The following is a 144179-nucleotide window of genomic DNA, read 5'->3' on the forward strand; positions in this document are numbered from 1 at the left end:
TCAAGAACTTTTCCATTGTTATCATGTGTTCAAGCATTTCCCCACTTTTTCTTCTATTGGTTTGTGTATATCTATTTTTTTTCTGGATGCCCATAATCCACTTGGACTTCAGCTTTGTACAGCGTGATAAGAATGGATGGATTTACGTTGTTTTACTTTCTGATATCTAGATGAACCAACACAGGTGTTCTACTTGCCTGTCTCTGTACCTGTACCATATAATTTTTATCTCTATTGCTGGGTATTCAACTTGAGGTTAGGGATGTTGATTTCCACAAAATTTCTTTTATTTTGAGAATAGTTTCCACTTCCTTGTTTTTTTTTTCTTTTTCTAAATGAACTTGCATATTTCTCTTTCTAACTGTATGAAGAATTTTGTTGAAATTTTCTTGGGGATTCCATTGAATATGTACAATGCTTTTGGCAAAGGGCCATTTTTGCTATTTCATTAGTGCCAGTCCTTGAATATGAAAAGTCTTTACATCTTCTGAAATTTTCTTGTTTTAGAGAAATTAAGTTCTTTTCATACGGCACTTTCCCTTGCCTAGTTTGAGTTATGCGGAGGTATTTTTTGTTATTTGTGATTATTGTGAAGAGTGTAATTTGCCTAGTTACTTTCTTGGTCTGTTTATTCATGGAAGGTTACTGATATGTTTGAGTTAATTCTACATCCAGGACTTTGCTGAAGCTGTTTATCACGTGCAGTAGTTCTCTGGTGGAAATTATGGAGTCACTTAAGTATACTATCATATCACCTGCAAATAGTGATATATTGATCTCTTCCTTTAATATTTGTATCCCTTTGTCCTCATTTTCTTGTCTAATTGGTCAGGCTAGCACACTGAGTACTATATTGAATAAGTATGGAGAGAATGAATAGCCTTGTCTAGTCCCTGATTTTAGATGGAGAGCTTAAATTTTCTCTTCATTTAGTTTGATTTTTGGCTGCTTGTTTGCTGTACACTACGTTACTGTTGTTGAGTATGTGCCTTGAATTCCTATCATTGTAAGATTTTGGCTATGAAGGGGTGTTTTATTTTGTCAAATGCTTTCGCAGCATCTAGTGAGATGAAAATGTATTTTTTTTTCTTTCTGTTCGATTATGTAGTGGAATAGTTGATGGAATTCCATATTGAACTATCCTTGCATTCTTGTTAAGAAGTCTACTTTATAGTGATGAATGATCATTTTGATGTGTTCATGGATTTGGTTTCCAATGATTTGATTGACTATTTTTCGTCAATATTCATAAGGGTAATTGGTCTGAAGTTCACTTTCTTTATTGGGTCTTTGTATGCTTTAGGTATAAGCATAAATTTGGCTTCATCGTTGGAATTGGGTAGTGTTCCTCTGTTTGTATTTTGTGGAATATTTTGACCAATAGTGGTATTTGGTTCTAGGAAGGGTTGATAGAAGTTTCAACTAAAATCATCTGGTCCTGGGATCTTTTCCCAATTGGGAGCCTTTTAATAATTATTTCTATTTTTTTTAGGATTCAAGGTACAGTTTAGATATTTTATCTGACCCTGACATAACTTTGGTATCTGCTGCCTGCATAGAAAATTGATCATTTGATCCAGATTTTCTACTTTTCTTGAATATAAATTTCAGTAATAGGGTATGATAATGTTTTGAATTTCTGCAGATTCTGTTGTTTTGTTTCCCTCTCATTTCTTGTTTTATTATTTGCATTTTTTCTCTGTGCCGTTTTGTTATTCTAGCTCAGATTTATCTATCATGTTGATTTACACTTGGATCCAGCTCCTGGTTGTATTGATTCTTTGTAGAGTTCTTTTTGTTTCTCCTTTGTTGATTTCAGCCTTGTGTTTGATTATTTCCTGCCTTCTGGTCCTCTTTGGTGTATCTGCTTCTTTTTGTTTTTCAGCTTTTTATTTGTTGTCAAGCTGCTAATGTATGCTCTCTCTACTTTCACTTTGGATACACTCAGAGCTTTGAGTTTTCCTCTTAGCTATATTATCATTGTGTCCCATAAGTTTGAGTTTGTTGTGCCTTACTTTTCCTTAAATTCTAAAACATTTTTAATTTTTTTCTTTAGTTCTTCCTCTACCAAGTTATTCCTGATTAAATATTGTTCAACGTCCATGTGTATTTGGGCTTTCTGACATTTTTTTCTTATTGAAGTCCAGCCTTAGGTCATGTTAGTGTGAGAAAATGCATGGAGTTATTTCATTCTTTTGTATCTGTTGATGCCTCTTTTATGACCAACTGTATGATCAGTTTTGGAGAATGTACCATGAGTTCCTGAGAATAAGGTATGTTCTTTTGTTCAAGGATGAAATATTCTATAGATATTTCTTAAATCCATTTGGTTCAAAATCTGTTAATTTCTCTGTGTCTCCGGTTTCCCATTCCATGATCTGTTCATTGCTGAGTGTGGGTTGTTGAAGTCTTCCACGACTATTTCGTTAGCCTGAGCTTTAGTACGGTTTCCTTTATAAATTTAGGTGCAGTTGGATGTAGTTTATAGATATTCAGGATAGAGAAATGACCCTGGTGGAAATTTTTTCCCTGATGAAAATGGAGTGTCCCTCCTTATCTTTTTTTTTTTTTTTGATAACTTTTGGTTGAATTAGATACTGGAATGTATGCTCCACGATGTTTCTACAGACCACTTTCTTGGAAAATTGTTTTCCAGTCTTTTATTCTGAGATACTATCTGTTTTTGTCATTGAGCTGTGTTTCCTTAATGCAACAAAATTCTAGTTCTTCTTTATGTATGCGGTCTGTTAGTCTATGTCTTTTTATTGGAGAATTTGCATTGATGCTAAGAGATATTAAGGAATAGTTATTGTGGTTTTCTGTTATTTTGGTGGAATTATGTTTGTGTGACTCTCTTCTTTTGGATTTGTTGAAAGAGGATTACATTTTTCTTTTTATATGGTGTAATTTCCCTCCTTTTGTTGGAGTTTCCCATCTATTATCTTTCATAGGGCATGATTTGTGAAATATACTGTGCAAATTTAGCTTATCATAAAATATTGGTTTCTCCAGCTGCGCTGATTGAAAGTTTTGCAGGGGATAGTAACCTGGGCTGGCATTTATTTTCTCTTAGAGAATCATAAAATCCACTCTGGATCTGACTTTCATAGTCTCTGGTGAGAAGCCTGGTGTAATACTTATAGGTATGCCTATATATGATACCTGACTTTTTCGTTACTGACTTTAATATTCTTTTTTTTTTTTTTTTGTTTTATGCATTTGGTGTTGAGACTATTATGTGAAGGGAGAAATTTCTTCTTGGTCCAATATATTTGGAAAAACGTATGATACTTTTATTATTATAGGCATTTCAATCTTTAGGTTAGGGAAGTTTTCTCCTAAAATTTTTGATGATATTTACTGGCCCTTTTATATGGGAATCTTTGCTCTCTTTTATACCTATTATCTTTTGTTTGATCTTCTCACTCTGTCCTGGATTTCCTAGTTGTTTTCCATTAGGAGCTCTTTGAGCTTTACATTTTCTTTGATGGTAGTGTAAATGATTTCTACAGTATCTTCTGCCCATGAGATTTTTCCATTTTATCTCTTGTATTCTCTTTCTGATGCTTCTGGCTATGATTTCTGATTTCCTTCCCTAGGTTTTCCAACTCCAGGGTTGTCTCTCTTTGTGCTTTCTTTATTGCTTCTATTTCCACTCATTGATCCTAGATTTTTTTAAATTCCTTCATCTGTTTGACTGTGTTTTCCTGTGATTCTTGTAGGAATTTTGTGTTTCCCCTTTAAGGGCTTCTACTTTATACCTGTGTTGTCCTGTATATCTTGAAGAGTTTTATTTGTTCCCTACTCAATGTCCTCTATTATCATCATGGAAAATGATTTTGAATCCACATCTTGCTTTTTCAATTTGTTGGGGTATCCAATTTTTGCTTTCTTGGGATAAGGGAGCTCTGATGATGCCAAGTAGTTTTGGTTTCTATTGCTTAGGTTTCTGTACTCGACTCTTGTCATCAGGTTTCCTCTGGTGTTTCGTGGTCTTGCGGTCTCTGACAGTGTCATGACCATCCTGTAAAACTCTTTGTCACTGTTCCTATAGTCTTCTTTTCTCCCACCAAGATGTGGGTAGAGAGATATGTAGGACCAGATCAGCAATGGGTGCAGGCAGAAACAGGAAGTGTCCTGTTCGAAACTACTCTTGTTTTCTGTGTCCTGAGGCCTCCAGCCTGGTTACTTGTAGTAGAAGTGTTGGTCTTGCCTGTGTTCTCAGTTGTGTTACTTTTCCTGGCCACTGGCTTTCATCTCTGAACACAGGTAGATACTGGAAGGATCACCTCCCATACTCTCCCAAGGTTCCTGTATCCATAGGGCTCTAAGTGGCTTCCTCTTAGCACAGGAATGTGAAAAGAGGTAATGGTTTCTCCTAAGTTCTCAGAATTTTCCATGATTCTGCAAGTCCATCTATCTCCCCCTCAGATTTTGGGTACAGTGACCTATTGTAGTATGTCATCTCTGGACTCAGCCAGAAACAGGAAGCTTGTATCTTCTTGATAGTATCATCCTAATAAATGGAAGTATCAGGGTAGGCATTGCCAGTATATGAAATATGTATTAAGGGCATTGTCATGGGGAGGTGGATACAAATAGATACAAAATACACTTGAATAAGCATGGTGTATTAAGATACATCCTGACTGGAATCTGTGGAGAACAATGACAGAGTCTGTATTATATAAAATGGATTATGAAATTGAGTGGAAAAATTGTTCTAATAAACATAATATAATTTAAAATTGAATTTTCTTCATCACTTATTTATATAACACATCTTCACTAGTCATCTAGAATTTCATCGATTATGATACATTAAGGATGCAAATAAGAAAAAAAAAAAAAACAACCCGAATCTTCCATAAACAGGCATTTTAGATTTTTTTGTTGCATCTTGAGCAGATCCACGAATAATTCAGAACATAGGGGAACTCATTACCTCTGCTCTCTTAATGTAAATGGAGAGAAAGAATTTAGAGTGTTGTCAAGCATGTGCTCACAGGTACTTACTTATATAGTGGGGCCATGGTCTTTATTTTCAGCGAGCTGGGTTTTGGTGGGGGTAATCTGAGTTTCAATTTTGTGATTTATTTCTGTTTTATAACTTATTTTACTATATCATTTATCTTTTTTTGTTTTCTGTTTTTAGATTTTGGTTTTTTTTTATTTTAACTTGAGTATTTCTTATATACATTTCAAGTGTTATTCCCTTTCCCGGTTTCCGGGCAAACATCCGCCTCCCCCCTCCCCCTCATTATGGGTATTCCCCTCCCCACCCTACCCCCATTGCCGCCCTTCCCCCAACAGTCTAGGTCACTGGGGGTTCAGTCTTAGCAGGACCCAGGGCTTCCCCTTCCACTGGTGCTCTTACTAGGATATTCATAGCTACCTATGAGGTCGGAGTCCATGGTCAGTCCATGTATAGTCTTTACATAGTGGTTTAGTCTCTGGAAGCTCTGGTTGCTTGGCATTGATGTACATATGGGGTCACGAGCCACTTCAAGCTCTTCCAGTTCTTTCTCTGATTCCTTGAATAGGGGACCTATTCTCAGTTCAGTGGTTTGCTGCTGGCATTCGCCTCTGTATTTGCTGTATTCTGGCTGTGTCTCTCAGGAGCGATCTACATCCGGCTCCTGTCGGTCTGCACTTCTTTGCTTCATCCATCTTGTCTAATTGGGTGGCTGTATATGTATGGGCCACATGTGGGGAAGGCTCTAAATGGGTGTTCCTTCAGTCTCTGTTTTAATCTTTGCCTCTCTCTTCCCAGCCAAGGGTATTCTTTTTCCTCATTTAAAGAAGGAGTGAAGCATTCACATTTTGATCATCTGTCTTGAGTTTCATTTGTTCTAGGCATCTAGGGTAATTCAAGCATTTGGGCTAATAGCCAATTATCAATGAGTGCGTACCATGTATTTCTTCTGTGATTTGGTTAGCTCACTCAGAATGATATTATCCAGTTCCAACCATTGGCCTACGAATTTCATAAAGTCATTTTGTTGACAGCTGAGTAATATTACATTGTGTAGATGTACCACATTTTCTGTATCCATTCCTCTGTTGAAGGACATCTGGGTTCTTTCCAGATTCTGACTATTATAAATAAGGATGCGATGAACATAGTGGATAATGTGTATTTTTTATATGTTGGGACAACTTTTGGGTATATGCCTAAGAGAGGTATAGCTGGATCCTCAAGCAGTTCAATGTCCAATAATCTGAGGAACCTCCAGACTGATTTCCAGAATGGTTGTACCAGTCTGCCACCGCACCAACAATGGAGGAGTGTTCCTCTTTCTCCACATTCTCGCCAGCATGTGCTGTCACCTGAGTTTTTGATCTTAGCCATTGTTACTGGTGTGAGGTGAAATCTCAGGGTTGTTTTGATTTGCATTTCCCTTATGACTAAAGATGTTGAACATTTCTTTAGGTGTTTCTCAGCCATTCGGCATTCCATAAAGATTTATATTTTGTTCAGTTTGTTTATTTTACTTATATTTCATTTCAGCATTTTTGCTGTGATCAGATCTCTACAAAGTAAATGAACTAAAGAAACCAATTTTGATATTTTTCTAACGTACCAGATTACCGCAGACGAAGTGGTATTTGATTATAGGAGAGCACTAACTATGCTTCCTTTGGTATAGGATAGGAAGATGAAACCAAAACATATGTTAAATAACTCAAATAAGGTATTATCTATAATGGTGAATTTTTTAATTGGATGGATTCACTATCATTATAATAAGACCTGATATGATGTAGAGATTACAAAGAGCTTATATGTGACTATTTCATACAAACACCTAATATACAGTGACTAATTTCAGTTTCATTGACATTTTTGTTGGGTCACAAGCCTTTAACAGCTGAGATATTTTTGTAGCCTCTTATGTGTAGTTCTCATACACACTAAATGTATTTACTCTATAGTATGCAGGAGAGTTCCGAAAGCTCATGGCTAATGTATTACATCTAGTTACTATAAGCATAGAGAAACTACTATACTAAAATAATTTAATTAATTTGCTAATTATTTTTTTACACAAGTATCAGTAAATACTAGGATGAGAGAGGGTTCTTTGTATCGTACTATGAAAATAAGTGATAGATAAAAAGAATACAGGTAGTCAATTTTTTAAACACTGTTTGACTGTTACTTCACTAGAGATTGCTTTCTGCTTCACCATAAATAGTATAGCCAAATCACCAGACAAAAATATACAGTATAAATATAAATATGTGAATGTTCGGTATGTTTTTGTGTCCTCATTGAAATAATATCAGGGAAAATACTATCATCCAAAGAGCCAAAACAAAAGGATCTCCATGATGTGTATCATAAATATAAATTAAAGAGAAATCATTATGCCAAAACAGTGAGCATAAAATGATGTAGAGACATAGCCATCAACATAAGGAAGCTACATAATATTATCAGCAGAGGTTGTGCTTGTTGGCTAAGCAGGGTTTTTTAAAACACATATACAAAATTAATGAGTAGTGCATAAAATAGAAGAATGGGTAGCATTATAGCACTGTGGCTATAATGTACAAAATTAACTCCCAAATAATCACTTTCCAGTAAAATAATCCAGGTTCTAATTCTGAAATCACAGAAATGCTCTCATATAGTATTAGGAAATAATAAATTTGGGGATTGCATAAAGGTTCCCTGGCTAAGGGTGGTTGTTTGCCAAGCTGAGCTTGACCTGGTGAGATCAATCCCTGTGACCCACATGGCAGAAGCTAATAGGTAACTTCTGAAAATTGTCCTCTCAACTAACTAGAATACTGTGTCACTTGAGCACACAAATAATGAATAAACAAATGTAAGGGAAGAAGAAAAGTAAATGAGTAAATACTATCACTGTGGGGAAAGGAGAAGGGAGATGTAGGGGCAGTCACAGAGAGCATGGCATATCTCGTTATTTCAGCTGCATCAATACATGACACCTCTTGCTGAAATATGTTCACAATATACATTTTCTTATGTTTGTTATTCTCTATAAATTGTTAATTTTAATCATTCCAGAAAAACTAAAAAAGGAAAAGGTAAGGATATCATGTTATTCTAGAAGTTATGATCTCTGCAAATTTCATAAATACCGAAAACTAGAATCTATTCTCTTAGAGACTGAAAACTTATAACTCTATGGAACAGCTCATACATGTGAAATAGTGATGGGCAATACCCAGGCTTCAATCAGGTGGAAGAGCAATGGGTCTACAGAAGAGTAAAAGGAGGAAAAGTCAAAATAAGAAGAGAAAATTATGCAGGTATAACAATGAAGGAATCATAGAATGAGAACAATATAATACTCAAACAAACAAATGTCAGGCATGATAAATAAAAAGAAATCTGAACCCAGGTGATCAAACTGAACCCGGCAAACAGCAGAAACACAGTTCCTAGAAGCATCCAGAAAAGAAACAGCAATTTCCCATGAAAGAGGGATGGCAATTGAAATAAATGCCAGAATAGCCTTCAAAAACATCCTCCAAAAATGAAAGAATGTAGCTATCTAATGAAAACTCCATGAATTATGGAAACTATCTTTCAAGAATGTGTTTAGGGAACATGTATGGCTTCACATTGGAGAAGGATGTCGACACTATTTTAATCCACACTCAGTCTTAGCCACAGCTCAGCAACAGCACCTGAAAGAGGAATGATAAATTGTGTGAAAGAACCAGTGAAGGTCTGACCCAAAGGTTCTAAGTCTGTATCCCCTAATATTCCAAGGAGGTAATCTGTAAATCCCAGGAACACTATAATGCTATAAAAGAATCCATTTAAAATGAAAATATACAACAAAAAAGCCTGATAGATTGAATGTTCCTATGCTTTTTCTGGTTTAGAAAGTCAGAGATAAAGTTAGAGTTTAGGAGATTTACATTTGAACACAAAATGAATTCTAAAAATTAATCACAATTGGGTTATTTGAAAATCATTCAATAGAGAAGTACCGGAAATTTGTTTGAAAAATTCCGTTGTGAAGAGCAAAGCCATAACCTACTGTGTGCCAGACAGGCCCTGATCTATATTTCAAGCTCTTAGGATTTTGAGAAAACTTCTCATGTTTTTCATGTTAGCCTTGTACTAACTGCTCTGAAGTTCTCACATGTGAAGCTCTGGCCTCCTTCTTGTCAGCCCCTTCTCAGATTTTATGGTATAATTAAAGACATGAGTCATTACTAGTAAATGAACTCAAAGCAAAGAAAACAAAACAAAACAAAACCACCTTTGAAAATATATGTTTGTTATAGTGTGTGTGCCTTCATGGATGAATGTGTGTGCATCTCTATAGTCATTTGCATATATGTCTGCACATGTATATGTCACACTTCACAGGTGTGTAACTACAATCCAACTTTCCAGCATCAAGTCATGGAACTCAATGATATCATGAAACTTGCACAGCAGTTACTCTTATCTTTAATCCATTTTGAACTCCCTTAAAACTTTTCTTTTAAAAACAAACTTATTTACCACTAAAGGAATTATGTGAAGTTTAAAGGTATCAGTATTTTTTCCAGGACGTCTACATAGTTTATATTGAAATAAGATAATAATTTGAGACACTAATTTCACTTTTTTTCACGTCCCTACATGAAAAAATCTAGCAATGGTGTCTATATATCTGACCTACACATGAGAAAGGATGATGATGCATCTTTGTTCAGAGGAGATACTCACGCTTAGTTTGTCTTTCACAGTAAGGTAACTTCTTGTCTCAACTTTATATTTATAAAAGACTTAATTTCTAGTCTACATACAGACACAATAATTTTACCTATACGCTATTTTATTCCTAATGAGAATGTAGAATATTCAGGGTTATGTATCAGAAGGTAAGTTATATTATTTCCTTGGAGTTAAAGAATAATACATTCTTTTTCTGATTCCACATAATCAGAAATTAAAACATGGCATAAAATATTGAGAAATAAATAAAAATGTATATTTGATATAAAAATAGTGGTGATCATTTCAGTATATATCAGAGCTAAGTTGCAGGGTTAGAAATAGTTATGTCCTGTTTTTCATTATGTATGTTTTTAACTTTGTTGTTTTTTAGTTACCAAATGGTAATATCCTGTGCCCTTCTGTTTCTTTGCTATAAAGGTTATATTTTAAAATGCTGTAATGTTCAAGATGACTTCAGTAAATATGTGGCCTATGATAAATTTTGATTTGAAGAATCGAACAGAATGTTTGATAGTGAGAAACTCATGGAGAGTGGATGCGGATTCTTTTGTATTAGGAAATGCAACATTGTGAATTGTTACAGAACTGGACTATTGTGAATCCTCTGTCCAGGTGCAATGCACTCAGGGACACCGAGCCAACACAATAACAGTGCAATTTATGTCTGTATCAGTTAGATGTAACAGAAATTCTTTGTTCGAATGATCAAAGTAATAAAATGCTAATTGGGTTCCTTAACCCAATGCATGTTTTAAGGGTAGATTTGGAAGTTTCTGATGTTGTAGTTGACATAAAAGACTTTCTGAGACCTAGTCTGAAACATACCTTATAAATCTAAAATCTTGTCCTGAGTCTAATAACAGAATAAAGAAAGTCCTGCAATGTAGTTACAGAGCTAGCCATTTGTATACAAATAAATTCCAAACACGAACGTGCATTGGAAGAGCCGAAGCGACTTGCTAGACGAGGAATGGTTTACTGTAGCAGAAGGTGATTGCTGGACAACCCAATCTCAGTGACACTCTTTGGAAATGGCTCACTGCACATCACACGTCAGAGGATGTGCTATGTCTATGTCTAAACATCATAGCGTAACTGACTTCCTGAAATGAAGAAAAATAAGTGAGAGAGGTACCCAATGCACAGTACATACTCTGGCAAGAGGCAGAATTACAGTATGTCACAGATCAAAAAAAATTCCTCCAATTATCAGTTTCCCTAGTCTATGTCACAGATGAGAAAATGTCCTCCAAATATCAGTGTACCTAGTCTATGTCACAGATCAGAATATGTCCTTCAATTATCAGTGTACCTAGTGTATGTCATAATGCAACAAAATACAATAAATAAAATAAAATATAATAAACACAAGAAAAATAAAATTTTATACCTATAATCATAGATAGATTATTTTTCCTTAACATGTACGCTTGCATGTCAGAACAGGATTCAATGTACAATTGTCTTAACACTCTTCCAGGCAAGCCACACATCCAGGGAGGGGCTTATGTGAGCGGATCCACACTGAGTTTCAGTAACCTAAATCTGAGCTGTTCTCGCCATACTGAACGTGTTACCTTTCATCTTCTGTGGCTAAGACCTCGTATGAACAACCCTAAGAAACCTAGGCTCTCCTGTTCTGTCTTCAACTCATTAAGTCTCTCAGAAACCACGTTAGGAATCCCAGTGTGTTCCATTACCATAACCTTTCTCTGCCTGAGGCATCTCATTTGTAAAATAAGAATAAAAAGCTCCTTTGTTTAACAAACAGTTAATGTTTCGGAGACCCGGGAGCTATCCTAGGTGCTGAACACATAGTACAGCCAGAAACAGCATTCAGTGCTCATGAGAGTTAAATGCTGAGCTGGGAGAGATACATAATTAATATGATCATGTATTTATATAATGAAGAACTTGGTAGTGGAAAAGATTAAAAGAAATAACACAAGGAAAAGAACAGAGAATGAAAACAGAAGCTACAGGTGTGGTTAGACTGGAAATCACGCCCACTGCAAAACAGGCAGTGTGGCACAAGTTCACTTCCGAAATAAATAATTCTAAAGTTCCAATTCTGTGCTCAGAAGAAAAAAAGTACCTATTAAAGATAAAACTTTTAAAAAGTTTTGTTTTTTTCCCACACAACATCTAGTGGAATTGCTAACCTACTGGACTAATTGAAGAAATGGTAAAAGGGTACCACAGAGACGACATAGTAATTTAGAATCCAAACTGCTTTTACAGAAGATCTGAGTTTGGATTCAGGCTCCTGTGTTTTGTGACCCACAACGACGTGCTATTTCAGCTCCAGGGGATCTACCGCCCCCTGCTGGCTTTCTTGGACATCATGCTCATATGTGTATACACACAAACACACACACACACACACACACACACAAACACACACACGTAAACTCACAGAGATAATTAAAAATTAATAAGTAGACTTTGAAAAAGAATGTTACAGAAGAATCATTTAAGGAGACAAAATAATGAGTCAGAAATTGATTATCATACACAGAAGTCAGTGCATGAGGAACAGAGTAATTAAAACAGGGCTAAAATTAACATTTCTGTCATGATTGCTCTGTAACATGAAATAATAGCAATATATGTTCACATATGAAGTTAATATAAAATAGACAACAACCTAGAGCCGAAGGGAAGGAGTATTTGGAAATATAAGATTCCACGGGCTGCGTATTAATACAACTAAAGAAGTATTTAAATAGGGGTGAGTCTGGATTCCTTGACACATATTGTAAATAACAGGTGTGGTGGGAACATATAAAACAAGTGTATTAATTGTTAATTTTTTTAATACATCTCAGTGCTGAGGACCAGCGATACAAGAATATCTGCTTACATCCTGCTACTAGAAAAAGAGTGGCCTCATCTTTAGTGCCCATTCTTGGGAAGGTGAAAAAAAAAAGCCGAATTATGTCTACTGGGTTTGAAGAACATGTGGCCTTTGACGAGTTATTAGCCAGAGTGCCTGCAACATCTACAAACACAGTACTGGAGAAAACAGTGAAAGATTCAAAGAATATCACACTGTGCCTGGCCCACCTTCCGCTGATTCTTCTACTAACAAACTTGGACAGGTAACTTCCCCACACATTCTAGGTTCACATAAACCTTCCTCTCTTGCCATAGATATCTTGGATTTTCCACTTTTCCAGGAGTTTCTGGAACTATCCAAATGTGTCCAACGACCTATAGGTCATTCCACATTTGCCCAGATGTCCAAAGTCTTCCCACAGATGGTGAAAAGAAATCATACATTCTCCTCTTCCAGAAGGAGTGTCTTTTTTTAATCCATCTTTATTAAATTAGGTATTTCTTATTTACATTTCAAATGTGTTTCCCTTTCCTGGTTTCCAGGCTAACATCTCCCTAGGACCTCCCACTCCCCTTCTATAGGGGTGTTCCTCTCCTGATGCACCCCCACATCTGCCCTTTCCCATCAATCCCATTCACTGGGGAGTTAAGTCTTGGCAGGACCAGAGACTTCCCCTTCCACTGGTGCAGGTCTCCCAGCTGCTGAGATGGTTCTTTTCTGCGCATGTGCACACACGTGTGCTGATAACCCTGCAAACACTCTATTCTTCTGGGAGAATGTTGCCCTAGAGATATAACAGCCAGAATATAGGCATCGAGGCCATGGCAGCCTGAGAGTTCTGCAGAGGCTGACAGTCTCCACTGCCCCTTCTGTGACAATTAGTGTTGAATGTTCTGGAATTCTGAAGTAGCTTTTGTTGTATTGACTGACATGTTAGCAGAAATGTGAGAGAATCAGTAAACCACACAGAGGTAGCTCATATCTCACAGGTTACAGTCGTGGCACTTGTGCTTGCCCAGATGCCCTTTTATGGTGTGGATGTATTTCTCTCCCTCTCCAAGCAGGTTTCGGTGCAAGGAAAATCCCATTATCTCTTTCTCCATAAAAGGATATTCAGCTCTGGTTTGAAAGTGAAACCAACAGCCATGTGTGCCATGGAACAACAATGAGGACAGATTCTTTTACGTATCAAAATGTATTCTGAGTGATACTTTGGATTTATAATTCTAAGATTATTATCAGCAGATAATGAAATTAAGATTTAAATATTGTCCTCCATTTTAATGGCAGTTAAGTTTTTGGCTGGATAAGGAATCAGCACATTGTTGGGTAAATACTAATCGGGCTGTGATGACATCTTGTAATTAGTTAGGGCTTGGGGGGAAATAAGATTTCCTTTGCTGCCTGCCATTTTAGCTCAAGGCAACTTTGAGGCTTCAGGGAGGACGCTGTCATTCTCAGAAAGGTTTTCATTAGAAGGAGTAGATTGTTGAAGCAGTTCTCCCAGCTCTGGGTGAGAGTCTAATTCTAGACCTGGGGAATTAGATCAACAGTGAGATCTAACTGCAGACACACAATAGGATGGAGTTCAGGCTGATTAGCCACACAAAGCCATTAGATGGATCAAAGAAAATAAGTATTTCTTTTCCTGGGCAGAAAAATCAGCACTGGAGCTGCTTGTGGGTGGCAGGAGGCTTGTGTCTCTACAGGTGCTCTCTGAGCCACCTGCAGGTATAAGATGGTATACAGTCTTTGTCCCAAGCCTACACAGGTAAGAGGTACTCATCCTGTCTCCTGGCTAGAAAGAACTGAAATTCAGAGATGTCTTTGTTCAGGTCCACACAGCAAAGGGCAGGGCAGAGAGAGATTCACTCTCGGTATGTCTGACACTTTAAGACATCCTCAGAGACACTGCTGCAAATATCCACCCCCACCCACTGATCCCAAAGCAAAAGTGATCATCAAGATATCTAAGACTTGACTTCCACTGTGCATGGAGAAAAACTTCTGTACAAGTTGAGGTCTCTTCTAGGGTGCACAAGGAAAACCTTCCTCCAGGCCCTCCGACCAGCTATGGGGTGGCAGGAGAGGGAACAGGCAGTGTCCCCCCATCTTGACAGTTGCAAAGCTGTTTCAGGTTCTGTCCCCACTTTCCGGGTTTAGGGTGGGTTGAGGGTGGGGGTTTGGGGAGCCCTGCCTGGATTATCGGAGATTGAAGAACACAGAGAGGGGCTCCAGGCCACATGCGCCCTCTAGCGCCAGTCAGAGGCACGATATCTCCGTGACATCTCACCTGGGAGACCTGCATCCAACTCTGACCTGGGCACAGAAGTATCCCTCCAATTTGATGGGGCCATCTGCACTTTGTAGGTCCGTGAGCGTATAATAGGGCTACAGGAAGAGCGTTTAGCTGCACAAGGTCTTGGATTTGGTCTTCAGCACTACTTAAAGAACAAAACAGGGCATTTCGACCAACACCTTCTTTTTATATCAAAAACAGATAAATGGAGCCTAATTGCAGTTTCTACTTATGTATTTTATCTATCCATTTACTCCTTTCTTTCTCTTTCTTTTTTTCTTTCTTTCTTTCTTTCTTTCTTTCTTTCTTCCTTCCTTTCTTTCTTTCTATCTTTGTCAGTGTGTGAGAGATATGTATGTGTACTCATGTGTTTGAATGTGTATTGTGCACAAATGTGTATGTGTGATATGATGTCATAGATTTTCATTGCTTTCCTCTCAGATTCTCCGCAGCAAGGTCTTTCAGTCAAAATCGGACTAATTGATATGATGAGTTATGCTTGCCACTTTCCTCTCTGGATTCCCTAACTCTGCCTTCCCAGTTTTTAATTATAGGCCACTTCAACACCCACCCCTTTGACCGTCCCCCCATTTATGTTGGTTTCCAGGGGAGGGAGTTGTACATCTCTGTGTTTCCATGGAAAGCGATTTATTGTGGGTCCACTTTCCCAGCTTCTGTAGTGTATGTCGAATGCTCATATTTGTCTGTGCGAGTGTTTTGAAATTGCAAAGGAAAGACACCTAAGCCATTTCAGGCCAGGGGCCATGGCTCTTGGTGCATTTGGAATCTAGGTGGCGGTCCTCAGCCTTATCAGTGTTTCTGATGCTGAAATTGTAACCTTTACTTTTTCTTTTTCCTTCTTCATTTTTTTTATATCAGTGTCTATTCATTAACCACAGTGCTGGGTTGCTTCAAGACAACTTCCATTAACCATGTCACGTGCTTTACCCTATTAGACCTTCCTGTTCACCCCCATCCCCCTACCCCCGGCCTAGTCTCTTTCCTTCTCCAGGCCTTTGTATGCCTTCGTGACATATGGACATATTTTTTTTGAGATCTGTTAAGAACCCATAAAGATTGTGTAAAGAATTACAGGACTCACAAACGAGACAAAAATTACAGTATTTCTACTCGGTGTCTGGTTGATTTTGTTTAATGTGGTGGTCTCTAGTTTTCCTACCAAAGACTTAATTCAATCCCTTTTGTGGCTGGATAAAATTCCATTCTGTATGTGTACCATGAGTTATTCAATGGTCTATTGATGGACGCACAGGCAGACGCCACATCTTGGCTACTGAGAATAGTGCCACAGTAAGCATGGTGTGCAAGTGTCCTCTGATGTGTTGCCTCTGAATCCTATGGGTATGATGGCCAAATGCTCAGGCTGACTGCCATTTACCGAGAGGGTCTGAGCCTAAGCTGTGTGCTCTCTCTTTAGATGGAGGCTTACCATGAGATGACTCTGTGTGTGTGTGTGTGTGTGTGTGTGTGTGTGTGTGTGTGTTCGGTGAATGACTGTGCACCCTTGCATTGGGACTCTTGATCGAGTTAATGAAACCTATATTTGTATTGGTGAGCATTGGAAATAGATGTTTACAGCACACCATCCCTCTATCCCTCCTTACTCCTCTGCTTCCTTCTGCTCCTTTTCCCTTCCCCTTCTTCCTCCACTCCCCCTTTCAAGACAGTGTCTCATTATATAGCCTAGGCTGGCCTCATGCTTGCAATGGTTCCCCTGCCTCAACATTCTAAATATCAAGAAGTTCCTTCCTTGGAGGAAGAGAAAGACTTTCAGAGGTGCAGTTGTGGGCATGGGTTGCCAGGAGTGGAGTAGACACCAGACTGTCTGTCTTTGTACAAGGAAACTAGGACCAAAGCAGATAGAATTGGGGATAGTGAGGTTGGCCATGTGCCCACTCCCTGTCCCCCGCACCTAGAATCAGAGCACTGGCAAGTCACGTTTTCTAAGGCATCAATTTATTTCAGTGTTCAGATAGACCATGGCACAGGGATCCTTGGGAACATGTAAAGCAAACATTATTACCTACAATTTCTACTATAGGAGAAGAAAGGGCACTCAGAGATTGTGTGTGTGTGTGTGTGTGTGTGTGTGTGTGTGTGTGTGTGTGTTCATGTGTTGGGACATAGCCAGAGAAAGGGTATATAGCTGGATTTCAGGTTTCTCTGAAATTTGAGTATTTTCCTGAGCTTCTGGGTAGAGATATGGCTCTGTGGGTATGTTTGGTATATGATCTTTTAAATAGAGAAGGGCTTACATTGGGAGGGCCCATCCCAAACAAAATGGACAATTACCACATGGTTTCCCTCATTTTGGGGGCCCTAAAATTCTTTAAAAATTCATTGTGCTCATAGGAAATAGGAGAAGCAGGTCTGGGGCTGGAAGGGGGTTGAGCATAGACCTTGCTGGATGCAGAGGAAGAGGTGCTGCTCCTCTGTTAGCCAGCAGACTGGCCAGGACAGCATCAAATGATCAGGCAAACCATGTTGTCGTGACTTGGGGGAACCATGGTGAATTAGGATGAAAAGCATCTCTCCTGTCCCAAGCCACATTCCCTAGGGCCTCTGGGCCATCTCAGACACTGACTAACAAAGGCATCAATATCAGAGCTGAGAGAAACACATGTGAAAGCAATCAAATTCCTCATTTTCCCCTCTGGAAGAAACAGATCAATTTCAGTCAGGACCAGCTTACGAACAGCTTAAGTTCCAGCTGCTTTTTCCAGGGCACCACCACCCTTGTTAGTGAAGGTGATCTGGCAATGATGAGTGGGCTGCAATCTTGAGTTATGGATATTCTAATACAACCACTATACGAAACATCTGTTGCTGGAAATAGCACCGTAGTCATGGCCATGCCTGGTTGGTTTCTATTAATATCATTCGTGAATCACAAGCTTAAGTGGATGGAGCGGTGAAAGTGTTTGTGGCTGTGAGAACACTTCACTACTGGGGATTTGGCAGGACTTGAACTAAACTGGAATTTCTCCAGTATCCGCCCGTTATGTGCTTTCCAATTAAGGTGTTAAATCAGAGAAAGAATGGGTCCAGGTGGTATCTTGGAGACTGTGCCTCTGACATCACGGAAACATCGTGATATCAGGCTGAATTAGCACACACTCGATGTACTCAGGCTCTTCTTCAAGCCAGTGGCCTCTGCACTGAGCCCCATGATTATTGATTAGAGAGTGAATGTAAGACTGAAAGGGTGTGGGACTACAGTATTGCCCTGTACATGGCAGCCAGATATCTTCCTGTTCTCAGAACCCACATCGATATGACTGTGTCTCCTGACAGAGTGCTCAGGGCTGAGAATTTAAATTATGATCATTGAATCCCTAACATAATGAGCCATCTCCCAGGCCCTGGTGTTTTGTCTGATGAGTCTGCAAGTTGCATATTTAATATGTAAGGAATGGGAACAATGAGCAATGGGAAAAAGAGAGTGTTTGCCTCCTCTGCCCATCCTCTCTGTTAGCAAGGAGGTTGTGGCAATGGCAGGGTGCCCTCATCTTCTCAGTGGACTGGACTTAGTGATGTTCTCAGGACCTTGGAGAGGGCCAGAGAAGCTGCTTTGTTCTGCAGGATGTTTCTGACTCTTGAAGGTTCTGGATGAATTCCAGGTGAATGGATACCTTTTTCTCACAGAGAGGAAAATCAAGAGACTCGATTATTGCACCAGCATTTGGAGTCTGTGGGATCCGTCGGGAGGGCTCTTTCCTTTGTTAGCAGTGGTGGGGACACTGGATTCTGCAGTCACAGACTGAGCAGTTCCTGTCCCATTCAGGGACCTCAATTCAGGTAAAACTGTATCCTCTTCTAAACCACAGGGGGAAATTAGTGAGTTTATTACACAGAGAAGGTGACTGTCACTGTTTCTGAATTGAACATGGGCATTTAGAGAGAGCGTTATACAAACTTCTTTGGCTTTTCAGGCACCATTTTTCAAAAGATATAATTTACAGCAAGGCTGAAGGAAAAAGTGAAGTTTAAAAATTAGGTAAAATATAGTGATTGAATATACTTGTTTTTATTTAAATTTTTTAGATATATTTTGTTATTTTATAAGTACTTGCACCTATGTGCGTGTGCTATATGCATATGGTACCCTTAGAGATCAGAAGAGGATGTCTGATCTATTCGAACTGGACTTATGGATGGTAGTCAGCTGCCACGTGGGTGCTGGGAATGGAACTCGGGTCCTCTGCAAGAGCAGCCATTGCTCTTTAGGACTGACCCATCTCTATAGCCCATCACTTGTTTCTCTTCGGTGATTTTCTTTTTGGAAATAAATTTCCAACATGGTTTTATGAGTTACATCTTTTGGATCTAGGAATGAAAGTGGATTAGTAACCACGTGAAACCACAGGCAATACACTTCCTGACCCTCAGTAAGGACAGTTTCAATTGTGTGTGTGTGCACACACACTCATGCACGTGCATGCATATTTTTTGCAGATTCCCTTGGAGGCCAGAAGAGGACCTCAGGTTCCCGGGAGCTGATTTACAGGCAGCTGTGAGCTGCTTAAGTGGATCCTAAGAACAGAATTTGGGTTCCATTCGAGTTTGGAACATGCTCTTAACTGATGGGCTATCTCTTCAGGCCCATGTGTTTCTCGGTCTCGACTGAGATATCTTTAGGAAAACATGCACTATCTCTGCAGGCAGCCTTGGCTGGGTCAGTTGCGTTGATGTTTCTGATGCTCAGCCATCAGGAGACAAAGGCTAGACACCTGAAGATAGCTTCTCTCCACTTTAGCGTCACCCTTAACTCTCCAGTTCCTCTCACCTGTCTTGTTCAAACCACAGGCACAATAGTGCTTCCTCCATGACTCTGGAGGTGTATTCTTGTCGGTTGAGCAAGGACGTGAGGCTATGAATAAAGGTCAGCGTGACACAGTGCCTTTCACTGTCCTATTTATGAAATGTTTTGGCAGGAATTAGTGCCGGGGCTGGTTCAGGTGTGTAAATTAGAGACAGCCTCAAAGACTCTTGAGTTGAGCCTCTTTTTTAACCTTAGAGGCTCTCTGGGGAGCATGTCACCAACCACACCTCCTTTACCCCTGAAAGGATGGCTGAACACAGGCTTTGGGGCCGAGATACTTCTACAAGTTGTGAGACTGTGGAGTCAAACTGCTGTCGGGTCGTAAGCTTCCCAGGTTCTGTCACATGCAGCTCTTCAGCTTGACATCACAAACTGGAAGGGAAGAGAGCTGGGAGCTCATTATCATGGGTGTCTTGGAAAGTTTAGGGGGTGAGTTCTACATTAATTAAACCTCATTTGAATAATGACCACATGCTATTTATTTTCTTAGAGAGCTGCTCTGAGGGAAGCAGAGAGCCTTCTCCTACAGGAAGCCTGGTGGCCCGTGGGCCCGCCGCCCATCACTTGTAGGAGGTGGGGAGAGGCAAGGGTGCTGTTTTAAACTCTCTGTTATTGAAGGAAACACCCACAACTGGAACATTGTTGGGCGGTTTGTCAGCTGTTTCTGTGAGAAAAGACCTGGGGTCAGCCAAAGTCTTCTCCAGTCCTTTCAACACTGCTCTCTGCTGTGCATAGGAGATGGTCTAAAATCTGCCCATCTCATCTCCCCAAATCATGTGTTCTACTTCATTTGTCATGGGTCTCAGCAGAATGGTGGTGAACTTGGGATCATGTGGCCACCTTAGTGGTCATGAGGGGAACTCCACAGGAAGAAAGGTGTTCTCACACCAAAGACCCAGATCTGCCTGATCTAGACCTTGGTGCTTAAAAATGACCCCATCTCTGCACCAAAAAGCAATGGTTCCTCTGTATATATGGATATTTAAATATTAACAAGGCTCATGATCTAGTCTATGTAAAACAAGCATCCTATGTGCTTATTCTTTTTTATTTTTATTTTATTTTATTTTATTTTTTTGTAATTGGCTGAGCAGAGTGACTTCCTCTCTCATGTGGTACAGGAAGAAACCAGGCAGATTCCTTCAGCTCTGTAATTAAATCATGCCTCTGGCTGCACCCAGCAATCTTCCTCCCAGAACTACTTGCCCATCAGTCTAGGCCAGTGTTCAGAGCCATAAACAAAAGTACAGAAGGCTCATGCCTGATTCTGTTGAGTGTGTGGCTCAAGAATTCACACATGCCGGCACTTATGAGGCTGCATACTGGAGCTCCACACACTTAACATTATGATATTGCAGAGGAAGGGAGGGGCTGTGCACACATGCCAATTTCATACTTCAGGGTAATAAAGGATTTCATATTCTTGGGGTTTTAGAGCCACCAAGACCCAACGAATGTTCTTCACGCAAACATCATGAGTCTTTAAGCAAGTCTTTAAAACAAGATTGCAATTATCATATATGCGAAGAGACCCTGTGGTGGTTTGAATGTGCACTGCCCAGGAAATGGCAGTATTAGGAGGTTGGCCTTCATGGAGGAGGGGTCTCCCTGTGGGAGTGAGTTCTTGATATCCTTCTCCCAGCCATGTGGGAGACAGTCTGTTCCTGGCTTCTTTTAGATGAAGATGTTGAACTCTCAACTCCTTCTCCAGTACCATGTCTATCTGCACACTGCCATGCCCTCTGCCTTGATGATAATGGACTGACCCTCCTAACCTGTAAGCCAGCCCCGATTACATGTTGTCCTTGGTCATGGTGTCTCTTCTCAACAGTGGAAACCTAACTAAGATGCCAGACTGGATAGTTCATGGGATTGCTCAAATGTCCTTGGCACCATCACTCTTTTATCTTCTGCAATGGCTCAATACAATCTCTATCCAGTCCAGGGTGCTCCTCCAGTCTTGGTTTCACAGGACTCACCTATACTAGGCACTTTCCATAAGAGTCTCCTAGTGTCTACAATACAACCAGCCATGGCATCCTCTTCATTTAAAGGGTGAAGTCTATTCTCTAGGATGGTAACCAAGTCTCCCATGTGGTTTTGTAGAATAGCAAAGGATATCTGGGGACAGGGGACAGATTCTGGGGCTTAGAGAGTCAACTCAGCCACGAAGAACACTTGTTACTCTTGCAGAGGACCCAGGTTCTATAACCAGCATCCATATGATGGCTCACAGTTGAACTGTTGGCCAGTTTCAGAAGATCTAATGCCCTCTTTTGACCTCTTCAGACATCAGGCAGGCACATGTTGCACACAGTTCCATGTAGCCAGAACATTCACACATTTGATATTATAAACACATCTGATTTTTAAAAGGTATGAGCTTTGGTTTATGGGCATGGTTGATGCTGAGTGTGGATCCCAACAGCTCTCTTTTAAGGGGAGGAGGGACAGCAGAAGTTTGGAACCCGGTGACTGTAGGTGAGGGAGCACTGTATGGTCATGTCAGTATAATGCCTCCTGGTTTGGAAGTGCTCATCTCATGGCTCTGATGGTGACCATGAGGCAGAATTCTCATCACTGACCTTGGGAACTGTCAGCCCTGGGGGAAGGCTGCAGGTGAATGACTATGTCTTCCTTCAAATACAATGAAAGAGGTTCTTTTCCCTGTGTTTTCTGTCATCATAGAGTTCTAAAAACCCCTGTGGTCAAGATGAATTTAATTTGATAGTCTTTAAAATGGCGACAGGGGCTGTGAGCTGACAGTTCATTAAGGAATTATTTGATGAGCCAAGAAAAAAGTGCCAGAATTAATATTATGAACTGGATTAGTGAGCAGGGTGGCTCAAAAAATTCATAAAAGAAAATAACAACACAAAATGCAGGCCCTCCTCTCTGTTGGACTGACAGGCTTCTGACAGTGTGTCCTGATTTGTTTGTGTTAAATGGTTGAGGCTCTAGGCTTGCCCACATGGCCGATGTTGTCTCTCATCTGAACTTGACAGGATAACTTTATGTTTCTGTGTAAACACATTCCTAATGTCTTAATCGCTTTAAAGTATGTGGGCTCCGTGTTTGCCAGCCAGTTAGGGATGAGGATGCTTAATGTGTTTCTTCTTTAAAAACAACGACAACAACAGCAGCAGCAACAACAGAACCCCAAATGAAACAAATAAAAAACCAAGTTTGTATTTTTTTTAAACCACAACAACTTCATATTCACCAGAAAAGTAAACTGGAATTTATGTTGAATGGTGGGTACTTGTTCCTCTCTCAAGAGCGCTATTGTATTAGGGTTTCCAGAGAAACAGAAATGGCAGCATGAATACACATTGTCTTAGTTAGATTTCCATAGCTGTGAACAGACATCACTGGCAAGGTAACTCTTTTTTATTTTAAGGCTTGTTTTATTTTAATGACTGATCATGTGAGGCCACAGTGAGGTCACTATGCACAGACATGAAGGAATCTTTATTTCTTGGTCTTTTCCTCCTTGGACAGAGTCTTGATGTTCTCCTCCTTCTTGGCCTGGCGGCGCTCCTCCCACGCATTTTTGTTCTTCCTTCGTTTTAGAACTGCGAGCCTCAACCTGGTCAGCCTGTAACTTCTTGCGGGCCTCGTTTGCCTTCGGTTTGAGGATCTGCTTCATAAGAATCCTTTGGTTTTTGTATACATTCCTTTTAACCTTCAGGTACAGGCTGTGATATATATGGCGGTCAATCTTCTTAGATTCCCATATCTCCTGAGAAGCCGGTGCAGGTTCCTCATCCTTCTCATTCAGGTCACCCTTTCAGGCACCCAAGTGTTGGCAGCACTCTTTCCTTCCCTATGACCATATGCCTGCCCTTCAGCGAGTCTGAGAATGGACAGTTACAGGTTTCCAGATGATCAGGACATCTTCAATCAGCTTCCTGTTCAGCTAACATGAGTTGGCATTGGCGATTTTATTGGTCGCATTGGGCTCCAACTTGACCTTCTTTTTACCACAGTGGAGGACACTAGAGGCAAGGCTCTTCTGTAGCCTGAGCATTCTCATGGCTTCAGACACATAAGCCAAGTTAATTCTTATAAGGACAAGATTCCATTGCAGCTGGCTTACAGTTTCAGAGGTTCAGTCAATTATCATCATGGCAGGAATCATGGGAGCATCCAGGCAGTGTTGGTGCTGGAGGAGCCTAAAGTTATTGATGCACAGGCAGCAGAAAGGGATTGTCTCTACCACTGAGCATAGTTTGAGTATATACAAATCTCAATGAAAACCCACCACAGTAGCACACTTATTCCAACAAAGTTACACCTACTCCAACATGGCCACACCTACACCAACAAGGCCACACCCTCTCCAATAATACCACACCTACTCCAACAAGGCCAAACCTACACCAACAAGGTCACACCTACTCCAACAAGGCCACACCTCCTAATAGTATCACTCCTCATGGGTCAAGCATTCAAACACATGAGTCTACGGTGCCCACTCCTATTCAAACTACCAAACACATCAAAAGGTAATTTGTTTACAGGACACTGGATAATCTAACAATGGCTGTCTCATACAAGGGAATTGAGAAAACCATTGGCTGCTCAGTCTATGATGATTGATTCCTCAGCCATCTTAACCTGGTGCTGAAGGCACGTGAGTTAACTAGAGGCGTTAGTCTTCAGTCTAACCTGTGATATCAGAGAAGGGGGTTAGAATACTAGCAAAGGAATGCAGCAGCCACAGGAGAGATGAACTTGCCAGTGAGAGTGAAAGCAGGCAGACAAAAATCAAAGCCTCCTTCTTTAACATTCTTAAATCTGGGTTGCCACCAGAAGGCACCACTACACTTAGGGCAAATCTTCCTGATTCAAATATCCTGATCAAGAAAATCCCTCATAAGAGTGCCCAGATGTGTGCAATTTAATTGAATTCAGAGCCACTCAAGTCAGCAACCAAGATTAGTGATCATGTCTGCCAACTCTCTCATACAATTTATTTTTCTTGTTTGCTTTATATTTTGGGCCCGAGATTGACCAAGCTGTGCCACTCATATTGCTTAGCCTTGAAGCATTCATCTGCATTCTGTTCTCACTAGAAATCAAGAAGCACATTGTATGTTCACCCCTCTCCTGGCTGATCCCTGCCTCACTCAGGAACTAGCCAGCTTGCTGTCACTCCAGTCTCAGAGACTGAATGACTGATAATGAGGCTTCAAGTCCAAGATCAGAGAAATGGCAAATTTACTGAAGCCTGCTACCTGGCTTGTAGATGGTGCATTCTGCCTATATTTTCCTGGGCTGAGACGGTCCAGCAAGCTCTCTGGCGGTACTTTTTAAACATAATTGCACCATTAACACAGAGGAGGAGTCCATTTTTATGACTGAAATCACACCCTCCAAAGTGCTGCTCCCCAATGATGTCATCTTTTGTGATGTCTTACTGGGGGTGGAGTAGGGAGACATTTAGATGACCACAACCTCTACCAATGGAGATGACTATCCTCCAGCTTGCATCAGCATCATCAGGCTTCTGTGTGGAGGCAGCACTGGCAACCTAAGTCCCAAGAATGTCCCTGTTATGTCTCCTTGCCCCTAAAGTCCCCTGTACCATGACCTTCACCCTGTAACAAGTGCCACTGTGTGCACCAGAGCTCAGCTTCCCTGATGTCAGGAACCTGGTATCTACCTCTATCTCCTTTTAAACCCATATTTTAGCTAAAGGATATGGGTCAGTAGGTAAACTACTTGCTGTACATGCATGGAGACTTGAGTTTGGATCCCCAGAGCCAACTTACAAGTCTAAAGTGGTAGCATCCACTCTGACACCAGAATAAGGGAGACAGTTCTTGGGGACCTCTGAAGTTCACTGGCCACCCCAGAATCAATGTTTTAATTAGGGTTATACTGATATGAACGGACACCCTAACCAAGGAAACTCTTATTAGGACAATATTTAATTGGGGTTGGCTTACAGGTTCAGAGGTTCAGTATATTACCATCAAGGTGGGAACATGGCAGCATCCAGGCAGGCATAGTGCAGGAGGAGCTGAGAGTTCTATATCTTCATCTGAAGGCTGCTAGGAGAATACTGGCTTTCAGGTAGCTAGGATGAGGGTCTTAAAGCCCACACCCACAGTAACACATTCACTCCAACAAAGACACATACACTCCAACAGGGCCATACCTCTAACGCTGCCTCTCCCTAGGCTGAACATACACACACACACACACACACACACACACACACACATACACACACACACACACACACACACACATACACACACACACACACACACACACACACATACACACACACACACACACACACACACACACACACACACACACACACACACAGGGACACAGGCACGCATGCAATCAAACCATCACAGGCACCAGTTCCCAGATCCAGTGAGAAAAGCCTACCTCAAAAACCAAGACAGGCCCTGGCAAGATAGCTCAGAATGCAAGGGCACTTGCCACCAAGCCTGAGGATCTGAGTTCAATCACCAAGACTCACCAGGTGGAAGATGGTACTGAATCTTACAACATGTCCCTTGGTCTCTACATATGTGTTGTAGCATGTATGTGTCTAAGAAAACTATTTCAAAGAGGAGTGACACCCAAAATTGTCCTCTGACCTCTACTTACATGCACATACACAAGTCATGAGTGTACACACACACACACACACACACACACACACACACACCACTTGTCTTGGAGAACAGTCTCATGTAGATGTTCTTCAAGATAATACTGGTCTTAGTCCAGTTCTTGTTCTATTGTCAAAAGAGAGAGATATCTCTAATAGGGCCAGGTATGCACAAGGTTTCCCATCTAACGGAATAGGAAACGGGAATGTTATGTTTCCCAATTTCAGGATGAAATTCAATGCATTCTGCTCTGTGACCTTGCACGTTCCTGCTTATCTTCAGAAGTGATAGCCAGACATTGCTGTCATCTGGTCAATTGGATGTGTCAATATGATATTGGGGGTGGGACAGGGATGAGAGACAATCTGGTACTGGTCTACGCACAACCCCACAGCTGTAGGGAGCCGTTCCCTGCTTTAGTTGCATAGTAGGGACAGCATCAGAGGGAAAGTGGCTTATGCCTCTTAAATAAGAAACAAGCTTATGGAGTTTCATAGGATGTAAGCTGACACAAGTTTGGGTTTCTGTTGATTCTTGTCTTGAGTGAGTGAAAACACAGTTTTCAGCTTTCCCTAATAGGCTCTGGGTTGTCCTTAAGGTTTAAAAGCTTTCACATGTTTCATTTATCATTTTCATCTCAATGCTCCAAATTCCCACTTTTTGTGTGTAATGCCCTTATGGTGCTTGTATCACTCTGGTCAGGCCATTAGTCCTAATAATTACTTAAGGTTTCCTTTTCAAGCACACTGCTTGGGATGAGGGAGACAGCTTGGGGTGGAGCCTGAGGAACTGGACACAAGGTAAAAAACTTAGCATGGGTATAAGTTCTTGTACCAAGAGTTGGAGAATTCCTGGTATTTAGTGCCAGTCCTTCTGACCTATACTGGTTTGATTCAGGACACAGAGAGACACTGGATCATAAACAAGGTAAATTGGTCCACTGGCCTGCATGTCACACACATGAACACATACAGGCATAGCACATATGAATATATGCATACACACACATGGGAAAATTGTTGTTAAACATCCATGCATGTAACGATATTTCCTCAGAAAACTCCCTGAGCACTTTCTTTAAAGAGGAGATAGTTGCAAAAGCAGATGCAAGGGAAAAGAAGTTGTAATGGAAACGAGTCTGACAACCCTTCATTATATGGGGATTCATGTAAACTTAGATTTTTTTTCAAACCTACATTAATAAGGATTCTCACATGCTTAGAGACCCCTTCTAGCCCACTGTCCAAAGGTAGAGGAGAAAAGATGATATATAGGGCAAGTGGATTTGGACCTGTTTAGAAGTAGTTCTTTGGGGCAAATCCAATCTGACCTGTCAGGACAACTGCAGTCCAGTCCAGTAGTGTCAGGATACCAATAGTCCAGTTGAAAAAAATGTCACCAAACACAAAACAGCACTGGTAGCACAATCTTGCAGAAACGATCAGGCCTCCATCAAACTGGCACTTGTCAGCAGGAGTGACCAGAACCAGCTGGAATACCAGGAGTACTTTGCCACACCTCAATAAAGTTAAGTTCAGTGAGAATCAAGACCAAGGATGGATTGCAGGCAAACAATGCAAGCACCTCATCAGTGTCTACTGAGTCATATTCATAATCTCAATCAATATCACGTGACTCGCCTAAACGAAACACCACATGAGTCTGCATCACAGGACAACCAGAAATTTCCATTTCAGACACCAGAGTGTGAGGAATGAGAGAGAGAGACTGAGACATATGGAACAAACAAGGATATCCCTTTGAATTGTATCATGTCCCCAAATGAATGGGAAGGGAAGATACCTCTATACCGAGCTGCTAAATTCCATTTAAATAACAGTGGCATCCAACTGGCCGGTTTCCCAAAATTGTCTCTGTTTTTACCTGATACACACGCTTTATAATTTGTGTCTGATGATGGACCTTCATTCAATAGCTCTAGTGGTCCTTTTGCTACTTTGTAGGTTCTCCTTTCTCTCATATCAACCCCTAACACTAGATAGGAGACAAAAGAGGAGAGAGGGAAAGGGTTTCTATTACAATTATATGACCTCCTATTGATTAGGGGCAGGGAGTTCCCTGGGGGGCAAGTTTGATCTTCATTGTCAGGATGTTTAGTTTCTTCTTTGGGCGTGACTATTTAACAAACTGCAACCAACAGCAGCCCAACTATGGGGCTATAGCATTTATATGTTCTCTGAAAAGTCTCCAGCATTCCAAATGTTACACACTTGTAAAATCTATCTGCTTGTCGCAAAATCACGCCCCTGTGAGAACACAAGGCAAATCATAATCAGCCACTGTTGATAATCGGAAGCAACCCCATGCCCCACAGCCTGGATTAAAACAAAAACATAGTCTTATAATATTTCTATCTTTTTAAATACACCAAAATTCTCATTGCTAATAGCCAGTTTCATTTGGATATTAGTATATCTGACTTTCTATCCTTTAATCCACGGAGGGAATCCTGATTAGTTTGAATCAGTCATGCTAGCTTTGTTCTGTGCATATCACTGGTGTTGAGGTGCGTCAGAAGACTCACTGAGACAGACCAAAAATCTTCTGAGGAAAGATTTTTTTTTCTGCCTGTCAAAAATAGGGAGTTATCCAAGACAGTTTCATCTCTCTTCTACTTCCTCCCATCCAGTGTTGGAGTTCTGCTGTGGAGGACTGTGATGTGTTCTCTGGGGATGCAGCAGCCATCTTGTGACTACATTATAGCCAATCACTGAGGCAGTAAGAGGAGAAAGATGGATGAGCCAAGAGTCCTGTGGGATGGCTGGACTGTTGAACGGATGCTGTGTGTGCATTGGTGTTTCTTCCCAAGTAAATCACACCCTTGGGATTAAGGGATACTGATTGGTTTTATATTTCTGTGACCAGACACATTCCCATCATATATATTTATTGTGTTTGCCCTTCTAAGGCCAGAATTATTGCCAGCCTCATTTGAACTCATCTTCTGTCCTATTGGAATCTCACTTTGGCAGCCCCTCCCCAGGCCCTCATTAGCAATTAGCAACCACACACTCAAATAAGGACCAATGTCCCAGGAGGTGGATGTGAAACAACAATTAAAACACACTCACCAGGAAGGACAATGGACAATATTATTTAAAATGTTTCTGCCCAAAGAAGAGTGAAGTCAATTTAATTTTAAAGGTACATTATTTTATCTCTCCCTCTCCCCATTAAATGTTTGATAACTGTCTTCTAAATATGTGACCTTTCTCAGGATCACAGAACACAGATGATATCCACCCCTGCCTTCTTTCTTGTGGGTGTTAAGTTATACTTCATGGACTAAACGTATTTCCTTTTTTGTGGGGAATAAGGTAGATAAGGATTTTTCCAGAAACTTCACATTTTCCAAATGCAAAATGCCCCCCTATTGAGAAACAATGCAAAATCCTTCATAGCTCACATGGCTTCCTATCTTCTGATTAGAAATTTAACCCACATGGCATTGTCATGGAAGGAACATGTGCCTTAAAGAGAGATTGTGGTCTGACAGAGGAGTGGATTTCCAAGTTTCTGAGGTGGGGTTCTTGGGTTAAGGAGCTGGCTTAGCCAGTAAAGTGTGTGCCATGAAAGTATGAGGGTCTGAGTTCGGTTCCTAGAACCCACATTAAAAAATAAAAGTCAGACATAGTGGCCTGGAATCCTGGTACCAGAGAGGTGGACAGATGAATCCCCGATGTTCTCTAGTCCACCAGCTCAACTGGTATGTTTGGGGTGTAAGTGTGAGACTTTATTGCAAGAAAACAAATCAAGGAAGGGTGGAACTGTCTTAGTTCCTCCTCTTTGCTCTCATGAAATACTGTGTGAACTATCTCAGGGAGGAAAGGATTGACTTCAGCTTGATCAGTGCCCATCAGGAAGAAAGTCAGGGCAGGAACTCAAGGCAGAGACTTGAAGGCAGCAGCTGAAGCAGAGGTGATGAAGGAACAACCGCTTACTGGGTTGTTGCTTATTGCTTGGTCAACGTGCTTTCTTCTGTAACCAGGACCACCCACCCAGAGGTGGCACCATCCACAATGGGCCTCTACAAGAATGTCCCCCAAACTTGGGGAGACTCTTGCTCCAGTCACGGGTTGGGGTACACCCAGGAAACACGAATAGCTGGTCTTGATGTAATCAGCAAGAGGCAGTTTTATTTACGAGATCTCGGGCTGACACTTATCCCATACAGGAGATTGAGTCAAGCCCAAGCCTCTCTAGGCAGGAGCTTATATAGGGAAAACCAGGGGTTTTGTGGGGATACACATATTGGCTAAAACAAAGGGTGCACAGTTACTTTTGGCATGGAGTTACATCAACAAAGCACACCTATAATGTAGCATCTCAGCAATGTGGGCAGGGCAACTCATCTCACTGCAGCAGGGGGATGACCCATCCTCAGGGAGTGAAGGAGGGGGGGTGGCTACAGATGGCCAGTGTCATTGGGAGCTGATAGTCGGGCTGGTGAGCCGTATCTCAAATTCTCTCAGGCATGTCTGGACTTTGTTTGAGACTAACTTTTTGAAATTTAACTCTTCATTCCCTTCTATGTGATGTGAGTAGTTCTAATCTTAGAACTACATGGAGAGCTCAGCTTCATCTGGCATAACATCATGGTACTGTTGTCTTAACATGAGGACGTGTACAGCGCTAATCCGCTTCCTGACAAAAGCTAAAAGGTGATTAATGATGTAGGGCCCAAAGGTGAGCAAAAGGAGGAGGATAATCAAGGGACCAGCTAAGGCTGAAAGCAGGGTGGTAAGCCATGGGGACCTATCGAGCCAGCTTTGAAACCAGTTATCAGTGGTTTCTCGTTCTCATCGTCTCTTTTCCAACCTCTCTCTAAGTTTAGCCATAGAATCTTTAATGGTCCCAGAGTGATCGAGGTAAAAACCTCATTCTTCTCTCAAAGCAGCACATAGCCCTCTTTCTTTAAGGAATATCAGGTCTAATCTTCTCCTATTTTGAAGGACTACCTCTGAGAGAGAGGTTAGGTATTCTTGGAGGTCAGCTAAAAAGTCTTTAGGATTCCAATCTGAACATTATCTAAACCTATACACCAAGGTCATGACTATCTTAGAACTTTTAAACTGATGGTCCCTGAGGCACAATCCCAATAAGTGTTAGAAGTATTAACATATGTAATGTACATCATTTGTAATAGAAATCAAACCTATCTCTATATTTTTCTCGATGGAACCCAGGGCCAACATGAAATTCTTGTTTCTAAAGCACACTCCTCAATTGAGCATTATAACAACCTCCCAGTCACTTATCTGATGTGTAAGTCTAGGGAGCTTTCTGAAGATCTGAGTGTCCCTCTAGGTCCCAGCTCTCAGCCCCAACAGCTAGTATGCGGCTGGTGAGGGCTGAGAATTCACGGCTGTCTGGGTGGTCAGCAGCACCAGGTATGGCCCTTTCCAGCGAGGCTCGAGTGTCTAGGCTCCATGTCATTGTATGTAGCTACAGTCTCCGACCTGGAACAAATGAGCTGTCTTGGAGGTTCCTGGGGCATAGGCTGTGGCCAGCTGTGAGCAGATTTCTTTATGTATCACCTTTAGGTCTTTTAGCCTGGCATATAAATCATTATTACTATGACATGTTAGTTCAGTAACATCATCTAATACAGTCAGAGGATCTGAGGCTCCATATAACATCTCAAAGGGGGTAAAGCTGAATATGGAAGGGATATTTCTTGCTCTGGAGAGAGCAAGAGGGAAGGAGTGTCACCCAGTCGGCGCCAGTCTTCATGGTCAATTTGAACAGGGTCTCTTTTAGAGACTTATTTATTTATTCTACCTGTCCTGAACTTTGAGGTCTGTAAATATAATGCAACTTTCAATCATCCTCTAAATACTTGGCCACACACTGGCTTACCTTGGCAACGAAAGTAGGGCCATTGTCTAACCAGATTACCTTGGGTATTCTAAATCGGGGGAAAGATTTCTTCCAGTATTTTCTAGATGATTGTAGAGGCCGTCTCTTGTTTGGTGAGGAAAGTTTTTGTCTATTCCTGGAAAGGTATCTACAAGCACTAGGAGATACTTGTGATCATATTTTCCTGGTTTTATCTTAGTGAATTTCACTTCGACTTTTTACTAAACTCTCTAGGTCTCTTTGTCCTGTGTTTTGTTAAGCATTTACTTAATGACATATCTTTCTCTGAGGAATATAGTTTTTTTTTTTTTCTCAAGTGTGTCATTGTCTTTTTTTTTCTCTTCTTTTAATCAATTTGGACCTTTTCTTCTGTTGTACATTTTAAGTGAGGCCATCCCTTAGTCCAATCCCAGTTCCCAGTGGCTGTCTCTTGTAGGCCTGTATCTAGGATAGGCTACTGCATAGCCATTTTCCGAGTCACTTTATCTGCTTTGTTACTTTCCCATGCCACTTAATCTCTTCCTTCTGATATGCTGAACAATGAATAGTACTCACAGTTGTTGGCTTCATCAGTGCATCCAAGGGATGGTAAAGGCATCTGCAGCGCTGATGTGCTGGGGGGTAGAAGTTCAGCCATCCCAGATGACATTGTGTTTGTTGCCCACAATGGCAGCACCCACTTATCTCTGACCTTCATGAAGAGAACTGTTCCCGTCTGTGGACAAAGTCCTCGGCTTTCAGCAGGGGTCAAATAGCCAGTCACAGAGGTCTTTCCTCCACCCATGGACTTCTGCCAGTGCTTGACACTTGTGCTGTGGTAGCTTCCAGGTCAGGATTGGGCAGCAAGTTGACCAGATTGCCCCCAACAGGTGGAGAATGTAGTCCATGTCAGCTGATCAGTGATCCCATCCTCTGGGACATTTCATTTAAAGGCAAAACATCAGCCACTCTCCCACAGTTTAAGTCTTGGATTGGTTGATAATTGTCAGAGCCCGGCTGGCAGGAATGATGTGTTCAAGGCAGAACGGCACTAAGCCACACACTTATCTCCCAGCATCAGGTACTAATACACTGAGACAGGTCTTAAGCTCCACATACACAGTCTGTAGATATGCATACACACGGCCTCACCCAGTCATTTTAGCCCACGCAAGCCTTTTTGGAGAGCAATTTTCTCATGAGCAAGGTATAGGGCCAGTCAGGGATGACCATGAACTAGTGTGTGGGTTACCCGTCCCACGCCAAGGTCCACTGTTTTTCAGGCAGTCCATAAGTATTGTTCATTGCCAGTAGTCCCTTGCACTCAAGGTCTTTGGATATTGGCCCACTGGGGGGGGGGCATAGGACCACAGAGCATTGGGTCCCTGTATCCACACTTCCCTTCTATCTCTGTACATAGCCAGCACTCTAGGACCAAGAAGCACTTGGTCCTAGAGGGACCAGTGGCCCCTCTTGTTCTTTCTTGGGCAGTACCTAACCCTGTGTCCTTTTTCTTCATATTAGGCACACTGATCTTTAGACAGGAATTATCTTCTGTTGCCAGGTACTATCTTCCTAAGTTCCCTAACTACTGTGGCAGTATATGTTCCACTCTTGTCTCTTTTCTTCCATAGCTTCCTGTTCCTTTTACCTGCTTCCCTCTTTCTCTGCCTCAGTCTCATTGCCTGTATCTTCTTCTACAGCTATTAGTTGCTGTTTACTTTTGTGCACCGACCCTGAACCATATATCAACCTTATTTTCTCTGCAACTTACAACAACTCTCTCAGTGACTTAGCTTAACCCTTCAAGTTTCTGTATCTTTTTCTTTATATCTTTTTTTTTTACTTTAGCCAAATTGGTGGGGCATTTTCTAGCCCCTCGGAGACCCACCCTTGGAGCCTGGCGGCAGACACGCAGCACTCCCTACCTTCAGGGGTATTCAAGTCAACAGTCAGGAGTGACAGTCTTCCATCGGTGTCTGGAACATTCTTTCTGGCTTCTAGTAGGAATCCGTCTTTCCTCAGTTGTAAAGAAGACCTGTAACAGTTACTAATAAGCATCTCAGTTGGGATGGTGAGAAAACAAGGGAATCTTGAGAATAGAGGTCTACTGAAGAGGGCAAACAGCATTTAGTCACACAGCTAAACCAGGGGGCCTTCTTGTGACAAAAAGGCCATTGTAGAAATAAGCGCAAGCTTTGTTCCTGTGAAACAGAAAGGCAAGCAGGGAGGCAGCTGATCTGTTATCGACTATCTCTCTGGACTTAGATTTTACTTAAGAAGTACCTCCCTTCAGTGTCAGCTCACTGGCTCTGTCTCTCAATAAACCCAGCCTCTGAAGGACACTAGGCTTCTAATAAGAACTAATAACAAAAGGATGGAGAGAGGGTTAGAACCTCAGTGTTAGATATTAAGTGGCTGACAAAAGAATAGTAACCAGTTCACCTGGGGCTATGAGGACTGTAGTAGTAGTCCTTTACCAAGCTGTCTCACTGGGTTAAAAGCCCATGGAAAAGAAAACATTAATCATGACCTTGGCCACAGCCAAAGCCTGAATTCTAAATTTTGACTGGCAAAACAAAGTTCTTCACAGTTTGTTGTAGATTCCTTGAAACTATTTTAGTGGCTTTTCTGCCCCCCGCCCCAACCTGGAGCATTTTGACCACAGGGGCAGGAACTGGCTGTGGGGATAGGATAAAAGGCACTCTCCATGTCAATGATGACTAACAGATAAGGTTACTTAATGTTGGAGATCAACTTCTCTCAGGAATAGGGCCAGCAGATAAGGCAGGTTCCCTTAAAGAACTTCTCTTAATAAACACTCTCCTTTTGTTAGCAAGTGTTGAAGGTCTGTCCACTGAAGGCAGCAACTGGAATTATTTATTTATTTTTTCCAGGGACAAAAGTCTCATAATACAACCACTAACTCTACGCTATCTTTGTTGTCAAACGTCAACCCCAGCTGGCCTCCTTACCTTGAAACTCCTCTTACGCTGACTTGGCCAGACCTGCACTGCTGCCCACGCACAGCCTGTAGCTTGCTAGCAGGCCTGCATGCCTGCCACCCTCAGCCCCTACATTTTCCTATCTGTGCTGTCCCTTCCTTAGAAGCTGTGAATGTTTAAGCAACAGGGAGAATTTTTCTTCAGGATCTAAGGTAAAGCTTTCAGGTACTTGTTAATGCCTGCTTCAGACAGATCACTCGCTAACCTGGAGTCCTTCATACACAAAGGTTAACAGGAGCTGGACTGGACAATGGGAGTGAAGAGAGGGGCAGCTCTCCTTGGGGAGGAGGCTCAAGAGAGAAAGATAAAACTCCCCGGCAGAAAACAATTTCTGTCAAGCAAATTATTTTTAACTTTTAATTAAGCATCAAGAGGACCAAGTAAAACTCCTTGACAAACAAAGCAAACAGTTTCATTATTTCAAACACAGTCGTCAGTCCAAGATTTCAAACACAGTTGTCAGTCCAAGTCCAAAAACAAAACAAAAGCCAAAAAGACACTCGACAATACCACAGAAAACAAACCAGACAAACAAGACCAAGACAAAGCATCCTATAACCAATTTGCACAGATGCCTGGTACCTTCAGTACCTGGTCCAAACTGCAGCTTAACTTTAGCTGCTTCTGGAATACTAAACACAGAAACAGAATACAGACAACAGACACTAACACATCTAAGCACACTTGTCCATGCCTATACTTAAAGAGGCAGCTGAACGCAACCTCCGAAGTCAAGTCACAGTCAGATCTTTTTGACTGTCAGTCGCCGGGTTCTCCCAACAATATTTGGCTCTTGGAACGTCTCCCAGAGCTGGGGCGTCCCCACTTCCGCTATCTAAAAAAAGAAAACAAAAAGAAAACGGCTATTCGGAGTAGGAACCCAGTACCTACTCAAGGCATCTGTCCGGGGCGGGGAAATCCATCGGCCCAAGTACTGTTAAATACAGGGTGGAAAGCACATCCACTCAAGTGCACTCAAATTCGGGGTGGGAAGCCCATCCACCCGAGTACACTCAAATTAAACCTAGACCAAGGCACAATGTACAGTACATAATACACAACACACACACACACACACACACACACACACACACACACACACACACACACACACACACAGCCGCTTTCAACACTCACTCCAACGTACCTCCAAGAGGCATTCGAGTCTCCGGTTGTCTCGCTCCTATCCCGGACGAGGTCCCAATGAAAGACCCCCAAACTTGGGGAGACTCTCGCTCCAGTCATGGGTTGGGGTACACCCAGGAAACACGAGTAGCCAGTCTTGATGTAATCAGCAAGAGGCAGTTTTATTTATGAGATCTCGGGCTGACACGTATCTCACACAGGAGATTGAGTCAAGCTCCGAGACTCTCTAGGCAGGAGCTCATATAGGGAAAACCAGGAGTTTCGTGTGGATACACATAATTGGCTAATACAAAGGGTGCACAGTTACTTTTGGCATCGAGTTACATCAACAAAGCATACCTGTAATGTAGCATCTCAGCAATGTGGGCAGGGCAACTCATCTCACTGCAGCAGGGGGATGCCCATCCTCAGGGAGTGGAGGAAGGGGAGGGGGTGGCTCCAGATGGCCAGTGTCATTGGGAGCTGATAGTCGGGCTGGTGAGCCGTATCTCAAATTCTCTCAGGCATGTCTGTACTTTGCTTGAGACAAACTTTTTTGAAATTTAACTCTTCACACACACCAATCATTATTCCAAAAGATGCCTCAGAGATCTGTCCACAAGCAAATGCAATGGAGGCAAATCCTCAGCTGAGGTACTAAAAAAAAAAAAATGTTTAATAAATCCCGACGCGGAGTTACTCACATCAATGGTTTCTGTTCCCAAATGAAAGAAAGAAGCCCAGCCTCTATATCTAAGGCAGCCCATAGCTGGGCAGCTGCTTACCCTCCATGCTGTTAGAATCCATCTCCCAGCAATAAGTACAAGTTACTATTTATTAATTTCTATGCTTCATCTTGGCTGTTCTTGAATCCAAGGTGCAGCCCTCTGGGCCATGATCTATTAGCCCTTTTATACGGCAGCTCTGCCTTTCTGCAAGTTATTTTCCTTCCATGACAAACTCTGTCTCCCCTCCTCCACACTCCACTAAGGCATGGGGACCTCTCTGTCCTGCTTGCTCCAGAACCCAAGCCAGGGAACCCTAAATCCCATCTCTCTCTCTCTCTCTCTCTCTCTCTCTCTCTCTCTCTCTCTCTCTCTCTCTCTCTCTCTCTCTGTCTCTCCTTCCCAGCTATCGGAGGATAGCATCTTTATTCACCATTCAGAATTAACTGTGGGCAGGTATCCAGAAGCTAGGGGCAGACTTTCTCCTGCAAACAAATTTGGGGAACCCGATTAGTATTAGAAAACAAGGAGCTACAATCTCCTCTTCCCAGGTGTGTCAACTTGACCACTGTAGGGAGTTGAGCCAGTGACTGAGGAAGACAGCTAAGGTTGACCTCTGACCTCCCATGCTTATGCAACCACACACACGTATGTATTCATTTATTTAATTCCATAGCAGGATATTTGCAGGTAAGGCAGGGTGAGTGGATCTGGGGACAAGTAGATAAAAGAGAAACAGGTATTTGTAATCACCACAGAGAGCTCCCTTCTTTCCTCTCAGAACAAAGTAGACTACAGCCATTGTGTCGTCTGCCTAACAATGTAGGGGCTTCTCAAGGGCAAACTCCAAACTTGCAGCATTTCCACCCAAGTCTTTGTTCCATGATGCCACAATTTGCAATAAGTTGAAAACAAAAACAAGAACAAAACAACAAAACTCCCCCAAATAGGGTTAAACGTACCAAGCAAGATTAAAACCATCTTGTTTAACAAGAGACACCTGTTTATTCCTGTTTGATAAATGGTGTTTCTCTAATAGTTAGGATTTTTTAAAATTTTTATTAAACAAAATAGAAATAGGTAGAAAGGAAGACAACAAGACAAGAAGCTGTTGCTGGTCCTCAGTGGATACACTAGGTAGAATCAGGCAAATTTTAATTCTGAGAAAGCTCAGGTTTGACAATGTGGTCTGTATGTTATTTCATGGTTTCTCGTGAACTCATCTGAATTTTGGTTTTGCATACGTGCATGAGGCACCCATCTGTCTTGGACCTGTGTGGTGTTTTGCATGCCCAGGGTGCCCTTCGTTCAACAGACCAGTACACTAAGGATTCTGTCAGGTGCTAAGCACAGGTTGGTGATAATCCCACATGGTCCTCTCTTTGGTGAGCCTGAGAGAGAATGGGTCAGGGGTCAGCTAATAATGCAGACCCTTTCATGCAAGCGACAGCTTTATAATGTTTTATTTATTAAAAAATGGTAATTTACTTTAATTAATTAGTTAGTTAATTAATTAGTTAATTAATTAATTATTGTGTGTGTGCGTGAGCTTGCCGCTGCACATATGTGGACCTCAGGTCCTCAGGCCTGGCAGCAATTGCCTTGACTTGCTGAGCATCTCACCAGCCTGGAGCAAAATGCTGACCAAAGGAGGCAGTGGGACTTGAATGAAGTGATTTCTTTTTCTTTTCTTTTTTTTTTTTTTTTTCAGAGCTGGGGATCGAACCGAGGACCTTGCACTTGCTTGGCAAGTGCTCTACCACTGAGCCAAATCCCCAACCCCAGGTGTTTTCTTTTTAATTTCTTTTATTATTATCTGAGAATTTATATAGATGCATGTAAGGCCTATTTGTTCAAATCCAGCCATTCATTGCCTTCCTTTCAATTCCCTTGTTGCAAAGTCTGTGTTACAGGAAATGTCTAGAGAAGTATGGATTTTTGGAAGCCCTGGGTCAGGTTTGAGCTGCTCACATTGGCCCTTCAGGGAGACCTGGTGATTAGCAGGACCATTAGCCACTTAGTGGGTGGGAAATGCCCCACTATTTCCATTTTAAATGTCTAACTAGGCCCGGTGGGAGGCAGATTCTTATCACTTCAGAAAAGCCTTCAGTACCCATGACACCTGTCCCCAGCCCAGTGCCAAACCTAGAGGGCTCTTGTGTTTGGTGAGGATTGTCCTGGTGTGCTCTGGGATTTCCACATTTTCTCAAGGAATCTGGGTGTTGGTGTGACTCAGACAGCACAGGGCTCCTGGCTTCTCTGGATTTCCATGAGAGTACTCCTGTCTTTCTGCAGACTTGTTTGACAGGGTGTCAGTACTGCTATTGGCGTTTCCATTAGGGGCTGATTACTACTCTGACTCATTGGAGCCATACTCCTCTCACTGGAGTCTGACCTCCAAGGTTTGCCCTTCACACTCTTTGTCTTAACCTCAGGGAGGGAGCGTACAGTAAGTCTTAGCAGAAAAGATGCTGTGCTTCTGAGTCAAGGGAGAGTGTGAATTTGGGACAACTGCAGCTTTGTCTGATATTTGATGTCTGGATTTGCCTTCTCTGAGATTTTTGCCCACCCCCCCATCCCTGCTACTTCCTTTCTTTGCCCTTCCTTCCTGTCCTCCATCCTTCCCCACTTCTTTTCCATGTTGAAGATCATTGCTTCATAACATCTTATTATTAGACAAAAGAGAGGCAAAGACATTGGACTTTGTATTCCCATGACTTCACAGAGCAGACAAAGATTCTCAACATTCCAGGCGGAATTGGATTGTCCCTGCTTCCCTCTGGTGCACCCCTCACTTTCTCGGATAGTTTGAATGTGAAATGCTCCGCAGAGACTGTAAACACAGAAACACAGTTCTCACCTTAAGGGACTAAGCATGATTTATTCCGGAGCCATGTAGAGTGATCATGGTCCAGGATCACAAATTTAGGTCACCCTTATCCCAGTGTGGATGCAGTGTCATGAGGTTTCATAGTTTTACACAACAAAAAAAGTTATAATGCAAGGCAAATGCAAAATACGTTGGTGGGCATACAAGCTAGGCAGTCAAAGCTAATTGGGGGGATCCTTTCTATGTTCCTACGATGCTATCTGATGACATTCTTAGCCTTTGGATTGTTGGTTTCTAGGGGTTTATTAAGTTAATAGATCCCAAAAAGTTTTTATTTTAAATCTATGACATAGATTAGTTTTGACAAAAAGGTAGGCAAAGAATTCTGGGGGCTAAAACTATCAGGTAACTAGTCTCTGGATCAGCAACATTCCAACATCTCCTCACCACTGCAGTTCTAACCAGACAGTCAGCTTTCACAGACAGCTTCTTTCTAGAAATTCTCATTTAAAGGGCACACATGTTTAAACATTCAGACCTCAGTTGTGGGCAACATTTTGCGAAGGAACATTTTGTGTGGAACATCTTTGACACGGGGAGAAGCTGGCAGCCATAGAGCCACAGAGGCAGACTGCGAGGTTCATGGCCTGCCTGTCGCTGACTCCAGCCTGCTTCTCTATATACAGTGGCAGGCTCTTTGTTCTTCTGTCAGGTACTTTGTTATGACAGTAAGGGAACTGATTAGCGCAATTAATAGCAGTTCAACTAACTAGAAGCAGTCTTGAGAGAAAAGGGTACCGTTCTGGCTTTGCGCTAGGTGAAGAGTTGGTGAAGATCCTGTTGTCTCCTTCCAGAATGATGAGTTGACATCTTTACATGCAAATGTCTGTGTATGTCATTGATTGGAAGGCAGGTCCTTACCCATTGTAGCCTAGTGAAGCTGATCACATATGGACTGGAGTTGGCTCCCGCTCCATTGCTGTTGACTTCTGAGACCATGAGAAGAAGGGGAAGCAGAGGAGGTCACTATGTGACAAAAGAGGCAGGGATGTACGATTTGTCCACAAGCAAAGGGTGGTGTCATCCTGCAGAAACAAGGGGAGATATCTCTCTCTCTCTCTCTCTCTCTCTCTCTCTCTCTCTCTGTGTGTGTGTGTGTGTGTGTGTGTGTGTGTTTGTGTGTGTGTGTGTATGTGTGTGTGTGTTTATGTGTGCGCGCTCACTACTGACACTTAGGCACTAGATACTCACCTTCTAGAATGATGAGAGAATGAGCATCTGTTGTGATATCCCCCATGTATGTTCATGTGTTGTAGCTACGTTATGGCACTCACACTGAATCCCTTGCTGCTCTCAACTTGGCCCAAGCCCAGTGGGCATGAAATGGCCACATAGAAGAGGAGATGCTTGCCCTGAGATAACCCCTGTAGATCCTGTCATAGTTCTCAGTTCTCTGGGTTGAGTGGTTGTATATCCCAGGTCCCATTGGTAGTCAGGACACTGTTCTTAAGCAAGTGCTATTCTTGATAGGATGAGCAGCCAACTCTTAGTGGGACGTCCGCTACTGGAGCCACTGCTGTAGCTTCTCCTGGGACAGTGGCACTGAATGTGTGGGACTATTCCTCTCTTAGTGCTAGACACAAGGTCAATCCGCTCAGCCCCAGGACTGCTCAGTGTGGGTCTGCTTCTTTCCCTTCAGTTTATCATGATCTTAGAATTTAGGATGGCTCTTTATGTGCAGAGCTGTGAGTACTGTACTCTGCGAAGCGAGCCTCTCTTCTCTCCACTTCCCCAAGCTTCATGTCTCATTCATGTCAGCATAGAAGAGACATGGCTGATGGTGAAGGAAGTCCTTCTTAACTCCCCTGGGAGCTTGTTAGGGATGCTTAGAGGGGCACAACTTGTTGAATTCTGTCTGCAAAGGCAGGTCCACTCTGTGGAGAAGGGAGGGGGCAACAGCCTGAGGGGTAGAGCTGACCCCAGCTGCTGCAGACTCCCTTGTGTTTCTGTGTATCTTCATGACACATTTTTGTTTGCTCAACTCAGTTTTCGGTAGCCTCACTCTGGGTGCCTTTACTTGTGGTTTGAAATTTTGAGATAATGCTAAAGTAAAGGGGTGGAGGTGGAAGATGTGGTTTCTTCTGTTCAAGTAAATCACAACTTTGTAAGTGGCAGGTAGGTTTTTGCAAGTTTAGCTATTTTCCCCTCTGGGATTCTTGTATCTTCTTCTTTGAGGTCGGGAAGTTGGGCAAGAATCCTGGCTTTTTCACACTGCACACCTTAGGCCTTAGGATGTGCTGCTGGGGAAACAACCGCCATTCTCTACAGCACTCCCTTCCTTAGCACGGGACCTTGGGAGACATTTCGTATCCATAGGACAGCACTAGCAAGAACGTTCTTTGCTCTGGCTTTAGATACATTGACTGAATGAATGTTGTTTCGGGACCTCTGGTTTATTTATTCATGGGTTCTGTTGGGAATCCATTGGAATTGAAGCATTCCCTTCTGGAGAAAAGAAAGAAGCTCAGAAGTTTCAGGAAGCTTAAGAAACCTTTAAGGTTTAGGAATCTCGAAGGTTATGATGCTCAGGTCCTGTTCCAAAGAGCAATAAGATGAGAACAATTGCCCCGGAGGTCGGGGGCAACCATGATGAAGGGAGCTTCTTGGGAGGAGCTGCCTGCTAGTTGGGCTGAAAGCTACAGGATGTAACTATTTTGAGTGTCACCCATGCTGGTGTGGGTTTCCCACTGATAGAGTTGTCTGAGCCACTCGTCTGCTCCTGAATAGCCTTGATAAGGTAGACCTGGATGGAATTGTTTGTAGTTGGAGGACTACATGAGGTGAACACACATTGTTCAGGTCTACCCAGGATGGGTCATGTAACATAAGCTGCTAGACATTCATGTAGGTTAAAAAGTAGCAGAAGTCACCCTATGTTTACACAACCAGAACTAGGTAGCTAAGGGAGCAAAGCTAATGCAGGGTATTGGGCACAGGTTCTAGAGGACCCAGGGGAGGAAGGATGTTCCTCATCCTCCTCCCTCATCCCTGCACCTCTGTGCTGGTCCAGATACCACCAGGCAAGAAGCCATTCTACAATCCACATCTACACTGGTTTACCACCCAGATCCAATACTTCAGGAACCTACAGCACTACAATGACATCACTGACTGCAGGGAGGACACAGCCAGTACCGAAGTTGATTAAAGTTAAAGGAGAACTATCACTCATGTAGGGAGAGGACATTTTCACTCTCCAGGAGCCTTGCATGAGAGCTCGGGCCTCCTGGGAACCACAGTTCTTGCTTCAGGGCTCAGCAAAGGTCAGGGCAAATGTAGTCATTGGTCGGAGCTGCCTTCCTTGCTAACTGAGGTGCCGTTCTTTTATTTTCTGCCACAACAAAATTAATGCTTAATTATGGTGGCATGTTTTTCATCTTGTGATACACAGTTGTGACCCATGAAGGCATAGAGAAAACATTAACATCTGTTTCCACCTCTCTGCTGGAATAGGATGCTTGATTTGTGCGGGGAAGTTGTGAGTTCCCCTGTAATACAGGTTATGTTCTGAAAGGGAAGGACGGGGACTCCAATCTGCTCTGTAGTAGTTGCATTCAAATACAATGCTGTCTATTTATCTTATCTGTCTGTCTGCCTGACTGTCTATCTTATCTATCTAATCTATCATTTGTCTATCATCTATCATCTATTTATCCCTCCATCCATCCATCTACATACTATCTATCTATCTATCTATCTATCTATCTATCTATCTATCTTTCTGTCTGTCTATTATCTATCATTTTTCTATCTGTCTATCTATAATTTGTCTATTTACTATCTATCTACCATTTGCTTATCTAATATCTATCATCTATTTATCTAAGGTGTCTTCATGGGTGTGTGTAGATGCATATGTGTGCAGATGTGTGTATATGTTTCCATATTCAGGTAGAGTCAGAGAACATCTTCAGGCCTCATCCTCAGGCATGGTCTGTTTTTTCGAGACAGGTTCTCTAATTGGCCAGGAGCTTACGAATCATGCCATCTGTGGTGGTCAGCAGATCATGGGTATCCTCTCCTTTTTTCCCCAACTGGCATTAGAAGCTTTCTCCATTCACATTTTGATGTGGGTTCTGGGAATCAAACCCATGTCTTCATGCTTATGAGGTATCCTGGTTAGTTTTCACTGACATCTTGAAATAACTTAGAAGAGACTTGACATACTGACCTAGTGACCTGCTTATTTGCAGTCATGCATTTTAAAAGAAAAAGCTTTAGGAATGGGAACCAAATGGCTGACTCTTTCTAGGGTGAATACAGAAATCAGATACCACAAAACTAGGATTTATATATATATATATATATATAGATAGATAGATAGATCGGTAGATATAGATAGATAGATATAGATAGATAGATAGATATATGTTTGTTATATATATGTGTGTGTATGTATTATATATATATATATATATATATAGTATGTTGTATATATACTGTATAAAGGAATCACATGTGTGAAACTAAGTGCACACATGCTAATATGTATATGTGTATTTATAAAATTATCAGTGCATTCATGTATGCATGTTTATGTGTGCATGCATGCATGTGTGCTCATGTTCTTGGTGTGCATATGCATGCGGATATATGTGTCATGCATGTCTGTATGCATGAAAGTGTATGTCTGTGTTGTTGCTACTTATTCTTGTCCTCCACCACCACGCCGTAATTGGCCTGCTTCTCAATAACACTTTAGATGGAGCTGGGTGTCTTCTCTTTCTGGTAGGAAATGATGGACCGAAAGTGGATACGATCATAGACTGGAGACCCCAGCACATTTCATACACACATGGTGGGAGTGGCTCTGTACTCAGTTAGAAGCACATACTCAGGTCTCTGACTCTTGTATCAGAGCCAGAGAAGGACACTTTCCTCTCTTCTGCCCTGGTTTCCATGAAGTGTCCTCCTATTGCTCCTCAGAGTTGCTGTTAGGACGCTCCCTGCATGTTGCCACAAGAGACAGACCTGCAACCGGAGAAGCCCAAGTAGGGACAGCGTGTATCTGCTGGTCCCGAAATCCAGGTTAACTCCAGCACTCCTGCTGATCACGTAATACAGCTGTGCAGTAGTTGTCGGGGTATAATTGACCATTCCCACTTGCCTTATAAAACTTGGCCATTATCTTTCTGTTCCAAGCTTGAGAAATGGCCATACAAAGAGTTTTGCTACTACCTTCCCCTGGGAGAGAGCAAAAAAAAAAAATCAGTAGATATTAAAAGGCTTTTAATCCATGAACACATAACCAGCTGAAACGGGCTGAAAGTGCCATTGTGACTGAACGGAGGATGTGTGAGGCATCTTTATCTAATAACCACCATTTGACATAATAAAGATTTATTTTAAATCAAAGCAGATGAGTCAAGTTCTTTTCTTTAAATCTGCTTTTGCCAATAGCCCTACACATCCGGAACCCATTTTAGTGCCGTCTCTTCTACTGAGAGCAGAGGCAAAGGCTTTCTATTCTCCCCAATGTCCCAACAGATTCAGTACTGATTCCTTTGGGCCCTCCGTGGAAGGGTACTTTTACGCCTAAACCCGAAAGGAACCTTTTGGTGGGGGGTGGGGTTGTGTGGTGTTCAATGTCCCCTTTTGTGTGTCCCGCTTTCGCTCAGTTCTCACATCACGTTCTCTTATCCGCGTGCTCGCCCACCCCGAATCATTTCAGACAAGGTTGTACCCGCTTTCTTTTGCCTAGGTGGGGCTTCTGTTCTCTTCTTGTCTCTTGGGATTCACGTAAAGCCCCTCCCCCCAAGTCCCCTGAAATAGTTGACAAGGTAAAGCACATCTTTGGGTGACCGGCAGGGGTTTTCAGAGCTAACAGGCAAAGTGGAAGAAATATGGGATGATTAATTAAGTCATGAAGTAGTCCCGGGACTGATAATATATGAAAATAAAAGAAAGAAATAACAATGCTTAAAAAACAATGCACACATGCACACACACACAGACACACAGTCCTTCTATAGAAACATGCACACGCACTCAGGAGTTCAAAGTACACAGTCAGGTGTCATCTTCTTCTGTGTTCTGACTGTGTTCACAACTGGCTGAATTTACTGTGGTAAAGACTGCCACCTATTTGATTATTAAACCACACCTTTCCTCCTGGGCATCCAGCTCAGTGATATTGCCTGGCATCCGTGGACTGAGTGCCAATGGAATGGTCAGTGTATACGACTGGATTACTGGCAGCCTCCTCTCCAGACCTTCTTGTACTTTCTCTCCTCCTTTCTTGGCTAGCTCTTTAGGTTCTTATGCTCAAAGTAGGGCAGAGCTATGGGGAAGGGGAAACCCGGGTCCCAGGAGACAATGTGGAGCCAAATTGAGACGGAAATTGCAGCCAGAGAGAAGGTCTGGGCCCTGGGTTGGAAGCTGATATTTCAAAGGCTCTTGTATGAGTCATTTATTGACTTCTTCTTCAGAGATAACTATACTTGGAGAAGCAATCCTCTTTATATGCCACCAGCTGGAAAGGAGCTTTCTTTATTGAATTTCCACATTTCATTTTTCATTTTGGTATTGTATGCAGCACGTGTACACAGGGTCGTGTGCACATGTTTGTGGAGGCTGAAAGACTGGTGTCAGTCTCAGGAACACCACCCACATCATCTGAAACAAGGTCTCCCATTGTCCTGGATCTCACCAGTTAGGTTAGATAGGCTGGCCCCCCAAGCCCCAGGATCCACCAGTCTCTACACATCAGCACCGTATTAATAATATACAGTGTGCACACACACTCCCAGCATTTCCTTCAAAGTAAGAGCTCGAACTTATGGACTACAAAGTTAAAATAATCAAGGGACTGGAGAGATTGCTCAGCAGTTAAGAGCAATGACTGCTCTTCCTAGACATCCTGAGTTCAAATCCCAGCAACCATATTGTGGCTCACAACCATCTGTAATGGGAACTGATGCTCTCTTCTGGTGTGTCTGAAGATGGCTACAGTGTACTCATAAATAAAGTAAATAAATAAAAAAATTGAATTCAGTGTTTTTGTGGCTTTTATAGGGCTGCCTCCTTCTTTTCTCTTTCTTCTTCTTTTTCTTTTCCTCACTGAGCAAAAAATTAAGTTCTAGAAGAGGGATGCCCAGACTGGATGTATAAAATCAGAAATAACAAATTGTGTTGGAACTCGCTCTGAAGGAAGAGGGGGACCAGAAGGAGTGTTGTGAGTGTGACTGTCTGCTTGTTCCAAAGTGTAAGGCTATATAAACCCAGTGCCACCTCCTCCAGGAACTCAAAGCCACAACTCTATCTGAGGCAGTGCTGTCCGTTGTGTGTGTTCGTGTGTGTGTGTGTGTTCGTGTGTGTGTTTGTGTGTTTGTGTGTGTGTGTGTGTGTGTGTGTGTGTGTGATCACTTTTGGGGGTGAATGCGACCACAAGCCCATGCTCATCAGATTGCGATCCCGAAAGTGCTTTGGGCCCCATCTTAAGTCATCACATCTCTCAGTGGCTGAGGTTAACTGACTTCCAGAAAGCATCTTAGTTGGGCTGACTAATGTTTCATTACATCACAAGGACATTTTCTACTGTAGATAAAATAAACACATATGCTTTAGAATGGACAGAGACTTGAAAAATGGAAGTGGAAAAAATATCACTACCGAGTTTGCATTATAAAACACATTTATTTAGAATTCTCCATTTTAGTTGTAATTTCCCATATAACCTACACATGATTTCCATATATTAGCATCGTACATAATCATTTGAAAATAATTAGGAGAAATTAACCTTTGGGGAAAAAAAGTACTTTTTTAAATCACAGCTCCCACTCCCACAATGACAACTATCAAACTAATTATTTATTTATTAACAAATTAATTATTTATTAACAAATTCCTAAGCCACAGTCTTTGGCTCATTTAATAACCCATTCAAACTATTCTGTGTCTTCTACATGGTTATTTACTATGCTTTCAACCCCTTTCTTAGTATCATCCTCAACATCTCCTTTAGCATCTGCCGCAGCGTCCCTCCCTGGTTCTCCTTTTATACACTATTTGCCAAAATCCTCTCTTCCTGCCAGTGTTCCGCCTTCTATTTCCTGCCTCAGCTCATAGGTCATAGACTTTTTTTTATTGACAGGTGATGCTTAGAAGAGATTCTCTCTATAAACCTTGGTGCATTAACATCAATTAAATGACTCATTTTAAGTTCTCATTTTTAATTTTGTTCATGGATCTTTTTTGTGTTATGTCATGTGGCTGCAGTACCTGCAAAGTCCAGTATACAGAGGCAGATCTCCCAGAGTCAGAGTCAGTTGTGAGGATGCTAAGGGTTCTGAGTAGCTGAGCCATCTCTCCAGCCCATAAACGACACAATTTTGTCACAGAAAGGGGAAAACTGGATACTACTACTCCTATGTCTTTTCACAGTGTAGATTCCAATCCACACTTTATTTAGAATCTAAGGGTCCTGTAAATGTATTAAACTTTTTTTTTCTTTTTCTTTTTTTCGGAGCTGGGGACCGAACCCAGGGCCTTGCGCTTCCTAGGCAAGCGCTCTACCACTGAGCTAAATCCCCAACCCCCTAAACTTTTTTTATTCCCACTTCGGGTGGTACCTGTCCCTCGTTTCCCCTAGACATTGAAGGTTGTCAAGGTATGAATGGCACATTTTCCAGGCTCTTTGCTTATGGTCCACCTGTCTGGTCTACTGAGCCTCCATACCCAATCCTGTAGGTCCTCGATCTCTGATGATCCCTTCAGCCTTGTGGATTCATGCTTTTGAACACTGATTTCCAATTTTTCTAGTGCAGTTGTAGGGAGGTTTGGCACCAACTGATTTCATTCAACCTGTGCTATTTAACAGATAAAGATCGGCTGAACTTTACAATATCCATTTGAATAATTTAATTTTATATAGATAGTAATATGATCTGGTGTGGAATTTAAATATTTCGCCACCTAGGACTGAATTAGGACACTGTATAACCTTTTAGAAAACATTCTGTGGTTTTAAATTTTGGTGTGTGTGTGTGTGTGTGTGTGTGTGTGTGTGTGTGTGTGTGTGTGTTCATGTGTTTCACAGAGTCCAGGATCCCATCTACAAAATCTGCACAGATAAATCCCAGAATAGACGGGTGGAGACTCTGGAAGATCCCCTTCCCCAACTGAGGAACTACTGGCAACTGATGACTACAGGGCAGAGGGCTGGTTTTCTTCATGGATTTGGCCCCTGACTGCTGTCCATGCTCCCCTGGATGTTTGTACCCATGCCCACACATCTAGTCAGCACTAAATGGACTCAGCAGTTTCTATGAAAATGCAGATGGAATTAGGAGGGAGGAAAGGGGAGGGATTTAAGGGGAGGGGATGGGGATGGATTTGCTCAAACACATTATGTGTATGTACCAATTTCTTAAGGAAAAAAATTAAAAAAAGTAAATAAATAAGTAAATAAATCTGCTCATGTTTGCACATGTGCATGGGTTTATGTGTGTGTGTGGGGGGGGTGCAGCACCCTGCTACAAGGTGACACCATGCAAGTCTCTTTCTGGTCTCCCTTCGGATTTAGATATAGAACACTCTCCAGCACCATGTCTACCTGGACTCTGCCATGCTTCCCACCATGATGATAACTGACTGAACCTCTGAAACTGTAAGCCAGGCCCAATTAAATGTTTCCTTTATTAAGAGTTGCGTTGGTCATGGTGTCTCCTCACAGCAACGGAACTCTAACTAAGAAAGGTGGTGTCTTTGCCTGACCCGAATCTCTCATATTTTCATCCGGGCTGGAAGCCAGCAGACCTTAGTGATTCTGTTTCCCCTTCCTGTCCCTGCGGTTACAGTTTTCCCTTGCCTGTTTCATGATGACTGGGATCTGAGTTCGGGTCTGCTAAGGAAGCAAGTGGTTTTACCCACCCATTCTCCTAAGAACCATCCTGTGGTTTTTAAGGCTTATCAGACGATTACAGTCAGCATGCAAACACAAATTAGAGATGGCAAGTGCATCTTGACTTTTCCTTGTTTTGGTATATTTGAGTTGTTTCAGTGTATATGAATGATAGCTGAGGATTGGGAGGCTTAGCAAGAGATGGAAAGGAGAAATGAGGATGCAAAGATCTATCAGATCCCTGCCACTTGCCCTTGCATTCAACATTTCATATTTAAAAACAATAACAACCACCACCATCAACAATAGTCAACAACAAGGCATGCAAGCAACAGACTGGCAGAGAAGACACTAAAGGGCATTACATACTTGTAACCTCACTTTCTCCACTAAAGCCTCATGTATTGAGCCGATGGATTTTGTTTTCAAGCCCTGACGATTAATCCCTAGATGGGAGACCCATAACACCGAGTGAATGACACCATGGTCGATGGGATGGGATAGTCAGAGCTTGCGATTTTCTTTTCTTGTAAAATCAACCCAGTAGGGAACTAATAACGACAGCTCACATATATAAATAAAAAAGCCTTTGACACTGACTATTGGAATTGTTACTATATATCCCAGTTCTTTGCATTTTATTTTCATTAGTGTGTTGTTTTCAGAAAACTGTGTATTTTCTACACTATGTATCTTTTGGGGGTGCACTCTGTAAGCTAAAGACTAAATCAATCCATATCAAAGGGTTCTTCCCTGACCTGTTTACAGTACTGAAATTAAACTGTTTTCACAAAACATTTCACATTTGCCTGGCTCATTGTTGTTAGGGCTTGAGTGTGACATTTCCCCAGGTTCTCAGCTGTGGGAACACTTTGTCTCAAGCTGATGGCACTGTCTAGGAAGGTGGAGGAAACTTTCAGGCTTTGCCCTAGCAGAAGTAGGTCACTGGGTCAAGAAGGGAGGAGCTGGCTGGTTCAGACTGAACTCTTGGCTGTCTGATCCACCCAAATATAAGCAGGGCCCATACAGGCTCTCAGTGGCACAGATCAATACACTGTTGCCATGAAGTCATTGCCACGACAGTCTGAACCCAATGACTGTGACTGTGTGCCCTTAACAAACCTCTATTCCTTTATTTTGATTGTGTCATCAATTTTGACACTTTGACATAAAAATAATGTAAGTGTACATCTGCATGTGTGAGTGTGTGTGTGTTTGAGAGAGAGAGAGAGATAAAGACAAAGACAGAGACAGAGACAGAGACAGAGACAGAGACAGAGAGACAGGAGTGAGAAAGGGACCAAAAGACGGAGAAAGTGCATTATATTAAGTACACATAATTTGCTCCTTGAATCATAAGGCAGTCAATTGGTTTGATTTATGTTCAATATTTGAATTCTTCAGAGTCATACAGCCTTATATTACATAGCTAAAGCTTATAGTATGAATTTTCTATTAAATAATAAATTGTCATTATCCTTGAGAATTTCTTACATGTAAACAATGAAACATGGCCATAAACTCTTCCATTTCACCCTCTGCTCTGCCCAAATTCCCTGACAATAACCATCCCTCAAAATTTCTATCCTCTTTCCCAACCTATAACCACTAAGCCCAATTAGCATTGGTTATGTACTTATGGGTGTGTGACCATCTACAGGCATGTGGGAAGTATACCAGTGATCAAACCCTCAGAGAAGAATGATTCTTTTACCCCAGCAGCCATCAGGACCCGAAAGCCTCCTCAGTAAGGGATTCTGTCTTTCTGGTTGTCCTTTATAGACCTATGCAGGTGACCACAGCTGCTGTGAGCTCACAATTGCAGCAGTCATGTCCTGTCCTGAAGGCAGCAAACCACAGCCCTTCTTCCCACCCTCTGGGTCTTACACTCTTCCCACCTCCTTGTCCAAGATGCTTCCCGAGTCCCAGGAGTTAAAAGAGACTGTGTGCTCATCCATAAATGGGGCATCTACTGCTTCACATGCTAAACTGCTCTCTTAAGAAACTTTACTTTAGGGCTGGAGAGATGGCTCAGTGGTTAAGAGCACTGACTGCTCTTCCAAAGGGGCTGAGTTCAATTCCCAGCAACAACATGGTGGCTCACAGCCATCTGTAATGGGATCTGATGCCCTCTTTTGGTGGAGTGTCTGAAGACAGTGACAGTGTTCTCACATTCATGGAATAAATAAAGCTTTAAAAAAAGAATCTTTATTTAAATTTTAACTGGAACCTGAAACTTTTTCTTTTTATTTACCTTTATAAAATTTACACACACACACAAACACACACACACAAACACACACACAAACACACACAAACACACACAAACACACACAAACACACACACAAACACACACAAACACACACACACAAACACACACACACAAACACACACAAACACACACACAAACACACACAAACACACACACAAACACACACAAACACACACAACACACACACAAACACACACACAAAGAGAGAGAAAGAGAAAGAGTGAGACAGACAGACAGACAGACAGAGACAGAGTGTGAGAGAGAGAGAGAGATAGAGAGAGAGAGAGAGAGAGAGAGAGAGAGAGGGAGAGAGAGAGGGGGGAGGGAGAGAGATCGATCTAAAGGACTAAAATATACTCCTCAGTCAAAGATAAAGCCCAGACACTTGTCAACAGGATGGTGGAGACTTAAGTGTGGAATGACCATGGAGCCTCCAGAAGGCAGGAACCAGAGACAGTGGCTCTACCAGGTAGGGAGTCTACTGTTTTTTGATGACTTCAAGACCAGGATTGGTGAACTGCAGACTAGCCATGTGGGTATTAGCCTGCAAAGTGCACTTTGTATGGAGACTGAAGTGTGCTGCCCAGGCTGCCTTGGTTCCCTCTCACTTCTATGATTCCTAGGAGAGTAGGAAATGTTTCACCAGGTTCAGTGAAGCTTGTGAATCTGGAAGCTAGTGCTAAAACTGTACATTTAAAAGTTGCTAGTTATTAGAAATTGTGTTTAAATTTAAAAATCATTTCCTCATTTGTGTGGGCTCACCGGACACGTGTAGGCAGTGCTTACTGATTGATCATGGCGCCGTACACTTCCGACCTCACACAGACTCTGACAAGGATTACTTCCGGTGGTGTGTGACTTATTTTTTCTCCTTTCAATGAAGGTGCAGATGAGCCATTTCCGGTGTCAGCACGTAAATGACCTAGTTCCGGTTTCTCACAGGCTTCCTGGATCTAGGTTGAATCCTTGACATGGGACATCCTCGGCACGGCACAGCGTTCCGTTGGGCTGAGCAAGAGGGATCTCTGGTGTGGATTGTTTTCTCTGCCCAAAGTACATGGGATTAAATTCGCAGACACCATGAGTCTACAGTGGCTTCTGTGAACTCTGGGTTGTTATTATCTTTTCAAATCCTCTTAGTTCTTGGCCTAGTCGGTGACAGCTGCCTCACTCTGTGAACTGGCTTCCGTCGTTCTTTTACAGTGATTTGATCGATATGTCGTCTTCATTTTTTAGATCTCCTAGCTCCATTTTCTGAGAAAGGCTACTTCCCTCTGTGCGCATGACCTCACTTGTTGGATGCTACCTCTTTGGAGGTCTCAGGACATTCCTTTGAGGTTCTGCATCCCTGCAGACAAGGAGCTAAAGTCTTTCAAACAAAATTCTGTAACTCCACGGTGGCTTTTTCATGCCTTTTGATAAATCCGAGGACAAGTCTTTCCTCTGGCAGCTATTCACACGTTAAACTCTTAAGTCGAGATATCCAACTTATTTTAATCCAAATATCAACAAACACATGAGTGACCAGTAGATTTAATGAAAGAATCAAGTATGAGTTTGGACACTCCTTTGTCTCTTTCTCTCTGGAACACAACTTTTCCCCTTTGAAAGCTAAAATTTCTAATTTTATTCAAGTCCATTAAAAATCCACACTATTCTTAATTTTTTGATGGTAATGACTTTAGTTATCTACAAACTGACTTGCTCCACCCCCCTCCTTCCATGAATAAAAGGAAGTCTATTTTAAAAACAGTTCTGCCTAATGAAAACCTAGTTTTTTCTTTTGTCAAATATTATTTCTTCACTTCTGGATTTTTTTTTAAATACCAATAAGGCACCAACTGTTTTCTAGATGTCTCCCCCTCCCACATATACTTTATTCTTTGGTAAACATGGTGTGAGCCCCCTGTATGCTCATTATCAAATGCTTCTGATTCGATTTGTGAACAAAAGCAGCCTACCCTCTGTCTTTTTCTAGTGGTGTTCCTTTTCAGGGAAAGAGAATTACCAAAGCCTGCCTGAGAATTAGGATTTTTCAAAACTCTAATCTCATTGAGGATTCCAATTTCCAAAGTTGACATTCATTAAGGGGAATGGATATGAACTTCCCATCACGGTTTGGATGTGTATTATTATTTCTTGTTATATTTATTTTCCCTTTGTGACTTGAGATGTAAGCTACCCACAGAAAAAAAGAGCTATCTAACCAAGTTCCCATCTTCCCCTCTCTGTAAGTTGAGATTTCTAAGGCTGAAGAGGAGAATAAAGTAAAATGAAGCGAGTCTGCAGATGTTGTCCACGTAATTCCCAGAACAAGAAACAGAGAGAGACATGTTCAATGAACACGTGTATCAGATGGACCAATGAAACTGCAGGGGCCCTGGCTAGATCTAAAATTCCTGTAAATGGTGTGTGTGTGTGTGTGTGTGTGTGTGTGTGTGTGTGTAAACCTAGGTGTATATGTATATGTATATATGTATGTATGTCTTAGGGTTTTATTGCTATAAAAAGAAACCATGACCAATGCAAGTCTTACAAGGACATTTAGTTGGGGCTGGGTTATTGGTGCATAGGTTCAGTCTATTATCATCAAGACAAGAGCATGGCAGCATCTAGGCAGGCATGGTGCAGGAGGAACTGAGAGTTCTACATCGTCCTCTGAAGGCTGCTAGAAGACTGGCTTCCAGGCAGCTAGGGTTAGAGTCTTAAAGCCCATGCCCACAGTGACACACCTACTCCAACAAGGCCACACCCACTCCAACAAGGCCAAACCTCCTAGTAGTGCCACTCCTATTTGGTACTATTTGTCTTTAAACTTGAAACTTATCCATAAAACTTTTCAATAAGGGGCTGGGGATTTAGCTCAGTGGTAGAGCGCTTACCTAGGAAGCGCAAGGCCCTGGGTTCGGTCCCCAGCTCCGAAAAAAAAGAACCAAAAAAAAAAAACTTTTCAATGAACAACAGGTAACTTTAATGAAATAAATACAGAAGTATTAGAAAAGTACACGGGAAGATGTGTGCCTTAGTTACTGTTCTATTGCCGTGAAGAGACACCGTGACCAAATCAATTTATGACAGGAAACATATAATTGTGGTCTTACACTTTCAGAGGGTGAGTCCATGTACCATCGTGGTAGACACGATGGCAGCAGGCTGGCAGGCAGGTAGGCATGGCTGGAGTAGTTCCTGAGAGCTCTAATCCTGCTCCCCATATGAGAGAGAGAAGGAGAGGGAGAGGGAGAGTGAGAGGGAGAGGGAGAGTGAGAGGGAGAGGGAGAGGGAGAGGGAGAGGGAGAGGGAGAGGGAGAGGGAGAGGGAGAGGGAGAGGGAGAGGGAGAGGGAGAGGGAGAGGGAGAGGGAGAGGGAGAGGGAGGGACAGAGAGAGAAGCCTGGTGGGCTTTTGAAATCTCAAGGCCCCCACCTCCCATTGACACATCTCTTTTAACAAAAACACAACTCCCAATCCTTTCTAAACAGTCCACAAATTGGAAACCAAACACATTCAAGTATTTGAACCTCTGATTGTCACACTTATTCAAAATTCTAAAGTATGTTTTGTTTTCTTTTAAAAGAAATTAAGTAATGAGTGTCCATCCCATTTGGTAGTATATTTTATCATTACATTTCATTTCTCAGAGGTTAGGGTTATTTGCATAACAAGCATCCAATCAAGCCATAACTCTCCCATAAGCAATAGGAATCATACCTCCCCCTTTCTACTTAATTACCCACGTAGGGGTTACGGAAACATATCCCTTCATAATGATTTAGTTCAAAGCATGGGACGCTATTGATGTGCAATTAATTGCTATTCATAATGGGATAAAACAGAAGCCAACATGATTGATTCTATTGTTGCCTGGAGCAGAAGATTTCCCTTCCATTTAATAAAAAGTGATTAATATGATTTTAACGCAAGACTAGAAACCCCAACAAAGCCTTTAGTTTGTATTTGTTTCAGTATTTCCAGATCATTCTCTGTGATACACAGGAACCCCAGAGGAGGAGAATTGTGTGGAGTCACTGACACACACTCAAAAAAGGTTTGGTTTTTCACAATAAGGAGATATATCCTGTCCTCTGAGATTTGGCCCCAGGACTCCCAATGATTTAAAAATCCTCAGGTTCCTTGGATGAAATGACACTGCATTTGGATATAACCTATGAAAGCCTCTTGTATACTCTAGTCATATTTATGTGTTGTTTGTGGGCGTGTGTTCATAGATACATGTAAGTTCAGAGGATGGCGGAGTGTAGAGAGTGTTCTGCTCCTTCACTACCTACTTTATTCCCTTGTGACAGGGTCCCTTGCTGAACCTGAGGTGAGGCTCACTGTCAGGAAGACCCTGTCTTCTTCCTGTTCCCATACCAAGCACTGGTGTTTGCAAGTGTGACTACTCACTTGGCTTTACCCCTGTGCCGTCTCCCCAGATCCTGAATAACTTTTGTACTTAATGAAATGAAATCATAAGGGACTATTAATTAGGAGATGACAAGAAAAATGGTTTGTTTGTGTTCAGTACAGATATGGTATTTTAAAAACCACTTATATTAGTTCCTTGATAACTTTGTACATTATATAATGATAGAATTTACTTCTCTCTTCTCTTCCTAACTCCTCCCAGATCCATCCACACCTAATCCTTTTCCCCAAATTCAAGCTCTCTTTCTCCCCTCTGTAATAACCTACTGAAGTCATTTATGCTGCCCATAAATTCATGGGCATTGGGCAAGCCACTAGAGCCTGGCCATCTTATCACCAGCTATATCTGTGCAGAAAACTGACTCTCCCTTTCCTGTCAGCTAGGGCTGAGGAATAGTGGTCCTGTCGTGTATAGAAGACACTGCTTTGTTCTGGTTCTCACTAACATCTGTATCTTATATTTTCACTCCCTCATCCTTGAGGGTTCCTAAGACTCAACTCCTTCCCTTTTAGCCCCTCTCTATGAGTCTGGGTATATGCTTGTGTGTCTATAATATAGATGTCCCATTTTACATTCAAACCAACACATGGCTGGGGGGCGTCTTTACAATTGACTGCTGACAGTATCTCACCCCAGACAAAATGCTGCAATGCAGACATGGTGTAGGTCAGTACCATAAAGAAATAGGAGATGCTGAGAAACCTACCCAGTTGTTTCTAGTGTGAGGTGAAGTTTAGACCTCTGACACAACCTTCTGGCCCTACCCTATGGGTTTATGATACACATTGTCCCAGTACAATGTTCAAAGGTGGGACTATGAAAAGCAATGGACCCTGTGTGCTGTAATCAATGAGTTCATCTGTTGATGGATGTGTATGAAGGTGGCGGGAAACTAGGAGATAGGAAATTAAGGGATTTGGTCATTTGGGACATGTCTTGGAGGGTGTTTTTTTGTCCTTGGTCTCTTCCTGTGTTGATGCTTCTTGGATGTCATTGAGGTTAGCAGTTGAGTTCTATCGCGCCTCTTTCATGGTCATGTGACCATGGACCGAAACCTATGAAACCATGAACTAAAATAAGTTTGTTTACTATGTGAGTTGCTAGGCAACTTGTAAGATTGATGAATGAGATTAACATGAAAGTGTCCAAAAGTGATGCTGACCATACCAGGTCAGGTCTGGATTTGATGTAGGAAGACCCATGACTTAATCCTTTAAACTCTTTTTCTGGAGGCTGCACGGTAAGAGAAGACCCAATGTTTGCCAAGTGGTTTTATCTAGACAATTCTGCCAATGTATCTGTTGTCTTAGCAAATCAAGAACCTCCTGTTTCCCACTCTGGTCCTTCTCCTGATTTCACTTCTGTGTTTCTAATAGACTTCGATATCGTATGAACTAGTGGGAAATGAGTACTAAAAAAGGGAAGGAAGCTATAAATTTTGCTGTAAAATCATTAAATTACACAATTAAAATAAATGGATTTTTTAAGTATGTAAATTATACTTCAATAAGGCTGCAGAAAAGGCTTGGATAACTATGATGCTTGTCCTGTGATTTGCTATTTGTCATAGTTCCTGTGACTTTGATATTAATAGTAGTGGGTTTTATTACTGATGAATCAGACACCAGTTTAACCATGCAGGGAGAACACTCCATTCTGTCAGGGAAAAAAAATCAAGTCAAATTCATTGGCTTTCCTGGTGAGGGTTTTCTGGTCACAGCTGAGTTGGCTAGAAGTTGGACAGCTATTATGGGAGAGCAAAGATGGAGAGAGCACAATGTTTACGGGGATAACTGAAGGTTGTGCTCATGAAAGGGGCTGAGTTTCATAGAGTGCAATTGCAGAAGCTCCAGTGGCTGATGGAGCTGAGGCCTAGGAGCCTTGCAAGACTGCCATTATACATTTTGTGATGTCATGCCCGAGTGTGAGATAAGGCTAGTTGAAGTTAAAAAATTTTGGTTTCTTTGGAAATTAATTTGTGTCACAGGATGTTTTTCTGGAAGCTATGTTAGGAGAGGATGTTTTGCTGAAGCAGACACGTGAGAAGGCATATGATATTTAGCTAGAGCACATGCTTGAAGGGGGACAGGATGTTTATGGAGAACATAAATGTAATCCCACAGAGAGGGACAGGACATTTTTACATTGCTACACCTTGCAAGGATTCGATGGTCTTTGCTGGTCTTATTTCGTAATGAGAAATGCACAAAAGAACCTGTGCTATTCGGGCTGCTTCTGGCTGCTTCTGCTGCTTCTTGTTGGTTTATTAGAGCCTTGAGGTCTCTGCCAGATCAAGGCACTGCTACTGATTTGTGTTTTGCATTTGCTATTGGACCACACTGCACCATGAAGATTGAAGTTACCCCAAAGAATTACTTCTAAATAGGTCCACAACTCTCTCCCTATTCCTATCAACTTTCTCTGCTACCTCTGGTTGGTGGGCTAGAAGGTTTAAAAACCCTAAATAAAGTAGGTTTTGAAAAAATCTAAGCATACAGATAGATTCATGGGTTTTGAGAAGGGCTATGTCTCCTGCTGAGAGGAGATGATATGTAGGTTGTGACTTTTTGGTTCTGTGGTCTACTGTGACCCATTAAATGGCCAGTGACTGACTGTCTCCCAGTAAGTGTAGCACACACTAAAACACTTTTGCTTGGCATTGGGAGCTTTAGAATGTATTCATTTCTTGTCACATATCCTCGCGTATTCATGTTGGTGACAGTAGTTACTCTTCAGTTCTGCCATACAGTGAAGTATGTCTATACACTGAAAGAAGAGAATGGCTGGTGGTGAGTATGTAGCATGGAATAAGAGAAACTTTACAGTGCTGGGTCTCTCTCTCTATTTTTTTTCCCAATTTGACAATCTGGAGTCAACTGAGAAGAGAGAACAATTCAAGAACTGCCTCCATTAGATTAGACTTTGGGTAAGTCTATGGAACATTTTCTTTATTAATGATTATGTGGGAGAGCCCACCATTGTGGGCAAGTTCATCAGTAGTCATGTATAAAAAGAATAGCCTTTTAGGCTGTAAGAAATAGTAATGGAGCAAGCCATGGGGAGTGTGACAGTTTGAATAAGAAAGGCTCCCACAGTCATAAATTTGAATATTTAGTTAACAGGGAGTGACAGTATTTTCAAGGATTAGAAGGATTAAGAGGTGTGGCCTCATTTGAGGAAGTGGGTGTGTCGACAAGGGTGGGTTTGCTTTTTCAAGAGACCCATGCTTTCCCAGACTTTCTCTCTCTCTCTCTCTCTCTCTCTCTCTCTCTCTCTCTCTCTCTCTCTCTCTCTCTCTCTTTGCTTACAGAGCAGTAGCTCTCTATTGCTCCAGTTTTATGCTCCCTGCCATCAGCAGACTTCTGAAACTGTAAGGTAGCCTCAAATTAAATGCTTTCACTTATAGTAGTTGCCTTGACCATGGTGTCTCTTCACAGCAACAGAACAATGACTGAGACAGGGAGCAAGCCAACAGGCAGTGCTCCTTGTTACCATTTCAAGCTCCTATTCTGGTTTCCATCAGTGATGGTCTGTAACCTGTAAGTCAAATAACCCTTTCCTACCCAAGTTAGTTTTGATCATGGCAGTCATCACAGAGAGAAGGAAGCAAACTAGAACTTCACAGGTCAGTACATGAGCAAGTCTTACCTTTAAATTAAAACAAAGTGTCTATACTTTTCTATTTGTGGTTATGAGGTAAGAGTCTGTGGCTCTACTAGACTCACTGTTTCTATAAGAAATTGTCTTACTTAGGGTTCCTATTTTTGTAAGGAAACATCATGACCAAAAGAGCACATTAGGAAGGAAAAGGTTTATTCAGCTTACACTTCTACATTGCTGCTCATCAGCAAAGGAAGTTTGGAAAGAACTCAAACAGGACAGGATTCTGGAGGCAGGAACTGAAGCATTGTCTATGTAGTGGCACTGCTTACTATCTTGCTCATCATGTCTTGCTTAGTTTGTTTTCTTATAGAACCCGGACCACCAGCCTAGGAATGGTGCCACTCACAGTGGGCTGGGCCCTCCCCAACCAATAACTAAGAAAATGCCCTACACTTAGATCTTATGGAGGCATGTTCTCAAATGAGGAACCCTCTTCTCTGATTACTCTAGCTTGTGTCAAGTTGGCATAAAATCATGGTGGTGGTTAGAATATGATTGTCCCATGGGAAGGGTGGCACAAGTAGGAGGTTTGGCCTTGTGGGAGTAGGTGTGGCGTTGTTGGAGGAAGCATATCACTGTGGGGGTTATATGCTTCTTCTCCAACACCATGTCTATCTGGAAGCTTCCATTGTTCCTGCCTTGATGAAAATACAATGAAATTCTGAACCTGAAAGCCTGCCCTAATTAAATGTTGTTCCTTGGGGTTGAGGATTCAGCTCAGTGGTAGAGTGCTTGCCTAGGAAGTGCAAGGCCCTGGGTTCGTTCCCCATTTCCAAAAGAAAAAACCCAAAAAAACAATGTTGTCCCTTATAAGTTGCCTTGGTCATGGTGTCTTTTCGCAGCAATGAAACCGTCAGACAACCAGCCAGTATAAAAACTCCCAAATAGCAGAAATAATCAATGATAGAAAGTATTTTCAAGTCCTGCAGTGAGAAACTTATTCTTGAGAGAAGAAACAGCAATGAATGAGTCCAAGATAAGGTTGATTCCAAAGACATTCTTGGAGTGTAGATGTGGCTCAGGGAGACCCCATGGAGTGCACAGGGGCTTCTAAGGAGGAGAGAGCTACATGGTCAGGAACCACAAAGCATTTTAAAATCAGGGCAAATGGCATAGGAAAGAGCTCAGCACCTCTGCATTGGAGGCACCAGCAAGATTTTCCTGAGGATAAGCTTACATGTGAATAAAAGACAGGAGCTTCCTGAGGCTAGATAGGGTAAAAGGGCCCACAGGTGTGTAGGAAGCCATCCAGTCGAAGAAGATCCAGGCAAGACAAGCCAGTGCAGAAGCTCTTTGTGGTCATCTAGGGGCATTGAGAAGGGACGTCAAAAAATATTACAGGATGCAACAGAGTCTAACAGTGCACAGGGAAGCTATACACAGGATCCAGGTAACACCTGACATAAACTCACGGCATCCTCATGTTCTTTTTTAAATTACTTTTTAATGATCATACAAAATAATGGGCTTTATGATACTTTCAGTAATCGATAGATATAAACTGAGTTTGGCATTCACTACTCTTGAGTTATCCTCGTCAAAATTTCCTCTGGGGAAGCCTCCACCTCACATCCACCTTCTGAAATGATGGCTTGGCTGTTCTTTAAGGAACCAAAGAGACCAATATCGATGTGGCCCAAGTTCAACTCATTCTAGACCCTTTCTGTTCTTCCTGGGTCTCCTGCTTCACTTTTTGAGAACTTCATCTTGGAATTCCCTCGTCCCTCAGTGTCCTCGACTCCCCCATGTGTTCTTTAGTCTTTCTTCCACATCACCATCAATTTAATCTTTCTTACCCTCATCCTGGTCTCTTTTCTGCATGTGAAGGTTGGATTTATTTAAAAAGATGACTTTAGGGGCCTGCAGAGATAACCAATGGATTAAGAGGTCGTCTGCTTTGAAAAAGGACTTGGATTTGTTCTTTGAGCTCATGTCCAATGGCTCCCAACCATCTTTAATTTCAGCTCCAGGGGACCTGACTATTCTTGTCACTGTGGTCTCCTGTATTCATGCCCTTCCCCTAACCACATAATTAAAAATAATACATCTTCAGATGAGAAATAGTTTTCATTACGTTTTGTTAGTCAAACAATCCCAGATCTTCTCTGATTCTGAGTCTGCTTGGATCAGTTTATTGGGTTTCCCCTTGAGTTCCAAGACCACCTCCCTGTTACCTGCCACTCTTTCCCAACTGGCTGTTTCTCCCTCAAACTTCACTTCAGAGAGTCTATCTATTTCTGGCCCTTCTCCACTGCTTCCTAAACATCCATTTTTTCCCTGTGCCATCCCTGCTCCTCTAAGCCTGATCTCAAGTTCTTTTCTCTCCCTAAAGACCAGACCAGCTCTGTCCTGTTTGTTTTAGCCTATGTGAGAATAGACTTACTATTCACAGCCTTGACCTTTCAGGCTTCCTCTCCATGTTCCATCCACCACAGTCAGTCTCCTCCAAAGTGTTCACACACAAAAAGTCACTTCACACATTTTAATTTTAAGCAAAAACAAATACCACAGGAAAAGATACTGGGGTTGTCAAAGGTCCTTGTGTATCTGAAACACAGAAAAACAAACATTTCCCCCCAATCCTATAAATTCCCCATCCATGTCCCCCACACTTTGTGAATTTCACCTTTACGGATCTTTTCCATCAGATTATAGACATAGATGTGGACGTCACAATCAAACTTGATGAAGTACACGGAAGGCTTTGCTAGAACTTGGTAAACGACTTTGCTGATCTTTTTGGACCCTTCAATTCTGGTGAACTGCACACATTGTCCTGTTAAGATGTCGCTGTCAACATCTGAGTTTACCTCTACTGGAGTAATCTCTGGAATGATATGGAGGTTACCTTCTGTGTAATCATCCAGGATCTGGTAGATGTAGAGGACGGGATCTTTCTCATAGGTGATTTAAAACCAGTCCTTCATGATCGGCACCTGGGCTAGGACCACCCCCCTCCAGTTGTCCCTAGAGCTATGTTTTCCCTCAAATTTATGCTCCAAAGCTTGGCCAACCATGGCACTTGCGAGATGGGCTTCTTTCACTTGAGGAAACACTACTTTGTGAGTCAAGATCTTATGTTTTAATATCCTCTCAACACTGTGAAGTGCCAGTCCATAGACACAATCAATTCCATCATACTTGACCAGATAGAGGGAGGGACTGGTTGGCAGTTGATCTAGAATGATGGCCTTCCTTTGGGTGACGGGGTCATCACATTTCTTCCATCCATGAGAAAATCTGCAGCCCACAATTGTCCCCAGGGCCTGGGGAGAAGGACTCCTCCTCCTCTGCTCCTGGAAGGATGGTGTGCTCATCCTCCTCAGAGAAATCCTCTTCTTCTTGGCTGAAGACCTAGTGTGGTAGGCCAAGGCACTCCTTGTCCACTGTCTTGTGGCTATCGTTCTGTGTTCAGGCTTCATACTTTCCCATGGCCTGGGTTTGAATAGCTCACCTGCTTAAACCACACACAGTGCTGTTGCCTCTGCCATATGAGTGCCTGCAAAAATGATTGGGGAGGGTTGGGGGAGGGTGCTCAACCAAGTCTCTTGTCTAAGAGAACTTTGGAAAAGGTGAGGAAGGTGATGATAAACAGTTTTGAGAATCTGAATCTAATTCTGTCATAATCAGAAGTTCGTAGGAGGGCTGGGCAATGGTGGAGCACACCTTTAATTCTAGGACTCAAGAGGCAGAAGGAGGCAGACCTCTGTGAGATCAAGGCCAGGCTGGTCTACAGAATTAGTTCCAGAGTAGCCAAAGCTACCCACATAAAAACCCTCTCCCAAAAATCAAAATCTAAAGTTCAAAGGGAAATGAAAAAATGGTTCTCTACAGCTCAGAATAACATATTCAGACACAATTCTTCAGCCCGAGGCACTTTGCCTCTGCTGAGGAACATCTTGAATTCCTAGGTCAGTGTGGGATTAAGTATCCCTGTCCCCACTTTAATCAAGCAGAAAAGAGAAAGGATAGCAAAGGAGCAAAAAGGGTGGCCACACCCCTCTTCTACCCTCCAAATATAAACTATGTGGCAACATCCACAAGTATCTGCCCAGAGACAATGCATACCAGTCCACTGGCTTTCTGTACTGTGCATCTTGACCAAGTCCCAGGTTTATTCAGCGATGCTGTTGCATTTTCAACCGCAACAAAAGTCTTTTGTGTAGGCAAAAACAGCCATTTACAAATAATATCTCCTGGGGTTGGGATTTAACTCAGTGGTAGAGCAGTTGCCTAGCAAGCACAAGGCCCTGGGTTCGGTCCTTAGCTCCGAAAAAAACAACAAGAACAAAAAAAAAAAAAAGAAGAAAACAAAATACAACAACAGCAACAACAACAACAAAAAAAAAAAAAACACCAAAGAAATACTATCTCCAAAAATGCACAGGCACAGAGAGGAGCTTTAGCATTTTAGTAGAGTTATGAATTAGATATTGCTATCAAAGTATAATAAACTCCGGAGACTGACTAGCCTAGACTATCCGCCTAGCTCTCAAACGTGGAAGACATTAGTACATAAGGTTACTTGCTGTACGAGGGAAAACTTTTAGCTTTCTGGATACAAGGTTCCCAGTTATCTTCATAAACGCATTACCGAAAGAAAATATCCTAGTCGTCCAGATTCTGTCTTCTGAAACAGGTCAGGCACCAAAAGGCTGTTGAACAGTTGTGGGGTTCAGGAGCTGAACTGGCTTTCACACAAAGCTGCGAAGATAGTGAACCCACCTTCAAGGTCGTCTAGCGCCTCCAAGTGGAAGAGATGTGCAACATCCCCCCTTCTCTCTGTGACATCATTTAGGCTCTTCTTATGTCATAGAAGCCATCTCAGGCCAGTTCCTTCCCTAGTTACGCTTAGAAACTTCCAGCATCTAGGTTTTAGCTTCTCGTGTATCCTTCTGACGACCCAAAATAAAGTCCCCACCCAATTATTCTGATGACTCGAGTCACAGTCTGCCCAAGTAGCTCTTTTCATGCATTTTTTTTTCTGAAAAAAAATATTTGGTTTCTGAGTCACCAACATCCTTGTTGGTTATTTTCCCAGCTCCTTTCTTTCCTTTGGTTATCTTTAAGTCATTCTCCATATCAGAAATATTGCTAGGCTCTCTCTCCGAGGCAGCCCACAGGATAGCACACCAAAATTAGCTTTATCAAAACCCACAATTAGAGGAGGGCCACTTTTATTCAAACAAAACTGGAATTTGACAGGATTAAATACCTTGTATTGAAGTAAATGGCAATCATGAATTATGGATTCTTTGCAAAAAGCGAGGTAAATTAGCTCCTAGGCCTGCTTCCAAAGTCGGGATAAACTGATGACAAACCCAATATCGACCAGTCATATTTTAAATGTCTTTAAAATTTAACAGCACTTCTGGTTACATGGAATTTATTAGACCAAATGCACCAAAACAGGATGAAATAGATGAGGTATTTTTTTTTTTTGAAATATGGGTAGACAGAATACTGGATGCAGGTAAGTATGGAATTTACCTGTAAATTACAGGGCACTTTAATTTTTTGTGTCACATAGTTCTCCAGATCTTCAAAAGGATTCTTTCAGAACCCTCCCCTGTCCCCACTACACTCTGACCATCCCTTCCCTCTTCCCAATAATTCCCTTCCTCTTTAACATTATAATTTTTTTAAATGGCCTTAGAGCTTAACACTTATGGCAACTTTTTAAAATATGTCCACTTTTCTATGTGCACCGTCTTCTTTTTCTCCCTTCTATCGTAGTTTTAAGCACATTTTCCTTCACACTTTGAGTTTTACTCTTTCTCTGCTCTTATTACTACTCTGCCATTATGTGACTGTTGGTCTACTATGTGGCTGACCTCAATGTGTGGTTGACTCAAATGACGTGATTTTTCCCCCTTTTCTCCCCTTCATCTTCCTTCTCTAGGCACCTGCTGAGATTTACAGCCTTGGGGAATTTTTTTAAGCCTGGAAAGCAAACACACACATGCACACACACACACACACACACACACATACACACACACACGCACACACATACACAATTACGCACATATTCACAGAAACACTTATAAAAACACAAACACCCACATACATACACACACAAACACACACACATGCACACACTAACACACAAAAAATACACATATACACACTGAAACACACAAATACAGAGGGATATTGAGACAGAGACAGAGACAGAGAGAGACACGGTGAGAGACAGAGAGCCCATGAGAAAACATGTAATATCATCTTTCTAAGAACAGTAAACAGAGACAACTTTCAAAAAAGGAAGACCAAGTAGGCAAAAAGAAGAATAATCTCATCATAGCCATCAATTTGAGGAGGAAAGTTTCTCACTCTAGGCTTCTAGTTACCAGTCTGTTACTGAGTGAAGTTGCGGCAGGAACTCAGGCAGGACTCTAAAGACAGGAATGGAAGCAAAGACAACTTAGAAATGCTGAGTACTGGATTGCTATCTATGACTTACTCAGATTTCTCTCCTTCACATACAACCCAGGGACCAACTTCATAGGGGATGAAACTACACATAGTGGGCTAGACCCTTCCACATCAGCGATCAAAAAAAAAAAAAAAAAAGAATTCCTTACCACTTTACATCCATTCTGTTTGCCACATTGTGTGCAATAGACATGCCATTGGAATAACTTTAACTGTTGATCACTGGATGAATGGCTTAAAAAATGTGATATACATTGATGTGATTTTTCATCTATGTATAAGGGGAAAGGGTTTTGTTCTCAGAAAAATGGATGGAACTGTAAAATACAATGTTAAGTGAAACAAGCCAGACTCAATCAGATGACTGTGAAATTTAGATTTTAATAAGAGATATTAAGTGAAAGGGGGCATTTAGGAAGAGGAAGGGGAGAAGCAGGGTGTGTGTGTGTGTGTGTGTGTGTGTGTGTGTGTGTGTGTGTGTGTGCAGGAGGAAATGGAGGTGAGTTGTGAGGATGAAGATGGCTAATGTACAGTATAAAAATACAAGTAGTCACAAGCAAGCCCACTGACTTGTACATTTAAAGAACATCGATATAAGAGAACTGAGTCTAAAACAATGTTTTGATTAAATTAGGGGTTTACAGTTTAGAGATACCATAAAGTTTATTCATATTTTCCTTCCCACAGGTGGCTCTTGCTGTTTCGAGCTTGATACTGGTGACAGGAAATGACAATGAGCTTTGGTGTCTGTACCTCATTAATAACCCGGAATTCACATCATTCAGTGAGGCTACCGTGGGGAAGGAGGTAGTTAGAGAACTTAAGGGTACACCACGTGGGAAGAATAATACCCATCCCCACTATAGATATCCAAATATTCACCGTCATCTCTGGTTTGAATGTGATCGCACATACTTAATTTTCTGAAGATTAATACCCAGAGGGAATTTAGTTGTGAAGAATTGATTAGATCAAGAGGGATACGACCTACAAATAAAGATGCATTAATGATGCTATTGTGCAAAAAGGTTAAATTATGAAAGGGCGTTTGGTTCCCTCTCTTTTATTCCTAGCATATTGGATCCCTTCTTTGGTGTCAACATCCCACAAAAACTCCTTCCTTGGCCGATGGTCCCTTCATCTTGAATTTACAGACTTCTGAATCAGAATCATACAGAATCTGTGTCATTATAGACTAGCCAATCGGTGCCATTCTGTTGGTCCATAGAAGCATGAACATGCCTCAGAATTTTGAGCAGCTGGGTCATATGGGAAAGCATAGCTGGCAGAGAGGACTAGGTTATTAGTGTTGACTGAAGACAAGATGGGTTCAGGTTTAGCATGTGTGCTCTTCGTTTAAGAAACAGCACAGAGGAAGAGTGTACATTGGAAAGGTGCAACTTAGAAGGGACTCAAACATCTACTGTTGGCCTTGTGTACAAGGAGCCATTAGGTAAGGGGACAGATCACTAGGGATAGCTTCAGCCACTGCTTTTGTCTAGAACAACCGTTTTTAGAATCCTCATCTTCGAGGATGTAAAATTAAACTGCCTGGAGTCAGTTGATACATCAGTAACCATCAAGAGTGTGTCCACTGTTACAGAGGGACCCAGGAAAAAGCCTGATCTTGGAAGATCCTTTGCCTTCAAGAGTTGGAGACTTCTCCCCACCAACACTGGGCAACGAATCTACGTTGGTAAGGGCATCTCACTAAGTCCAGATCAGTGGTTCTTAACTCTTGGATTGAGACCCCTTTGGGAGCTCAAATTACACTTGCACAGGAGTCACATATCATATATCCTGTATTCCAGGCATTTACATTACAATTCATATCGATAGCAAAATTAAAGTTATGAAGTTGCAATGAAAAAATTTTACAGTTGGTGGAGGTATATTAAAAGGTAATGTTAGGAAGGTTGAGAACCGATCTTCCTGCCCTTATAAAATATGCCTGTTGGTATGAACTGGAGGTATAATCCCTTTTATTCAATCAGGCAAATCCAGAAAAACCAAAACACCACCATAAGCTTATGAAAGATAAACAGCCACTGTATCCACAGTGTTAGGACTGCTCACATCTTAGACTAATGATGTCAAAATGGAAATTACATCACACCATGACCATCCCCCTAAATGAAAAGCAGAGGAGAAAAACAAGTTCCCTGGTGGTGGCACCAAGAGAAAACCATTGTCAGAATTGTCAGCAAGGATCTTAAAGCCAGTATTCAAGTGTCGTCAATGAAAAACTTCCAAAACTGACAGAAGGGGCTGGGGAGATGGCTTACTGCTTAGGAACACTGGTTGCTCTTGCAGAGGATCAGGGTTCAGAGCATATGATTGACTCTTTGGTCAAAACACACACACACACACACACACACACACACACACACACACACACACACTCCTCATAGAGATAAATTTAAAAAACAAATTAAAAAAAGAAGGAGAAAGGTATGTCTCTTTCATCCCAGTTCTCAGAAACAAGCTGATCTCTGTTAGTCCAATGACTACCTGGTTTATACAGTGAGTTTCAGGCCAGCCCTACCTACATAATGAAACCAAGTGTCAAAATAAAACAGAAAAGAGTGTTTTATTTATTTCTGATAATGTAGGCCTCAGAGAAACTATTTCTACAGATAAAGAACTTATTGTTGAGAGAATCAGTGGGCTGGAAGGAGACCCCGATTATTTGTGTAACTACTCCATCACAGCCTCAGCAGGGAACAAGAATGGGTACAGCTAAAAATGAAGCAGGGCGATTATGAATAAAGCTGCGGACACGCATCAGCCCATCATCAACAGAAGCAGGCAGAAAAACAGCTGGGTTGAGATGGCTTCACCAGCCAATGTCTCTGAACTGACAGTCCCTAGTATCACCAGGTTCTTCTTTTCCTTCAAGTACCCCTGGACTTTTCAGACACTCAGAAACCATAGAACAAAGTGTGGCAAATGCCTAAGAAAAGATGTCCTGTGGGATATATTTGTTTATACAGGTTTCATGTAGCCCAGGCTGACCTCAAACACACTATGCACCCGAGGATGATTTTGAACTCATGTTTCTCCTTCTGGTAATGGGACTATGGGCATATACCACCACACCAGGCTTATGAGGTACTGTAGGTTGAGCCCAGAGCTGTGTGAGAGCCAAGTGAGCACTCTGTCCAGTGAGCTGCATCTCCAGCCCCTCGGGATGTATTCTGCTAATACAACAAATCTAAAATAGAAGTCTTCAGTGAGAGACAACAGGAGTCTCCCAGTCCAGAAACATTAAATTACACATTCACAAGTAAACATATGTCAAGGAATAATGAAACTATGTAACAGTAAGAAAAAAAGAAGAATATATGAAAAATATTATCAAAATATCTGAGACATAACTATGACAGTGCTAAGAGGAAATTTTATTTACAACACTAATTCTTAGATTAGAAACCAAGACCAGCAACCTAAGTTTTTATCTACACTAGAAAATAAGAAAATAATTAATTCAATGAAAAAATAATTGTTAAAATGAACCCCAAAACACTAAAAATAACAAATTAAAAAAAAAAAAGAAATGACACTCAATAGTTTTCTTTTTTAAAGCAAATAATGGTATTTCATCGTCTCAGTTAGACCGAGATAGAAAAAATATAAGGTCCATTCTCTTTGGCGATTTAAAAAAAAAATAAAGAAATTGCCTTTTTTTAGAGTTTATGCAGAACACTGAACCTGGTACCACAGACAAAAATTTAAAAAAAAAATTCATCATTTAAACCCTTTTTATTGACAGTGTTTCTACTCAACTTGTCTGCCCTATAATCTGTTTAATATCAGACAAGATTGCCAGGATTGCCCTATGGAGATTATGCAGTGTTGAAATGGAAGCACAGCATTGTATTCCCAACACAGACTCTGGTTGAGAACATCATTGTTTTTATCATGAGGGAACTAGCACAAGATCCAAGCCCAGTCTCCCGAGGCGTTGTCCCATCTTAGAGCCATTTCTTTAAGACAGCACTTCCCGTGTGTCACATTTTTCTTCAACAATTGAAACAGACTTGTTTGCTGCACTGTTTGGTTTTCCTGCTACTTTGGAGTTCCTGGAACATCAGACATGACGAAAGTTCTCCCCCACACACCCAAACTACAGCACTTTTATCTGTGTAGAGGAAATAGGAGAGACAGAAACCAAAAAGGAAAAAAAAAAAAAAAAACAACTGTTGTTGTTTGGGGAAGAGTCATATAAGTAGGCCAAGCAGATTTTGGACTTCCTATGTAGCCCACGTTGGCCTTGGCCTTACTATGTAGCCCAGGCTGGCCATGGACTTGCTCTGTAGCCCAGGCTGGCCTTGGATTTACGATGTAGCCCAGGCTTCCTTTGGCCTTACTATGTAGCCCATGCTGGATTTGAACTTGTGATCTTCGTGAGTATTGAGAATATAGGTATGCACTACCACACTCAGCTTTGCCTCTGTTATTTTAAGTGACACAGCTGTGGCCCCTCATTTGGCAGCCTCCCTCAACATTAACAACAGCATCCACAATCACATACTAGAATAATCCTCTCCTTTAACTCATCTGTTAAGGTCAGAATTTACAGAACAGAGAGTAAGCAGGGTCCTCCTCCTTATTAGAACAGATTTGTGTGGAGGGATTTGAGTGATTGTTTGAGTGATCCAGTCATACCTTAACCTGGTTCTGATATTATGACCAAGACAAAAAAAAATAAGAAAACAAAAGTAAAGGAGTTGGGTCCAACACCGGGACTTGACCCTTAACAATTGAGGAGATGGCTCTCAGGTCTCAGGTAAATGATGGGTAGAATTTGTAGCCCACATAGAATCCAAGTCCAGGAAGTTTGAGATAGGACAGATACCCAGGGCAAGATAGCTGTCAAGACTAGTCATATTGGTGAACTCTGAGTTTGACTGAGAAATGTTGGTTCACTGAATAAGGTAGAAGAGAAATGGATTAGTCCCTACATTATACACTCCACGTGCATGCATGTACACACAAACACAGACACAGATACACACACACAGACAGACACACACTCACACACACACACAGGAAGAAAACATAAATCCTTGGACTTAAGGCATTGCTTACACTGTAGTAGCACATAGTAGGAGGTGGGAATCTAAATAAGTGTACCTTTCCACCACCACAATGACCAACATAATTATGAACCCTCAACCCTGGATCTGTACAATCTGCTGAGGAATCGCAGATGTTTAGTTTAGTCTCCTCGCTCTCTAACATATTCTGTTGTTTGGTTTCAGGAATCCTGAGCTGGTGCTCGGCTGACTTGAGCCTTACTCCCACTCTTGCATCAGGAATCCTGAGCTGGTGCTCGGCTGACTTGAGCCTTACTCCCACTCTTGCATCCAAGACAACTTTCAGCTGCCACATGTACTGATCTTTTGAATTCCCTGCAAAAGTACCCTCACTTGCATTTCACATGAGGCCATGCCATGAAGCCAGAGAAAGTGCGGCTTTCTTACTCTGCCATTTATTATATTAGAGTATTGGGAAATTGGCTCAACATTTAAATCTCACTTCCCTCATGTATAAATGAGCAGGAGAACAATTCCAGTTCATCAGATCTACATTAGGAGTGAGTTAATAAAACATATCAAAATGATTAGTGCCAGTGTGTTTTATGAATGATGAGCAGTATTACTTACATGATTTGTAACATTGGTAATTATGGTACCTGGAACGTAATGGTTTTCATTACCTTTGCACAGATGATGCGAGGAAAGCATCTAGGATGCAGAAATGCTTCCTTTTTTGCTTTATTTCCTAGAAGCATTTCTTTCTGATCCAATTATTTTTTTAAAACTTACTTTCCAGTCCATCTCCTCTTAGGTGAGTAGGTTAGAACAGGGTTTGGTGAGAGGAGTTATAAAACGTTGTGTTACAGAATATATCTACAAGATCAACTGTTGAGTTCAAATGGAGGCACCCTCCATGGATAAGCCATGATATCCCTGAAGCTATTGATTTCTTTTCTTTTTTTATTTCATTGATTTCTTTTGATGGCTAGTTTTGGAAGAAAGAACCTCGGTTGAGGAGCTTCCTCCATCAGATTGGCCTTGACTATGTCTAGGTGGCATTTCCTTGACTGTTAACTGATGTTGGAGAGCCTGTTCTACTGTGGGCAGGACCTTGCTATGCAGGTGAGTCTTGATTCTGTAAAGGTAGTTGAATGTGAGCTTAGAAGCAAGCCAGTGAGAAGTCTCTGTAGTTTCTGTTTCCCAATCCAGTCTTGGTTTTCCTTGATGATGGGCTGGAACAGATAAGATGAAATAAAGATTTCTCTTCCCAAGCTGGCTTGGGTGACTGTATTTATCAGAGCAACAGAGAACCAAAATTAAGCAAAAATCACAGTGCCAGATGTGGGATATCTTCCTGAAATTTGGTGACCAGCGAGATCACAAAAGCCCTCACAACCTACAGGTTGTTGCCATAGTTCTTTGTAGTACTCCAGAACTTGATGGTAAGACCCTATTGCTGAGGATACTGAATCCTTTTGGTCACAGGTCACAGAAGGGTCAATATGAAGCTGAGGTGGAAGCATCCTCTATAATGGCTTGCCTTCATGGTTCAAGAAAGTGCTATGTAGGCTTCCATGGGAGAAAATCATCTCCAAATTTACTCGGGGGTGAACCATTCAAGCTAAAATGTCAGCCAAGATGTGCCCCTAATTTGTTAGTGGCATCACAGTCATGGGAGTACCCAGTGGCTTTCCAATTGGATACAAGTCATATTCCACACGAGGGAATACACACCAGGTTCTGTAAAGTAGTCAAGAACCTATGGTTAAGGTGATATATGCCCTATGAAAGAACCTAATGCTAAATACATTGTCGAACTTCCTTCCAAACATCCATATTTGTATCTACAGATCAGCGTTGCACTCAGCTCTCATTAGAGAAGAAGCCTCTGACTACCATGGGCAGAGACATACAGCTTGACAATGTGCTGGGAATCAGTGGTGTTGAACTCTTCAGGTGGAAATAGGACAGCTAATTCTTCTCCTCCACAGCTCAGAGAACATCATGAAAGAGTGGGTAGAAGGAATATATGAACCAGAAGATGGGGAAGGGGACAGAAAAAGGATATCCTTTAGCTTGGACCTAGTCATTGAACTCTTCAACTTATTGTGGCTATGGTCATGGGCACAAGACTAGGCCCCTCAACACTTCATTAAAGATGGGAGAGGCCATAAAGTCCATCCACTCCCTTGGCAATCAACATTTATTGGAGGAGGGGTTCTATCCTGCAGGCTTAGATTTTTCAAGACCTACTTTAGTAAGAGTTCTTAAATGCTTTAAACTTCTTGTAGCCCACCATCCACTAGTGGTAGTGAAAAGGAAAGGACAATAGGGCAAACAATGGACAATGTGCACCTGCTTCAAAAATGGTTCTCTGGGGCGATTTAAACCTTCATCATCAGGATATCAGTTCAGTTGACATGAGTCAGCAGAGGTGGGTCGATCTACTTGAAAACACCATTCACGAATCACCAAGGACAGTTCAACCCAGAAGAAATTGCTGAGCTCTTCCAATTGGCTTGGGTTCGAGGAGGCAGCAAGAAGCCATTGATTTATCACCACAGGAAGTTCCCTGGTGCTTTTCTCTCTACAAAGGCATGACAAGCAATGGTCAGTGAAGAAAGAAAGGTGAACCAATTCCAAAGCATGGTCAATGAAGACCAGAGTCATCAAAGTCCATTGAGCATCAGCGAACAGTGGCAAGGCAAGCCAATTCCATGGTGTTGCCCACTGTTGTCCAGGGTTATACTCGTAACCTTTCTAAACATCACATGCCCTTTTCCCAGGCAGCTACCAGAAACACCATGTGTTTGTTCTCAGCAAAACATCCTCTCCTAAGACAGTTTCCAGAACAACATCCATGACACAGTTGAGACTGCAAAGAAACCAGAATTTTCTCCTTCACTACCTTCTTCATTCCTGTACACATAGATAAGTTGTTCTGTCGAATTCCTCTGTGCTCATGTAATTAATTAAACTTAGGGATTACTCGCATAAAAGAGACATGAAATAGGAGGGGGGACTTATTCAAAATATCTGTGCCAATTGGAGAGGGAATGGAGTGAGAGAAGGGGTTGACCTAGGGGATGACGGAGGAGGATTAGGAAGGAAGCAAGGGTGAAATGAAGGATGGGATGGGAGAATGAGGGAGGAGGATGAGGGAGGGGAATTGGGAAGGGAAATCCAGAGAGGAAATTTCTAAAACTCATTATATAAGTATAGGAAATTGTTAAACAAAAACATCAAAATTGTCTTTTTTTAAAAAAAAAAGTTTAATGGTTCTCTTTATAGAGGGTCAATCATTACAACTTTGGGCTCATTTTGTTGGATCAATTTTGTCTTATGGTTTTTTTTTCCTTTGTGCAAATTGTCAGATGTGAAGTTTTAGTTCGAGTCAGTGCCCTCCAGGGTTCTGTGTAAATGAAAAATCAAGTCAATAAACACTATGTATGTATCGTCAAAATCCCAGTGAGTTCTCTCCAGTAATATTCTTTTTTTCACACTCCACCCACAGCCCTTCTCAAAATGCTGCCTGAATTAAGTACCTACCACTGAATGGGACACAAGTTCAAACCAGTGGTAGTGGGAAGAACAACTAAAAGCAAACAAAGTAACAAGGAGCAAAACTTCTTCCGTCTGCATCTGGGATTCCATTTTATGGTTTTGGAGAGTCTACTACACTGAACAAAATGAAAGAGTAGAGTCTGAGGTGGTGTTTAACTTAGTGAAGAAAGGCAGGCATAGCCGAATATGGGGAGTAGGCCGGGTTAGGCTGTCAGGGCTTTTCCTCTTTTGAAGATGTATGTAAACACCAAAGCTGAGAATGAAGAAAACCTCCAAGTGAAAATGGCTATGCAAAATTTCATGAATAAAAGAGCATTTGTATCACACTGACTGAACATTCACACAAATAAATCACACCACAAGTCTTGTATGCATATTTGCACACATCAAGTGTTGCTGTGTTTGGGGGGTTGTATAAACAATGATTGTGTGTGACTGGAGAGGTGGCTTGGAAGTTGAGAACCGTTATTGCTCTTGCAGAGGACCTGAGATCAGACCCTGGCACAAACATGGTGGCTCACAAGCATTGATTACTCTTGTTTAGTTCTGTGCCCTGCTCCTCTCTCTTGTTTTGATGAATACACCTGTGGTCGTGAGGGAAACTGACTTGAGCCCTGTGGCCTCCCATGTCTTATTGACAGCTATACCTGCTTTTCTTCCCTAAGTTTCTTGTGGCTTCTGTATATGCATCTTTTATACAGATACATAAAGCCAAGGGAAACACCTATATATGTTATTTAAAACAAGGAAACAAAGAAACAAAGAAAGAAAGAAAGTGAACATCCTCCAGGTCTGCAATGTGACCATCACACTCCAGTTGCTCTGCTTTCCCCATCATGATGTATGGTACCAGCTCAAACAATGAGTCAAAGTAAACACTTCCTGTCTCTTTTTTTATTGTAATTTTATGTATTTAAATTTCAAATGGTATCCCCTTTCCTGGATCCCCTCTCTCCCATTCTCTCTCCCACTGCTTCAGTGATGTTGCTTTTCTTAACACCTACTCCCATCTCAACACTCTGCCATTCCCTCACATTGGGGAAATGAGCCTTAAGAGGACCAAGGGCTTCTCCTCCTATTGATGACAGACAATGCCATCCTCTGCTATATATGTGGCTGGAGCCTTTGGACCATCCATGTGTACTCTTCGGTTGGTGGATTAGTCTCTGGGAGCTCTGTGGGGGTCTGGTTGGTTGATACCATTCCTTTCCCATGGGGATGCAACCCCCTTCAGCTTCTCCAGTCCATTCTTTAACTCCTCCTCCATTTGGGTCCTGCTGCTCAGTCTAATGATTAGCTGTAAGCATCCTCATCTGTATCAGCAAGTCTCTGGCAAAGCTTATCAGGAGACATCCATATCAGACTCCAGTCAACAAGTACTCCTGTCTTCGTTAAGTTTTTGCTTTGTATTTTTTTCATAGCAACAACAAGAAGAATCAATATGCTCCCTCTTCATATCCGGGCCAAGTGAATTAGAGTCAGTGCTTCACTGAGCCCAGTAGGGTTCTCTTGGCTCCATCCACAGAGCCTGGAGAGGCATGGGTCCTCAAACGGACATGGTCAACATTGACTTTTGATGATGTATTCTCTTTGTGAGAAACAAAACTTCATGTCATTGATAAATACAATCAAGGAGAGTATCGCATGTAGTTATCCTAGAGTCTATTTTTTGTATACTTATTCTCAGCAGCCCTCGTTGGGAGTCAGGGACAGTGTGAGGTGCCAAAAACATCTCAGTTCTATGGACCACATTATGCATTCCGTGACATCATAGAACTTGGCCCTGGAATGCAAATTCTTAGCTCAAATATCTAGCTCTTCCTTTCAGGTGTAGCTGTGTCTTGGGTCTATGACTTATAACATGAATCAAAACCTATAGGTTTGGGAGAAAAACGGTCTCATATTAATGGGAAATGTATCTGACATGCATGCCTTCGATATAGTTTTCCAAGTGAAATTTATGGAAGGAAAGGTGTGATCAGACACACAAAAGACAACCTAAAAAATAAATTCAAATTCTTTGAGTGTTGTCCTAATGCAGCTGTGTGTGTGTGTTTGTGTGTGTGTGTGTGTGTTTGTGTGTGTGTCTACACATATTTCTGTGTATGTGCATGAGGAGAACAGAGGAAGACCCTGCACATCTCTTAATTCATCTTCCTCCTCTTTAGTTTTTGAGACAAAGTCTCTTACTGAACCCAAAACTCACTGATCCTGGCTATCATAGGCACCCCACACATGTTATCCCCTTTTCTGGTTCTCCACTTTCACATTTCTCTCTCCCCTTGCTATTATGAGGATGAACTACCTCCCACCCACCCCCACCTCAACACCCTGGCATTCCCCCACACTGGGGAAATGAGCCTTCACAGGACCAAGGTATTCTCCTCCTATTGATGACAGACAATGCCATCCTCTGCTATATATGTGGCTGGAGCCATGGGACCCTCCATGTGTCCTGTCATTATCCCTCCAATCATGGGTTATGGGCTGTCATGCAGATGCTGGTAATTTCACAGCAGGCACTGCTTCCCAAAAGACTGTCTACCCAGCTTGCATTTTATCCCATGTTACTGGCATGCTGGAGATCCTGTATTTTGTTTAGTTGGCCCATAGCTAGACCCTCTTTCTTGAACTATAAGTCAGTGATCTACCTTCCTAAAGCTGCCACCCTTTAAGACATTTCCTATGTTGTTACGACTCTTGATGACAAAATTATTCTTGTTGCTACTTCATAGTTGTAGTTTTCCCACTGTTATAAATTGTAGTAGGTAATCATTTTGGAGACTGAAATTTGTCAAAGGGAACATGACCACACACAGGTTGTGAACCGCAGTTTTAACCGGTTTGTAGCAAGATATATTTGAAGGACAAACTGGTGAAGACAACCACCAGCCCTGGGTCCTAAGGGCATAGTTTCATTGACCTAGCTCACCTCTTCACCTCCTTAAATAAGGAGTCAAGGAAGGAGAGTTTGTCACCTTGAATAAAACACACCTTAACAGAGACACATGATGGTTCGTTGTTGCTACCATCTTGTAATTTCCTTCCTCAAAACCCCACATTTTAAAAATCATCGAAAGCAAAGAAAATAGGCACATAGATATGTCTGTGTGAGGTACTGCCCACAATTCATTTCCTTCACCTGGCCCTCAACTTTAGAATACTGCAAGCATTAGCCATTTGAGAAATCCACTTACTGCTCATGTTTTGTTGAAGAAAAAAAAAAACAAGCTAAATAGAACAATAGAGATGGAGTGTACAGGACGGGTTGGGGGTTTAGTGCTCTTAAGGAAAGCTCGCAAAAAGTGAGGTATGACAATATACCTCAGCTGACTCAGAAGCAAACAGGTGAGGACCATAGGAAGCCTTGGGCATGAACAACAGGGATGAAGGTGTCTTTCCAAGGCAGGGAGACAGAGCAGATCACCCTTCCTTGGTCTAGTTGAAGTGAGGAAGCTAGTGGTTATCAACCTAAGTCATCCCACACTGAGCCGGCTTGTGAAGTTCTGGACCCATAGACTCTCCTGTGCATGAGGTTGAAATGCAGCTTCCCCCCCCCACCACCATAGGAACAAGCACCTGTTCCAAGGAGAGGTGCTTGTAAACTTCATTCTTTGAAGCTATCTTCTCTGAAGGGCAGGTCTCCAATTCCTTAGCAAGAAAGGCATTATGTATTCAACCTTGTTCTCTTTCCATATCTGCCATATCTGTGAAGACCCATCTAGAAGATCTTGGCCAGGGCATTTGGCTTCCTGAACTGATGTTTCCAACAGGTTTACTAAAGTCTAAGTTTAGCAGTTTTCGCCGGATTACCTGTGCCTTATCTAGAGTGGAAAAAGGGAATTAATTCTGGCTTATCTGAGTCCCTGGAGGTAGTAGGTGCTTATAGAGTGCAGGTGAAGGAATTATAAACATGAAAGTGCTAATCCATTCTTAGGGTGCGAACTTCTCTAACTTTTTATACATTTTTTAATCATTTAATAAAGTAAGTCAGTATCCCAGACAGGATGAGTGTCTGGCTTATGCACCACCCTCTCTTTTTATCCTAACTCCTGGCTGCTCAGGCTGTGATATCCATTGGAAGTAGAGTCACTACAGATGTAAGTGGTTATAATGAAGGCCACACTGGAATGTGCTGGTCCCCTAATCAAATATGATCATTGACCCTATCAGAATAGAAGCGTTAGTGGGCTGAATGGCAGACAGGATGAATGGGACCCGATGACAGGGTGTGGTTGAATGGGAGCTGGCTTTATTTCCCAACCATGAGTTTGGGCTTTAGCCTGAGGTTCTAGTAAGCACTGCAGAATGTTTATCAGGGATTTCCTTTCAGGGATCCCTCAAGATGATCCCCTGTGGATGTACAGATGAGGACCTAGAGGAGGCTGCAAGGGCTGTCAGCTCAAGCAACATTGAAAGCTGTTGGCATTGCAAAAGGCATATGCTGCAGAGTTCAGGCCAGCAGAGACAGTGACTGAGGCAGTTAGTGCAATGTCCCTCTTTGCATCAGAGCAGACCCCCCCCACTATCTTTCTGCCATGCTTGACTTACATGTACAACAGACCGTCAAAATCCTATCTGAGTGAAGGGACACCATTGGACTAAGAAACGAACACTGTATAGTACGAGACACAATGGATGGTAAGATGTTTCACAATGATGGGAAACTAAAATAATGTCAGTTAAGATGGTTTACATTCCTCTTAGAGTACCCGGGTTCAGTTCCCAGCAACTATATCAGATGGTCCACAACTCTAGGGAGTCTGATGCACTCTTCTGATCTCAGTGGGTCACTGCACATGTGTGTACATACATACATACATACATACATACATACATACATACATACATACATACTACAAATATATACACACATACATACTACACACATACTACATACATACACATATATATTATGCCAGTGGGTTACTCAGTGATTACTCATGCCCTCAGGAACCCTGAGAAGAAGTGGAACTGTCCATTTCTTCTTCTCTGTCAGTTCCCTTCTGGGGTCTTGAGCCCTCTTATTGACTGAAGCCTTTATATGATCTTTGAGTTTCTGAAGCATTTCTGTAACACGAGCATCAGGTTTTTTGAATCTCTGGTTTTCATAGGGTTTTGAGCATCTGAACTTGTGCCGAGTCCATCTAAGTAGTTCCGGAGGTGGAAAGTCGCTCGGGTCTCTGCTGTTCAAGTGCTTCCTCCGTTGGGGTAGGATGTTATAATCCGGTTGAGATACACTGAAGGCATTCTCAAGTGGCAGAGGCTGGGAACCCTTCAAGTTCTTCCCCCATTGGAGTCTGGTGTGATAATCCGCTTGGGGGACACTGAATGGGCTTCCAGTATGTGGAGGCTGGGAATCCTTCAACTGATTCCCCCGTTGCACTCCGGTGTTATAATCATCTTGAGGGACTCTGAAGGGGTACCCAGACCAATGAGGCTGGGAAATTGTTGGTGCATTGACAGAGGGTAAAGTCCGGGATGAGGCTTTCTGTCCTCTCTAAACACTACCACGTGAAGGGGCAGTGAAAGTACTTAGCAGTTGTGAGTCTTGGTGAGCCTCACGTGAGCTTTATCCTTTGAGTATTTCTGTCTCTCTCTCTCCCGAGAACTGTGGGCAAGTCTGTAAGGCAAAGCAGGTAAATTTCGAGTGACCATTGAACTCAGGAAACAACCAAAGCTCGAGAGGGGCTGTCCTCGAGTTTGCACGAGTCAGTAGCGAGGTCTGCATGGGGCAGTCTCGGGGTCTGCACGGGGCAGTTGCGAGATCTGAATGGGCCATCGCCAGGTCTGCACGGGGCAGTCGTGAGTTCTGCACGGGGCAGTCGTGAGGTCTGCACGGCCCAGCCAGGATATGCCTCACTTGTCAGTTCTGCTTGTAGTAGTGGTGCGATCATCCAAGCTTTCTGAATGAGGAGGAACCATATCGACTCTCTTCCTTTGAATCCGGAATGCCACCTGTTTTCTACACACTGTCAGACTTAGTGACAACTGATTCCTGAAGGAGCAACATGAATGGAAAGGGCAAAGGGTGCTTAGGAGTCTGTGCTGTCAAGCGCCTCTTACACTAGCATTGGTTCAGTGATGTGTCTTGGAACCTCATAAACGAATGAGAAAGGCTGATCCAGACCCTTGCTCTTCAGAGACTGCAGGGATTAGAAAATCACTGGTTGACTGTGTTAGGGAATGAACATATGAAAGGATTTGAATAGAGCATAGAGTACATCGTGTTGCTATTAGAATTCCATGTGAGTTTCAGGTGTTACTGTGACGCTTCCACCTTGATGTCTCACTATTTTTTTCCTAAAACCCTTAATATTCCTTCAGTGATGATATTTTTGAAATATCGAGTATGCTACACCATGTCAAGTATTTTCTCTTGTCATATATATTTAAATTCTAAATGTCTCTTGTCATTGTATGCAGTTGCCTAGCCAGAAGTCCTGGGATGCTTTTAATACTGGTAAGTTGATTGAACACACACTGTTTGTGTTACAAGCTTTGCTTGTAAATAATTCTTTTGGTGACCCCCATTTAGATTGTACAAATGCCCTCTGCCTTTCACAGACATTTCTACAACCACCCTTGCTTGGAGAAAGGAGTTAAGTGTTATGCCTTCTTTGAATGAGGAGGAAGATCTAAGGCTACACTCCTCAGAGAAACAAGGTGTCAGGTATTGAAGGAAGAAATAGCCATCTAGGCAACAATAAATATTCCAAGCAAACCTGTGCAGTAAAGTAATGTATGGGAAATACCACTCCTCTTTTAGTAGTATTATCTACCATTGTATTTGTTTATATTTCAAATATTACCCCTTTTCTCTAGATTCTCTAGAATCACTCTTGTCTGGGACATCAAGCATCCAAAGGAACAAGTGCTTCCCCTTCCACTCATGTGAGATTCGGCAGTCCTCTCCTACATATGTAGGATAGCAGACCATGAATAATCTATGGTTGGTGGTTAGGTACATGGGAGCCCTGAGGGGTCTGGTTAATTGATATTGTTGTTAATTATAGTCTCTTTCAGCTCCATCATCCCTTCCCCTACATCTTACATTGGTATCTGTAGGCTCATTTGAATCGTGGCTGTGAATATCTGAATCTGTATCAGTCAGGTGCTGTCAGAGCCTCTCAGAGGACAGCCATACCAGACTCCTGTTTGCAAGCATGTCTCAGCATCAGCAACAGTGTCCATTTTGGTGTCTGCAGATGTCTGAATGGCCTTTCTTACAACCTCTGCTACATATTTACTCCTGCATTTCAATAGACACGGTTACCTTTGATTTAATAAGAGATGGGTGAGTGGTCCCATCCTTACACTGGGGGCCATGTCTATCTACTGCAGGTGGTGCCTTCAGGTTCAGTTTCACTGTTGTTGTTGATGTTGGCTAATGTCATCACTGTTGAGTCCACAGAACCTGTTGCATCCTTAGTATCTGGGACATCCTAGAGGATACCCCCATCCTCCAATGTTCCTTCTTTCTATACTCATTCTCCTGGTCCTCTGTGCTTCTCTCCTGTCTCTTCCCACACCTTATCCTGCTCTCCTGTGTTTCCATTTAACTCCCCTCTCCCTCAGAGGGTTCTTCCTCCATGTGCCTCCCATGATAATTCTCTTCCTCCTTCTAATTGGGATTGAAGCAGTCCCTCTCTGTCCTTTCTTGTTGAGCTGCAGAGTGTATATGAGTTTTTTATGGATATTCTGAGCTCTTAGGCTAATTTCCACTTACAAGTGAGTGCATCTTTGTGCCTTTATTTGTGTTTGTGTTACTTCCATCAGGATGATATTTTCTAGTTTTATCCATTTGATATGGTCTCTTTAAAGTCTTATGTAATTGTTTAAGGGATTTTTGTGTTTGCTCTGTAAGGGCTTCTTTCTCTTTACATCTGTTGTCCAGTATTTCTTTGATAGAATTCTTTATTTCCTTCTTAAAATCCTTTAACCTCATCATGTTAAGTTATTTGAAGTACAAACATTTCTTTTTCATTTCTGTTGTGTTGAGGGTATCCTAGCCTTGTGTTGGTGTGAGATCTGGGATCTGATGAAGTCATATAACCTTGGTTTATATTGCTTAGGCTATTATACTTCCCTCTTGCCATCTCGTTATCTCTGGTGTTAGCTGGTTTTACTGTCTCTGACAATGGATTGATCCTCCTGTAAGCCTATGTGTCAGGACTCCAGGGACACTACTTCTCTCCTGAATGATCTTGTGTACAAAGAGCTGTGGATCAGGTTCAGCGATCTAGAATAGATAGAAACCAGAAGTATCCTGTAACAGATTGCCCCTTTTGTTCCTGGGTTCTGAGGGCTGCAGGCAGTTCACCCTAAAAAGTGGTAGTCTGTCCTGTCATCTTGAGTGTGTCAGCACTCCTGGAAGTCCAGCCATTTCCTGGTGGGATCTGGGGAGAGAGAGATGAGGTACAGGTTCAGCTCTGTAAATACAGCTTTGGGTCCTCTTGGTTTTTAATCTTTCACTGAAACAGCTCACAAATGATCTTTGACTCTGTGAACAGTAAGCCCCTAAGAATAATCATCTCTTTGTATTTTCAGAGATGGGACCACAAATGATTGGCACCTGGCATTTTTACATGGGTGCTATAAATTAAAATTAGGTATCTTTTTATTTCATGTCAAAAGTATTCCTAGCTGAGATAATTGCTCAGTCAACAAAGCATTGCTGTTGAATATGAAATAGACTATCGTTGACAAATAAAAATGTTTAGGCAATGTCATCTAGTTCATTGAAGTGTAATATATTGAAAAACTCACATAAATAATTCATGATGGTTTAACCAATGCATGGAATCCATATTCATTAAAACGAAGAATAGTATAAAGTTTATTTTTACAACTTACTGAATCATGTAATAAATAATAATCTTCATTAATGTACCAGGCTCCATAATAATGCTGTTGATTAGGAATGAAAAAAAAGTATTATGAGCTTTATCTTCTAAAAATTGCATTATGATATAAAAAAGAAAGAAATGAATGCATAAATCAGTGTGTTGGAGTTGATTGTATGTAAATAACTGAAGAATCTATCTTAGAAATAAGGTTATGCAGATTGTCCTAAGGAAGTGAGAGCTAAGTTAAATTAGATGAAAAATAATTGAACTATATTTTGGGCAATATTACTATAAATATGAGGCAAATAAAAGGAAAAGATCTTGACATATACAAAAAGTAAATTTGAAAGGATTTTTTATAGAGGAAGTGATGGAAGAGAGGACCAAATAAAGTTGAAGCTTAGATATCACATATGGGCTTACAGAAACAATATGAGAGATATAAATTTTTATTTATGGAAAATTGTCTAAGAAATCATGGAATAGTTTGAAATAAGTTTGTTTAACTCTCTATGTACATACTAAGGGACTCTGGTTACTTATGTATTATGAAATGATACACAGAGTGATTAGAAGGATGTTTTTGAAGTCAATCTGGAAGTAGAGTCAGTGATAAAGAAAAAGATTCATATCAGACAGCTATGTTGGAAATTTATGTTGTTTGGTAGTAGACTGATTATGGTGAGGGCCGATAGAAAGAAAGACAATGTCTTGTTTTGAGCAAATGAAAATATATTGGAGTTATTTACTGTGATGTGGAATATTTCATGATAAGTGTATTTAGGAGAATTTTCAAGGAAATATTTTAGATCGATTTATTCGAAGATGCTTGAGAGAACCTCTAACTCACTAAAAATTCCTACTTCAAGGTTTGGTGATTTAAGCCATTACTCAGACCATGAATTAATAGCTGTTATATAACAAAAAAATTACTTTAAAAGATGTATTTTTCCCCATTATATCTGGTAGTTCTTAAGAGCTACCTATGCTTTCATTAAGAGCAAACCTATGCTTACATTAGATGTTTGTTTAGTACATGTGGACAAAAAATTTGCCATTTACTTTCTGCAAATATTTTGGATTGCAATTAGCATTTAATTTAACTTTATGGGAGCTGACAAAGGAGTTTGATTAGAATGTAATAGCTCATGAATGTGAATTTCACAGAAATAAGTGATTTGCTCATATTTTGTAAAGCTACAAACTCTAGAAGAGTAAAAATATTTAATAAATATCTAATTCTACGTTTTCTCTTTAGTTTTTTAGCGTGTTCTGATATTCATCCAAAAATTCTTTATCCAGATGATTTTTAACTATAATATCCAGTACTATGAAACATATGCACAGCATTTTAAAACTATTAATAATATATGCTTTCAGAAAATTTTCATCAAATGAGCAGAAATTCTTCCTGATTTCAACACAACATGGCCATTGGGAAAAGAATAAACCACAAATAAGGAAATGCAGAAAGTGAGTGACACACGCTAAATTCGTGGTTTTAAATTTAATTATCATGCTAGTTATGAGATAGAGCTTTGAAAATAGAGTCAATGACAGGATGAGAACACTGAAGAATAGTATTTAAATTGAATTTTTACTAAATAAAATAAAACAGTGGATCTGAAGGTAAGCTACATTTAACAAAATGACCCTGTTGTTCTGCCACTACTTATTCAATGCTTTGTTTTTTGTTCCTATATATGTTCCAGAAACATCTCAATGGTTCTGGTTATTATTAAATAAATGAACATGCAGTTTAGCTGATCTAATATTCCACATTATATCAATGTTTTTCTGTATCATTATACATTAAAATTATAGAGAATTATTTTTACTAGAAAAAAATTTATTGTTTCTTTATCATATGAGAGAAGCAATTATTGTTCTTTTTTTTTTTTCGGAGCTGGGGACCGAACCCAGGGTTTTGTGCTTCCTAGGCAAGCGCTCTACCACTGAGCTAAATCCTCAACCCCGAGAGAAGCAATTATTTACAGAGAATGGATACCTGATAATTTCTAAATAATGTCTATAGAGGATTAAACCATATATATTAGATCAATCATTCATAACTTCTCCAAATGAAACTCATTAAATGTTTCTACACATATAGTACGTAAAGGGACTGATATGTAGGAATAAAAAACATCACCTATGCAGCCACAATCATCCATTATCCCCATGATGAAAGCCAATACTAGGAAGAGAAGATAGTACAGACACATTGCAGGATAGATCAGCATCATTCAAAATGAAGATTGAGCTGAAAAGTCTTTTGTACTAAGTACAGTGAAGAATAATGTAAATAAGTTTAATGGTATGAGAACTAGTTTACCTGTTATGGCTGCCTTATCCCTTCTTAACTTGCCCAGTCACATTTCTGCTCTGTGGAATGAGACAGTCTCCACCTTCTCTGCCCTCACATATTTCACTTTGTCACTTGGTTCTCAGGACATCCATATACCTGGCAATAAATTTTTCTTCTTGGAAATTCAAAATTTTCTTATCCTGAGTTCGGAGAGAGGGTTAAATGCAAATGGGAAGTCAGTGCCATACCATAACTCTTCTATATTATTATCAAAATATTTTTTTTTTCGGGGATGGGATACTTGAAGTGAAAAAAAAGGAAAGGTGATGCTTTATTTGAAATATTTTCTTACCTCATTCTGTGCCACTGTAAAGGGCCCAGACTTATCTGTCAGGCCTGGCCAAGTTCCTGTCATTACTCCACTGCCTTTCTCATGCAGTTCTTAATTCTAGATCCTACTTGCCACTCTAGTTTTAATCTTGACCAGATTCATATCATTTCCCTGTGATCCTGCTCTGAAACATACGCAAATTTTTTTCTTTTGTTTCATTTTCAAACTTTTAAATGTTTATGTTAATTTTTGTTTAACCTGTTTTAGGGAAGCCTTAGAGGAGAATTATTCAAGGCTGTTTCTTTTGATTGGAAGTAGAAAATAATGAAAAAAACAGTTTTTTAATTTTACAAGACATTTTCATTTCTAAGTATTTCTCTTATATAAACCCACCATGCTAGTTTATCTCCCTGTCTTGTCCTGAATTCTTTCTTCCCATTGCTACTTGAATACTGTCTCTTAGGATTTACTGCAGATCCGTAAATGCTGGCATACACGAGGAAGGAGTTGATTCTTCTACACTTTTGTAACCCTTTTTTAGATGTATCTTCTTGCTCTCTTGAACTATTTGAATTAATTTGGAACACTGTACTCAGTAGTATAGTACTATAGTGATTGGGCCTTGAAAATATTTATTATTATTGCCTTGTCATAGTTTTACAGCTCAGGGTTGGGCCTAGTTACATTTTGAAACTTTACTCCAAGAAGTTTGTGAACTTCGAAAAAACCTAGACAGAAAATATCAATACTTTCAAATGGTATTTTAATACATGAGGGCTATAAAAATCTTTAATAAATCATGGAAAAGCAGTCTGAGTTTCTTGTTTCTGTTAAGTACTTGAAAAATATGAAAGGGGGGAAAGTCCATGGCCCACTCACTTTTGTCTTAACATAGGGTGCTCAAACGTGACTTTATTTTTGGTGCCTTTTCTGGTTAGAACATAAAGTTGTTTGTAGTAGTTTGTGGTAATGGTTTGCTTCTATTAATATACCCTTTTGTTATTGTTTTTGACTTTTGTCTTCATCATTCCCATTAGGGCAGGGTTCCCCACTTTGTATAGATAAAAGGTGGGTTCAGTCCAGCTATTATTGTCCTGGGTTACAACCCACAAGTTTGGGAAAAAAATGTTCACAATTATATAGTTGACCATGGTTTAAAATCCTTCCTTGACTTCAATTTCTTGTAGCAACATAAATGTTTACTTCTGCTTCACTTAATTGTATTGATCACCCTATAATACCATTATGTATCTGTGTGTAGGGGGAAAGGGATACTTTCAATTTTCTTTGTTTTGTGCTTTTATTCTTCCATAAATTATTTCCCACCACCACATAAGCACAGCATACTACCTGGCATTATTGCATGCTGGGATCACTGTGGAAGAGTAGTGTGAAATACATCACTGTTCTTTGTTTCAGAGATTCTTATTTTAAAAAGTAATCCATCTTATTGAGATAGCTAATTAACTCTTATATTCTCCTTCAAATATGGCTGCTGCTGTGAATAAATTGCAATTTTCCATTGATAAACAATAACAAAATCCCATTAAGGCACGAACATACATGAAGAAGGAAAAGTATTCACAAAGAAAAAATGCATAATAATGGAGAAATATATAAGCAAAATGAGATCAAAAGTTAGAGTTTGAAGTTATGAATTAAAAATTAAAAATTAAAAATTTCTTTATAAGATTACAAATTTGTTAGATTAGATAATACAAATATATTTTCAAACAAAGAGGCAAACATTAAATGCAATATATGCACAAAGAGTTAACTCAAAATGTAGTATATAAACCACGATTGGAATGGAAAAATCACTCTTGCTATTGAAGAGGCAAAAATGGAAGAACTACTACGGTTTAACCTAGTCTTTATTGCATAGTGACAAACTATCAAGAAAGATGATGTTTCAAAAAACACATAAATAAGTCATCGATAATTTAAACAAATACAGAAAATAATAAAATGAAGAAGAGCAGCCCTAGTCCATGGTGATCTGATAGGATGCGTAGGATTACTTCAATATTCTGGTATCAATTGAGTGCTGTTATGTGAATGAGTATTTGGACAAATTGGGAGAAGTTACAATGAGGTGCATAGGAAAAGGTATATTGTTCTGATTTAGGATGAAATGTTACCTAAATATCTGTTAAATTCATTTGGATTTTTTAAGATACTAAAATAACTTCTGTTATTTTAACCATATCTGTTTAGTTACAGTTTCCATAAATTGTCCATTGATGAGAGTGCAGAATTGAAGTCTCCAACAATTTATTCTGTGTGGTGCAATATTTGCTTTGAGCTATAGTTATGTTTCTTTAATGAATTTAGGTGTCCTTGCATTTGAAAAATAGTTGTTCAGAATTGAAAGTTCATCTTAGTATTATTTTTTCGTTGACAGGTATGGTTCCCTTCCTTATCATTTTTGATAACTTTTTTTTGAAAGTCAATGTTGTTCAATATTAGAAAGGATACTCCAACTTGTTCCTTGGGGACATTTGCTTAGCATTTTTCTCCATCCTTTTACCCTGAGATTCTCTGTCTTTGTCTCTAAGGTGTATTTCCTGTATACAGCAAAATCTTGCATCCTCTTTATGTTTTAAGTCTCTTAGTTTATTTCTTTTTCTTTGGGGAATTTTGTCCATTGATGATAAGAGATATTAAATGAAATGGACGGTTGCTTTCTGTTATTTTTGTTGTTAGAAATGTAATTAAAATTGTGTGGCTATCATCTTTTGGGTTGTTGAAAGATTAATTCCCTACTTTTTGCTAAGGTGTAGTTCCCCACCTTGTGTGGGAAGTTTCCATGCACTATCATTTGTAGGGTTGGATTTGTGGAAAGATATTGTGACATTTGGCTTTGTCATGGAATATCTTGGTTTCTCGATCCATGGTAATTGAAAATTTCACCAGATATCCTAGCCATAAGATACAGAAATGAATGCACACACCTATGGTCACTTTTTCTCTGACAATGGTGCTAAAACCATGAAATGGAAAAAAGACAGAATTTTCAAGAAATTGTGGTTCAACTCGATGTCACCATATAGAAGAATCAATTATGTAAATAAACTCGCGGGGGGGGGGGCAAATGATCATCTTTTCAGTTGCTGATAAAAAAAATTAAAAAAATAAATATTTCTTCATGTTAGAAGTCTTGGAAAATACTAGGAATTCAACGCCCATACTTAAACATAATAAAAGCAATATTAAAAAAAAAACAAAAAAATAACAAAACAAAACAAAACAAAAAAAAAAAAAACAGTTGCCAACATCAAACTTACTGGAGAGAAACTTGAAGTAATACCAAAAAAATCACGAACTAGAAAAGGTTGCCTAATCTCTACTTACTCCATCAATATAGTACTGGAAGTCTTATCCACAAAAAATAGACAAAAACACGAGGCAAAATGGAAAAACTTAGAAACCAAGAAGTTAAAATATCATGATTTTAGATGATGTGATTTTATATTTTAGTGACTCCAAAAATTCCACCAGAGAACTCCTTCAGCTGATAAACAACTTCAGCAAAGTGGCTGGATGTAAACTTAAATCAAACAAATCAGTAGCAATCTACATCAAGGATAAACAGTTTGAGGAGAAATTAAGGAAATGACAGCCTTCAAAATAGTCACAAAAATAATAAATACCTCAGGTTGACTCTAAACAAGCAAGTGAAAGTTATGTATGACAGGAATTTCAAGTCTTTGAAGAAAAATATTGAAGAAGACGTGAGAAGATGGAATAATTTCCCATGGTCATGAATGTGCAGGGTTAATATTGTAAAAATGGCCATCTTGCCAAAATAAATCAAGAGATTCAAGGCAATCACCATCAAAATTCCAACTCAAATATTCACAGAGTTAGAAAGAGCAGTTTGAAAATTCATTTGGAATAACAAGAACCCCATGATAGGGAAAACGTTCATCAACAGTATAAGACCTTCTGGGGCAATCACTATCGATGATTTCAAACTGTATTACAGAACAATAATAATAAAAACTGAATGGGAATGCTACAGAGACAGTCAGATAGATCAATGGAATATAATTGAAGGCCCAGAAATGAAGGCACACACCTATGGCCACTTGATATTTGATAGTGAACCGAAACCATCAAATGGCACGATAACATTTTCCAAAAATGGTTCTCATTCGACTGTAGGTTAGCATGTAGAAGAATGGACATCAATCAATTCTTATCAGCCTGTACAAAGCTCAAGTTGAAGTGAATCAAGTCTCTCCACAAGAAACATATAATCTTAAACTCATAGAAGAAAAAGTCTGGAAATTTACTGAACAGAACATCAATGGCTTTGATCCAAGATCGAGAATTGACAAATGGGACTTCATAAAGCTTTTGTAAGGCATAGGTCACTGGAATTTGGAAAAAGGTAAAATCAATAGGTTAAGAAAAGATCTTTACCAATCTTCCATCTGATATAGAGCTAAAATCATTCTATACAAAGACTCAAGGAGTTAGACTCCAGAAAATCAAATAGTCCTTTAAAAAATGGTGAATAGCACTAAACAAAGAATTCTCTACTGAGGAATATTATCATCCTTACCAATCAGATAAATGCAAGTCAACAATTCTGAGGTTACACAGAATACTACTCATAATGGCTAAGAAAAGAAATTCACAACAGATTCTGGCAAGGAGGTGGAGAAAGAGGAACTCTCCTCCATTGTTGGTCAGATTGCAAGCTGCTATAACCATTCTGGAAATCAGTCTGGAATTTTCTCACAAAGGTGGATATAGTACTAACTGAGGAAACAACATTCCCATTTCTTTGATATATACCCAAAAGATGGTCCAATATATAAGAAGGACACATGATGCTACAGATTGAGAGCAACATTTATTTTTATAACAGCCAGAAGCTGAAAAGAAACCAGATGTCCCTCAACATAATAATGGATAAATGAAATATGGTACATTTACACACCTGTGTTCTTCTAACCTATCAAAAACAATGTTTGCATAAAATTCTTAGGATAGACTAGAAATTATCATTCTATGTGAGGTAACTCAGTCACAAAAGAACACAAATGGTATACATTTCTTGGAACTGTGTATCAGCCAAAAAGTTTGGAATACATAAGAAAGAATTCACAGGTTATACGAAGCTAAAGCTGGAAGAAGACCAAAATGTAGATGTTACATTCCTTCTTAGAAGGGACAAAAAAATATTCATGGGAGGAAATTCAAGGATAAAGAGTTAAGCAGGGACTGAAAAGAGGTTCAACCAGACACTGCCCCATGTGGGGATCTGTCCCATATGCAGTCTCATAAACCAGTCACTATTGCTGATGCCACCAAGTCCTTGTTGACAGGAGTCAGATATGGATATCTCCTGAGAGACACTGACAGAACCCTACTGAGTCTGGTGAGGATGATTGTAGCTAATCATTGGATTGAACAAGGGGAGTTCAATGAAGTTCTTAGACAGTATACTTAATGAGATGTAGGGATTTTCAAATCCCCAGGAAGAACAACAATATCAACTAACCAGACCCACCAGAAATTCGAGGGATTAAACCATCCACTAGTGAGTACAGATTTAGGGACCCATGACTCCAGCCACATATGTGGCAGAGGATTGCTTGGTCTAACATCATTTGAAGGAAAAGCCCTTAATCTTGTGAAGGCTTATATCCCCGATGTGGGGTAATGCCAGAGCATTGAGGTTGAAGTAGATTGGTGGGAATTAAAACATCCTCACAGAAGACGGGCAGGGATGTTATGGGAGAAAAAGGAAAGGAAATAACATTTGAAATGTAAATACATAAAATATTCAGGAAAAATTATTAAATAAAAATGATATCTTGTCTCATTTAATTAATAATATAGTAATTATCATTCGCCATTTCTGATATTGACACAAATATTAGAGTATGGTACTAATTTCCTTTGGTCTCTTTTGCTGTCTATTTAATATTTCCCTTTTTGTTATGACTTATTTAAATAAAAATATATTTTATAATTTAAAGGAATATAGAATGAAAAACTTATTGACATAATTGCTGACTTCCCTTTATTAAAAGTTGGACAACTCCTTGAAGAAACTTTCATAGATAATATCAAAATAAATTTTTAAGAATTGTATATCAAATATTTTTTGTTAATAGCCTCAGTCAGGAAATGCTTCTTATATTTATGCATTATGATATTTGATTTCGGAAAAAACTCAATGATCTTAGATTTTATAATAATGTACATAAGTCATTTATTCTTAAAATTTGTTCAAAGGGGGAAGTTATCAATGAATACATATACAATGTAGCACACATTTCTAATATAAATAGAGCAAATAAATTATATATTTATATATATATATATATACATATATATATATATATATATATATATATATATATATATATATATGACCAACGATGAACAATCATGTTTAAAAGGAAGATAAAACATTGAGTGTACCGACATTTGAAGTTGAGATGATTCATGCTACCATGTATTTCTGTCTAGACACCTAATATAATAAAAATTAGTGTTGGAAAAAGCTAAAAAAATTCAATTAGAATGCTTAATCTAGTATACATATCTAAACAATGCTTTGAAAAAATATACAGAACATATTTTCATAAATATATATATATATACATATATATAAATATGTGGAAGGGGAAGGCCTTTGTCATGCTATGACTGAACCCCCAGTGAACGTGATTGTTGCGGGGAGGGCGGCAAAGAGGGGGGGAATGAGTAGGGGAACACAATTCCATAAAAAAAAAAGAAATACTTTTAAATGAAAATTCTATATTTAAAATTAAAATGAAAGTCTACTAGCTTATTATAAAAAACTAATGAACAAAAATGTACTTAAGAAAAGTAAAAGAAAAAGAAAAAAAAAGAAAAAAAGAAAAAAAGAAATATGGGCAATTGCATTCTAAACATGAGTATGCAATTGTATCTAAAACAAATGTACTTTTTGGATGCAGGAGAAATAAACCTGTTTTCTTATACAAACTGAAAGCCTGTATATTATTAGTGTGAGACAGTTAATGCTTAGCATTATTAATGAGGAGTAGTTATGGGTCTTTTTTATTTTGTTTTTGCCATATTCTTTTTCCCTATTCCGATGAATTACTACAGGGTTATTTACCATTTCTGTCCTCTTGAGACTATCCCTTATTTTCAGAACGCAGTTTATCATTTTTAGATTAAGATTGCTGAAGAGACATGGCTTCCTAATGATTAGGCTATGTAAAGTTTCTCCTCTTTGTTGATGTGAATGATACATTTGCTCAGTAATAAATTCTAGGCTAGTATCTGTATTCTTTGAAGACGTGTTAAAAGGTGAACCAAGCCCATTTATATTTTAGAATATCCATTGAAGATCCAGGTGTTAGTCTCATTTGATCAGCTTTACGTGTGACTTAGTCTTTTTCCTTCACAGTTTTTGTATTTTTATTTCTCTATTCAGTTATGCTTTGATGATAATGATGAGTGTGAGGATGATGATGATGATTACTTTATTTTTATTATAATTTATTATAATTATTATATTTATTATTGTTATCATCACTTTTATTATAATATATTAAATTATTTAAATGTATATATATTATTATCATGTGTCTACTTGATAATTTCTATGATTCTTGTACTTTAACAGTAACTGAACTTTTTATCCTAGCCATTCTCCCTGGTTTATCTTTTGATTTGCATTACCCTGAGAACAATGACTTTGAACATTTCTTTATGTATTTCTCAGCCATTCAAAATTCTTCTGCTGAAAATTATTTGTTTAGATCTGTACCCCATTTAAAATAGGGTTATTTGACTTTCTGGAGTATAACTTCTTGAGTTCTTTGTACATATTGAATATTAATTCTCTTTCAGATAAAGGAAAACAAAGATCTTTTTTCAAGATATTAGTTGCCATTTTGTCATAAAGACAGTGTTCCTTGCCTTACAGACACTTTGCATTTTTAGAAGATCCAATCTGTCAACTCTTCATCATAAAGCATAAGCCACTGGTTTGGTGTTCTGTTCAAGTAATTTTCCATTGTTATCATGTGTTCAAGCTTTTCCCCACTATTTCTTCAATTGGTTTGTGTATATCTCTTTTTTCTGGATGCCCTTAATCCACTTTTATTATAATATATTAAATTATTTAAATTATTTAAATGTATATATATTATTATCATGTGTCTACTTGATAATTTCTATGATTTTTCTATCTTTCTTGTTTGGGGAATATTGTTCCCATAAAATCACACACAAATAGTTATTGCAGCTGATTTTATTCTCATGCTTTTCATAGTGTCCTGAACTTATGAATTAAGGACCCTGCCTCAGTTGGTTCTGATTGGAAAATAGAAATATTGATAGGCAGTGTCTAGGCAGGGCAGACAGAGCAGGAGTTTCAGGATGCTTGGACAAAGGTCCAGAGAGGAAGAAGACATGGAGATTCTCCAGGACAGACTTTCAGGACAGAGAAGCAGCTGACATAGAAGAGGATGAGAATAAGCAGGCCCAGGAGAGCTGCCCAATGGTGTCCAGGGCAAGAAAGATGTGATATAGATTTTAGCAAATAATAACGTGGGAATATCAGTGTGGGATAGCTTAGCCACTCGGAGGTTAGGAAGTGGCCTTGCCATTGAGCTGTTAAAGGCATAGAAAAATATAAAGGCTGTATGTGTGTGGACTCGATCCATAAGCCCCCTATCCCTATCTGCTTCCGCTGCCCTGTCTTCTTCAAAGGTGTTTCCACTCAGCAAAAACATCCCCTTGCTGCCTCCCCAGCATGACATTCTATTTACTGGAAGGTCCAGCCTTGGCATGACCAAGGGCTTCTCCCATTGGTATAGAACATGGTCATACTTTGCTACATATGCAGCTAGAGCCACCAGTCTGTCCATGTTCAGACTTAAGGAAGTGCTTTAGTCCCGCGGAGATCTGATTGTGACCAATGTTGTCCTTACTGGGTTGCAAGGCACTTCAGCTCCTTTAATACTATCTCTATCTTCTCCAAAGGGGACCCTGTTCTCAGTTCAATGGTTGACTGGAAGATTCAGCCTCGGTATTTGTCATGATCTGGAAGAGCCTCTCAGGAGACAGCTATATCAGGCTCCTGTAAGCATGCACTTGTTGGCATCAGGGATATTGTTTAGGTTTGGGGGTTGTATGTATGTGGGCTGGATCACCAGGTGGTTTAGGCTCAGAATGGCTATTCCTTCAATCTCTGCTCTAAACTTAATCTCCATATCATGTCCTATGAATATTTTTGTTTCCCCTTTTAAGACCGACCATCCTCACTTGTTTCATCCTTCTTCTTGAACTTAAAGCGGTATGTGAATTGTATGTTTTGTAATACAAGGTTTTGGGGTAGTGTGTGTGTGTGTGTGTGTGTGTGTGTGTGTGTGTGTGTGTGTTTGTGCGTGTGTGTGTGTGTGTTTTATTTTTCTTTTTTGTGTGTGTGTTATTTTGTTGCCTCATTCAGGATTGTATTTTATAGTTTCCTTCATTTGCTTATGAATTTCATGATGTCATTGTATTTGATTACTGAGTTGAACTCAATTATGTAGATGAACCAAATTTTCTGTATCAATTTATGTGGTCAAATCATCTGGGTTCTTCCTAGCTTCTGGGTATCATGACTACACCTGCTATAAACATAGTACAACATGTGTCCTAGTTATATGTTGGGGCATCATATGGGAATATACCCAGGAGAGGGATAGCTAAGTTCTCAGCATATTCTATGGCCAATTTTCTGCGGAAAGCCCAGAGTAATATCCGGAATATTGTACCGTATTTCAATCCCACCAATAATATAGGAGTCATCCTCTTTCTCCACATTGTGACCAGCATTTGCTGTTAACTGAACTTTTTATCCTAGCCATTCTGCCTGGTTTATCTTTTGATTTGCATTACCCTGAGAACAATGACTTTGAACATTTCTTTATGTATTTCTCAGCCATTCAAAATTCTTCTGCTGAAAATTATTTGTTTAGATCTGTACCCCATTTAAAATAGGGTTATTTGACTTTCTGGAGTATAACTTCTTGAGTTCTTTGTACATATTGAATATTAATTCTCTTTCAGATAAAGGAAAACAAAGATCTTTTTTCAAGATATTAGTTGCCATTTTGTCATAAAGACAGTGTTCCTTGCCTTACAGACACTTTGCATTTTTAGAAGATCCAATCTGTCAACTCTTCATCATAAAGCATAAGCCACTGGTTTGGTGTTCTGTTCAAGTAATTTTCCATTGTTATCATGTGTTCAAGCTTTTCCCCACTATTTCTTCAATTGGTTTGTGTATATCTCTTTTTTCTGGATGCCCTTAATCCACTTGGACTTCAGCTTTGTACAGCGTGATAAGAATGGATGGATTTACATTAATTTACATGCTGACATCTAGATGATCCAACACAAGTGTTCTACTTGTCTGTCTCTGTACCAAAACCATATAATTTGTATCACTATTGCTGGGTATTCAACTTGAGGTTAGGGATGTTGATTTCCACAGAATTTCTTTATATTGAGAATAGTTTCAACTTCCTTGTTTTTTTTTTCTTATTCTAAATAAACTAGCACATTTCTCTTTCTAACTGCATGAAGAATTTTGTCGAAAATTTCTTGGGGATTGCGTTGAATCTGTAGATTGCTTTTGGCAAAGGGCCATTTTTGCTATATCAATACTGCCAATCTATGAACATGAAAAGTCTTTCCATCTTCTGAGATTTTCTTCTTTTAGAGAAATTAAGTTTTCTTCATACGGCACTCTCCCTTGCCTGGTTTGAGTTACACGGAGATATTTTTTGTTATTTCTGATTATTGTGAAGTGTGTCATTTCCCTAATTTCTTTCTTGGTCTGTTTATTCATGGAAGGTTACTGATATGCTTGAGTTAATTCTATATCCAAGACTTTGCTGAAGTTGTTTATCACTGCAGCAGTTCTCTGGTGGAAATTATGAAGTCACTTAAGTATACTATCATATCACCTGCAAATAGAGATATATTGACTACTTCCTTTAATATTTGTAGACCTTTTTACTCCTTTTGTTGTCTAATTGGTCAGGCTAGCAAATTGGGTACTATATTGAATAAGTAGAGAGAGAATGCATAGCCTTGTCTAGTCCCTGATTTTAGAGGGAGAGCTTCAAGTTTCTCTTCATTTAGTTTGATTTTTGTCTACTGGATTGCTGTACATTACGTTACTGTTGTTGAGTATGGGCCTTTAATTCCTATCATTGTAAGACTTTGGCTATGAAGGGATGTTTTATTTTGTCAAATTCTTTCGCAGCATCTAGTGAGATGAAAATGTATTTTTTTCTTTCAGTTTGATTATCTAGTGGAATATGTTGATGGAATTCCATGTTGAACTATCCTTGCATTCCTGTTAAGAAGTTTCCTTGATAGTGATGGATGATCATTTTGATATGTTCACGGATTTGGTTTCCAATGATTTGATTGACTATTTTTTGTTAATAATCATAAGGGAAATTGGTTTGAAGTTCACTTTCTTTATTGGGTCTTTGTTTGCTTTAGGTAAAAGCATAACTGTGGCTTCATCGTTGGAATTGGGTAGTGTTCCTCTGTTTGTATTTTGTGGAGTATTTTGTATTAGGTTCTAGGAAGGGTTGATAGAATTTTCCACTAAAATCATTTGGTCCTGGGATCTTTTCCCAATTGTGAGCTTTTTAATAATTGTTTCTAATTTTATAGGATTCATGGTACAGTTTAGATATTTTATCTGACCCTGACTTTACTTTGGTAACTGTTCACTGTAGAGAAAATTAATCATTTTATCCAGATTTTCTACTTTTCTTGAATATAAATTTCAGTAATACGGTTTGATGATGTTTTGAATTACTGCAGATTCTGTTGTTTTGTTTCCCTCTCATTTCTTATTTTCTTATTTGGATACTTTCTCTGTGCCCTTTTGTTATTCTAGATCAGATTTATCTATCATGTTGATTTACCCTTGGATCCAGCTCCTGGTTGTATTGATTCTTTGTAGAGTTCTTTTTGTTTCTCTTTAGTTGATTTCAGCCTTGAGTTTGATTATTTCCTGCCTTCTGCTCCTCTTTGGTGTATCTGCTTCTTTTTGTTTTTGAGCTTTTATATTTGTTGTCAAGCTGCTAATGTATGCTGTCTCTGGTTTCACTTTGCATACTCTCAGATCTTTGAGTTTTCCTCTTAGCTATACTATCATTGTGTCCCAGAAGTTTGAGTTTGTTGTGCCTTACTTTTCCTTAAATTCTAAAACATTTTTTTAAAATATTTTCTCTATCTCTTCCTCTACCAAGATATCACTGAGTAAAATATTATTCAACGTTCATGTGTATTTGGCCTTTCTTACATTTTTTTTGGTATTGAAGTCCAGCCTTAAGTCATGGTAGTATGAGAAAATGCATGGGATTATTTCAGGCTTTTGTATCTGTTGATGCCTCTTTTATGACCCACTCTATGATCAGTTTTGGAGAATGTGCCATAAGTTCTGAGAATAAGGTATATCCTTTTGTTCAAGTATGAAATATTCTAAAGTTATTTCTTAAATCCATTTTGTTCAAAATCTATTAATTTCTCTGTGTCTCCGGTTTCCCATTCCATAATCTGGCCATTGCTGAGTGTGGGTTGTTGAAGTCTCCCACAACTATTTCGTTCGCCTGAGCTTTAGTACTGTTTCCTTTACAAATTTAGGTGTCGTTGGATGTAGGGTATAGATATTCAGGATAGAGAATTGACCCTGGTGGTATTTTTTTCTCTGATGAAAATGAAGTGTCCATCCTTATCTTTTTTTTTTTTTTTTTGATAACTTTTGGTTGAATTAGATACTGGAATCTATGCTCCAAGATGTTTCTACAGATCATATCCTTGGAAATTTTTTTTCCAGCCTTTTATTCTGAGATACTATCTGTCTTTGTCACTTAGCTGTGTTTCCTTAATGCAACAAAATTCTAGTTCTTATTTATATGTACGGTCTGTTAGTCTATGTCTTTTTTATTGGAGAAATTTGCCTTGATGCTAAGAGATATTAAGGAATAGTTTTGTGGTTTTCTGTTATTATTTTATGGTAGAGGTGGAATTATGTTTGTGTGACTGTCTTCTTTACGGTTTGTTGAAAGAGGATTACTTTCTTGCTTTTTATAAGGTGTAATTTCCCTCTTTGTGTTGGAGTTTCCCATCTATTATCTTTCATAGCGCAGGATTTGTGAAAATATACTGTGTAAATTTAGCTTATCATAAAATATCTTGGTTTCTCCAGCTGCGCTGATTGAAAGTTTTGCAGGGGATAGTAGCCTGGGCTAGCAATTATTTTCTCTTAGAGTATTATAAAATCCACTCTGGATCTGACTTTCATAGTCTCTGGTGAGAAGTTTGGTTTAAAACTTATAGATATGCCTATATATGTTACCTGACTTTTTCGCTTACTGCCTTTAATATACTTTCTTTGTTCTGTGATTTGGTGTTTAATCTATTATGTGGAGGGAGAAATTTCTTTTTGGTTCAATCTATTTGTAGAAATATATGATTCTTTTATTATTATATTCATTTCTCCCTTTAGGTAGGGAAATTTTCCCCTATAATTTTTGATGATATTTACTGGCCCTTTTATATGGGATTTTCGTTTTCTTTTATACCCATTATCCTTTGGTTTGATATTCTAATTGTGTCCAGGATTTCCTGGTTGTTTTCCATTAGGAGCTCTTTGAGCTTTACATTTTCTTTGATGGTTGTTTAAATACTTTCTACAGTATCTTCTGCCCCTGAGATTTTTATCTTTTATCTCTTGTATTCTCTTTCTGATGACTTCTGATTTCTTCCCTAGGTTTTCCACCTCCAGGGTTGTCTCCCTTTGTGCATTATTTATTGCTTCTAATTCCACTTACTGTTCCTAGATTTTTTAAATTCCTTCATCTGTTTGTCTTTCCCTGTGATTCTTGAAGTAATTTTGTGTTTCCCCTTTAAGGGCTTCTACTTTTTACCTTTTTTGTCCTGTATTTCTTGAAGAGTTTTATATGTTCCCTACTCAATGTCCTCTATCATCATCATGCAAAATGATTTTGAATCCACATCTTGCGTTTTCAGTTTGTTGGGATATCCAATATTTGCTTTCTTGGGATAAGGGAGCTCTGATGATGCCAAGTAGTTTTAGTTTCTGTTGCTTAGGTTTCTGTGATTGACTCTTGTCATCAGATTTTCTCTGGTGTTTTGTGGTCTTCTGTCTCTGACAGTGGCATGACCATCCTGTAAAATTCTTTGTCACTGTTCCTATAGACTTCTTTTCTCCCACCAAGATGTGGGTACAGAGATATGTAGGGCCAGATCAGCAATGAGTGCAAGCAGAAACAGGAAGTGTCCTGCCCGAGACTACTCTTGTTTTCTGTGTCCTCAGGCCTCCAGCCTGGTTGCTTGGAGTAGAAGGGTTGGTCTCGCTTGTGTTCTCAGTTGTGTTACTTTTCCTGGCCACTGTCTTTAATCTCTGGACACAGGTAGATACTGGATGGATTCCCCTCCCTTACTCTCCCAAGGTTCCTTTATCCATAGGGCTCTAAGCAGTTTCCTCACAGCACAGGAATGTGAGCAGAGGAAATGGTTTCCTCTAAGTTCTCAGAATTGTCCATGATTCTGGGAGTCAAGCTTTCTCCCCCACCGAATTTGGGTACAGAGAGCTATTGTGCTATGTCATCTCTGGGCACAACCAGAAACAGGAAGCTTGTATCTTCTTGATACAAGATATTTATTATTCCTAATAAATGAAATATCAGAATAGGCATTTCCAGTATATGAAATATATATTGAGGGCATTGACATGGGGAGGTGGATACAAATAGATACAAAATACACTTGAATAAGCAAAGTGTATTAACATACATCCTGACTGGAATCTGTGGAGAAGAATGACAGAGTCTGTATGATGTAAAATGGATTATGAAATTGAAAGGAAAAATTCTTCTAATAAACATAATATCATTTTAAATCGAATCTAATTCATCATTTATTTATATAACACATCTTCACTAGGAATCTAGAATTTCATTGATTATGATACATTAAGGATGCAAATAAGAAAAAAAAAACTAATCTTCCATAAACAGGCATTTTAGATTTTTGGTTGTGTCTTAACCAGAACCATGGATAATTCAGAGAACATAGGGGAAATCATTACCTCTGCTGCCTTATTGTAAAGGGAGAGAAAGAACTTAGAGTGTTGTCAAGCATGTGCTTACAGGTATTTACTTATCTAATGGGTTCATGGTCTTTATTTTCATAGAGCTGGATTTCGGTGGGGGTAATCTGAGTTTGAATTTTGTAATTTATTTCTGTGTTTTATAACTTATTTTACTATATCATTTATCTTTTATAAAGATTTATATTTTATTCAGTTTTTTTATTTTATTTATATTTCATTTCATCATTTCTGCTGAGATTAGTTCTCTCCAAAGTAAATGAACTAAAGAAACCGATTTTGATATTTTACTAACATACCAGATTACCGCAGACGATGTGGCGATTTGATTATAAGAGAGCACTAACTATGCTTCCTTTGGTATAGGATAGGAAGATGAAACCAAAACACATGTTAAATAATTCAAATAAGTTACTACCTAAAATGGTGAATTTTGTAATTGGATGGATTCACTATCATTATAATTAGACCTGATATGATGTAGAGAATTACAAAGAGCTAATATGTGACTATTTCAATACAAATACCTAATATACAGTGATAATTTCAGTTTCATTGACATTTTGGTTGGGTCACAAGCCTTTAACAGCTGAGGTATTTTTGTAGCCTCTTATGTGGAGTTCACATGCACACTAAATGTATTTACACTATAGAATGCAGGAGAGTTCAGAAAGCTCATGGCTAAAGTATTACATCTAGGTATTATAAGCATAGAAAAATTACTGTTCTAAAATAATTTTAATTAATTTGCTAATTAATTTTTTACATAAGTAAGTGTAAATACTAGGATGAGAGAGGCTTCTTTGTATCTTACTATGAAAATAAGTGATAGATAAAAATAATACAGGTAGTCAATTTTTTAAACACTGTTTGACTTCACTAGAGATTACTTTCTGCTTCACCATAAAGAGTATAGTCAAATCACCAGACAAAAATGTACACTATAAATGTAAATATGTGAATGTTCAGTAAGTGTTTGTGGCCTCATTGAAATAATACCAGGGAAAATATTATCATCCAAAGAGCCAAAACAAAAGGGTCTCCGTGATGTGCATCATAAATATAAATTAAAGAGAAATCATTTGCCAAAACAGTGAGCTTAAAATGATGTAGAGACATAGCCATCAACATAAGGAAGCTAAATAATATTATCAGCAGAGGTTGTGATTGTTGGCTAAGCAGGGTTTTTTAAAACAAATGTAATGAGTAGTGCATAAAATAGAAGAATGGGTAGCATTATAGCACTGTGGCTATAATGTACAAAATTAATCCCAAGTAATCACTTTCCACTAAAATAATCCAGGTACTAATTCTGAAGTCATAGAAATGCTCTCAGATAGCATTAGGATATATTAAATTTTGGGATTGCATAAAGGTTCCCTGGCTAAGGGTGGTTGTTTTCCATCCTGAGCTTGACCTGCTGAGATCAATCCCTGTGACTCACATGGCAAAAGCTCATAAGTCACTTCTGAAAATTGTCCTTTCACCTAACTATAATACTGTATCATTTGAGCACACAACAATTGAATAAATAAATGTAAGTGGAGAAGAAAATTAAGTGAGTAAATACTATCACCTTGGGGAAAGGAGAAGGGAGATGTGGGGGCAGTCACAGAGAGCATGGCATATCCCGTTATTTCAGCTGCATCAATACATGAGACCTCTTGCAGAAATATGTTCACAATATACATTTTTCTTATGCTTTTTATTCTCTATAATTTTTAATTTTAATCATTCCAGAAAAACTAAATATGAAAAGGTAAGGATATCATGGTATTCTAGAAGTTATGATCTCTGCAAATTTCATAAATTCCAAAAACTAGAATCTATAATCTTAGAAATTGAAAACTAATAACTCTATAGAACAGCTCACACATGAGAAAAAGTGATAAGCAATAGCCAGGCTTCATGCAGGTGGAAGAGCTAGGGATCTACAGTAGACTAAAAGGAGGAAAAGTCAAAATAAGAAGAGAAAAGTATGCAGGCATAACAATGAAGGTATTGTAGAATGAGAACAATATAGTACTCAACCAAACAAATGTCAGGTATGATAAATAAAAAGAAATCTGAACCCAGGTGATCAAACTGAACCCAGCAAACAGCAGAAATAGAGTTCCTAGAAGCATCCAGAAAAGAAACAGAAATTTCCCACGAAGGAGGGATAGCAATTGACATAAACGCCAGAATAGTCTTCAAAAACATCCTCCAAAAATGAAACAGTATAGCTATCTAATGAAAACTCCATGAATTATGGAAATTATCGTTCAAGAATGTGTTTAAGGAACATGTATGGCTTCACATTGGAGAAGGGTGTCGACACTATGGTAATCCACACTCAGTCTTAGCCACAGCTCAGAAATAGCTCCTTATGTCTCCTGAAAGAGGAATGATAAATTGTGTGAAAGAACCAGTGAAGGTCTGACCCAATAGTTCTAAATCTGTATCCCCTAATATTCCAAGGAGGTTATCTGTAAATCCCAGGAACACTATAATGCTACAAAGAAAGCTATTTAAAATTAAAATATACAACATATAAGGCCAGATATATTGAATGTTCCTATTCTTTTTCTGGTTTAGAAAGTCAGAGATAAAGTTAGAGTTAGGGGATTTGCATTTCAACAGAAAACGAATTCTAAAAATCATTCACAATTTAGTTATTTGAAAAACATTCAATAGAGAAATACCTGAAATTTGAATGAAAAAATTCAGTTGTGAATATCAAAGCCATAACCTACTGTGTGCCAGGCAGGCCCTGATCTATATTTCAAGCGATTAGGATTTTGAGACAAGTTCTCACGTTTTTCATGTTAGCCTTGTACTAACTGATCTGAAGCTCTCACCTGTGAAGCTCTGACCTCCTACTTGTCAGCCCTTCTCAGATTTTATGGTATAATTAATGGCATGAGTCATTACTTGTAAATGAAAGCAAAGCAAAGCAACGAAAATGAAACAAAACCACCTTTGAAAGTCTTTGTTTTTTGTAATGTGTGTGCCTTCATATATGAATGTGTGTACATCTCTATGTTTATTTGCATATATGTCTGCACATGTATATGTCACACTTCGCAGGTGGATAACTAGAGTTCAACTTTCCAGCCTCGAATCATGGACCCAATCATGTCATGAAACTTGACCTGCAGTTACTCTTATTTTAATTCCATTTTGAACTCCCTTCCAACATCTCTTTTAAAATCATATTAATGTACCACTAAAGAAATGATGTGAAGTATAAATGTATCAGTATATTTTTCCAGGATGTCTACATAGTTTATATTAAAATAAAATAATAACTTGAGACACTAATTTCACTTTTTTTCATGTCCCTACATGAAAAAACTAGCAATGGTGTCGATAAATCAGACCTACACATGAGAAAGGATGATAATGCATCTTTGTTCAGAGTAGATACTCAAGTTTAATTTGCCTTTCACATTAAGGAAAGTTCTTGTCCCAACTTTATATTTATAAAAGACTTAATTTCTAATCTACATACAGACACAATAATTTTACCTATACGCTATATTATTCCTCATGAAAATGTAGAATTTCAGTGTTATGTATCAGAAGGTAAGTTATTTAATTTCCTTGGACTTAAAGAATAATACGTTCTTTTTCTGATTACACATAATCAGAAATTAAAACATGGCATAAAATATTGAGAAATAAATAAACATGAATATTTGATATAAAAATAGTGGTGATCATTTCAGGACATATCAGAGCTAAATTGCATGGTTAAATAGTTATGTCCCGTTTTTCATCATGTATATTTTTAAGTTTGTTGTTTTTTTTAATTACCAAATGGTAACATCCCCTGCCCTTCTGTTTCTTTGTTATAAATTTTATATTTTAAATGCTGAAATGTTCAAGATGACTTCAGTAATTATGTGGCCTATAATAAATTTTGATTTGAAGAATAGAACAGAATGTTTGATAGTGAGAAACTCAAGGAGAGGGGATGGGGATACATTTGTTTTTGGAAATGCAACATTGTGAATTGCTACAGATCTGGACTATTGTGAACCCTCTGTCCAGGTGCAATGCAGTAGGGGACACTGAGGCAACACTATAACAGTGCAATTCATGTATGTATCAGTTAGATGGAAGAGAAATTCTTTGTACGAATGATCAAAATAATAAAAAGCTCATTGTGTTCCTTAACCCAATGCATGTTTTCGGGGTAGATTTGGAAGTTTCTGATGTTATAGTTGAAATAAAAAAGTTTCTGAGACCCAGACTGAAATATAACTTATAAATCTAAAATCTTGTCCTGAGTCTAATGACAGAATAAAGAACGTCCTGAAATGTAGTTTCAGTGCTAGCCATTTGTATAAAAATAAATTCCACACTCGGAATTGCATTGGAAGAGCCGAGGCGATAAGCATGATGAGGAATGGTTTACTGTAGCAGAAGGTGATTGCTTTTCAACCCAATCTCAGTGACCCTCTTTGGAAATGGTTCACTGCACATCACACGCCAGAGGAGGTGCTATGTCTAAACATCATAGGGCAACTGCCTTCCTGAAATGAAGAAAAATAAGTGAGAGAGGTTCCCATTGCACAGGACATACTCTGGCAAGAGACAGAATTAGAGTATGTCACAGATCAAAAAAAAAAATTCTTCCTATTATCAGTTTCCCTAGACTATGTCACAGATGAGAAAATGTCCTCCAATTATCATTGTACCTAGTCTATGTCACAGATGAAAAATTGTCCTCAGAAAGGGTCTTCAATTATCAGTGTACATTGTGTATTTCACAGATCAGAAAGGGTCCTCAATTATCAGTGTACATAGTCTATGTTACAGATGAGATAATATCCACAATTATCAATGTACTTCGTCTATGTCACAGATTAGAAAATATCCTCAATTAACTGTGTATCTAGTCTAATCAAGCCTACATTTGAAGAGTCATAGAAACACAGTAATTATGTCTGAATGTGTAATGGAACACATGCAAACGAATCTCATCATAGCCTAGGCCTGCATCTCAGTGAGTCTCCTTTGTTTGGAAATGAAGCCTTCCCAAAACCCATTCCATAAACATTTTCTTTGTAAGAGAGAAAGGATGCAAATCATCATTGTTCAGTTTGGGGAAAGATTCTAGATGATTTCCAACATTTTGTTTTTAAAATTTCTAGAAGTACTTTAAGACTATTGCAGGTGCGATCTATTTCTCTATCTTAAATATATACTTGAGATGAATTAATTCCAAAACTTAGGTAAGTTGATTCATTAATGTGTCTCCTCCAATACCCCATCTCCATTCCATTGTTCTGCCAATGTAATTTCAAAAACCAGTTGACAACTGACAAAGGAATTCTCTCTAATTTTTTTTTGAGTACCCATCACTTTCAATTACCCTCTCCCTGTATCTCTTTAGCTGTGTGCTGAAGTTAGACCCTCTTTATTACTGTCAAGCTGTATCAAAATATCTCTTAATAGACTACTAATTTCTTTTAATTTAAATAAGGACATGTAAAAGCCTTTTGTTTTAACACACTTGCAGACACATTTTCAGAAAGAAAACAACCCATAACCTGATCCCACTGAAAGTCACTACCCCTCGAGTGTAGAATGAATGATATGCATAATTATGTTAGAATTTTTTTTCCTTTATTCTTTATTAACTTGAGTATTTCTCATTTACATTTCGATTGTTATATCCTTTCCTGTTTTCACAGTCAACATCCCCCTAGCATCTCCCCCTCCCCTTCTATATGGGTGTGTCCCTCACCATCCTCTTCCATTAAAGCCCCCCCTCCCAACAATCACATTCACTGGGCTTCAGTCTTAGCAGGAACAAAGTCTTCCCCTTCCACTGGTGATCTTGCTAGGATATTTATTGGTACGTATGAGGTCTGAGTCCAGGGTCAGTCCATGTATAGTCTTTAGGGAGAGGCTTAGTCCCTGGAAGCTCTGATTGCTTGCCATTGCTCTTCATAAGGGGTCTCGAGCCCCTTCAAACTCTTCCAGTTCTTTCTCCGATTCCTTCAACGGGGGTCCTATTCTCAGTTCAGTGGTTTGCTGCTGGCATTCACCTATGTATTTCCTGTATTCTGGCTGTGTCTCTCAGGAGAAATCTACATCTGGCTCCTGTCGGCCTGCACTTCTTTGCTTCATCCATCTTGTCTAATTGGGTGGCTGTATATGTATGGGCCACATGTGGGGCAGGCTATGAATGGTTGTTCCTTTTGTCTTTGTTTTAATCTTTGCTTCTCTATCCCCTGACAAGGTTATTCTTGTTCCCCCTATTAAAGAAGGAGTGAAGCATTCACATTTTGATCATCCGTCTTGAGTTTAATGTGTTCTATGCATCTATGGTAATTCAAGCATTTGGGGTAATAGCCACTTATCAATGAGTGCATACCGTGTGTGCTTTTCTGTAGTTGTGTTACCTCACTCAGCATGATATTTTCCAGTAACAACCCTATGTCTATGAATTTCATAAAGGCATTGATTTGATAGCTGACTAATATTCCATTGTGTAGATGTACCACTTTTCTGTATCCATTCCTCTTTTGAAGGGAATCTCGGTTCTTTCTAGCTTCTGGCTATTATAAACAAGGCTGCTATAAACATAGTGGAGCACATGTCTCTTTTATATGTTGGGGCATCTTGTGGGTATATGCCCAAGAGAGATATAGCTGGATCCTCAGGTAGTTCAATGTTCAATTTTCTGAGGAACCTCGAGACTGATTTCCAGAATAGTATAACCAGTCTGCAATCCCACCAACAATGGAGGACTGTTCCTCTTTCTCCACATCCTCGCAAGCATTTGTTGTCACCTGTGTTTTTGATCTTACCCATTCTCACTGTTGTGAGTTGACATCTCAGGGTTGTTTTGATTTGCATTTCCCTTATGACTAAAGATGTTGAACATTTCTTTAGGTGTTTCTCACCATTTGGCATTCTTCAGCTGTGAATTCTTTGTATAGTTCTGAACCTCATTTTTTAATAGAGTTATTTGTCTCCCTTTAATCTAACTTTTGAGTTCTTTGTATATTTTGGATATAAGCACTCTATCTGTTGTAGGATTTTAAAGATCTTTTCCCAATCTGTTGGTTGCCATTTTCTCCTAACCACAGTGTCTTTTGCCTTACAGAACCTTTGCAGTTTTATGAGATCCCATTTGTCGACTCTTGATCTTAGAGCAGAAGCCATTGATGTTTTGTTCCGGAAATTTTTTCCAGTGCCCATATGTTTGAGATGCTGCGCTAGTTTTTCTTCTATTAGTTTGAGTGTATCTGGTTTGATGTGGAGGTCCTTGATCCACTTGGACTTAAGCTTTGTACAGGGTGATAAGTATGGATAAATCTGCATTCTTCTTCATGTTGACTCCATTTGAACCAGCACCATTTACTGAAAATGCTATCTTTTTTCCATTGAATGGTTTTGGCTCCATTGTCAAAAATCAGGTTCCCATAGGTGTGTGGTTTAATTTCTGGGTCTTCAATTCTGTTCCATTGGTCTGTCTGTCTCTGTACCAATACCATGCAGTTTTTATTACTATTGGTCTGTAATATTGCTTTAGTTCAGAGATAGTGTTTCCCCTGAAGTCCTTTTATTGTTGAGAATACATTTAGCTGTCCTGGGTTTTTTGTTATTCCAGGTGAATTTGCAAATTTTTCTCTCTATGCCTTTGAAGAATTGGATTGGTATTTTGATGGGTATTGCATTGAATCTGTAGATCGCTATTGGTAAATTGGCCATTTTTACTATATTAATCTTGTCAATCCATGAGCATGGGAGATCTTTCCATCATCTGAAGTCTCCTTCAATTTCTTTCTTCAGAGTCTTAAAGTTTTTATTGTACAGATCTTTTACTTCCTTGGTTAAAGTCACACCGAAGTACTTTATATTATTTGTTTGTATTATGAATGGTGTCATTTCACCAATTTGTTTCTTGGCTTATTTCTCTTTTGTTTCGAGGAAGGCTACTGATTAATTTGAATTAATTTTATACCCAGTCAATTAAATGACGTAGTTCTCTGGTAGAACTTTTGGAATCACTTAAACATACTATCATATCATTTGCAAATAGTGATATTTTGACTTCTTCTTTACCAATCTGAATCCCCTTGATATCCTTTTGTTGTCTGATTGCTCTGGCTAGAACTCAAGAACTATATTGAATAAGTAGGGAGAGAGTGGGCAACCTTGTTTAGTCTCTGATTTTAGTGGCATTCTTTCATATTTCTCTCCATTTAGTTTAATGTTAGCAACTGGTTTGCTGTATATTGCTTTTACTATGTTTAGGTATGGGCCTTGAATTCCTATTCTTTCCAGGACTTTTATCATGAAGAGGTGATGAATTTTTTCAAATGCTTCCTCAGCGTCTAATGAAATGATCATGTGGATTTGTTCTTTCAGTTTGTTTGTATAATGGATCACATTGATGATTTTCCATATATTTAACCATCCCTGCATGCCTGGGATGAAGCCTACTTGATCATGGTGAATGATTTTTTTAATGTGCTCTTGGATTCGGTTTGTCAGACTTTTATTGAGTATTTTTGCGTCGATATGCATAAGGGGAATTGGTCTTAAGTTCGCTTTCTTTGTTGGGTCTTTGTGTGATTTAGTTATAAGAGTAATTGTGGCTTCATAGAAGGAATTCGGTAGTGCTCCATCTGTTTCAATTTTGTGGAATAGTTTGGATAGTATTGGTATGATGTCTTCTATGGAGGTCTGATAGAATTCTGCACTAAACCCGTCTGGACATGGGCTCTTTTTGGTTGGGAGACCTTTAATGACTGCTTCTATTTCCTTAGGAGTTATGGGGTTGTTTAATTGGTTTATCTGTTCCTGATTTAACTTCGGTGCCTGGTATTTGTCTAGGAAATAGTCCATTTTTAATCTGTAAGTGCACACACACACACACACACACACACACACACACACGGGAGTCAACAAGCAGCTTGTGAGGGTCAGCTCTCTCCTTCCACCATGTGGGTCCTGGGTATCAAACTTAGAATGCCAGGCATGGGACAAGCCTGGGACAAGCATATTCAAACCATGATGATGCCTTTATCACTATAGGCTAGTTTTTGCTTCCTGGAATATACACATGGACTCAGGATAGAAGCCCTTGTCCCTACTCTCTTCTTTCAAGATTTCAAGTTCAGTCCTTTCTTCTGCCTGGCTGTATGGTGGCTGTGAGCTTTCTATTGGCTACTTCCTAGCAGAGTCATAGAGGAGGATCAATAACAGTTAATCAGTATTTTCGACACATTACTTTTTAACATGGGTCTCCAGGGCAATGTAGATCATGGCAGGGCAATAACCAGGCTAGCTTTTACTTGCTCCTAAGAATGTTTTTTAAAGATTCTCTTCTAATCAGCATGGTCTACAAAATAAGTTCCAGGGCAGCAAAAGCTACATTGTAAGATCTTGTCTCAAACATAAAGTGCCACAAAATACAATAAATACAATAAAATATAATAAACACAAGAAAAATAAAATTTATAGCTATAATCATAGAAAGATTATTTGTCCTCAACATTTATGCTTGCATGTCAGATACGGATTCAATGTACAATTGTCTTAACACTCTTCCAGGCAAGCCACACATCCAGGGAAGGGCTGATGTGAGCAGATGCACACTGAATTGTAGTAACCTAAATCTGAAATGTTCTCGCCATACTGAACGTGTTACCTTTCATCCTCTGTGGCTGAGACCTTGTATGAAAAACCCTAACTAACCTAGGCTCTCCTGTTCTGTCTTCAACTCATTAAGTCTCTCAGAAACCACGTTAGGAATCCCACTGTGTTCTGCTACCATAACCTTTCTCTGCCTGAGGCATCTCATCTGTAAAATAAGAATAAAAAGCCCCTTTGTTTAACAAACATTTAATGTTGCTGAGACCCGGGAGCACTCCTAGGTACTGAACACAGGGTACAGCCGGACACAGCCTTCAGTGCTCTTGAGAGATAAAAGCTGAGCTGGGAGAGATACATAATTATTACGATCATATATTAATAGAGTAAAAAATTTGGTAGTGGAAAAAGTTTGAAAGACAGAAAAAGAAAACAAGGAAAGAACAGAGAATCAAAACAGAAGATACAGTTGTGGTTATACTGGAAATCATGCCCACTGCAAACAGGGAGGATGGCGCAAATAAATAACCCTAAAGTTCCAATTCTGTGCTCAGAAGAAATAAAGTGCCTATTAAAGATAAAACTTTTAAAAAGTTTTGTTTATTCCCAGACAACATCTAATGGAATTGCTAAAAAACTGGGCTAATTGAAGAAATGATAAAATGGTGCAACAGAGACAACATAGTAATTAACAATGCACAAATCTTTTACAGAAGATCTGAGTTTGATTTCAGGCTCCAGTGCCCTGTGACACACAATCCCTAGTTATTTCAGCTCCAGGGGATCCACCGCCCCCTACTGGCTTTCTTGGACATCGTGTTCTTATGTGTATACACACACACAAACACACACACACACACACACACACACACACACCACACACACACACATACACACATATACACGGACACACATAGAGATAATTAAAAATTAAAAAGTAGACTTTGAAAAAGAATGTTGGGCTGGGGATTTAGCTCAGTGGTAGAGCGCTTGCCTAGGAAGCGCAAGGCCCTGGGTTCGGTCCCCAGCTCCGAAAAAAAGAACCAAAAAAAAAAAAGAATGTTACAGAAGAATCAATTAAGGAGACGAAATAATGAGTCAGAAATTCATATCCATACACAGAAATCAGTGCATGAGGGACATGGTATTTAAAACAGGACTAAAATTAACATTTTCAGTCATGATTGCTCTGTAACATGAAATAATATCAATATATGTTCACATCTGAAGTAAATATAAATAAGACAGCAAGTTAGAGCACATGGGAAGGAGTAATTGGAAATATAAGATTCCACAGGTACGTATTATTACAACTAAAGAAGTATTTAACTAAGGATGAGTCTGGATTCTTTGACACATATTGTAAATACCAGGTGTGGTGGGAACACATAATACAAGTGCTTTAATTTTTTAAATACATTTTGATGCTGAGGACCAGGGATACCAAAACATCTGCTTACATCCTGCTACTAGAAAAGGAGAGGCCACACCTTTAGTGCCCATTCTTTGGAAGGTGAAAAAAAAAAAAAAGCTGGGTTATGTCTACTGGGTTTGAAGAATATGTGGACTTTGAAGAGTTGGTATTCAGAGTGCCTGCCTCAGCTACAAAACACAGTACTGGAGAGAACAGTGAAAGATTCAAAGAAGATCACACTGTGCCTGGCCCACCTCCTGCTGACTCTTCTACTGACAAACTTGGACAGGTAATTTCCCCACACATTCCAGGTTCACATAAACCTTCCTCTCTTGCCATAGAGATCTTGGATCTTCCACTTTTCCAGGAGTTTCTGGAACTATCCAAATTTTTCCAAGGATCTATAGGTCATTCCACATTTGCCCAGGTGTCCAAAGTCTTCCCACAGATCCTGAAAAGAAATCATACATTCTCCTCTTCCAGAAGGAGTGTCTTTTTTACTCCATCTTTATTAAATTGGGTATCTCTTATTTACATTTCAAATGTTATTCCCTTTCCTGGTTTCAGTCTAACATCTCCATAGCACCTCCCACTCCCTTTTTTTCGTGTGTTCCTATCCTGATGCATCCCCACATTCTGCCCTTTCCCAACAATCCCATTCCCAGGGGAGTTCAGTTTTGGCAGGACCAGAGACTTCCCCTTCCACAGGTGCAGGACTCCCAGCTGCCGAGATGGTTCTTTTCTGTGCATGTGCACACACGTGTGCTGATAAGCCTGCAATCCCTCTATTCCTCCGGGAGAAAGTTGCCCTAGAGATGTAAAAGCCAGAATATAGGCATCAAGGCATGGCAGCCTGAGAGTTCTGCAGAGGCTGACAGTCTCCACTGCCCCCTCTGTGACAATTAGTGTTAAATGTCTGGGAATTCTGAAATGGCTTTTGTTGTATTGACTGACTTGATAGCAGAAATGTGAGAGAATCAGTAAACCACACAGAGGTAGAACATATCTCACAGGTTACAGGGGTGGTACTTATGCTTGCCCAGATGCCCTTTTATGGTGTGGATGTGTTTCTCTCCCTCTCTAAGCAGGCTTCGGTTCAGGGAAAAATTCCTTTATCTCTTTCTCCATAAAAGGATATTCAGCTCTGGTTTGAAAGTCAAACCAACAGCCATGTGTGCCATGGAACAAAAATGAGGACAGATTCTTTTACGTATGAAAATGTATTCCGAGTGATACTTTGCATTTATAATTGGAAGATTATTACCAGCAGGTAATGAAATTAAGATTTAAATATCGTGCTCCATTTAAACGCAGTTAAGCTGGCAGGATCAGGAATCAGCACATTGTTGGGTAAATACTAATCGGGCTGTGATGACATCCGGTAATTAGTTACGGCTTGGGGGGGAAATAAGATTTCTTTTGCTACCTGCCATTTTAGCTCAAGGCAACTTTGAGGCTTCAGGGAGAACGCTGTCAGTCTCAGAAAGGTTTTCATTAGAAGGAGTAGATGGTTGAAGCAGTTCTCTCAGCTCCGGGTGAGTGTCTAATTCTAGACCTGGGTAATTAGATTAACAGTTAGATCTAACTGCAGACAAACAATAGGATGGAGATCAGGCTGATTAGCCACACAAATCCATTAGATGGATGAATGAAAAGTAAGCATTTCTTTTCCTAAGCAGAAAAATCAACACTGGAGCTGCTTGTGGGTAGCTGCAGGCTCCTGTCTCTAAAGGTGCTCTCTGAGCCACCTGTAGGTATAGGATGGTATACAGTCTTTGTCCCAAGCCTACAGTTAAGAGGTACTCATCCTGTCTCCAGGCTAGAAAGAACTGAAATTCAGAGATGTCTTTGTTCAGGTCCACACAGCAAAGGACAGGGCAGAGAGAAATTCACTCTTGGTATGTCTGATGCTTTAAGACATCCTTAGAGACACTGTTCCAAATCTCCGCCCCCACCCATTGATAGCAAAGCAAAAGTGATCATCAAGATATCTAAGACTTGACTTCAACTGTGCACGGAGAAAAACTTCTGTACGAGTTGAGGTCTCTTCTAGGGTACACAAAGAAAACCTTCCTCCAGTCCCTCCCACCAGCTCTGGGGTGGCGGGAGAGGGAGCAGGCAGTGTCCCCCCATCTTGACATTTGCAAGGCTGTTTCAGGCTCTGTCCACACCTTCCGGGTTTAGGGTGGGTTGAGGGTGGGGGTTTGGAGAACCCTGCCTGGACTATCCGAGATCCAAGAACACACAGTGGGGCTCCAGGCCACATGCGCCCTATTGCGCCAGTCAGAGGGACGATATCTCCGTGAGATCTCACCTGGGAGACCTGCACCCACCTCTGACTTGGGCATAGATATATCCCTCCAATTTGAGAGGGCCACCTGCCCTTTTGTAGGTCCGTGAGCGACTAATAGGGCTACAGGAAGAGAGTTTAGCTGCAAAAGGTCTTGGATTTGGTCTTCAGCGCTACTTAAAGAACAAAACAGGGTATTTCGACCAACCCCTTTCTTTTTACATCAAAAACGGATAAAAGGAGGCTAACTTCAGTTTCTACTTCTGTATTTTATCTATCCATTTACTCTTTTCTTTCTCCCTTCCTCCCTTTCTTTCTTTCTCTCCTTCTTTCTTTCTTTGTGTGTGTGTGAGAGAGATATGTATGTGTACTCATGTGTTTGAATGTGTATTGTGCAGACATGTGTGTAAGTGTGATATGATGTTATAGATCTTCATTGCTTTCCTTTTAGATTCTCTGCAGCAAGGTCTTTCAGTCAAAAGCAGACTCATTGATATGACGAGTTATGATTGCAACTTTCCTCTCTGGATTCCCTAACTCTGCCGTCCCAGGCTTTAATTATAGGCAACCTCCACACCCACCTCCTTTGACCCTTCCCCCCATTTATGTGGGTTTCCAGGGGAGGGGAGTTGTACCTCTGTCTCTCTGTTTCCATGGAAAGTGCTTTAGTTGTGGATCCATTACCCTGGCTTCTGTAGTGTATGTCGAATGTTCATATTTCACTGAACAAGTGTTTTGAAATTGCAAAGGAAAGATTCCTAAGCCATTTCAGGCCAGGGGGCCATGGCTCTTGGTGCATTTTGCATGTAGGTGGCGGTCCTCAGCCTCATCAGTGTCTCTGACGCTGAAATTGTAACCTTTTCTTTTTCTTTTTCCTTCTTCATGTTTTTTTTTATATCAGTGTCTATTCATTATCCACAGTGCTGGGTTGCATCAAGACCACTTCCTTTAACCATGTCATGTGCTTTACCATATTTGACCTTCCTGCTCACCCCCATCCCCCATCCCCATGCCTATCTCTTTCTTTCTCCAGGCCTTTGTCTGCCTTCATGACATATGGACATATTTTTTTTTCGGATCTGTTAAGAACCCATAAAGATTCTGTGAAGAATTACAGGACTCATAAAGGAGATAAAAATTACAGTATTTGCTTCTCGGTGTCTGGTTGATTTTGCTTAAAGCTGTGGTCTCCAGTTTTCCTACCAATGACTTAATTCAATCCCTTATGTGGCTAGATAAAATTCCTTTGTGTATGTGTACCAGGACTTATTCAATGGTCTATTGATGGAGGTACAGGCAGATTCCACATCTTGGCTACTGAGAATAGTGCCACAGTAAGCATGGTGTAGAGGTGTCCTCTGATGTGTTGCCTCTGAGTCCCATGGGTATGGTTGCCAAATGCTCAGGCTGACTGCCATTCACCGAGAGGCTCTGAGCCTAAGCTGTGTGCTCTCTCTTTGGATGGAGGCTTTGCATTAGATGACTCTGTGTGTGTGTGTGTGTGTGTGTGTGTGTGTGTGTGTGTGTGTGTGTGTGTGTTCGGTGAATGACTGTGCACCCTTACATTGGGACTCTTCATGGAGTTTATGAAAGCTGTAGCTGTGTTGGTGAGCATTGGAGATAGATGTCTACAGCACCCCATCCCTCTATCCCTCCTTACCCCTCTGCTTCCTTCTGCACCTTTTCCTTCCCCTTCTACCTCCACTCACCGTTTCAAGACAGTGTCTCACTATATAGCCTAGGCTGGCCTCATGCTTGCAATGATTCCCCTGCCTCAGCCTTCCAAATACCAAGAAGTCCTTTCATTGGAGGAAGAGAAAGAATTTCAGAGGTGCAGTTGTGGGCATGGTTTGCCTGGAGAGGAGTAGACACCAGACTGTCTTTGTACAAGGAAACTAGGACCAAAGCAGATAGCATTGGGGACAGTGAGCTTGGCCACCGTGCCCACTCCATGTCCCCCACACCAAGAACCAGAACTCTTGCAAGTCATGTTTTCTAAGGCATCAGGTCATGTCAGTTGTCAGATAGAATATGGCACAGGGATCCTTGGGAACACGTAAAGCAAAACTTATTACCTACAATTTCTATGCTAGGAGAAGAAAGGGCATCCAGATTGTGTGTGTGTGTGTGTGTGTGTGTGTGTGTGTGTCTGTGTGTGTGTGTGTGTTCATGTGTTGGGTCATAGCAGGTAACAGGGTGGTGAGATTGGTTTCAAGATTCTCTCAAATTTGAGTATTTTCCTGAGCTTCTGGGTAGAGATATGGCTGTGTGGGTCTGTTTGGTATCTGATCTTTTAAATAGAAAAGTGCTTACATTGGGAGGGCCCATCCCAAGCAAAATGGCCAAATACCACATGGTTTCCCTCATTTAAGCGGCCCTAAAATTCTTTACAGATTCATTGTGATCATAGGGAATGGGAAACGCATGTATGGGGCTGGAAGTGGGTTGAATAGACCTTGCTGGATGCAGAGGAAGAGGTGCTGCTCCTCTGTTAGCCAGCAGACTGGCCAGGACAGCATCAAGTGAACAGGCAACCCATGTTGTCATAACTTGGGGGAACCATGGTGTATTAGGATGAAAAGCATCTGTCCTGTCCCAAACCAGATTCCCCAGGGCCTCTGGGCCATCTCAGACACTGCCTAACAAAGGCATCAATATCAGAGCTTAGAGATCCACATCTGAAACTATTCACATTCCTCATTTTCCCCTCTGCAAGAAACAGATCAATTACAGTCAGGACCAGCTTAAGCACAGCCTAAGTTCCAGCTGCCTTTTCCAGCGCCACCACCACCCTTGTTAGTGAAGGTGATCTGGCACTGATGATTGGGCTGCATTCTTGGGTTATGGTTATTGTAATACAACCACTATAGGAAACATTTGTTTCTGGACATGGCACCTAGGCATGGCTATGCCTGGTTGGTTTGTATTAATATCATTCAGAAATCACAGGCTTAAGTGGATGGAGGGGTGAAAAGGGTTTGTGGCTGGGGAACCACTTCACTACTGGGGACTTGGCAAGACTTTGTCTACCCTGGACTTTCTCCAGTATCCTCCCTTTATGTTCTTTCCAATAAAGGTGTTAAATCAGAGTGAGAATGGTTCCAGGTGGTATCCTGGAGACCGTGGCTCTGACATCACAGAAACATCGTGTGATCAGGCGGAATTAACACACACTCGATGTTCTCATGCTCTACGACAAGCCAGTGGCCTCTGCACTGAGCCCCATGATTATTGATTAGTGAGTGAATGAAAGACTGAAAGGGGGTGGGGCTACGGTATTGCCCTGTACATGGCAGCCGGACGTCTTCCTGTTGGCAGAGCTCACATTGGAATGACTGTGGCTCCAGACAGAGTGCCCATTGCTGAGAATTTAAATCCTGATTATTGAATCCCTAACATAATGAGCCATCTCCCAGGCCCTGGTGTTTTGACTGATGAGTCTGCAAGTTGCATGTTTAATATGTAAGGAATGGGAACCATGAGAAATGGGAAAAAGAGAGTGTTTGCCTCCTCTCCCCATCCTCTCTGTTAGCAAGGAGGTTGTGGCAATGGCAGGGTGCCCTCATCTTCTCAGTGAACTGGACTTCAGGTATGTTCTCAGGACCTTGGAGAGGGCCAGAGAAGCTACTTTGTTCTGCAGGATGTTTCTGACTCTTGAAGGTTCTGGATGAATTCCAGGTGAATGGATACCTTTACCTCACAGAGAGGGAAATCAAGAGGCTCGATTATTGCACCAGCATCTGGGGTCTGTGGTACCCGTGGGGAGGGACCTGTCCTTTGTCAGCAGTGGAGGGGACACTGGATACTGCAGTCAGAGCCTGAGCAGTTCCTGTACCACTCAGAGACCTCCATTCAGGTAAAGCTGGATCCCCTACTAAACCACAGGGGGGAATCACTGAGTTTATTACACAGAGAATGTGACTGTCACTGTTTCTGATTTGAACATGGGCATTTAGAGAGAGCTTTATACACAATTCTGTGGCTTTTCAGGCACCATTTTTCAAAAGATATAATTTACAGCAAGGTTGAAGGACAAAGTGAAGTTTAAAAATTAGGTAAAATATAGTGATTGAATATACTTGTTTTATTTAAATTTTTTTAAGATTTATTTTGTTATTTTATATATACCTGCACCTATGTGTGTGTGCTATATGCATATGGTACCCTTAGAGATCAGAAGAGGATGTCTGATCCATTCGAACTGGACTTATGGATGGTTGTCAGCTGCCACGTGGGTTCTCTGAGTGGAACTGGGGTCCTCTGCAAGAGCAACCATTCCTCTTTAGGACTGACCCATCTCTCTAGCCCATCACTTGTTTCTCTTCGGTGATTTTCTTTTTGTAAATGAAGTTCCAAGATGGTTTTATGAGTTCCATCGTTTGGGTCTAGGAATGAGAGTGGATTAGTTACAGCATAAAACCAGAGGCCATACACTTCCTGAGCCTCAGTAAGGACAGTTTCAATTGTGTGTGTGTGCACACACACGAATGCACGTGCATGCATATTGTTTGCACATTCCCTTGGAGGCCAGAAGAGGACCTCAGGTTCCTGGGTGCTGATTTACAGGCAGCTGTGAGCTGCTTAAGTGGATCCTAAGAACAGAATTTGGGTTCCCTGGGAGTGTGGAACATGCACTTAACTGACGGGCTATCTCTTCAGGCCCATGTGCTTCTCAGCCTCGACTGATATATCTTTAGGAAAACGTGCACTATCTCTGCAGGCAGCCTTGGCTGGGTTGGTGGTGTTGATGTTTCTGAAGCTCAGCCTTTAGCAGACAAAGGCTCGACCCCAGAAGATAGCTTCTATCCATTTCAGCATCACCCTTAACTCTCTAGTTCCTCTATTCTGTCTTGTTCGAACCACAGGCACAAGCTGCTTCCTCCAGGACTCTGGAGGGGTGTTCTTGTCGGTTGGACAAGGACGTTTGGCTATGAATAAATGTCAGCGTGACTCAGTGCCTTTTGCTGTACTATTTATGAAATGTTTTGCCTGGAATTAGAGCCGGGGCTGGTTCAGGTGTGTAAATTAGAGACAGCCTCAAAGTCTCTTGAGTTGAACCTCTTTTATAACCATAGAGGCTCTCTGGGGAGCACGTCACCAACCACACCACATTTACCCCTGAAAGGGTGACTGATACCAGGCTTTGGGGCTGAGATACTCTACAAGCTGTGAGACTGTGGAGTCAAACTGCTGCCGGGTCGTCAGCTTCCCAGCTTCTGGCACATGCAGCTCTTCAGCTTGACATCACAAACTGGAGGGGAAGAGAGTTGAGAGCTCATTACCATGGGTGTCTTGGAAAATTTGGGGGCGAGTTCTGCATTAATTAAGCCTCATGTAAATAATTAGCACATGTTTTTTATTTTCTTGGAGAGCTGCTCTGAAGGAAGCAGAGAGCCTTCTCCTACAGGAAGCCTGGGGGTCCCTGCGCCCACCGACCATCCCTTGGGGGAGGGAGGGGGAGGTAAGGGTGCTATTTTAAACTCTCTTATTGAAGGAAAAACCAATAATTGGAACATTGTGGGGCGGTTTGTCAGCTGTTTCTGTGAGGAAAGGCTGGGGTCAAGCAACGTCTTCTCCAGTCCTTTCAATGCTGCTCTCTGTCGTGCATAAGATATGGTCTAAAATATGCCCACCACATCTCCCCAAATCATGTGTTCTTCTTCATCGGTTTTGGGGCTGAACAGAATGGTGGTGAACTTGGGAACATTTAGCCACCTTAGTGGTCATGAGGGGGACTCCACAGGAAGAGAGGTGTTCTCACACCAAACACCCAGATCTGCCTGATTTTGGACTGGGTGCCTAAAATTATGGGCATCTCTGCACCAAAAAGCAATGGTTCCTCTGTACATATGGATATTTAAATATGTGTCAGGGCTAATGGTCTAGTCTAGGTAAAACAAGCGTCCTATGTTCGTTTACTCTGTGATTTTTTTTTCAATTGGATGAGCAGAGTGACTTCCTCTCTCATGTGGTACAGGAAGAAACAAGCCAGATTCCTTCATCTCTGTAATTAAATCACATACCTTCATACCTTTGGCTGCTCCCAGCAATCTTCCTTCCCGCAACTACTTGCCCATCAGTCTAGGCCAGAGTTCAGAGCCATAAACGAAAGTACAGAAGGCTCATGCCTGATTCTGTTGAGTGTATGGCTCAAGAATTCACACATGCCAGCACTTACGAGGCTACACACTGGAGCATCACACACTTAACAATATGATATTGCAGAGGAAGGGAGGGGCTCTGCACACATGACAATTTCATAAATCAGGGTGATAAAAGACTTCATGTTCTTTGGGTTTTAGAGCCACCAAGACCCAACGAATGTTCTTCACGCAAACATCATGAGTCTTTAAGCAAGACTTTAAAACAAGGGTGCAATTATCATACATGTGAAGAGACCCTGTGGTGGTTTGAATGTGCACTGCCCAGAAAATGGCACTATTAGAAGGTTGGCCTTCTTGGAGAAGGGGTCTCCCTGTGGGGGTGAGTTCTTGAAATCCTTCTCCCAGCCATGTGGGAGACAGTCTGTCCTGGCTTCTTTTAGATGAAGATGTTGAACTCTCAACTCCTTCTCCAGTACCATGTCTATCTGCACACTGCCATGCCCTCTGCCTTGATGATAATGGACTGACCCTCCTAACCTGTAAGCCAGCCCCGATTACATGTTGTCCTTGGTCATGGTGTCTCTTCTCAACAGTGGAAACCTAACTAAGATACCAGACTGGATAGTTCATGGGATTGCTCAAATGTCCTTGGCACCATCACACTTTTATCTTCTGCAATGGCACAACTCAATGTCTCTCCAGTACAGGGTGCTCCTCCAGTCTTGGTTCTCACAGGACTTCCCTATACAAGGCACTTTCCCTAAAATCTCCTAGTGTCTACAATACCACCAGCCATGGCATCTTCTTCATTGATAGGGTGGAGTCTATTCTCTAGGATGGTCACCAAGTCTCCCATGTGGTTTTGTAGAGTAGCAAAGCATCTCCGGGGACAGGGCAAAGATTTTGGGGGTTAGACAGTCTGGGGGTTAGACAGTCAGCTCAGCCACAAAGAACACTTGTTATTCTTGCAGAGGACCCAGGTTCTATTCCTAGCATTCATATGATGGCTCACAGTTGAACATTTAGCCAGTTTCAGAAGATCTAATGCCCTCTCTTGGCCTCTTCAGACATCAGGCAGGCACGTGGTGCACAGAGTTCCATGTAGCCAGAACATTCACACATTTGATTATATAAACACATCTGATTTTTAAAAGGTATGAGCTTTGATGTATGGGCATGGGTGATGCTGAGCGTGGATCCCTACAGCTATCTTTTAAGGGGAGGAAGGACAGAAAAAGTTTGAAACCCGGTGGCTGTAGGTGAGGGAGCACCGTATGGTCATGTCAGTATAATGCCTCCTAGTTAGGAAGTGCTCATTTCACAGCTCTGATGGTGCCCATGAGGCAGAGTTCTCATCACTGACCTGGGGAACTGTCAGCACTGGGGGAAGGCGTCAGGAGAATGACTATGTCTTTCTTCAAATACAATGAAAGAGGTTCTTTTCCCCTTGCTTTCTGTCATCATCGAGTTCTAAAAACCCCTTTGGTCCAGATGAACTTTATTTGAAAGTCATTACAATGGAGATGGGGGGGCTGTGAGCTGACAGTTCATTAAGGAAATACTTGATGAGCCAAGAAAAAAGTTCCAGAGTTAATATTATAAACAGGATTAATGGGCAGGGTGGCTCCAAAAATTCATAAAAGAAAATAACAACAAAACCTGCAGGCCGTCCTCTCTGTTGGCCTTACAGGCTTCTGACAGTGTGTCCTGATTTTTTTGTGTTAAATGGTTGAGGCTCTAGGCTTGCCCACATGGATGATGTTGTCTCTCATCTGAACTTGAAAGGATAACTTTATGTTTTTGAGTAAACACATTCGTAATGCCTTAATCGCTTTAGCTGATGTGGGCTCGGGTGTTTGCCAGCCAGATAGGAATGAAGAGGCTTAATGTGTTTCTTCTTTAAAAACAACGACAACAACAGCAGCAGCAACAACAGAACCCCAAATGAAACAAACAAAAAACCAAGTTTGTATTTTTTTTAAACCACAACAACTTCATATTCACCAGAAAAGTAAACTGGAATTTATGTTGAATGGTGGGTACTTGTTCCTCTCTCTAGAGCACTATTGTATTAGGGTTTCCAGAGAAACAGAAATGGCAGAATGAATACACATTGTCTTAGTTAGATTTCCATAGCTGTGAACAGAAACCATAGGCAAGGTAACTCTTTTTTATTTTAAGGCTTGTTTTATTTTAATGACTGATCATGTGAGGCCACAGTGAGGTCACTATGCACAGACATGAAGGAATCTTTATTTCTTGGTCTTCCTCCTTGGACAGAGTCTTGATGATCTCCTCCTTCTAGGCCTGGAGGCGCTCCTCCCAGGCGTTTTTGTGCTTCCCTGGTCTTAGATCTGCGAGCCTCAGCCTGGTCAGCCTGTAGCTTCTTGAGGGCCTCATCTGCCTTCGGTTTGAGGATCTGCTCCATAAGAATCCATTGGTTTCTGAATAAATTCCTTTTAAGCTTCAGGTACAGGCTGTGATACATATGGCGGATCCTCATCCTTCTCATTCAGGTCACCTTCTCAGGCACCCAAGTGTTGGCAGTACCCTTTTTCTTCCCTATGAGCAGATGCCTGCCCTTTAAGGTGTGTTTCTCTCAGCGAGTCTGAGAATGGACAGTTACATGCTTCCAGATGATCAGGACATCTTCAATCAGCTTCCTGATCAGCTGATGGGAGTAGGCATTGGCGATTTTATAGGTCTCATTGGGGTCTAACTGGACCTTCTTTTTACCACAGTGGAGGACACTAGAGGCAAGGCTTTTCTGTAGCCTGAGCATGCTCATGGCTGCAGACGCAGCAGCCAAGGTAATTCTTATAAAGGACAAGATTCCATTGCAGCTGGCTTACAGGTTCAGAGGTTCAGTCCATTATCATCATGTCAGGAATCATGGGAGCATCCAGCCAGATTTGGTGCTGGAGGAGCCCAAAGTTCTTGATGCACAGGCAGCAGAAAGGGATTGTCTGTACCACTGAGCATAGTTTGAGTATATACAAATCTCAATGCAAAGCCACCACAGTGGCAAACTTCCTACAACAAAGTCACACCTACTCCAACAAGGCCACACCCACTCCAACAATGCCACACCTACTCCAACAAGGCCACACTTACTTCAACAAGGTCACACCTACTCCAACAAGGCCACACCTCCTAATAGTATCACTCCTCATGAGTCAAGCATTGAAACACATGAATCTATGGTGGCCCACTCCTATTCAAACCACCAAACACATCAAAAGTTAATTTGGCTTACAGGACACTGGATGATCTAACAATGGCTGTCCCATACAATGGTATTGAGAACCCCATTGGCTGCTCAGACTATGATGATTAATGCCTCAGCCATCTTAATCTGGTGCTGTGAGTTTCCTCGAGTCTTTGGTCTTCAGTCTACAATGAGATATCAGAGAAGGTGGTTAGAATATTAGCAAAGGAATGCAGCAGCCACAGGAGAGATGAACATGCCAGTGAGAATGAAAGCAGGCAGACAATAATCAAAGCCTCCTTCTTTCATATTCTTAAATCTGGGTTTCCACCAGAAGGTCCCACCTACACTTAGGGCAAATATTCCTGATTCAAATAACCTGATCAAGAAAATCCCTCAGAAGAGTGCCCAGTTGCATGCATTTTAATTGAATTCAGGGCCACTCCAGTCACCAACCAAGATTAGCGATCATGTCTGTCAACTCTCTCATACCATTTATTTTTCTTGTTTGCTTTATAATTCGGGCCCGAGATTAACCAAGTCGTGCCTCTCATATTGCTTAGCCTTGAAGCATTCATCTGCATTCTGTTCTCACTAGAAATCAAGAAGCACATTGTATGTTCACCCCTCTCCTGGTTGATCCCGGCCAAACCCAGGAACCAGCCAGCTTGCTGTCATTCCAGTCTCAGGGACTGGATGGCTGATAAAGAGGCTTCAAGTCCAAGATAAGAGCCCTGGCAAATTTGCTGAAGCCTGATACCTGGCTTGTAGATGGTGCATTCTGCCTATATTTTCCTCGGCTGAGAAGGTCCAGCAAGCTCTCTGGGGGTACTTTTTAAACACAGGGGCACCAATAACACAGAGGGGAGTCCATCTTTATGACTGAAGTCACACCCTCCAAAGGGCTGCTTCCCAATGATGTCATCTTTGGTGACATCTTCCTAGGGGTGGGGTAGGGGAGACATTTAGATCACAGCAACCTCTACCAATGGAGATGGCTCTCCTCTAGCTTGCATCAGTATCATCAGGCTTCTGTGTGGAGGCAGCACAGGCATAGTAAGTCCCAAGCATGTCCCTGTTATGTCCCCTGTACCATGACCCTCACCCTGTAACAGCTGCCCTTGTGTGCACCAGAGTTCAGCTTCCGTGATGTCAGGCTTCTGGGATGTACCTCTATCTCCTTTTAAACCCATTGTTAGCTAAAGGATATGGGTCAGTAGGTAAACTGCTGCTGCACATGCATGGAGACCTGAGCTTGTATCTGCAGAGCCAACTAACAAGTCTAAAGTGGTAGCATGCACTATGACCCCAGAACCAAGGATACAGAAACATGGGGACCTCTGAAGTTCACTGGCCACCCCATAGTCAATGTTTTACTTAGGGTTATACTGCTATGAATGGACACCATAACCAAGGTAACTCTTATAAGTACAACATTTAATTGGGGATGGCTTACAGGTTCAGAGGTTCAGTCCACTGTCATCAAGGTAGGAACATGGCAGCATCTAGGCAGGCATAGTGCAGGAGGAGCTGAGAGTTCTACATATTCATCTGAAGGCAGCTAGGAAAATATTGGCTTTCAGGTAGCTAGGATGAGGGTCTTAAAGCCCACACCCACAGTAACACACTCACTCCAACAATGACACATACACTCCAACAGGGCCATACCTCTAACGCTGCCTCTCCCTAGGCTAAACATACACACACACACACACACACACACACACACACACACACACACACACACACACAGGCACACAGGCACGCACACACCCAAACCATCACAGGCATCAGTTCCAAGATCCCATTGAGAAAATTCTACCTCAAAAACAAAGACAGGCACTGGGAAGATAGCTCAGCATGCAAGGGCACTTGCCACCAAGCCTGAGGATCTGAGTTCAATCCCCAAGACTCACCATGTGGAATATAGGACTGAATCCTACTACATGTCCCTTGGTCTCTACATATGTGTTGTAGCATGTATGTGTCAACCCTGACTAAGTAAAACTATTACAAAGAGGAATGACACACAATATTGTCCTCTGACCTCAATATGCATGCACATACACAAGTCACGAGTGTACACAGACACACACACACACACACACACACACACACACACACACCACTTGTCTTGGAGAACAGCCTCATGTAGATGTTTTTCAAGATAATACAGGTCTTAGTGCAATTCTTGTTCTATTGTCCATAGAGAGGCACATCTCTAATAGGGCCGGATATGCACAATGCTTTCCCATCTAACGAAACAGAAAATGGGAACGTTATGTTTCCCAATTTCAGGATGAAAATCAATGCATTCTGCTCTGTGACCTTGCACACTCCTGCTTATCTTCAGAAGTAATAGCCAGCCATTGTTGTCACTTGGTTAATTGGAAGTGCCAATATGACATTGGGGTGGGACAGGGATGAGAGACAATATTGTACTGGTCTACAGAAAAACAAAACAAAACAGCTGTAGGGAACCGTTCCCCACTTCATTTGGCGTAGTAGTGACAGCATCAGAGGGAAAATGGCTTATGCTTCTTAAATAAGAAACTAGCTTTTGCTGTTTCATAGGATATAAGCTGTCACAAGCTTGGGTTTCTGTTGATTCTTGTCTTGAGTGAGTGAAGACACAGTTTTCACCTTTTCCTAATAGGCACTGGGTTTCCTTTTAACATTCTCATCTCAATGCACGGCATTCCCACTCTTTGTGTGTAATGCCCTTATGGTGCTTGAATCACTCTGGTCAGGCCATTAGTCGTAATAGTTACTTAATGTTTTATTTTCAAACACATTGCTTGGAATGAGGGATACAGCTTGGAGTTGAGCCTGAGGAACTGGACACAAGGTAAAAAACTAAGCGTGGGTATAAGTTCTTGTACCAAAACTTGGAGAATTCCTGGGATTTATTGCCAGCCCTTCTGGGCTATACTGGTGAGATTCAGGCCACAGAGAGACCCTGGGTCAAAAACAAGTTAAATTGGTCCTCTGGCCTGCATGTCACACACATGAACACATACACGCATAGCACATATGCATATATGCATACAAATGGGAAAACATGTTATTAAACATCCATGCATGTAACGATTTTTCCTCAGAAAACCTCCAGAGCACTTTCTTTAAAGAGGAGATAACTGCAAAAACAGATGCAAGGGAAAAAATTTGTAATGGAAATGAGTCTGACACCCCTTCATTATATGGGGATTCATGTAGACTTAGATTTTTTTAAATCCTACTTTAATAAGTGTTCTCAAATGCTTAGAGCCCCCTTCTGGCCCACTGTCCAAAGGTAGGGGAGAAAAGATGATAAATAGTGCAAGAGTATGTGGACCTGTTTAGACGTTGTTCTTTGGGGCAAATCCAATCTGAGATGTCAAGACACCGGCAGTCCAGTCCGGTAGTGACAGGATACCAATAGTCCAGTTTAAAAAAAAGTGTCACCAAGCACAAATCAGCACTGGTAGCACAATCTAGCAGAAACAGTCGGGCCTCCACCAAACTGGCACTAGTAAGCAAGAATGACCAGAACCAGCTGGAATACCAGGAACTCTTTGCCACACCTCAGTAAAATGAAGGTCAATGAGAATCAAGACCAAGGAGGGATTGCAGGGCAAACAATGCAAGCACCCCATCAGTGTCTACTGACTCATATTCGTAATCTCTCCAAATATCACGTGACTCGCCTTAATGAAATTGCACATGACTCTGCATCACAGGCAACCAGAAATTTCCACTTCAGACACCAGAGTGTGAGGAAGGAGAGAGAGAGACTGAGACATATGGAACAAACTAGGATATACCCTTGAATTGTATATGTCCCCAAATGATAGGGAAGGGAAGATACCTGTTTGCCGAGCTGCTAAATTCCATTTAAATCACAGTGGCATCCAACTGGCCTGTTTCCTAAAATTGTCTCTCTTCTTACCTGATACACACGCCTTATACTTTGGGGCTGATGATGGACCTTCATTCAATAGTTCTAGCCGTCATTTTGCAACTTTGTAGGATCTCCTTTCTTTCACATTCAACCCCATAACACTAGATAGGAGAGAAAAGAGGAGAGAGGGAAATGGGTTCTATCACCATTTGACGACCTCTTGTTGGTTAGGGGAATCGAGTTCCTTGGGGGGCAAGTTTGATCTTCATTGTCAGGATCTTTAATTTCTTCTTTGGGCGTGATTATTTAACAAACTGCAACCAACAGCAGCCCACCTATGGGGCTCTAGAATTTATGTGTTCTCTGAAAAGTCTCCAGCATTCCAAATCTTACACACATGCAAAATCTATATGCTGCTCGCAAAATCACGCCCCTGCTAGAGCACGAGACAAATCATAGTCAGCCACTGTTGACAATTGGAAGCAACCCCATACCCCACAGCCTAGATTAAAACAAAAACATACTTTTATAATATTTCTATGTTTTTAAATACACCAAAATTCTCACTGCAAATAGCCACTTTCATTTGGATATTAGTATAACTGACATTCTATCCTTTAATTATGGAGGACATCCTGATTAGTTTGAATCAGTCATGCTAGCTTTGTTCTGTGCATGTCACTGGTGTTGAGGTACATCAGAAGACAAACTGAGACACACCAAAAATCTTCTAAGGAAAGATATTTTTCTGTCTTTCAAAAATAGGGAGCTCTCCTAGACAGTTTCATCTCTTTTCCTATTCCTCCCATGCAGTGTTGGAGTTCTGCTGTGGAGGAGTGTGATGTGTTCTCTGGGGATGCAGCAGCCATCTTGTGACTACATTATAGCCAATCTGCTGAGGGAAGTAAGATAAGAAAGATGGATGATCCAAGAGTCCTGTGGGATGGCTGGGCTGTTGAACTGGCTGTGTGTGCTTTGGTGTTTCTTCCCAAGTAAATCACACCCTTGGGATTAAGGGATAATGATTGGTTTTATATTTCTGTGATCAGACACATTCCCAGCAGATATATTTATTGTATTTGCCCTTCTAAGGTCATAATTATTGCCAGCCACATTTGAACTCATCTTCTGTCCTATCAGAACCCTCCATTGCCAGCCTGTCCCCCGGCCCTCCTTAGCAATTAGCAAACACACACTCAAATAAGGTCCAATGTTCCAGGAGGTAGATGTGATACAACAATTAAAACACATGCACTAGGAAGAACAATGGAATATTATTTAAAATGCTTCTGCCCAAAGAATAGTGAAGTCAATATAATTTTAAAGTTACATTCTTTTATCACCCCTCTCCACGTTAAATGTTTGATAACTCTCTGCTAAATAACTGATCTTTCTCAGGACCAAACAACACAGATGATATCCACCCCTGCCTTCTTCATGATTACTGTGGGTGTTATGTTATATTTCATGGACAAAAGGTATTTCCTTTTTTTGTGCAGCATAAGGCACATAAGGTTTCTTCCAGAAACTTCACATTTTACAAAAGCAAAATGAAGCCCTACTGAGAAACAATGAAAAATCCTTCATAGCTCAACCTGGCTTCCTGTCTTCTGATTAGAAATTTAACCCACATGGCATTGTCATGGAAGGAAAGTGTGCTTTAATGAGAGACTGTGGTCTGACAGAGGAATGTCTTTCAAAGGTTCAGAGGTGGGGTTATTGCGCTAAGGAGCTGGCTTAGCCAGTAAAGTGTTTGCCGTGAAAGTATGAGGGTCTGAGTTCGGTCCCTAGAACCCACGTTAAAAACTAAAAGTCACACATGGTGGCCTGGAAACCTGGTACCAGAGAGGTAGACAGATGCATCCCCTATGTTCTCTGGTCCACCAGCTCGACTGGTATGTTAGGGGTGTAAGTGTGAGACTTTGTTGCAAGAAAACAAAGCAAGGAAGGGTGGAATTGTCTCAGTTACTTCTCCTTGCTCAGATGAAATACTGTGTGAACTATTTCACTGAGGGAAGGGTTGACTTCCGCTTGATCAGTACCCATCAGGAAGAAAGTCAGGGCAGTAAGTCAAAGCTTGGACTTGAAGGAAGCAACTGAAGCAGAGGCCATGGAGGAACAACTACTCACTGGCTCTTTGCTCGTTGCTTGGTCAACGTGCTTTCTTCTGTTTCCAGGACCGCCCACCCAGAGGTGGCGTCATAGACAGTGGACCTCCACACACCATTCATTATTCCAAAAGGTGCCTCACAGATCTGTCCACAGGCAAATCCAATGGTGGCAAATCATCAGCTGACGTCCCCTGAGGAAAAAAAAATAATAATCCCGATACGGGGTTACTCACCTCAATGGCTTCTGTTCCCGAATGAAAGAAACACACCCAGCATCTATATCTAAAGCTGCCCATATCTGGGCAGCTGCCTACCCTCCATCCTGTTAGATTCCACCTCCCAGCAATAAATCCAAGTTACTATTTACTAATTTCTATGCTTCATCTTGGCTCTTCTTGAATCCAAGGTGCAGCCCTCTGGGCCGTCATCTATTACCCCTTTTATACGGCACCTCTGCCCTTCTGCATGGTATTTCCCTTCCATGACAACCTCTGTCTTACCTCCTCCACACTCCCCTAAGGCATGGGGACCTCTCTGTCCTACTTGCTCCAGAACCCAAGCCCGGGAACCCTAAATCTCATCTCTCTCTCTCTCTCTCTCTCTCTCTCTCACTCACTCTCTCTCTCTCTCTCTCTCTCTCTCTCTCTCTCCTTCCCAGCTATTGGCGGCTAGCATCTTTATTCACCAATCAGAATTAACTGCGGGCAGGTTCCCAGAAGCTACCTGCAGACTTTCTCCTGCAAACTAATTTGGGGAACCCAATTAGTATTATAGAACAAGGAGCTACAATCTCCTCTTCCCAGGTGTGTCAACATGACCACTGAAGGGAGTTGAGCCAGAGACTGAGGAAGACAGCTAAGGTTTACATCTCACCTCCCATACTTATGCTTATGCAACCACACACATATGTATGTATTCATTTATTTCATTCCATAGCAGGATATTGGCAGGGAAGGCAGCGAGAGTGGATCTGGGGACAAGTAGATAAAAGAGAAACAGGTATTTGTAATCACCACAGAGAGCTCCCTTCTTTCCTCTCAGAACAAAGGAGACTACAGCCAGAGTGTCCTCTGCCTAACTCTGTAGGGGCTTCTAAAGGGCAAACTCTAAACCGGCAGCATTTCCCCCCAAGTCTTTGTTCCATGATATGGCAGTGTGCATTAAGTTGAAAACAAAAACAAAAACAAAACAACAAAACTCCCCCAAATAGGTCTAAAAGTAGCAAGAATGATTAAAATCATCTTGTTTAACAAGAGACACCTGTTTATTCCTGTTTGATAAATGGTGTTTCACCAATAGTTAGGATTTTTTAAAATTATTATTAAACAAAATATAAATAGAGTAGAAAGGATAAGAACAAGACAAGAAGTGGTTGCTGTCCTCAGGGGATATGCTAGGTAGAATTAGGCAAATTTTAATTCTGAGAAAGCTCAGGTTTGAAAATGCGGGCTGTATGTTATTTCATGGTTTCTCATGAACTCATTTGAACTTTGGTTTTGCATACGTGTACTGAGGCACCCTTCTGTCTTTGACCTGTGTGATGTTTTGCATGCCCAGGGTGCCCTTCATTCAACAGACAGATACACTCAGGATTATGTCAGGTGCAAAGCACAGGTTGGTGATAGTCCCTCATGGTCCTCTCTTTGGTGAGCCTGAGAGAGAATGGGTCAGGGGTCAGCTAATCATGCAGACCCTTTCATGCAAGCGACAGCTTTATAATATTTTATTTATTAAGAAATGTTAATTTGCTTTACTTAATTAGTTAATTCATTAGTTTACTAATTAATAAGTGTGTGTGAGCTTGCCACTGCACATGTGTGGACATCAGGTCCTCAGGCCTGGCAGCAAGGGCCTTGACCTGCTGAGCATATCATCAGCCTGGAGCAAAATGCTGACCTGGAGAAAAAGGAGGCACTGGGACTTGAATGAAGTGTTTTCTTTTTATTTTCTTTTTTTCTTTTCGGAGCTGGGGATCGAACCTAGGAACTAACACTTGCTAGGCAAGCACTCTACCACTGAGCCAAATCCCCAACCACAGGTGTTTTCTTTTTAATCTCTTTTATTATTGTTTGAGAATTTATATAGATTCATGTAAGGCCTATTAGTTTAAATCCAGCTATTCATTCCCTCCCTTCCAATTCCCTTGTTGCAATGTCTGTGTTACAGGAAATGTCTAGAGAAATATGGATTTTTGGAAGCCCTGGGTCAGGTCTGAGCTGCTCACATTGGCCCTTCAGGGAGACCTGGTGATTATTGGGACCATTAGCAACTTAGTGGGTGGGAAATGCCCCATTATTTCCATTTTAAATGTCTAACTAGTCCCTGTGGGAGGCAGATGCTTATCACTTCAGAAAAGCCTTCAGTCTCCTTGACTCCTGTCCACAGCCCAGTGCCAAACCTAGAGGGCTCTTGTATTTGGTAAGGATTGTCCTGGTGTGCTCTGGGATTTCTGCATTTGCTGGAGGAATCTGGGTGTTGGTGTGACTCAGACAGCACAGGTCTCCTGGCTTCTCTGTATTTCCATAAGAGTATTCAAGTCCTTCTGCAGACTTGTTTGACATGTTGTCGGTACTGCTATTGGCGTTCCCATTATGGGCTGATTACTACTCTGACTCATTACCCTTTTACTGGAGTCTGGCCTCCAAGTTTTGCCCTTCAGACTCTTTGTCTTTACTTCATGGAGGGAGCATAGAGCAGGTCTTAGCATAAAGATGCTGTGCTTCTGAGTCGAGACAGAGTGTGAACTTGGGACAACTGTAGCTTTTTCTGATGTTTGATGTCTGGATTTGCCTTCCCTGAGATTTTGCCCTCCCCCCATCCCTAAAACTTCCTTTCTTTGACCTCCCTTCCTGTCCTCCATCCTTCCCCACTTCTTTTCCATGGTGAAGACCATAGCTTCATAACATCTTATTATTAGACATAACAGAGGCAAAGACATTGGACTTTGTAGTCACATGACTTCACACAGGAGCAAAGATACTCAACATTCCAGGCTGAAGAGGTTGGTCACTGCTTCCCTCTGGTGCACCCCCTCCTTTTCTTGGATAGTTTGAATGTGAAATGCTCCTCAGAGACTGTAAACACAGAAACACAGTTCTCACCTTAAGGGACTAAGGGACTTAAGGGACTTAAGGGACTAAGAATGATATATTCTGGAGCCATGTAGAATGATCTTGTCCAGGAACACAAATTTAGTCACCCCTTATTCCAGTGTGGACACAGTTTCACGAAGTTTCTTAGTTTTACAGAACAAAGAAAGTTATAATGCAAGGGAAATCCAAAATATGTTGGTGGTCACAGAAGCATGGCAGTTAAAGCAAGTTGGGGGGATCTTTTATATGTCCCCACAATGCTCTCTGATGACATTCTTACCTTTGTTTTGGTGGTTTCTAGGGGTTTATTAAGTTAATAGATCCCAAATAGTTTTTTTTTTTTAAATCTACGACATACATTAGTTTTGAAAAAGAGGTAGGCAAAGAGTTCTGGGGGCTAAAACTATCAGGTAACTAGTCTCTAGATCAGCAACATCTCCTCACCACTGCAGTTCTAACCAGCCAGTCAGCTTTCGCAGACAGCTTCTTCCTAGAAGTTCTCATTTAAAGGACACACATGTTTAAACAGTTAGACCTCAGTTGTGGGCAACATTTTGCAAAGGGATTGTGGAACATCTTTGACTCGGGGACAAGCTGGCAGCCATAAAGCCACAGAGGCAGACTGCGAGGTACATGGCCTGCCTGTCCCTGACTCCAGCCTGCTTCTCTATATCGTGGGAGCTCAGTGTACAGTGGCAGCCTCTTTTCTCTTCTGTCAGGTACTTTGTTAGGACAGTAAGGGAACTGATTAGCGCAATTAATAGCAGTTCAACTAACTAGAAGCAGTCTTGAGAGCCAAGGGTACCGTTCTGGCTTTGTGCTGGGAGAAGAGTTTGTGAAGATCCTGTTGTCTCCTTCCAGAATGATGAGATTACATCTTTACATGCAAATGTCTGTGTATGTCATTGATTGGAAGGCAGGGACTTACCCATTGTAGCCGAGTGAAGCTGATCCCATATGGACTAGTGTTGGATCCCGCTCCATTGCTGTTGACTTCTGAGACCATGAGAATAATGGGAAGCAGAGGAGGTCACTATATCACAAAAGAAGCAGGGATGGACGATTTGTCCACAAGCGAAGGGTGGTGGCATCCTGCAGAAACAAGGGGCAAGGAGCTCTCTCTCTCTCTCTCTCTCTCTCTCTCTCTCTCTCTCTCTGTCTCTCTCTCTGTCTCTCTCTCTCTCTTTCTCTCTCCCTCTCTCTCTGTCTCTCTCTGTCTCTTTTTCTCTCTCTGTCTCTGTGTGTGTGTGTGTGTGTGTGTGTGTTTGTTTATGTGTGCAGGCGCCCTAATGACACTTAGGCTCTAGACACTCACCTCCAGAATACTGAGAGAATGAGCATCTGTTGTGATATCCCCCATGTATGGGCATGTGTTGTAGCTACTTTATGGCTCTCTCACTGAATCCCTTGCTGCTATCAAATTGGCCCAAGCCCAGTGGGCATGAAATGGCCACACAGAAGAGGAGATGCTTTCCCTGAGATAACCTCTGTAGATCCTGTCATAGTCCTCAGTTCTCTGGGTTGAGTGGTTGTATATCCCAGGTTCCATTAGTATTCAGGACACTGTTCTTAAGCTATTCTTGATATGATGAGCAGCCAACTCTTAGTGGGATGTCTGCTTCTGGAGCCATTGCCTTAGCTTTTCCTGGGAGAGTGGCACTGAATATGGGACTATTCCTCTCTTAGTGCTAGACACAAGGTAAATCCGCTCAGCCGCAGGACTGCTCAGTGTGGGTCTCCTTCCTTCCCTTCTGTTTATCATAATCTGAGAATTTAGGATGGGTCTTTATGTGCAGAGCTGTGAGTACGGTTCTCTGCCCGGCGAGCCTCTCTTCTCTTCACTTCCCCAAGCCTCATGTCTCATTCATGTCTGCATAGAAGAGACATGGCTGATGGTGTAGGAAGTCCTTCTTAACTCACCTGGGAGCTTGTCAGAGCTGCTTAGAGGGGCAGAGCTTGTGGAATTCTGCCTGCAAAGGCAGGTCCACTCTGTGGAGAAGGGAGGGAGCAACAGCCTGAGAGGTAGAACTGAGCCTGGCTTGCTGCAGGCTCCCTTGTTTTTCCGGCATCTTCATTACACAGTTTCGTTTGCTCAACTCAGTTTTCGGTAGGATCACTCTGGGTTTACTTGTGGTTTCAAATTTTGAGCTAATGCTAAAGTAAAGGGGTGGAGCTGGGAGATGTAGTTTCTTCTGTTCCAGTAAATCACAACTTTGTAAGTGGCGGGCAAGTTTGTTGCAAGTTTAGCTATTTTCCTCTCTGGGTTTCTTGTATCTTCTTCTTGCGTCCGGGGAGTTGGGCAGCGATCCTGGCTGTTTCAACTGCACACCTTAGGTCTTAGGATGTGCTGCTGGGGAAACAACAGTCATTCTCTACAGCACTCCCCCCCCCCCCTTAGCACAGGACCTTGGTAGACATTCGGTATCCAAAGACAGCACTAGCAAGAACGTTCTTTGCTCTGGCTTTAGTTACATTGACTGAATGAATATTGTTTCGGGACCTCTGTTTTATTTATTAATGGGTTGTGGTGGGAATCCATTGGAATTGAAGCATTCCTTTCTGGAGGGAAGAAAGAAGCTCAGAAGATTCAGGAAGCTTAAGAAACCTATAAGGCTTAGGAATCTCGAAAGTTATGACGCTCAGGTCCTGTTCCAAAGAGCAATAAGATGAGAATAATTGCCCCAGGGGTTGGGGGCAGCCATGATGAAGGGGGCTTCTTGGGTGGAGCTGCCTGCTAGTTGGGCTGAAAGCTACAGGATGTAGCTATTTTGAGTGTCTCCCATGCTGGAGTGGGTTTTTCACTGATAGAGTTGTCTGAGACACTCCTCTGCTCCTGAATAGCCATGATAAGGTAGACCTGGATGGAATTGTTTCTAGTTGGAGGACTACATGAGGTGAACACACATTGTTAAGGTCTACCCAGGATAAGTCACGTAACATAAGCTGCTAGACATTCATGTAGGTTAAAAAGTATCAGAAGTCACCCTATGTTAACATAACCAGAACTAGGTAGCTAAGGGAGCAAAGCTAATGGAGGGTATTGGGCACAGGTTCTAGAGGAACCAGGGGAGGAAGGATGTTTGTTATCCACGCCCCTCTGTGCTGGTCCAGATAGCACCAGGCAAGAAGCCAATACTTCAAGAACCTACAGCACTACAATGACCTCACTGGCTGCAGGGAGGACACAGCCAGTACAGAAGCTGCTTAAAGTTAAAGGAGATCTATCACTAGTGTAGGGCGAGGACATTTACAATCTCCAGGAGCCTTGCATGAGAGTTCAGGCCTGCTGGGATCCAGAGTTCTTGCTTCAGGGCTCAGCAAAGCTCAGGGCAAATGTAGTCATTGGGTGGAAATGCCTTCCTTGCTAACTGAGGTGCCGTTCTTTTATGTTCTGCCACAACAGAATTAACGCTTAATTACAGTGGCATGTTTTTCATCTTGTGATACACAGTGCTGACCCACGAAGGCATAGGGAAAACATAAACATCTGTTTTCACCTCTCTGCTGGAATAGGATGCTTGTTTTCTTCTGGAAAGTTGTGAGTTCCCCTGTAATACAGGTCATGTTCTGAAATGGAAGGAGGAGGACTCCAATCTGTTCTGTAGTAGTTGCATTCAAATACAATGCTGTCTATTTTTCTTATCTGTCTGTCTGCCTTGCTGTCTATATTTTCTATCTAATCTATCATTTGTCTATCATGTATCATCTATTTATCTATCCTTCCATCCATCTACTTACTATCTCTCTATCTCTCTATCTATCTATCTGTCTGTCTATTATCTATCATTTGTCTATCTGTCTATCTATAATTTGTCTATTTACAATCTATCTACCATTTGTTTATCTGATATCTATCATCTACTTATCTAAGGTGTGTACATGGGTGTGTGTAGATGCATATGTGTGCAGATGTGTGTATATGTCTCCACATTCAGGTACAGTCAGAGAACAACCTCAGGCCTCATCCTCAGGCATGGTCTGTGTTATTGAGACAGGGTCTCTAATTGGCCAGGAGCTTACAAAACATTCCAGCTGTGGTGGTCAGCAGATCCTGGGGATCCTGTCCTTGTTTCTGCAACTGGCATTAGAAGCTTTCTCCATTTACATTTTTTTTTGGTTCTTTTTTTCCGGAGCTGGGGACCGAACCCAGGGCCTTGCGCTTCCTAGGTAAGCGCTCTACCACTGAGCAAAATACCCAGCCCCTCCATTCACATTTTGATGTGGGTTCTGGGAATCAAATACATGTCTTCATGCTTATGAGGTATTCTGGTTAGTTTTCACTGACATCTTGACATAACTTAGAAGAGACTAGATATAGAGTCTCCTGGTAAGAGAGAATCATCTGAAGTGCTTCCTCCATCAGATTGGCTTGTGGCCTACTGTGTGAGAGAGTGTCTCAACTGACAGTTGATGAAGCATGGCCCAGCCCACTGTGGGTGTCAACATTCCTAGGCCAGGGTGTCTGGGATTCATGAGAACGTCAACTAAGCATGGGCTAGTGAGTAAGGCTGTGAGCAGTATTCCTTTATAATTCTCTCTTCGAGTTCCTGTCTGACTGCCTACAAAAGCTAGTAATCCAAGGTGCAAGCCATAGAAGTGTTTTCCTTCTACAAGTTGTTTTTGGGTAGAGTGTTTTATCACAGCTGTAGAGAGGCAGACTAATATGTGAGGCAGATACTTTACTGACATAGTGGCCTGCTTATTTGCAGTCATGCATATTAAAAGAAAAAGCTTTAGGAATGGGAACCAAATGGCTGACACTTTCTAGAGTGAATACAGAAATCAGATACTACAAAACTAGTATATATATATATATATATATATATATATATATATATATATATATACATATATATATATATATATGCATATGTGTGTTATATATATGTATATATGTGTATGTGTGTGTTATATATATGTGTGTGTGTATGTATTGTATATACATATAATATATTGTACATATAGAGTATAAAGATATCACATGTGTGAAACTAAGTGCACATACACTAATATGTATATGTGTATTTTTAATATTATTACTATGTTCCATGTATGTACGTTTATGTGTACATGCATGCATGTGTGGTCATGTTCTTGGTGTGCATATGCATGCGGATATATGTGTCATGCATATCTGTATGCTTGAAAGTGTATGTCTGTGTTGATGCTACTTAATCTTGTCCTCCACCTCCACGCCGTAATCGGGCTGCTTCTCAGTGTCACTTTAGATGGAGCTGGTTGTCTTCTCCTTCCGGTAGGAAATGATGGCCCGAAAGTGAATAAGAACATAGACTGGAGACCCCAGCACAGTTCATACACGCATGGTGGGAGTGCTCTGTACTCAGTTAGAAGCAGGTACTCAGGTTTCTGACCTCTTGTCTATGAGCGAGAGAAGGACACCTTTCCTTTCTTCTGTCCTGCCCTGGTTTCTATGAAGTGTCGTCCTGCTGCTCCTCAGAGTTGCTGGTAGGACGCTACCTGCCTGTTGCCACAAGAGACAGACCTGCACCCGGAGAAGCCCAAGTGAGGACAGCGGGTATCTGCTGGTCCCGAAATCCAGGTTAACTCCAGCACTCCTGCCGATCACGTAACAGAGCTGTGCAGTAGTTGTGGGGGTATAATTGATCATTACCACTTGACTTATAAACCTTGGCCACTATCTTTCTGGTCCAGGCTTGAGAAATGGTCATACAAAGAGTTTTGGTACTACCTTGCCCTGGGAGAGAGCAAAAAAAAAAATTTTAGTAGATATTATTAAAAGGCTTTAATCCATGAACATGTAACCAGCTGAAATGGTCTGAAAGTGCCATTTTAACTGAACGGAGGATGTGTGAGGCATCTTTATCTAATAACCACCATTTCCCATAATAAAGATTTATTTTAAATCAAAGCCGATGACTCAAGTTTTTTTCTTTAAAGCTGCTTCTGCCAATAGCCCTACACATCCGTAACCCATTTTACTGCTGTCTCTTCTACTGAGAGCAGAGGCAAAGGCTTTCTATGCTCCCCAATGTCCCAACAGACTCAGTACTGATTCCTCTGGGACCTCCGTGGAAGGGTACTTTTAAGCCTAAAACCTCAGGCACCATTTGGTGGGGGGGGGTTGTGTGGGTTTCAATGTCCCCTTTTCTGTGCCCAGCTTGAACTAAGTTCTCACATCACGTTCTCTTATCTGCGTGCTCGCCCACCCCGAATAATTTCAGGCAATTATGTACCTGCTTTGTTTTGCCTAAGTGGGGCTTCTGTTCTCTTCTTGTCTCTTTGGCTTCACAGAAATACCCTCCCCCAAGTCCCCTGAAATAGTTGACAAGTTAAAGCTCATCATTGGGTGACCAGCAGGGGTTTTCAGAGCTAACAGGCACAGCGGAAGAAATATTGGTAAGATTTATTAAGTAATGAAGTAGTTCCAGAACTAATAATATGTGAAAATAAAAGAAAGAAACCAACCTTAAAAAGCTATGCACATGCGTGCACACACACAATTCACAAGCATGCACATGCACTCAGGAGTTCACAGTTCACAGAGAGGTGTCATCTTCTTCTGTGTTCTGACTGTGTTCAAAACTGGCTCAACTTACTGTGGTAAAGACCGCCACCTATTTGATTATTAAACCATGCCTTTTCTCCTGGGTATCCAGCTAAATGATATTGCCTGGCATCCATGGACTGAATGCCAACGGAATGGCCTGTGCATATGACTGGATTACTGGCAGCTTCCTCTCCATCCCTTCCTGTCCATTCTCCCCTCCTTTCTTGTCTAGCTCTTTGGGTTCTTAGGCTCAAAGTAGGGCAGAGCTATGGGGAAGGGGAAACCTGGAACCCAGGAGATAATGTGGAGCCATGTTAAGAAGGTAATTGCAGCCAGACAGGAGGACTGGGCCCTGGGTTGGCAGCTGATATTTCAAAGGCTCTTGTCTGAGTCATTTATTGATTTCCTTTTCAGAGATAACTATACTCGTAGAAGCAATCCTCTCTATACCCCACCAGCTGGAAAGGAGCTTTCTTTATTAAATTTCCTCCTTTCATTTTTTATTTTTGTAATGTATGCATCATGTGTACTCACGGTTGGGTGCACATGTTTGTGGAGGCTTAAAGACTTGTGTCAGTCTCAGGACCTCCACCCACATCATCTGAAACAAAGACTCCCGTTGTCCTGGATCTCACCAGTTTGGATAGATAGGCTTGCCCCCCAAGCCCCAGGATACACCTGTCTCTAAACATCAGCACCGGATTAATAATATACAGTGTGCACACACACTCCCGGCCTTTCCTTCAAAGTAAGAGCTCGGACATATAGACTACAAAGTTAAAATAATCAAAGGGGTTGGAGTGATAGCTCAGCGGTTAAGAGCACTGACTGCTCTTCCTAGACATCTTTAGTTCAAAACCCAGCAACCACATTGTGTCTCACAACCATCTGTAATGTGATCTCATGCCCTCTTCTGGTGTGTCTGAAGATGGCTACAGTATACTCATAAATAAAGTAAATAAAGAAAATTGAATTCCGTGTTTTTGTGGCTTTCATAGGGCTGCCTCCTTCACTTCTCTTTCTTCTTCTTTTCCTTTTCCTCCTTGTCTTCTAAGGCTTACACACACACACACACACACACACACACACACACACACACACATATATATATATATATAATATTTTATGTGTATGGTTCTTTTATTTGAACGCATGTATATGTACCTTGGGCATGCCTGGAGCTCAGAGAAGCCAGCAGAAAGTCTTCCCTGAAAATAGAGTTACACATGTATGGGGGCTGCCATGTGGGTGCAAGTCATCAAACCTGAGTCCCCGGCAAGAGCAACCAGTGCTTTTAGATGCTGAGCCGTCTCTCGAGCCCACAGTGGGGTCTGATCCTTAATGGCAGAAGGGATCGTGGCCAGTGTTTCTGATCTGGTAGGAGGTGGATTCCAGTGTGATCCTGAGAACTCCTGAATGAGAAAGGAATGATGGGTTAGGAGGCTCGTTTCCTACATCCTGCAAGGAAAGGGCATCTAGATTTATAGTTACTGGAGAAACAGGGAGAGCCTCATGCATACATCAGTCACCTATTAGAGTAAAGTTCGACTGGATTGTCCTCTTCTCTGCTTAATAACACTAAAGTAAATGGCTCATAAAGTAGAAAGAATTCCTCCCACCCCTTTAACTGAAAGAACTTAGACGTGCAAATGTTTTGACAATTAACGGGTAGGTAATGAGAGAAACTTGATGCCTGTTTTGACTGAAGGTTGACAAGGCTTCTGTAAGTATTTGAGTTGGGAACTGCAGTGGATGTTTGGGTTTGTTACTTCTGTCCCCTGTCGGGTGGCTTGCACTGCTTGAGTGCCATCAGTCTTATGAAATTAGAGTGTGTGTGGTTAAGGTGGGATAACAGGAGCATAAAAATTTGTTAATGACTAGAAATTGGAGAAGGGGGGAAGGTGGCCACTATCTGTTTAATGAGATCTGGAATTTTCCTTGAGTTCTTTTACAGTAAGATGCTGAGTTTGTGCATCAGGCTCAATGCTTTGCTTTAGGCAATACTGTAGCCCTCTCTGTCTGTTGAAAAACAAAAAAACCGATAGAACACCACATGAGCCGCAGACAAGCTGCAAGACTGGGTCTTTTTATACAACTCAGAGCCCACCTGCCTAGGTAATGGTACCACACACAATGGGCTTGACCCTCCTAAGTCAGTGAACAATCAAAGCAGTTTCTCATGGACATGTCTACAGACTCACAAACTTCTGGGCAATGCAGCTGAGGCAGGGGCATTATTGAGATACTTGGTTTTCTTTCGTCTTATGGCTCTCTTCTTTCATTCTTGACTTAGAACCTTCTGTTGGGTTACTAGGAGGGGTAGGGAGCCCACACAGGAAATGTACTACAGACACCAGCTTCACCTTTGCCTCTGGTCCTCTTGTTGGCCCTGTGGGAAGCGTTAAGTTCCTCCTCTCTTTCTGTTCCCACTGTTAAACCTTATAACCACTGGGTCATTAGAACTCTTTCTTTTACATGGAATAAGGAGAGAAGTGACTGTGTCATCTCCTAGGTAGTGCAGACTGTCCATCCTTCCCTTGAGCCTGCCCAGGTCACTGTGGATTACAGTGATAGAAGAACCAGAAGCTGCAAGCACAGGCTCCTGAGAATCTGTGAGGCATCAGTCCTCCCTGGTGCCCCATGGAGTCTGTTCTAGTTTCCTTTCTGTGCCTCCGATAAAATGCTTGAATGGAAAGTAGTGTAGGGGAGAAAAATGTTTAGACTTCAACTTTCAGGTCATGGAGGGGAGTCAGAGTAAGAACTACAACAAGTTCTTGAGGCTGATGCCAAAAGGGACTCTGCATGTTGGCTTGCTCCTGCTCCTCTAGATTTCTTACACATCTCACAAGGACCTGCCTAGGGAATGGTGCTGCCCACAGTGGGCTTGGCCCTCCTAAGTCAGTCAACAATCAAGGCAATTCCTCATAGGCCTGTCCACAGAGCAACACAATAACACAATAAGACATTTGCTAAGCCCCCCCTCACGTGTGTGTGTGTCTGTCTATCTGTCTTTCTTTCTCTCTCTTCAAGTGATGCTGAGTTGATCAGAGGTATAATTAACCAGTTTCTGCTAGCTGCAGCACGCATCGTCCTTTCTTGATTCTGTAGGCTCATAAACAGTACAGAGATGTGCCCCATGGTGAATCATACCTGAGTCTCACCAGGAACTGATTTAGATGAAATTTTTGATTCAGGAGTGAGTCAGCACTCTGAAATACTTGGCTATGAAAATGACAAGCGTTTTGGAAGCCAGAGGGTAGAATTGGATTGAGTTGTGTTCTCTTTAAAAAGATACGCTGACATCTGTTATGTAAATGGCATGGTGGGTTCCATGGGAAGGAAGAGGAGACAAATTACTCTTTAGAAAGAACTTTATGGGGTTGGGGATTTAGCTCAGTGGTAGAGCGCTTGCCTAGGAAGCGCAAGGCCCTGGGTTCAATTCCCAGCTCCGAAAAAAAGAACCAAAAAAAAAAAAAAAAAAAAAAAAGAACTTTATGAGGAAAGGGTCAGCACCACAGACAGCCATTCCAGCCATGATCAGGCTCTGAAGCAGCAGTGAAAAATCTTTGGTCCTGATGGGGAACTTCCTTAGGAGGGATGGTGGCCAAAGGAAGCTGTTTTGTCCTCACTCTTTCGCTTCAGTGTCTCAGCATGGGCAGCAACAGAACTTGTTCTGGGAAAAGTGAGGTCTGACAGAGTCCGTGAAGTGGCACTCATGGATCTTATATGCTCTGGAAGACCGGTCTTGCAGCTGGTCCTAGTTAGACTCTGCTCCCTGCTGGGGACAGAGTCTACTGAGTGAGGCCTAAGATGTGGAATCTAGTCCCCCATCAATTGTTTTTGGAGAGTTTTCTTTTTCTCATGCATCGCTTTAGAACAGGACCATTTATCAAGGACCACTGGTCTGTGTAATTCATTCAGCTAAGGATAAGGCTCAAATGGCTTTCTTTCAGACTAGCAGGATTTTAAAAGGTGGTTATTTAATTACTGGCTACTCTTGAGAGGGACAGGTAAGCCTAATAGGGCATTTTATTTAGTGGGGCAATGACATCTGAGCACAGCAGACACGTCTGTGTGTGTGTGTGTGTGTGTGTCTGTGTGT

The 144179-nt window shown here is 41.0% G+C and overlaps 1 pseudogene; it reads right to left on the reverse strand.

Annotated features, from left to right (window-relative positions):
• LOC103694625 (Y-linked testis-specific protein 1-like) lies at positions 62683 to 63424 on the reverse strand (annotated as a pseudogene).

This window comes from Rattus norvegicus, chromosome Y (genome assembly GCF_036323735.1).
Source record: "Rattus norvegicus strain BN/NHsdMcwi chromosome Y, GRCr8, whole genome shotgun sequence".
Taxonomy (NCBI): Eukaryota; Metazoa; Chordata; class Mammalia; order Rodentia; family Muridae; genus Rattus; species Rattus norvegicus.